Genomic DNA, 144,179 nt, shown 5'->3' on the forward strand with positions numbered 1-144,179 from the left:
TGAAATCCAGAGATTTCAAAAAAGCTATACAATTGTACATTCACAAAAATCATGTCGATCAAATAAATTTTTAGGATGAATTCACAGATTTCATTCCACAACCAAACACTTAATTTTATAAATTATAACTCCATAGATTTGAAGTCTATAGATTTGAAATCTCTAGATATTTGAAATCTCCAGACTCATGTAACCAAACAGGCCCTTAAGCAAGGTTATGGAATCGAATCCTTGTGGATGCAAAAAATCACCGCTGAGAGACTCACCCACCACAGCCAGGTGTGCGACGCGGGTCTAACCACTTTTTTATAAACCTTGGCAAACCAAAAAAAAAAAAAAAGGTTTGTCACAAATAAAAGTAAATTGACAATTTTAACCTTATAAGAAAATTAATTTTTTTATTTTAATAGATTTGTGTGTAGTAGTCTTTATAGACAGAAAGTGAGAAAACATGATCATTTCGTTCAACGAAAAATTTGCCATTTTTGAAAATACGTACTTCTAATAATAGTATTATTTATCAGATTTTTTTTTTCAAGTAATACTTTGGTGTTTACACTGTATTTGGAAGAAAAAAACAATAGAATATTTAGTCAAAAGCGACAATCAGCAACTCAGGTCTCTCAGCGGGTGATTAATATATTTTTTTTTTTTTTTTTTTTTTTTTTTTTTTTTTTTCTTTTTTCTTTTTTTCTTTTTTTCTTTTTTTCTTTTTTCTTTTTCTTCTTTTCTTTTTTCTTTTTTGACGAGAATAATAAATTAATAATTAAAATAAGAGTACATACTTAATAGGGAAAGAATCGCCTCCCCTACATCTCTTTGCAGACCAATCTTCTGCGGGAAAACAGCCTCTGCTATGCACAAGTTTCTGTTATGCACAGCAGTGCACATATATACCAAATGATTGGTTGAAAAAACAAAGTAAATACAAAACTATTGAGGATTTTTAAATTTTAAAATTAAGCTTTTAATCTCAGCCAATAATTTGGTACAAAAATGCACTACTGTGCACAACAGAGAGATGTGCACAGCAGAGGATTTTTTTTTTTTTCTTCCATATTTTGCATGATGAAAGTGAGATAATCCGAACCAAGACCATTTAATGTATATGCTACCAAATCATAATCATTTACCTTGTCATTGATTGCCGCTAAGGAATCAACGATGGACTTAATTTTGTGAAAATAGTCTGTAATTGTGCTCGTCCTTTTATTGATCATCTGCAATTCACTGCAAAAATAAGTCCTTCGAGCAATGGACTGTTGTTGGAAAAGTTGTGCAAGAGAATCCCATAAATCTTTCACTGTTTGAAGGCCAAGAATATGAGAAGAAAGAGACGGTGTGAGGGTGGCATTGATGCAATGCGAAAAGAATACAAAGCCTTGATAGACAATCAGACTTGGAACTTGGTGCCTTACTCTAAAGGTATGAATATTATAGGTTGTAAGTGGGTGTACAGGATCAAGACAAAAAGTGATGGTTCCATTGAGAGATACAAGGCACGATTAGTTGCCAAGGGGTTCAACCAGCAAGCAGGAGTGGACTTTCATGAAACATTTAGTCCAATTGTAAAGCCAGCCATCATTCGGACAGTATTAACCGTTGCACTATCAAAGTCATGGCCAATACATCAACTTGATGTGAAAAATGCCTTCTTGAATGACAACTTAGCAAAAGATGTTTACATGGAACAACCACAGGGGTTTGTTTCCATATCTAAACCAACACATGTTTGTCATCTATAAAAAGCAATTTATGGTCTCAAGCAAGCTCCACGAGCTTGGTTTCACAGATTCAAAACATACCTACAAGGAGAAGGTTTCAAGCAAAGCGTGGCAGATTCTTCCATGTTTACACGCAACACCCAAGGTACAATGACAGTATTGTTGTTATACGTAGATGATATAATATTGACAGGAGCCAGTGACGCTGCAATTCAAGAGGTTATTCAAAGCCTGAGCAAAGAATTTGCAATGACAGATTTGGGACACTTGCATTACTTCTTGGGAATTGAGGCTAATCGAAGTTCAGATGGTCTTTTACTCACTCAAAGTAAATACTCCATCAATTTATTAAAGTCTATAGGAATAGAAACTTCAAAGTCATGCACAACCCCAATTGCAATTGGAACAAAGTTATCATCAACAACAGGTTATCCCCTACCTGATCCAACACCATACAGACAATTAGTTGGAGCCTTACAATATCTGACGATCACTAAACCAGATATCTCCTATGCAGTCAATCAAGTGTGTCAGTTCATGCAATCTCCCACAGAAGATCATCTACAAGCAGCAAAACGTATTTTATGTTATGTCAAGCATACTATTGGTGCTGGTGTTCTCTTGAAACCAACCCAACTTTCTTTCATAGCTACTTATACTGATGCAGATTGGGCAGGATGTCCAGACACACATCGATCAACTAGTGGGTTTTGCACTTTTCTTGGAGATAATTTATTATCATGGTCTTCCAAGAAACAACCTACAGTATCTAGATCAAGTACAGAAGCTGAGTACAAATCCCTTGCCATCACAGCATCTGAGTTACTATGGCTTTCTTATGTTCTACGTGATTTGCAAGTGCAACTTCCAAGAAGAATGGACATTTATTGTGATAATGTGTCTACAACACAAATGGTTGCAAATCCAGTGCTACATACTCGCACAAAACATATAAAAGTGGACTATCATTTTGTCCGAGACTTGGTTCAGAACAACACCATAAAAGTGCACTTTGTTCGATCAGATGATCAAATTGTAGATGTGTTTACTAAGGGCTTAACATCACAAGTTTTCTTCATGCATAGAGACAAACTCTTGCACTTGCCAATGCAGAGTTTGAGAGGGGATGAAAGACCATAACGTATCTATTATGGTTTGAATTTGATTTTTGAATTCAAGTTTTTGAATTCAATTTTTTAATTCAAGTTTTTTATTTTGAATTCAAATTTGAATATTGTAAATGAATTTTGTACAACAACTATGTTTATTTATAAATACATAAGACTTACCCATCAAGGTAAGCAACCTACTTATCAAAATTAGAGTTTTTCTTTGCATTCTTTCAAATTTTAAATTAATTTTACAAAACGAGAAATTTTCCTAAGCTTTGACTCAATAGTACTTCATGCACATGTGTTCAAAATGTAAAAATGTGCAAATATCTTTTCTGCTTGGGCTAAATACATGTCATTAATAAGAGTAATTTGTTATATCATAAATTAACCAATCACAGTACAAAGGAAGGGAATCTTTTAATTTATGACCTTTTTCTTGCAATAATACTAATGATCACTTAAAATGACCTGAAGGTTGTCCATGGTGCATTGGTCAGGTGTGTGTGTTTGAACATGGTTCAAGGCTTGAAAACAGCCTCTCTATAGAAACAGGGATTGGAAAAAGTATGTTCTTGATGCTCTAGTTCTTCGAGAACTAGGGTATCAAATCCATTGGTTTATTACTTCAATTAGAGCCAACTTAGCATTAACTACTATGATTTGAAACTCTTTTACACTGGTGTGGCTTTAACTTGGTCTTGATAGTTGAATACATTATAGACTCCTAACATGCTGGCAAGTTTGCTCCCCATATGGAGAGTGACAATTATTCACATAAGAATTCCTTCATACACAATGACTTCTTGGTGTTATTGGATTTACACTTGACATAGCAGACTTCAAAAAAGAATTTGTCTGGGAAGTTCTACACCAGTTGCTTACACTGAAGTATCCCTGTCAGGGTATATAGTACATAGGATTTGGAAGCTTGAAGGAACGATTCGACATGAATTCACCAAGTAAATCACTCCATTGATCTCCAGAGTTCCCCAGAATCCTATATCCTTGTTTCACCATTTCACTCCTTCTCTCTGACTTGTAAAGAGTTGCAGTTTTTCCATGGTCCTCCAAGGCTCTGCACATTTAGGAAATGTAAATCAACAATCAGAAGTCCTGAATATTAGCATAGAACACCAATTTTGGGTCTTAAATGCCTTGAGAATTTAACAAAATTATCAACAGTATCAAGAGTTTGGATCAAATTTATGAACCAAAGAAGCATGCTAATGACAATAGCATTTCCTAAAACATCAATTTCAGATGGAACATATACTGTACATATGTTTGATGATATAACCGCGGCAAAATATGAACTTGCAATAGTTTCTTTTTTCTTCTTCGGTAGAAGAACTATACAGTTAAGTTTCATTACAGAATTTCTAACAAGCAATAGCCCTAGGCGCATCGTAAGACTAGATTCATATTTTTGTTTTCTCTCCGGGGAAATTTATTGATTGGGAAACCTGTGCACTGAAGTAAGTGCATATAGTGAGTGCTGAGGTGAAGCAGGAATACATATCAGGCTGATCCTACGAGACTAGTAAGAAACCTTGCCAACAGAACTACCTGCAACTTCAAGACTGTAAACTCTCATTTCTGAGGAGTTCGAACTGAGAAGTCAGGAGCTAACATCCTGTCAGCAATTAAGCCCTGCATATAAGTTGCAAATAGACTTGCAACTAGAATTTAAAAGGCTTTGTGCAATAAGCCTCTAGAAGAATCAATAATTCATAGGAACACCATTTTACATGCTCTGTACACAAACTATGACCCTCTTCATTTTGATCGATGTCTTGTGTTGAAGGAAAAGAAGTACTACCAGTTTCTAAAATTATTGAGATAATCAGTCTTGAGTGACATAGAAGAATCAAAAGCCAAAACTTTTGAACCTTTGATGATGACCATCATGTAACAATCTCAAGTATTTTATAAGATTTAAAGGCAAAATCATTCCCATATGACAATGATGCTAGTAAATTAATATCCTGGATTTCATCAGGCAGATCAATTAAATGCTCATTTCATGTAACATTTGCAGTAGCCAATTCAGATTCAGCTTCCATTTCAGCAAGACAAAACCCTATGCTAGGTACTAAGAAACTGAGAAATACTTGGAAAGCAACAAGAGATAAATAACTAGCCTAGACTGTCACTTGAGATCCAAAATGAGGTTCTTGGCATACATTGATACAACCATTGCAAGTGTAAACCAAACTAGTTCACTAGAATGGTATAATAACCTTTTGTGCTTAACAACACCAAAAGAACCAAAACTGGAAAAGACTCCCACTCATAATCACTATGAGTTCCCAAACTAATGCGAGGAAACTCACATCTTCGATTAACCAGTGGTAGTAATCCTCATTCAACTACTAGAGAGATAGATATTACTTGGCTATCAGTACTATGTGCAGCAGAATCTCATTTTATGTAATTAATAGATTTAAGAAGAATAAAAATAACTCAAGGAAAGTATATTTAAGTATTAAATTCGAGCTCCATGGCTAAATCATCTAAGCAACAACAAAATTTTCCACTTGTTCCAACTTCCAACATAGAGTATTCTTCTAAAAGGGTGAAAATTCCAGGAGGCAAGAAGTATCCATACCTCAAGATAAGCTTGTCCCAATTGCGAAACCCTGCATTCTTTAAATTCTCCACGGTAACTGTCCTCTGGTGTTCAGCCCTACCAGTCAACAAGAAGACCTTGTATCCCAAACCCAGAACTTCTTCATACAACTTCAAACTCGGATCTATGGCAGGAGCAGCAGCATTTTGTACCCATTTATCAAACTCTCGCGAATCAAAAACTTCCAAGCTACATTTCCATCCAAACAAAAATTAAAAAGGGGAAAAAATCAATTAATCGCAAAACCCATCACCTTAATCAAACAAAATTCATAGAAAACAACATCAGATCTAATAAGTTGAAAAATGAAGAAAAACTCACCCAAATCCATGGTCGAAATAATACGGAAGATTTGAAAGCAGCGTCTCATCTATATCGAAAATCCAGGCATCCATTCCATCTCCAGCGAGCTGAAGGCTCCTGGAGTAATCACCCGCCTCCTTGGAGACCCTCTCAAGATCGAAGCTGTAAACTTTGCTTGTCATGTAATCATTCACATAGCCAGAGCATTCGAGAGGGATGGTCTTCCATGGGTTTAGGTTATTAGCCTCAACTGCAAACCTCCAGCTTGTACACTGTAACTGCAGTTCATCACCATCCAATCCTTTCAAATGGGTTTCTTCATGGGTTTCAGGGTATTCGAGGATTAATGGTCTCGGAAGGAGGTGGGAATCAGACTTCTCCTCTGCAGAAACAATTGAAGAGAGACCCAACAAGAGAAAAACTACGAAAACGCGATTCATGGGAAAACAAAAAGTGTTGACAATTCAAACCTGTCTGTATCAGAAATTATATAGAGATTAAATAGAAGAACAGAAGAAAAGGATTGGGTTTTCAGAGAGACCGTATATATTTTTTGGACATTCGTTTCTTTATGTGAACAGTTCTCGTTTCTGAATTCTTGAGGGGGAGAGAGATAACGTGAGAGCAAAGAAAGACAGAAAGAAAAGAAATGGTCACAGGTTAACCGAATTTAAATGTCAGACAACCGTGGAGCCGTGGAGGGAAAGAAGAACAATTTCCTACAACAAATGAACATGAAAAGTGAAAACAAGAGAAAAAGGGAATGATTCATTGTGAAGCTTTGTTGTTATTTGGTTGTTATAACCGTTAGATTAGAGAAATAGGTGTACGAGAAGGAGTCTACGCCCCTCAATCATTTCAGGTCGAAGGCATATTCTTTGTATTCCCTTTTGGTCGGAACATATTCTTGGTATAATACACTACCCCCGATTATTATTATTATTATTATTTAGATAAATATCACTCCCCTCTAAGTTTTATTATTATTTGGCTAAATATCACTTACCTCCGCTTTTAGTTAACCAAATGACACTTGGACCCCCTCTCAGTTGGATAATATCACTTGTCTTCCCTCTTAACTGCATAGTTGTCAAACACTCTCTTCTGTTAACATTTTCCTTTAAATTATATTTTTTTTAAATTCCAAATTACCTTCAATTGAATATATATGGGATAATTACTATTAGCCCCATTTACTTTGATTTTATTACTACTGTATCCCCTGTACTTTGCAAAATTATTGATCTAACCTTCAACTTTGTCTATCATTACTATTGCCCCCTACTGTTAAGTTCCGATAGTTTACTAATGATGTGGCATCTTCATATTTTATCAAAAACCCCAAAATACCCTTGTACTTATCTCTTTACTTATTTATTATTTTGTCAAGTTACAGTAGTACCCTTAATTAACCATAGACAAAAAAATAACTATAATCCATTTTATTCTAAAAAAAAACCACAAAATAAAGAAAGAATGATTGAATACAACTCAAATAGAAACTAAAGAGGAAACAAAATTGAATTCAACTCAAATTGGAAACTGAATATCACCTAAAATATTTTCAAAATAAATGAAGCTTAGTGAAGGCGGGAAACCAAATCGGATTTGGATTTTGTCCATTTATTTAATTCAAAATAAATGAAGTTTAGTGAATGTGGGAAACCAAATCGGATTTGGATTTTGCCCATTTCATTAATTCAAAATAAATGAAGTCTAGGGTAAAATTGACATTTAATCTAGTTTTTATAAATGGGGTAGTATTGTCTTTTGATTTCTTAATTTTAATGAAGGGCAAATTAGACATTATATATTCAAACTTAACGGCTACTTAACACCGTTATAAGGAAGGGGGGCAATAGTAATTTCATAAAGAACATGGTTTTATTAGTAATAAAATCAAACTATAGGGGGCAACAGTAATTATCCCTATATTTTAATTTACATTCTAAATTACCTTTAATTACTGTAGTAATAAAATTTTAAAATACTCTCAATTAATATTATTATTAAAACATAAAATATTGTCAATTATTTTAATAATTAAGACCCTGAATTAATTTTGTTATTAAATTTTCAAAATGCTCCTATGTTCTTTATCTATAAGTTTCTTTTTCATTAAAAAAATAGTTTCTACCAATAATAAAAAATAAAAATAAAAATAAAAGTAAATCAATCTAAAAAAATACATTTAAATTAAAAGACATAGGGGTATTTGTGGGTCTTAGAATAAAATTAATTAAGGGTAATTTAATATTTTAACATCTAAGATAGTTAAGGTTATTTTGAGATTTTAATAATAATATTACTTTAAGGTAATTTGGAATTTAAATTAAAATATCTTTTTAATTTAGAGTAGTTTGGAAGTTTAGAAAAATATTTAACGGTAAAGTTAGAACTTAACGGAAAAAGCCGGCAAAAGAGAGGCATTTGATAACTTTTTTAGGTAAGAGGGGAGGTAAGTGATACCATCCAACTAAAAGGGATCTAAGTGTCATTTGGTCAACTAAGAGGGGGAGGTAAGTGATATTTATCCTTATTATTTTTATTGCTTAAGAGAATGTCAATTTGTTGCATAGCCTTTTTAGTAGTATCATGATCCATGAAAATATATATATATATATATATATATATATATATATATATATATATATATATATATATATATATATATATATATATATATATATATATATATATATAAATAAAACATTTATTTGGATATAGTTTTTAATGTCATTAAAAACTTTTTGCTTTTCTAGATATTTCATAGCTGTGCCTAACCAATCAATGCCTAGGTAGTGTTTTTTTCCCATAAATTTTAGAACAAATTAAACGGCACCCACTATAAAGGGGATAAACGTTTGACCACCATTTATTACCTCTTAAATTACATGGCACCCACACTCAAAATTAAAAGTTATCCACAGTTACATTTTCAATTAAATGGACATGTAAAATGACCAAAATACTCTTATTTATATGTAAAGCATTTAGCACCCAACCCTTAGATCCCTTCACCCATCTTCTTCCTATCCTTTGCTGCAAATTATTCACCACCACCGGAAATCCATAGTCGGAGACGACCAGATCCCCTCCCTGCCGATGACCACAGCCCGCCTCTCTTCCTCTCTTCTTTGAACTTCTCTTAACATCAGAGACGTCACCATCTTCACTAGGTTCTTCTTTCTTCACTTTGGCAACTTTAGGCCAAGATTCCGCGCTGCAATTAATATATTTCTTCCGATAAGTACTAAGACTTATGTTGTCTTCTTCATCTTCAACCTTCTCTTTCTTCATAGGTTTGTCCCCTTGGACAGGCATTTTGAGTGGGAACCATGGAACAACTAAAAAAAATTTGCAAACGTCTCTAAAGCCCAAATTTTAGTTGAAGGAAGGGGAGGTTGGAATGCAACGAGAGGGAGAAAGTGATAAGGGTCTATGAAACCCTAGGAGAGGTTTCTCGGCCTCGACTCTGAAATCGACGAATCGCCAAAAACAAATGACACCATACTATTGGGTTCACTTCTTTGTTAAGAGTTCAAGACTTACTTCTTCTATGTGTGTGTGTGTGAGAGAGAGAGAGAGAGAGAGGCATGCTATGGTTGCCGGCGGGTTGGGGAGGTGTCGTCGTTGGCAGTGGGTGATTTCCAGTGGTGGTGAGTATTTTCCGGTGAAGGATGGGAAGAAGATGGGGCCCTTCACAACCAAGCTGTGGTAGCCAGCGGGGAGGGGATCTAGACGTCCCCGGCGGTGGGCGATTTCCAGTGATGGTGATTATTTTCCAACGAATGATGGGAAGAAGATGGGCCCTTTATCTACATAGGGGTTGGATGCTAAATGCTTTAAATATAAGTAAAGGTATTTTGGTCATTCTACACGTCCATTTAACTGAAAATGTAATTGTGAGTAACTCATAATTTTGAGTGTGGATGCCATGTAAGTTAAGAGATAATAGCGGGTGGTCAAGAGTTTTACCCCCTTTATAGTAGATACCGTGTAATTTGCTCGAAAAGTTTTATGACATTGCAAACATTAATGATACATATAAAGTACCATACCACATTTAAGCAGTAACTTTTAAATTGGAGGTTGGGATTATTACATATACCACGAAGAAGAATCGAAGTCGTAACCTCTTCACTAAATGTATGTCATTACCAACTTAACAACCCTTCAATGGTACGCTAATTGACCCATATAATGATAGGATTGGACCAAAGTAAAATCTCAAACGGTCAAACCTTAAAACACTACATAATCATGACCAAGATTAGTCCAATGTTCCCATATAATCAAATCAAAATAGAATTCAAACCATTAATTTAAAACTAAATAGAACCTAAGCTCAACCTAAATAAAATAAATAAATAAAAATAAAAAATAAAAAATACTCCTTTAATGATTAAAAATATTTTTTCAAGAAAATTGATTTTATTCAAATAAAATATTAAAAAAATCTAACCTCATAATTGAGGGATTTACAATAAAATGACCAGTCAAACTTTCGACATTATAAACGGCTGATGCAAGAAAATAAAAAAGGGCACAACTATATTCTTAGTTGATAAATTTGACTAGATGATTTATTTTCTTGTCAGAAATGCACTGGAAAAAATTCTATACTTTCAAACGTTAATACTATGTTATTTTATCCAATTTACCACTGATGACTTGTTATTTTATCTACAAACAACAACTAAGCAATCACATAGAATGATGCTTTCATCCAAATTAAGAGCCTTAGCTAGCAAGATACCATTTGTTGTACTACCAAATAAAGGAAATAAGTGATTATCTCTACACGTCAATGGTTGGGTGACGATTAATCATGCCCAACTTGGTGTTGACTTTTAAACATTTTGACTTGTGGGTGAATTCCACATCATTTATTCTCTCATTGAAGATTTTTCTTTTTAAAATTTATTTATTTACTTGACTGTTGATTACATCTTCAGAATAATTTTTATATATTACTTAAATATAAGTCATGGCTTTACTATGAAGTTTATATTTTCAATCTCATACTATGAGCCGTTGACCTACCTTAATTGATGCGAGGATATTTCTCACACAATTGACAGATTTACATGTAGAATTTTCTAAATCTGATTATATAAATACAAGAATGAGAGAAAGTATATTCTTTCAATCTTGAAAAAAATTACATGTCACGGCCCAATAGCACAAAAAATATTTACACATCAACTAACAAAATTTCATCCCTAAAGTAAAACCAACCCTCCTCAAAACCGGGGCGCCCAATAAAAAAAATGGGAAAAAGAAGGAAAAACATAGTTTATAAAAAAAAAAAAAAATAAAATAAAAAAGACAAAACCAATAAAAAAAAAAAAAAAACACCAAAAAAAAAAAATATACAAAATAAAACACCTAATAGGAAAAAGGAAGGGGGGGAGGGGATTGATAAAAAAAAAAAAAAAAAAAAAAAAAAAAAAGAAAAAAAAAAATTTTTAAAAAATTAAATATATAATTTGGATTAAAAGGGAAAATTTTTGTTTTTGGGGGTATTTAATAATAAATTAATTAATAAAAAATTTTTTTTTGTTTTTTGTTAAAAGTTTGATTTTATTACTAATAAAACCCTGTTCTTTACGAAATTACTGTTGCCCCCCTTCCTTATAACGGTGTTAAGTTGCCGTTAAGTTTGAATATTTAATGTCTAATTTGCCCTTCATTAAAATTAAGAAACTAAAAGACGATTCTATCCTATTTATAAAACCATATTAAATGTCAATTTTACCCTAAACTTCATTTATTTTGAATTAATGAAATGGACAAAATTCAAATTCGATTTGGTTTCCCACCTTCACTAAACTTCATTTATTTTGAATTTTTTTAGGTGATATTTAGTTTCCAATTTGAGTTGAATTCGATTTCCCTTCCTCTTCAGTTTCTATTTGAGTTTTATTCAATCATTCTTTCTTTATTTGGTATTTTTTGTTTTTTATTTTTTATTTTTTTATTAAAGAATAAAACGGATTATAGTTTTTTTTTCCCACAGTTAATTAAGGGTACTACTGTAACTTGACAAAAAGGTAAATAAATAAAGAGATAAGTATAAGGGTATTTTGGGGTTTTTGAGAAAATATAAAGATGCCACATCATCAGTTAACTAACTGAACTTAACGGTAGGGGGGCAATAGTAATTATAGACAAAGTTGAAGGTTGGATTAGTAATTTTGAAAAGTACAGGGGATACAATAGTAATAAAATCAAAGTACAGGGGGCCAATAGTAATTATCCCTTGATAAATTTATGGATGTGTCAAGGAATGTGAAAAAAAATAAGAAATAGGTTTCTTAAAACATCAAAAGGTATTATGGTATTAGGATTTTAGGGTAGATATCAGTATTAGTTGGTATAGTGAAGAGTATTGGGCTACTTCTATGGATGGAAAGTATATGCTCTTCCTTCTTCTTCTTCTTTTTTTGGTTTTTTAATTAAGATGAAACGGGCACCATATCGGCTTGGAGGATCTCTTCTAGTTCCAGAGGAGGATCCAGAAAGAACATCGAATCAACCCTAGTATAAGCTTCACCCTTGACATCCAATCAACCACTTTATTTGCTCCACAGATTATGTGCCTAAAGCGATAATGTCCACCATTACCCATTAAACTGCAAATCTCGTCGACAATCCTTGCTGCAAGACCTTGAACCGATGAACCCAGATCCATATACCCAATTGCCTTGGCCAAATTCGACTCCATCATAATTGGCCAAATACCCAAGCTCTCGACCAATCTCACCCCATCTAAAATTGCCAAAATCTCAGCCTCTACAACTAACTTGCTTGGATTTTTTTTTTTTTTTGTGAAACCACCCATGAACACCCCTTTTCCATAATAGATGACCTCCCCCCAACCCCAACTTGGTCACCTCTTCCACCCCCAAATGAACCATTTACATTGCATTTGAAAGGAACCTCTTTAGGACTTTCCAACTGAGCAGATTTGTCCTTCCTCCTCCTACCCATAATTTGAGACCAGCAAGAATCCCAAGCTTCAACCACAGTGATAACAAAACCACGACCAATAGTCTTCCATTGAAAGGCCTTGTAGAAATCCTTCTCATGAAGTTCCTGGTTTCTCCACCCCTAGAAAAAGTAGATGGAACATGCAAACCGCTCAGGCAACTCCATAGTCCACCTAGCAATGGATCCATAGATGTTCCCAAGCAACAAATTTTCCAGAGTGCAACCAAAAAACCACCCATGATACCTCCTTGCAACCGTGTTCAACCATATGGATCTAGCAACTTCACACTCTCTTATAGCATGGAGCATATCCTCCCTTGGGGCCAAGCATAACTTGTACCCCTCATTGTCTTCAAGCCCCATCCTCCACTTTCTATCCATCGCCAGAATCCTACCCAAACTCACCAACCAAATGAAATTGCACATGCGCAATGGTGTGTTGAGATTCCAGATTGCCTTCCAATACTATTCACTGAAGGCCATTTGCAACAGGTTAAGCGACTCACCACATAACCCCCCATAAGCAGACCTCACAAAAAACATCCCATCCACCGCTGGCAACCAAACAAACACGTCCCTACCATAATTGGGACTAGGAGGCTGAAAACGTTCCAAAATTTGAATTGCTTCCTAGTCTAGAAACGAATCCACCTCCCCTCAACGCCACTGGCCCCAATCATCCATGAAATCAATATATAGATTTGCCAAAAACCTATTCAAGACCTGGCTAACAGTCAAATCAAGTAAAATACCTTCTTGACCAATCCAACCATTAGACCAAAATGAAACATTCTTGCCACTGCCAATCACAACCCTATTATATAGAGAACCTTTGACGCAACCCTACAAATATTCTTCCAAATAGGAGAATCTGCACTACCCTAGAAAAAAGGGGCCTCTAACGTGACAACATATACTTAGCCTTAACCAATAGTGCTCAAAAGGAATTTTGCTGCAAAAAGTTCCACACACCCATCATCAAAAAATCATCATTCATCATCATAACATTCTTAAAACCTATACCCCCAACTTCCTTAGGGCTGCACATACGACTCCAATTAACAAGATGCTTTTTTTTTTCCAGGCGTGTCGTGCCAAATAAACCCACGGGTTAATCCACAAAGTGTTCTATTAGGCTAGTGAAAGTCCTCTACTATGTAATCTACAATGCATCACCCAAAGCCCACCTAAGCTGCCCTTCCTCCACTTTTCTTCCCACTTGGAGTTTAATGGGCCTGAAAGATTGAAAATTTTCTTCAAAAGCCAAGTAATACCAAAGATAAAACATTTTGCATGGAGAATGTATGCACGTGCTTTAGCCTTGGGAGAAGCTCTGGAAAGGAGGAACATTGTTATGATCCTATTTAAGGGAAGGGCCAATAATGGAGTGAAAAGTCATGACGAGAGCTAGTCATATTAGGACTTATTAAGAGTATAAAGGTTATGCAAATAGAGAGGTAGCCTTACACTATAAATGTAATAGGGTAAGGTGTTTTGAAGGAATGAAGAATATTATTTCCCAAACTCCTAAGTCTCTCTACTCGGTGTTTCTTCTTCTTCCCCAATCCCCAATCTTCTTATTTCTACTCTCAACTTCCTCTGAAATTCTTCTAGTCTAGACCATAAAAAATGGGTTCACAACAATCTTGTGTAAAGAGATTAGAGAAGAGAAGAAATCCAAGAGGAGAGAACAGCAGATTAGAAGAATAGGGGATGGGAAAGAAAATGAGCACAGAGACAGAGAAGAGAGAGAGTTAGGAATTAGAAAAGTATTCTTCGTTGATGCGACTGTCTTGCCCTCTTACATTTATAGTCTAGGATTAGTAACCATACTAACCCAAACATGCCCTCACAATTAACCATATCACTGACCATACTAACCTTACATTTTCTTAATATTACCCCCTATCATGTACATACCCTATAGACCATTGCCTTATTAATCATAGCCATACCCAGTATCGTAACATTGCCGACCCCTTATGAGAACCTTGTCTCAAGGTTAAAGGGCAACACCTCTCCAATGCATTGTAGAATAAACTGTCTTTGAACTTCATTGGTGGATAAATCAAACAACTCCTCAAAACTACGAGCATGCAAGCCCTAGTGAGAAACATCAGAAACGTTGTAGCCCTAGTAATGGCCTCCAATATAAGATCACTTGCAATCAGTCCTTTGAGCCTGCCTCTAGTAATTGTAGGAGAACCACTAAGCCATCTAGACCACTCAGTGACAACCCTTGAGTGGTGCCTTCCAAATCCATTGGTCCAACAACTCTCACTCTTCTATCACTGGTGATATCTCCCATTTAACGCTGAGCATTTCGAACAAACCCTCCATTCTCTTGAATAACCCCTGAGGTTCTAATTTCTTGAAATTTGGAGACAATTCACCCATGTCAGGAGTAGATTTTGAGGACATTCTTCACCAATTGCTAGTTGCCTTCACCATGACCATCATCCTCAAAGCTATCCAAATCCTTTGATATGAAATGAGAACTCAAGATGTTAAAATGGACAACAAACACTACTTCACCTATGTTGACAACCTCCCCTTCCTTTAAACCCATAAAATTTATCTGGTCCATCACTTTCGTCACTCTCAAGAACGTTGGTAAAGTCTTTGAAACATTATCCATAGGCTAAGCCTACAACCGAAATTTAACGTCAACATCTGCATAGTTGCTACCTAGGGCATTAAAATAACTACAATCGGTCGAGACATTCTTGAGCTCAGGAGAGGTTACCCTTGCAAATACTTCCTCTGCCTTCCTTCCCCAAATGAGGACTTTCCCAAATCAAGTTAAAATGGCCGCATAAAATCCAAAAGCATGTGCCACTATGACAGAAACCTACATAATTGAAGCTGACAAAATTCAAGCTATAGCAATTGTCCATAGAAAGAACGATTGAAATCTAACACCCTCCGCAACACTTAATGCAATAGCCTTGATCTGTCTCTTTAGTTCGTCCAAATTCCCAATGACCTTCAAAACCTTCCACGCAAATATTGCATTCTTCCCAGCATTTCTACCATCAAGATTCCCTATCAAATCCACCCATGTTCCCAAACCGACTTCAAGTTCTTCGTGGCAGCTCGCTATTGGTAATGAATTTGCCGATATCTAAAGGTTGCCATCGAAAAGTAAATGTTTGCAGATGTCTCCGACATAGAACAAAATTCCATCGAAACTTGCGAAATTTCCACTAAAATTTCCCATTTTGGAAAATGCAAAGCGAAACTCATGGGGACCGGAAAAAAGTCCTCAGTTTCGATCGAAACTGTCGAATTTCGTCAAAACTTATCGAAACCTCGAAACCTGTCGAAACTTTGTTCAACCCAGTTGGACCAGCTGATTCTTGAGGGGAAAAAAATGCTCAGATTTCGTTGGAAACTTGGGAAATTTCGTGGAAACCTAGGAAATTTTGTGGAAACTTGGAAAATTTATTGGAAATCTGAGAAATTTTGTTGAAACTTGGGACTTTTTCTAGTAAATTTTGTAGTTTTCCCAAATTTTCAATTTTTTTGTTTATTTCATGTTTCCCCAAATGCCCACGACAAATACCCCCTCCATCAAGACTTCCCTATCCAAAGTGTGTATTCCCTCAGGTTGGTTATCTTAAGCTTCTTGTCGTCAACCGCTTCCCAATGACGATCGTAGGCACAAAATCAACACCCCTTGGAGTAAATATTTTGACAATGCTTGAGTTCACTTTAGGATCCTACAACACCATCCCACAACTCTCTAATGTCAATCTCTTCACAGTGATGTTTGCACAGGGATATTCGGCGTCCTTTGAGGGGAATTTGATTGTATTTCTCGACTCAGCTCAAGACATTTCCAACCATTACATCTGCCCCCTGATTGTGATGTCAATCTGTCCTCTAATCGTTCTATTTGAGCCACCATGACTACACCGCTTGAATCACCGTTGCTCACATCCAAAACTGGGGAAACTTCATCGATTTGAGCATTTGGCTGTACAATCTCTTCTGCCAACGAATCTGTGTTTTCCCCAACCAAGACTAGTACTACCTCTGGTTCTACTTTAGATTGCTCCATCTCATACTTTGAGTCGCCAAATCAAGCTTCCAATGCCTCTGTAAAAATCACCCAAGTTGTGAATGGAGTTCAGTGATTCATCTCACGAAACCATCGTAGAGCCTCACCATCCATGTGAAACCGAGAAATCAAAAGACGGAACTCCTCATTGATGCTGTAATAGTTGAAGAAACATCTAGCCATCATGATCCAACAACTCGGATTGCCACCGGCGAAGCAAGGATGGTCACTCGGTTGTTGCTTCCACCATGTCAGATCCGGCAAGTCGAACCAATGATACGATCGTGTGTAAAGAGATTAAAGAATAGAAGAAATCCAGGAGGAGAGAACAGCAGATTAGAAGAATAGGGGATGGGAAAGAAGACGAGCACAAAGACAAAGAAGAGAGAGAATTAGGAATTAGAAAAGTATTCTTCGTTGATGCAACTGTCTTGCCCTCTTACATTTATAGTCTAGGATTAGTAACCATACTAACCCAAAGTCACTGACCATACTAACCCTACATTTTCTTACATTAACCATACCTAGTACCGTGACATTATTGTTGTGAACCCACATTTTAGGAACCTAGAGCAAAGGAATTTCAGAAGGGTTGGGAGTAGAATTCAGAATAGTGGGAAATGGGGAAGAAGAAGAAACGCAGAGAATAGGGAGGCTAGGAGTTTGGGGATAAAATTCTTCCTTCCTTCAAAACACCTTACCCTAATACATTTATAGTGTAGGGCTACCTTTTTATTTGCATAACCTTTCTACCCTTAACAAGTCCTAATATAATTAGCTCTCATCATGACATTCCACCCCATTATAGGCCCTTCCCTTAACTAGGATCATAACAATGCCAACGCCTTAAGAGAACCTTGTCCTCAAGGTTCAGATGCAATAGTGTCTCAAAACGTTCCAAAAATTGCCTCACCCCTTCGTGTCTTGGTTGCCATTCATTCTTCTTCACTTTAGGAGCAATAGCTTCCATATTCTCCAAGGCCAACACCATCCAACTAACTTGCAAGAAGATCCATGAAGAATAACGTTGTCATAGAGTCAAGGACTGAACCTTTATCAATGGCACCTTGATCCTTGACCTTATCTCCTCTAAGGTAGACATTGACCATAACATTTGCTAACATCAAGTGATAGATTGGGCAACTAGTCACCCATTCCTCAAAGTGTTCTGTAAGGCCATCAAAACCATCCCGTCTATAAAGGAACTGAAGCATGATTGGATACACTATGTTACCAATGTTTGGAAAAGCTAATTTGAGACAAACCCATATCCTTTTGATCTCAACCGAACTAAGCACACATGCACATAAGCTACTCAAAAAATGTGAACCTGTGAGATCACTGAGGTTTCTTTTTTTTTTTTTTTTTTTTTTTTTTTTTTTTTTTTTGTTTGAGCTTTGTGAGAGCCAATTTAGCCTCATCAAAAGGGCCAGCCTCAACATAAATGGAAGCCATATTACTACATGTGGCCCAATCACACTTGTTGTCTTCTTTTGAAATTAGAATTTTTCATCCAATCCAATAGGCGGGTGTCGTTGATACCATCATTTAAATTAAATCATTCTCCTTCTGTATATGCCCTTCACACCCTTCAAATAATTTGATGTGTTGGGCACACTTCTAATCGGCTCCTGTAATTACTTCAAGCCTCAAAAACTCTATGTGGTTTGTCCCACCAATGTCAAGCATTGTAGATAGGTCCCCTACCATTGTATTTGACAAATACATTCCTTCGATTACTGTGTAGCTAATGTAGTATAGTAGCCAAATAAGAAGTGCGTATGCCATTGAATTGGAGTGGATAAGGCAAAGAGCAACAAGGGCATTCCCATGGAGTTTACAAGCTTCCATGAATCCTACCACTCTATAATGGTGTGGTTATGATCTCTCCATCTTTCATAGGAAAGTGCATTTCATCATCTTCCTTTTCTTCAATAGAAGCTGAAGTAACGGATAAGAGCAGGAATACCATCAATTCCAAAAAAGTAGATAAGGAGAACAGAAGTAGTAAAGGACCAACCCCAACCGTTCTTCACTAAAGGTAAAGCAATCAGAAATCCTTCTTCATCTTCTGCCACTAGGTTTTCCCCCAATATCACTGTTATTTCATCTTGGCAAGCCTTTGTTACGTCTGTATCATCCATCAGTTTTTGAACACCCTTCAAATTGATCTCACCTTGTAAAGACCTGATATGATTAATAACAGCCATCGAGCTCGCACATAGAGCGTTATGCTTTCTGGCCAACTCCGCAATAATCAACCAATTAGCAATGAGGTTCAATAATTCTTCTTGTGCCTCCTTATTCTTTCATTCTTTTAAGAGTCAAATCCTTCATAGCTTGCTTTGCAACTTCGATAACAAAATCAATGCTATTGATTTTTCCATTTTCTAAAATTTCATCAATTGCAATTTTGACAGATGAGCTCGTGAAATAGTCAACCCTATTCCCTGATGACTCCAAGGTTGAATTGGTGTTCTTTAGCTCAAAGGATGAAGTCTGAAAACAAATCCTCTTCTCTTGAAGCACCACTTCCATCAACTCTTATGGTGATACTCATCCACCTAGCGCTAATCGTTCCCGAATAGCTCGTCACTCTCATAATTAATCTCGGAGGGCTGAACTTCTTGAATGTTGAAAACAACCCACCAGAGTCTAGTAAATGCCAAGACTATTGTTGTCTTCGGTAGTTGTGTAATGCCTCCATCACTACCAGCAGCTTTAAAGCTAACCAAGTCCATTGACATAAAAAAGGAACTCAAGGTGTTAAGAATGGTAGCAAACATTACCTCAACTCCAACGATAGTGGAATGATAGTACCCTTCCAATAATACCCTTCATTATAATTCCTTAATATTGGCTCATAGGTTTTCAAAGCTGACTGTATATTTCCTAGACCACTTGTTGGGCTGGGTGCATTGACCCACTTCAAGGCCCATTTGTAACATCCTTTTAAATAAACCAATGGCAAAGTCCATGAGGCCCAACTTTTTGATTTGATGTCTTGGCCCAGCTACATCATTCAATCCAAGCTCATTGGCTCCATCAAATCAAACCAAAACTGGTTCTCAACCATTGGTCCAACCTAGAACTATTTATAGATTGCTTCGTCCCAAATGAGAAACACCTTTACAATGGCAACCCTATTTTTCTCGCTTGATACTACGGCTGGATTTGGAACTCGTTTCTCTTCTTGGTCAAGGACTTTCCGGCACCAAAGTCCATGCATAAACACTTCCCTCATTGCCTCCAAGTAATCCTTCCTCCCTGTGATTCTCTGCCATGGTGGCTTTGCCGGAGCACGCATCGTGCCAACCATTACCTATGTAAACTGTCTTGACCTCTGCCATTTGTAACCCCTCTTGTTCCTTCCATCGAGTCTCTAACAACGAGCGCCAGAGCAAAATCAAGTGCATAAATTTCTCTTGATAAATCCTTAATTTAGACGCCTTAGTAGCATTCCCTTCTCAAAGAGGTTCTCACTTAGATTGGTAAGGTCACAGTTCCAGCACCTCGCGAAGTTGGTGAGGAGATTGTCTGCGTCCCTTGAAGCAAAACTTCCAAGGAGGCTTTGATTTGGCTTTCCCCCCTTCCTCTTCGGTCACCACTGTGACTCTATTTAATCCATTGTAGTCGCCACTCAAAATTGGTGAAACCAGTTGGGTTTTGGCCTTAGGCTCTTCCTCTCTTGTCATCTCCAATGATAACTCATCAGAAACTGGTGGAATAGTTTGGGAACTAGCCAAAAATTCCACCTCTCTTGTCACCTCCAACGACTCCTCGCCATTGATCACCCCAGGTGCTTGTGGCTTTGATTGTGGGCATTGATCAGATAAGGGGGTGGTAACCATTCAGGCAATGATCTGATTGAGCCGCTTTCCCACTGATGATAAAAGATCACGCATTTCATTCATGGTAGCCATTTGTGGCATCACTGATGCCTGCAATTTGGAGAATTCCTTCCTCTGATTTGCAAAAGTGATGCTTAGTAGCTTCACACTTTCCTCCATTTGGCACAGTTGCAATTCACAATTCATTTGGATCTGGTAGGTCGAACCATTGTTGTGAACCCACATTTTGGGAACCTAGAGCAGAGGAATTTCAGAAGGGTTGGGATTAGAATTCAGAATATTGGGAAATGGGGAAGAAGAAGAAATGGAGAGAATATAGAGGCTAGGAGTTTGGGGATAAAATTCTTCCTTCCTTCAAAACACCTTACCCTATTACATTTATAGTGTAGGGCTACCTCTCTATTTGCATAACCTTTTTACCCTTAATAAGCCCTAATATGACTAGCTTTCATCATGACATTCCACCCCATTATAGACCATTCCCTTAACTAGGATCATAACAATAATGAATAGTACATTTCATTATAATTCCTTAATATTGGCTCATAGGTTCTCTGGGCTGACTGTATATTTCCTAGACAACTTGTTGGGCTGGGTGCATTAAGCCACTTCAAGGCCCATTTGTAACATCCTTTTAGATAGACCAATGGCAAAGTCCGTGAGGCCCAACTTTCTGATTTAATGTCTTGGCCCAACTGCATCATTTGATCCAAGTTCATTGGCTCCATCAAATCAAACCAAAGCTGGTTCTCAACCACCAGTCCAACCCATAACCATTTCTAGACTACTTCTTCCCAAATGAGAAACAACTTTACGATGGCAACCCTATTTTTCTCCCTCGCTACTGCTGCTAGATTTAGAACTCGTTTCTCTTCTTGGTCGAGGGCTTTTCGACGCTGGAGTCCATACATGAACACTTCCCTCATTGCCTCCAAGTGATCCTTCCTCCCTGTGATCCTCCGCCATGGTGTCTTTGCCAAAGCACACGTCGCACCAACCATTGCCCATGGAAACTGCCTTGATTTCCTGCATGGAGGCACCAAAAACACTATGTAGAAGAGTAGACAAAATAGATGCACATATGTCATTGACTTGTAGAGGAAAAGGCAAAAAGCAACAAGGGTATTCCCCCAGAGTTTCCATGGTTCTATGAAACCTACCACTCTCACCTTGATTAGGCACGATTCTGAATCAGACAAGGATGTTGTTATGACCTTGCTATCTTTCATAGGAAAGTGCACTGCATCATCTTCCTTTTCTCCAATAGAAGCCCAACCATTCTTCACTGAAGCAAAAGCAACCAGAAATGTTTCTTCATCTTATGCCGCTAGGTTCTCCCCTAATATCACCTTTATTCCATCTTGGTAAGCCTTAGTTGTGTCTGAATCATCCAGCAGTTTTTGAACACCCTCCAAATTGATCTCACTTTGTATAGTCCTGACACGATTAGTACCAATCATTGAGCTCGCGCATCGAACATTCTGCTTGTTGGCCGATTCCACAACAATGAACCAGTTAGCAACCAGGTTCAATAATTTTTCGTGTTCCTTCTTATTCTTCACTGCAAGCAAAACCTTGTCTTTCATTCTTTCAAGAGTCCAGTCCTTCGTAGCTTGCCTTGCAGCTGATGACTCCATGGTTAGATTAATGCAAGATGTAACAATGGTAGCAAACATTACCTCACCGATGTTGACCACCTCACCTTTGCTTGAACTTAGAAGACTTATCAGGTTTATCTCCCAATTCTCTGTCAAGGTTGCATTAAGGCAAGTGCTAGTGAAGGCTGTCGATGGAGGAAGAGTCAATCGCCTGGGAACCATGGTTTTAGTGTCATTCACACAATAAAACAATGCATTTCCCACTGGCATTGAGAAGGTCAACCGATCGGCAGCATGAACATTGTTGTTGTTCTGCCGGAGGAACGAGAATCCCGCTAGGGGCGTCGGACACTGGGACACCACTACCAACTCCTTCCCAGGACAGGTAACACCCAAGTCGTTGATTTGGAAGAAGATGGAGGTGCAGATTGGATTTTCCCATCAAGCCCTTGGCCATAATGCTTTGCAAGTGGGCCGTTAGGGTTTTGGGCCTCTTCATGCATGGGCACCAACTCACTAGTTAGGTTGGGCTAAGTAGGAACATTCTTAATTGTCCCATGATTTGAATCATGAAACTTCAACCCATAACTCAAACATCTAGGGCCCATCACCCATAAAGCCCATTTTCATAGCTCAGCTTCTTGAGCCAATAGCCTAGGTCAATCCAAACCTAGAGTAATCCAACCTGAAATGAACCTGTATCGACCCTCCCAAGCTACCCTTGTCATCTTCTTCTCACTGCCTGCAACACCTCTTATTTTCCCAAAAAAACTATTCGCTCCAACATTTAGAATGGCCGCGCATCCATTGACCACTAGCCATGAAGCATCGGATGTCATTCGCCGGCGTCTCTTCTTCCAACAATACCATCTTCCGCCTCCCTTGGTCATGTTAATAATCGTCGGCCAAGGGGTTTTGCCAGAGGAAGTTTCGCCCAAACCATTGCCCTTGCAACCGATCGTGGCTTACTTGGGTGGTGATTACTTGTTGAAAGGTAACTTCTGGCCATCGCACTGACGAAATCCTGTAGTTGATCAGATCTTATTTTGGGGATTTCTCTTGGTAATTGCTCGATTCCATCTCCCTAGTATTACCCCATTCTCAGTGTTGATCGCAGGGAAATTTTCTCCAACTCGTGGATCTAATTTCTCGACAATTTATGGTGTCTACTTGGGATTTTTCCAATCATTCCACCCGGTCTTTGATTAAGGTTTTTTGTTATTCCCTGGATCTGCCATGACACCACTGCTCAAATCTGACATTTCTCCAACCAAGACTGAGAAGTTATCGTGGTTTCGACACTGGAAATGTCGAGCACCACTATTGAGTCTACATCTATCTCACTATTGAAACCATTCATCAAGGAATTGGCTTGAGGTTCCACCTCCAACTGCGGTTCCATTGCAACCCCAAGTTGTGATTTGTCTTGTGCTTCAACAGTAACCAGTGCCGGCATATTTTCTTCAATGGTTGCTCCAAGTAATATCGTTGGTGGAGACTCAAACTGTGAGTGACTAGGTAGAGGAGTGATTCCCTTGCTTGCGAAGTGTTGATCGAGCTTCCAGATCATCGAAGATATGAGACTAAATATCGTCTCTGTGAGTGACGAAATTCCGCCCTACTTGATTGATGGTCTGCTCTCCATGCTTGCATATCGCCGTCCATTGGATCCGGTAGGTCAGACCATTGTTGTGAACCCATTTTTTAGGGTCTAGACCAGAAGAATTTTAGAGGAAGTTGAGAGTAGAAATCAGAAGATTGAGGATTGGGGAAGAAGAAGAAACACAGAATAGAGAGGCTAGGAGTTTGGGGATAAAATTCTTCCTTCCTTCAAAACACATTACCCTATTACCCTATTACATTTATAGTGTAGGGCTACCTCTCTATTTGCATAACCTTTCTACCCTTAGTAAGTCCTAATATGACTAGCTCTCATCATGACATTCCATCCCATTATAGGCCCCTTCCCTTAACTAGGATCATAACAAACATCAACATCCCCATCGACCCAACATGTGCAAGGTGAGGAGAAAGGAATGAGTTTATTAGCCCATATAATCTTTGAATGCCCAGTTGCTAAGGCTTGCTAGTTTGCAAAGCACACTCGGCTATAAAATTCCAGAGAGTGGACCCTTTCAATTACATCTTTGGTTTGAAAACATGACAGTCCCTAAATGATGTGGCTCAAGTAAGGAATCCAAAAAAAGCCCAAAGCCTATGCTTACATTTTACGTTGGTACATATAGGTTGCAAGAAATGACTAAACGTTTAAAAGGAGAATTTGGCCCCAGAGGAGTAGCACAAGAAGCCGCAAAAAGCTTTACATGAATTCCTTTCAGCAAAGCCCAATGGATCAAATACAGGCCCAACAAGAAGACCATTAGATAAACAGAGTTCTTGGGTCTCGCCTCCACAAGGAGTCACGAAGATTTAACACTGATGCTGCACTCAAGATCAACAGTGGATCAGATTACCACACCCAAAAAAAACCCGTCTCTTGGAGAGGCATTTGCATTTGAGACTGGGCCACCTTCACACTTCGGGGAACGAAGGAAGTCCAACTCTGTAGCGGATCTCTTAGCCCAGAAAACCCAGTCAATTTCGGATGCAACTGTACTTAATTCCTCTCCTTGGTTGCAAAATCTGTTTGAATAAATATTTATGGTCATGTGTATCATTTTCTCTTTCATTACCGACAACTTTATCAAAGCATTTTTTTTAAGTAGCCTGGCATAAAAACAAGGGATAATTACTGTTGCCCCCCTGTACTTTGATTTTATTACTAATAAAACCCTGTTCTTTACAAAATTACTGTTGCCCCCTTCCTTATAACGGTGTTAAGTAGCCGTTAAGTTTGAATATGTAATGTCCACTTTGTCCTTCATTAAAATTAAGAAATCAAAAGACGATACTACCCCATTTATAAAAACCAGATTAAATGTCAATTTTACCCTAACTTCATTTATTTTGAATTAAAAAAATATTGGTTTTCCACCTTCACTAAACTTATTTATTTTGAATTAAAGAAATTGGCAAAATTCAAATTCGATTTGGTTTCCCCCCTTCTCCTCTAGCATACGTAGGGAAGGAAACCACAAATTTTTATTTTTTTTTGGGGGGGGGGGGGGGGGGGGGGGGGGCCTGTGGTTTTTTTAATATTGGAAACGAACGTAACACCTCCCCATGGGAGTTTAGACTTTTAACCGCTTTACTAACCCACCATTGACGAAACCACAAAATCTTGCCAGAGAAGGAATTAACGAAGTAGGTGATATTCAGTTTCCAAATTTGAGTTGAATTCTATCTTCCCTCTTCTTCGGTTTCTATTTTAATTTTATTCAATTATTATTTCTTTATTTTGGTGATTTTTTTTTAGAGTAAAACAGATTATGATTATTTTTTTCTCTACAATTAATTAAGGGTATTACTGTAACTTGAAAAAAGGGTAAATAAGTAAAGAAATAAATAAATGGGTATTTTGGGATTTTTAAAAAATATGGAGATGCCACATCATCAGTAAACTAACGGAACTTAACAGTAAGGGGGCATTAGTAATTATAGACAAAGTTAAAGGTTGGATTAGTAATTTTGCAAAATACAGGGGATACATTAGTAATAAAATCAAAGTATAGGGGGCAATAGTAATTATCCCTAAAAACAACTATTTTAGATCCATTAAGGAGTGAACACAACTTGAACCAGAGGAATTAACCTGGTCCCTCACAATATGTTTCATTGATGAGAAAATAAGGGCTTCAACACTGTCAGGACTGAAGAGAGAAACATGCCGAGACTGGGGAAGGGTAAAAGATGGGCATTTCCTTAAGCCTCCTTTCCATCCCCCCCCCCCCCCCCCCCCCCCCCCCTTTTTTTTTTTCTTCTCAGAGCTCTGACATTTGAGAAGAGTGCCTACATCTGGCCCTTCCTAGAGACCCAGATAAACATGGAAAGCCGTGTGTACTGGGTATTCAAGTTCCAAATGGCTAAATAATATCTAAGCTGCCTGTCAACAACTCAAACACATTGCTTACCATAGTTTCGCTCTGCATTTTATGAACAGCAATACCAAGCCAGGTGGAGAAGTCTTTTCACCTGAATTTTTTCAATGGATATTCATAAATTTGCATAGAAACTACAGTGGAGTGTCTACAATCTTCTGTTTCTAATTACTTGTTGTATATACCAAGTCCAACAAGTTAGAATCACCCATCAAAGTTGGGAGCACAATTGCTATGCGCAGCAGAAAATAAATACCAAAGAAAACAAAAAAACAAAACAAAACAAAAAAATTAAAAAAACAAAAAGCAATAGTAGTTCAAAAACTAATGGCTATGTGATTGAACTCGAGTTTACTGCATCTTCTGTCCCTGTTTACCATCCATTCCATCTCTTTTCCCAAAATTGGCCCATATGCTAACTAATGGAAAGCAGCTACTTCTTCCTTTAAATGATTCAGTAGCTCCTCCATGCTTTTGACAGAATAATCATTGTTATCTCTAACCCTTATACTGACCTGCAGGCATCAGGAAGAATTGAATAAAAAATAAAGAATCTGAAGCCAAAAGATTATTGGATTCATGCAGTTATATTTTAGAACCAAGTTCAACATCATATGGTATTTGTAGTCGAATTCTATGAACCCTATGCCCTAGCAGAGTCATCAGTCTTAACTGTCTGCTAATACCTTTCTATTTTATTTTTGATGCACCTCATTTTGGCTACATAGAGTTTATTCATGCATTCAGATCAGCTTGATTTTGTTCTCGTTCTATGTAATTGAATATAATTTACTTCTAGACACGAGCCACATGGGAAAGAAAGAGTTAATCCAGCTCCCCTAGATATTTCATATCGTATCCTTCAACCAAGGTACAAAATGAGACGGATACACAACTGATACAGCAAATGGGTTCGGCCTAAGATTCTTGAATGCACCAGGTAACATGTGAACCCATCAATGAAGCAAAAAGCTACAAAGCTGTCGATGCAAGTAATATCTTCAAACATCTAAATGGTTGGCATCAAGTCTGGTCATACTGTCAAATAAAGACTAAAATTCAATCATATGTGAGGAACTGCCAATGACAGACTATACCAGCAAAACACAATAGCACCTTCTAATATTTCAGAAACACAAATGGTAACCGCAACCCATTGATACATAACAAACTGACACATATATTGAATCATCATATTGAACACACTGGTACATAGCTAAGAAGCAATGGCACCCTACAGTTTTTGTGACTTTGTGTCAATGTCGTTTGCCCCCACCAACCTCATGCCTGCTTATTATTGTTTTGTTGATTCTTCTAGGATCCATGTAGCAGACCCATTTTAAGTTAGGAAAAGGCTATGATGATGTTGTCATATATTAATACACCAACAATGTTTAAAAAAAAAAAAAAGTGTAATAAAACCTGTCCGGTGTTTGCTTCTTCCTCGCCAACAACCAGGATATAGTTGTATTGAGCCAACTGAGACTCCCGAACCTGTATACATTTGGATGAGATGAAACATCCACCATTTAGAAGAGAAAAGGTAACGAAAAGGCAATTGGGGTTTTGCAACGGGAAAGCAGGAATAGATAATTTTTAGCAGTGTTAAGATAAATAATCTTCACAGGGAGACGAAATTTCACCAAACATTTGTGCTAACAGTCTTTCAATCAGAAGTGACAAGAATTTTTCAACAGCTTGACCATAAATTAGGGTCTTGTAGTATCCAAGGCAGCCCTTGAGCACATTTCAAACAGATCATTTGAAAACCCTGTTTGTCTTATGTTTGTTACTTATTCCTACATAAGACGCTCACCAATTTGTAATGTTTCTGAAAGTTATATCTTAGCTTTCAGCTTTCAGGTTGAAGGCCCGTAGGACAAGCCACCATTCATCAAAAAACTAAGAAATAATACCCAAACTGAAAAGCAGGTAGTTTTGTTCTATAAAATACATTATAAGAGATGAATCACATGAAAAGGACATCTCAAACATTTGCACAAACATGCAAATGTACAAACTCAACTTGATTTCCATGTTTTAACATCTTTTCAAACTAACACACACACACACACACACACATGCATTTAAGACAGATTTTATCCTTTCTTTAAAATTGTCAGTTCTACTACATTCAACTGTTTCAGAAACATTTTTGGCACCTTCCATTTCACTTCCCAACGGTGCCTGGACAAATGTTCTCATCACTACTAATGTTTGTCCAGAAATTAAATGCAAGAAAAAAAGTCAGCAATGGAAGGAGTCAAAAGAAATTATTCAAGTTAACAAAGTGAACTAAATTGCAGCCACCCTCACCCACTGAGTAAATAGCAAGTCAATTTACCTTTTTCTGAATCTTTTTATCTGTGGTATCAACGTCAACATAATAACCCGCACGATGAATGATATCCCGTACCTACGCAAATATATCAACCAAGTGAAATAACATCACTAAGAATTCTGGATCATACCAATAGTCACACAGAATACCTAGGAGAAAAATAATAGCTTCCTACATACATCTTTGCAATGGAGCTACCTTTTTCTCCTGGTAGTTAAGTTACCTTCATATAAATACGGAAAGACGCCAAAAATGCATAAGTGCATGAGTATGTGCATCTGAGTGTTATTCAGATTCTGGTAAATTAGAATTCCTCAGAGTAACCTGACAAATCCTCCGAATCAGACAGCCTACTTAATGAGTTTGCGAGTTTTAACTGTGAATCCCAGACTGGCTTTGGTCCATCTGATTAGGCAACTGGTAGATAGGTCAGTTCATCAGAACATACTGGGCCAGATCTTAGAATAGTGAGTAGAACTACCAGTTTTCTCAAAGAAAGGAAATTACATTAAAGAAAGCAATAATGATGGATATTCTATTCCTGACCAAGGTGGTTACAGTTGAAGTTGCACCTTCTCTTTCCTGTCCAATGTTTGATGCCCACTGCCTTTGCCACCTTAGAGATTAATATATCATTTCATTTTGTGTCTACAACAAGAGATAATGTTGGCACACACCACCAATGATATTCTCTAGAGGTAATTATGTTATCCCAAAACAGCAATGAGTGGAGGGAGAAGAGGTCATCACAGGTAGGAAACTGGACAGCAATGGAAGGAAGTTCGTCTAGTGGTCAGACACGGGAAATGACAAATCTGTTATTTTGTTCTTGAAATTTCATTGGCTCATTCAATAGGATGGTTCTGGACAGAAATGGCAGGAAGCTGGTGTTAAAGGTCGGAAATGGGGATGACAAATCTGTCTGCAATTCATATCTGGAATTTTCATTCGCTCATTCTGTATGGTGGTTTCTTTTGATGTTACTGCATTCCACCACAGGAGCTTTTGCTTCTCAGCCTTTTTGTCAGCCAAATATGTTCTGCTTCTCCAACAGTGTTTGCCTCTCCTCTGCTCCCACCTTGAGCAGATCCCAGGGACATCTCTCATGACATCAATTACTCAAGGAGTGGAGCTACTGCATTTTGCTCATTCATCTAGGCACGTTCAATGGCCAGAATACTTAAACCTACATTTTTAGCATCACCATTTTTAGCATCACTATTGCATACCAAAGAAAGAAATCCATAACCAAAGACATGAATCACCTAGCTGTTGGAGTTCAGATTCTTTCGTCAGCTTATTGAAGTTTGCATTAATAATTATATTGTAGGCTTCTAAGGCTCAACGAGTGTGATAATTCATCCATTGATGACACTGATCTCTGGTTTACCTGCCAGAAGGATTCAAAACACATGTTCTTTGAGGAAAGAACCCCCTTTTATGGTTGCAGCTTCTGGTTGATCTGTAATAACATTAATATTGTGAATCTATTTAAAATGGTAAACCCTGAACCAAAATGTGCATATAGTACCACTGGTCACCAACCGGACATCTCATCCGAGGCCAAAGTAGATAAATCCAGTGGTACAAACAAGAGCACTGCCCTCCTTTCTGCTAACTCTGTTGGATCTGTAAATGGTGTTGATACCGTGGAGCTTCTTTAAATGGTGGGAATCACAAATGTTACTGTAGAATTTCCAAAGCTAGGTAACATGAAGGTCAACTAGAAAGGTAATGCTCAGCAACAAAACAATCAGAGTCTCCGCCGCCATAGGTTGCCTGGCCACCTTGACTACTATGGATAAATATTATCTTTCACAAACGTCCTTCAAATGATGTACATACAATGACAGCTTTTGACGATGAAAATATGATGTGAACCATCAGGAACACCCCCCCCCCCAATAGAGGCTGCAAGAAGACCTAGGTCAGCAGCCCCCGAGGAGCCAAACAAGCAACTGCCGGTCATTTTCTAGGTGCAATACCCCATCTAGCTTAGTATCAGAGGAATAGAAGCTCACCAGGACTCCGAATCTTTTCTTACTTTGTGGATTGGATCACTCCTTGGTGAGATATGGCAGAGTCCTAGTCCAGCTAGGATTCTTAGTTTGAAGAAGACTCTTGACTAGTCCTAGTAGTAGTTAGTAATCCTGTTTTTATCCCTAAACTTCTTTATTTGAATTCAGTTGTAGTTAGTTGGTGATGAGCCTTGAGTTGGAGTCCTATTTAGAGTAGGGGTTTTTTAATCGTAGGTTTATTTCAAATAGGACTCCCTAAGGATCGAATTTTACTGGTTCTTTTGTTTTGGCTATAAATTCAACTCCACTGAATGTAAACAATTCAGATTTGATGGTTGAATAAAATTTGCAGAGAATTAGCAGCTAAGGAGGTTTCGAATGGGCTGAGTAGGGTTTCCTCTTGGAAACCCTGCGGCAGCCATAGAATGACTCTTATACAGCACAATTTGATTATTCCAGCAGCGGCGGCACTTCTTCAACATTCCTTCCCTAAGCTACTGAGAGTAAGTACCAATCCCCATCCCAATTCCCAAACCTAGAGCCTCCCCAACCCTCTCCATCTTCTCTCTTCCCCGCAGCAATCTTCTAGAACTCTCCCAAACTCTAAAAGCCTTAAACCCTTTTAACCCTCCCCCAAAGCATCAACCCAACCCCAGCAACCTTTGACTATAGCTGCAGCCTAGATCCACCCCACCCAAACCCTAGAAAAGTCATCACTTGTTCATCCGAGATCCCATACCCTAGGTCTGAAACTGAATCTGCAGAAAACCCAGATTCAGACCTAATAAACCATACTGGCCAAACCTAAACATCAAGCACCTTCAACCCTAGCTGACTCTAAACACTAGAAACCCTAGCTGCAAGGAGTGAACCCCACTTCCCTGTAGCAGCAGGCTCTAAAAACCCTGATTGGGTCTTCATCAATAGACCATGTAACATGGCCCCTCCCTTCTTGGTTTGCATCAAAATGATTAGACAGTTTCAAAATTATTGTTAAAATCCATCTTATCCCCAATTTAAGAAACCTTTGGAATAAGCCAAGAGGCAAACTAAAGAAGGTTACAAGTATTAAATACATTTGCAAACTAAAGGAGATTACAAGTTCTAAATACACTTACAGGAGTGCCATTACACAGTGCCTTAACTAAAACATGAATGACTAACAAGATAAAAATAATAGCAGTCATAAGGACTAAAAGTAAAAAAAAGCCTCAGCTATAGAGTAATAAAGGTCAGACCTCAATAAGGCAATAAAGAATATAAAACGTAAACAGAATTTAGTAAGAAAAAATGTAATATGTGCCATTCTCGTAGTCAAGAAGACATGCTGAATTAGAAAAATAAGAAAGTTCAAGATAATATCCAGTAGATTCAAGATAATATCCAGTAGATCCATTACTGATTCTCCATACCTGCAAGGCGTATGCTTCAGATTTCTGTGAAATAGGGCAAACAATTGCCTGGCGTGGACTGAGCCAGAAGGGCCATTTTCCTTTGTAGTGCTCCAAAAGTATAGCAAACATACGCTCAACAGAACCTAGGATTGCCCTGTGTATCATAACAGGTCTCTCCCTCTTAGTTTCATCCTCTGCTGAGAATGACAAGTTGAAACGAGAAGGAAGCTGAAAGTCTAGCTGCACACAGATGATCATTACAGATTAAGATATCAAATTTTTTCCCCAGATAAAAGTGCAAAGTAAAAACCTAAAACCCAGTGAGCTATTGTCAGTAACAGTTTTCTCCATTTCTTTCTTTCTTTCTTCTTTGGATGGAGAACTGAAGAAATTTCATTTATCTATGCCTATAATCCATAAAAATACAAAGAGATAAACATGCATTTTCTCAATATTAATAACCTGTAACGTGGCACACTGAAATTTCCTCTTTAAAGCATCAAAAACACTAATGTCAATCTTCGGCCCATAAAATGCACCATCTCCTTCATTGATCTGTGGAAAATTGCTCAAATGAGAAGAGTTAAACAGGAAGTAACTCTAACAACAATATTATATGGGACAAATATAGAAAATGAAAATGGAAAGCGAACTACACAGGAATACTAAACCATGATGAGAGTAGTCTTTGGGAGGGAGTGGGGTTAGGAATTGGGGTCTGAAAATTTTGGGGTCTTTGACGTCACCTATGAAACAAAGAAGTGTCTGTTTTTGAGACATGTGATGCCATCGGATATTTGAGGGATTAGTTTGGACTATATAGCGTAAGATTCGCAACAAATGGCATGTAACCCAGGAAACCAGGGATGCAGATCGACCAATAAATAAAGGCTTTTATCATGAAGAAAATGGAAGGCACAACATAGAGACTAGCAACATTAACAAAATTGTTTGAACCAAAAGAAAAAATAATAATAACAAAATTGACTAAAAGGCTAATATACAACAACAAATAGAGAACCTGTTAGGGCCCAGAGATTACATGATTACGCCATGTGGAGGGCGGGGGGGGGGGGAGAGAGAGGGTTAGAGGTGATTGGGGGATTATAAATAGAGGGGAAAGAGGGATAGGTAAGGAATATCTTATGTGAGTGTTTGTGCAGCCTATTGGCTGAGGGCAGCAATGTGATGTGGAGGTGACTGGCACCATTGTAACTAGTGATCTTGCTTATTAGTAAATAAATCTTAATAGTTTTCGTGTTCGATTCGCGGGTTCTTATCAAGTTGGTATTTGAGCACGTTCAATCTGCAGGAAAACAGATGGAGACTGGATTACCCACATTTTCTGGTGAAGGGAGTGCATCAGAATGGGTCAAAGAGGTCATATTGTTCTGTTGGAAACATCAGATTGAATACGAGCATCAACTGGAGTGGCTCCCTAACACTTGGATGAAAAAGCTTTGGAGAGGGTTTATCATAAGAACTGGCCAGTGTTTGATTGGGTGAGTTTCAAAGAAGCCCTAAAAACCCATTTTGGTGATTGGCAAGCAATAGATCTGAGCGCGGTTTTGGAACAAGGTGCATAAGCCAAAGTCAAAAGGGGATTCCAAAAGCAGAGTTGAATGGTGATCGGCGAGGAGACAAAGCAAGTACAAGGTGACGGGATATCAGACTAGTGGATCCAGAGCCGAGTAAAAGAATGGCACTCCGTTCGTTGCTTGCACCCAAGTGGTCGAAGAGAATCTCGTTGCAAGGATCTCCCAGTGACTAGCAATTTGCGGTTTAATTAAGGTGGAATCGCTCTTGATTTGTGTCTCAAATTTTGCCAGTATAGAGAAGTGTTCAGTTGGGCAGCACAAGCTTTGGAAAAGTCACCGTGGATGAGGGCAATAGAGAGGGAGGATTCGTCGGCTTTGTGGAGACAGAAATGGGGTGATCTCCGGCGACAAATTGCATCAGAGCCAGGAGGGAGCGTGAATCACAATAAGCAGCAAAAGAGGAAGGGAATAGTAGGGTTTTGATTACAAGTCTTGTTTGGGAAGACATGGTCCAGGATTGGGTTAGGGATGGACTGGAGATTTAGCTCCAAGTGTGGATCAAACTTATTAGATCCCTCTGCCGATTGGAGTATGGGTTCCAATACAATAAAACGACGAAATGGGCTTTGAAGGACCCACTAAAGCCCAATGATTGAAGACAATGGATCTGGCTCATGAAAGAGCGGCTCGCAGCTGCACTCTACAAAGGATTAATCGGCCCAACCCAGCTTTGGCCCAGAAAACTTCCAACCCACTTGTGAAACAGTATGACCAAGGGTAATTCAAGAACAACATTGTTCCCTCATCCCTTCCTTCCGTCTTCCTCATCTTACCTGCACATAAAGGGGCAAAACCAAGGGCAAAGAAAGCCAGAGGCTCAAAGTCCAGCAATCAATCACCATCAAGCCTCCAGGAGCCGAAGGGAGTGGCATAAGGCTCCCAATCGATAGTGGCCAAGCACCCTCAACCACCATTGGCCGCGGAAAAAGCCTGGTGCTCACGACAGAACTCCCGGTTCAAGACACTGACTCCGCCAGATCTTCAGTTTAAGGGACACTGACAACTTCTAGCCCCATTCCATCGCTCAACTTTCCAGAGACCTCTAAAGCGGCGCAATACCAGCTTACACTTGGGATACCAAAGCTTCCAAAACCAAATCAACCTTTCAGTTGTACCAACATAAATAGGGTGCTTCTCATTTCTCTTGCAACCATCAATGGAGCTGTAGTTCACCATCTCATGGTCAACACTCCATGTTCGGTGCAAATGTCCTTTCTAGTGGAGCTGGAAAATGAAACAAAAATCGAAGGAATTCACTTTGGGGCAGTTCTTTATGAAAATAGGGTTTTCTCAATTTTCAAAGGAACATCATAATCGAAGAGTCTATACGTCTTCTAATCACTTGAACCCAAGAAGCCATCAAATCAAGTTGAAGTATTGATAATAGACATGAATGTGCAATACATGAGGAGATGGTCTACACCTTGGGAAGGTTCCGGTGCCTTATTTTCTAACAACAGTTGCATCCTCGGAAATGGATTGTTATTGGGCTATCGAGAGTGTTACTGAGTTGGAATGGCTGTGTGGCAAGCATGTGAAGATCAAGCTTCTAATTGTCGTTCACTGTGAGGCCAACGTGAATTTCAAGGAGCCGATAATCTTAGGGCCCTAGGATCATGAGATTATGCCACGTGGAGAAGAAAGAGAGGGTTAGAGGTGATTGGGGGATTATAAATAGAAGAGAAAGTGTGAGGAATAGGTAGGGAATATTTTATGTGAGAATTTGGGCAGCCTATTGGCTGAGGTTAGCAGTGTGTTGTGGAGGTAACTGGCACCGTTGTAGCCAGTTATTTTGCTTATTAGTTTTCGTGCTCAATTTGCAGGTTCTAATCAGAAACCTATCAATGTTAGTGTCCAACTCTGTATCTTAAGCAAAATGATGAGCAATGTATATAATATTCCACACCTTAATAGAAAACAAAACGAGTAATATTACCTGCCATGGCCTACCAAATTCATCCAGTGCATCTGACAAAGCTTTCTCAGCCAGTTCCCATGTTTCTATATCTCCTAGGTATTTGTCTGGCCGCTACATCACATAAGAAATGATATTAAAGATCTGAAAAGTTTTAGTTAAACTCACACCATACATTCCTTCTCTTTCTCAAATCAAGATACAGAAGGATAATTCAGGATTCAAGAGGATGGCATAATAAGTACCCTTACTCTTTTTTCTATTTATTTTCATTTTTTTCTTGTGAATACATAAGGGGGAAGGTTGAGAGAAGAAAAAAGAAAAGAAAGAGAATCGTATCTAATCATGGTACAGTCAACTGTTGTAATCAGAATAAACAAAACAATATGCCCAAATATGAAGATATATCTAGCTGAGAATAAATTTATGAGGTACCAGTGTAGCAATATCGTATTTGAACAACTGTCTCTGCATGAAATCTTTAGTCCACAATTTTTGGCAAGTGCCAACACCACCCTCCCCACACCCCCCCCTCCAAAAAATAAATAAATAACATACACACAGATATTTGAATAGCAAGCTTATTCCATAAAATAGATAGCAAGCCAGAGAAGGGGTTGATTGGGATCAAACTGAACTAAAGTTATGTTGGATGCCAAGAAAGGATGAAAAGAAAACATAATAAGACAAATAATGACAATGCAATGATTGACTTCTGTCTAACTCCTCCAAGTTCAATTTTTCCTTTTTATCCAAACATAGCCTAAGATGGGTGGAGGAAATTCCCCAAAATTAGGTATACGACAAACAAGTAAAATTTTCTAAAAAGAAACATATTGATACAGAGGCAATATGTATATGTGTGTGTGTGTGTGTGTGGAAACTAGTCCCAAGCGTTAATACCAAAGCAGTGAGGCAACCACAGCATTCAAGGGTCTTTTTAAGTGCCTTGGTGATAGGGTGGCCATGCGGCATCATCAATTTAAACAAAGCATTTTGATGTTCTTTTTTTAGTGCTTTATTTGGCACAAATAGCATATTAAAATATATTTAATTCTGCCTATATGCTAAGCAAATATTAAAGAATCATACCAAATCAAGATTTTCATAAATAAATAAACGTTTATCATAACCTAATTAATATAGCATACAAATATGATCTCTAAGAAATTTGACCATTCAAACAATTTTATTCTTTTAATTGAGAACTTTTACATTAGATAATACACAAAACCAGCGTTTTGACAAATCCAAGATTGACTGTATCTTATTTAGGTAGGCAGTACTAATGTTCTAGTCAAACTTGTTTGGGGTACACAAATGCTATCAATATTACTCTGCGAATAATTTTTTAAAGATGTCAAAACAAATTAATATTTTACCATGCCTATGGTTTCAATGAAGAATTCATTATATTAAGATTTATGGAACTTTTAGAGTTCAGAAAAAAAAACCCACCATTAAAAGGTTGAAGCTCTTATCTACCGGTGAAAATCCAGGTTTGGTTCTTGTCTTCTTGAACAGTTGAACTGGGGAATTAGCCTTTTCTTCCTTTTGGAATTTTTGTTTCAACTAATTTGTGGGATTCAAATAGGGGGTTAGCTTATTTCATTTACTTAAATAATATATTAGGCATAACTAAAGGAGAAAAGCACCATTGAATAAAGCAAACAGCTGCCTAGCCCTCCAATAAACAACTGGGTGCCTTGATAACAATGATCATAAAGCCTGAGCATATGGACATGACTGCAAATGAATAGAGGATAAAGCAGTTTGGCGAAAACATCTATTGCATGACGGATCTTTCTTATTAATTTTTGAGTTGATTAATGATGCACAAGAAGGTTAAGAGAAGGACAAACTTGCATACCGTTGATAACTCCAGCTCAAATGTGAACCCAAATATATCATAGCAGTAACTTATAAACTCCAACACGCCCTTGACTTCGCCTTTTATCTGAACATTAATCAAACGCTAGGATCATTAAGCAACAAAATACAACATATTCATGAGTAAAAAACACACAGCAGCAAACATAGTCACCTGAGATTCCCTACAAAAGATATGAGCATCATCCTGTAGGGTAATGAAGGAGATGGCATGTCAGATTTAATAACTCAATATAATCATATGACAATATTGTTCTTAAAAAAATTTAGAAATATTTCATTAATTGAATTACAGAGCAACAATTATGACAGAACAATTCATTTTCATCACCATGGTCTAATTATCAGGAAAAAAAAGGAGCGCACACATAATTAAAATATAATGGGCATTGAGAGGTGCGGCAATCTAGATTTAGGTGATTCATCATGCACTTCCATTAAACTGATATGAAACGGATCCTGGACCACTCAAAAGAAGGCCCAAGGAGGTAAGTACCCTGTGGCTCTACCAGCAACCCAGGGAATTTCTGCCAGCATAGGGGTATTTTGGTCATTATGGGTCCACTAGTCAAACCCAATCTGACCTAGCTTGATTCATAGTCTTGTTAGGAGTTCAGATCTACTTTTGCTTTTGGATTTGAGTCCTTGGTTGTTATGAAAGAGTCCTACCTAGAGAAGGATTCCTTTAGTTGGATCCAATACGTTAGTAGGATCTCACAAGTCACATCTACTTTTATTTTTAAATTAAGTCTTTATTTGTCAAGTTGTTGATTCCATAACTAGTTCTATTTTCAATTTGGATCATTCTAAAGTAAGATATGATAGAGTCTGTAAGGGTATGAGTCTTTATTCCAAATAGGAATCTTAGTTTAATTTGCTTTCTAAAGTTGAGTCATAGTGTAAGTTCTGTGTAAAGGCTATAAATAAACCTCTCCATAATGTAAAATTCGGACTATGCTTTGGTGAATAAAATTTGAGAATTGGAGCAGGTGAGGAGTCGTGGGTTCCCTAGGAGAGAACTTGCAGCAGTGTTTGTTCATATTTTCTGCAATTGTGAAGTTCTTCAAGTCCCCATTATCTTTCTCAAGTACAAAGACCCCACCCAGCCCTATCCCCTCTCCTCCTTCTTCTTCTCTCTCTCTCTCTCAGAGCCCCCTATTTCCCTTCCCCTAGCTTGCAGCAGCCCCTCCCCAGGCCCAAATCCCAGTTCCCATATCACCCTCGTTTTTGTTTTCTGGAGTTTTTGAACTTTTCTACGAACTAAAATTCAAGGTTAGATCTACAGCAATTTAACAGTTAGATCTGTCCCAAACTTTAGAAGCCACATCCTCCCAACCCTAGAGACCTTCCCTCTTAGTTTCAGCCCAATCGGACCAACCAAATCCTAATCTAGATCCTAAGTTCCTTTGTTGCCCCAAATTCCCAAAAGCCCTAGAAACCCTAACCATACTTCCAACCATAAATTTCAAACCCTCATCCAAAACCTAATTCCTTTTAGTATTTAATTCCCTATCACCTATTGAACTCTAGACCTTAACCCTAGCCCTAACCTAACCCTAAGAACCCTAGATTCTTAAGAAACCCTAATTTCCAAAACCCTAGAACCAAAATTTAAATTACAGCAAGGTCATAGTTGTCAAAGCGGCTGCCTAGGCGGCAAAGCGGTTTTTAAGCCTCCTAATTTTTTACCATTTAACTGACAGACAGATATTTTTTTCCACTTTTTTGCCTAGGTGCTATCGATTTGCCGCCTTGTGTGCCTTATTGCCGCCTAGACGCTAAAGCTGCCGCTTTTTTTACATTTTGTAATTTGAACATATTATTTTTTTCTTATTTTTTTTAATCATAATTTATTCTACAAAGCCGTATATAAATTTATATAGGTGAGTCATTTCGGAATTGAGGCCCAATTTGCAAATAAACTCCAAGGCCCAAAGTGTCTGTCAACAATAGAATGTGAAGCATGAGCCATACTCAACATCGATAATCAATTAATCATTAAATAAACAATGACTTGGAAATCAAAATAGTGAGATCCATTAATTTATCATGTTGGCACTGTTTGGTGGAAAAAAGGAAAAAATGGATACATCAATTTTGATTCCAATTCGAAAATATTCTTCATGTATATTTAAGAAAAAAGTAACGTTAAAAATAATTTGTAAAATAATTTCACTAAACTATATATGAATAATATTGTTGAATGTTTGTTTAGCTTATTATTAAAAGTATTTGTATTAAAATGTAGTTTAAAAGTGGCTGCATTAAAAATTTTGACCCAACCGCTTTAGTTGCTTTATTGCCGCTTTGTCTCCTAGACGGAGCCCCAATCGCTTTGGTTGCTTTGCCACTTTGACAACTATGAGCGAGGTTACTGGCTTGCCACTCTAATCCCTAACCAAACCTAACCCTCCCCCTTCCCAACCCTAGAACCCCTTGACCGGCCTATTTCCGTCAATCGTAGGATGTTACAAACCCTAGAAGACTGCTGATTCACTTGAAGAGGATCTTGAGGGTGGACCTAGATGACTAGATCTAGGGCTAGCATCAATGAATTAAACCCTAGATCCTGGTTCACATATAAAAACTAATGATGACTCCATTTGGAGCAATAAAACCAGCCAGATTTATGAAGAAGACTGTCAAATAACATAACAGACAGAGGTGGAAGTTGAATTAATGACTGGCAAGATCAAATTGAAAAGAAATACATCAACCAAAAGTAAATGTTTTTTCCTAGGACTAGGACCAATTGGCAGCAAGATAAAGGAAACTGAAGTGGTATGATTTGACAAAAATTAAAAATTAATTATTAAAAATTAAAAATAAAAATTAAAAAATTAAAAAATTAAAAAATAAAAAAACAGTGCATGCTGCAAGAGAAAAAAAAATGCCACCATGCAACTCTTAAGCAAAAAGGGAGGGCAGAGCAGTTTTTCCCAGGACCAAGGGGTAACAGGCTAAGAGCAACATGCAATAAGTGAAGAAAGGGCAAATTGGTTTAGTTTAACAGAAAATAGCAAATTCACCAGAAGAAAGTTTTGACTATAATACAAGATGATACTGACATACTGTTTTCTAGTTTGAGATTATCTGAATTGAAATGTGTTGCAGCTATTCATTAGAATAAGCAACATTCATGACTAGCTATGAGGAAATAAAGATGATAATAATAATAATAATAACAACAACAATAATAATAACCAGACCAAACAAAATAGAAGACAGATGTGGGGTAGATCAAGAAAGGATGGCAGGAAAGAATTAGTAAAGCATTATTGCTCTACTTAAATAAAATTACTATTCAAAAGTACAAGAAAAATATACAAAAGTTGATTGGAAAGCAAGGATCCATGTAGCGGACCCCATTTAGTTGGGACAAGGCTTCCTATTGTTGTTGAAGGCCATTTGAGATTGGAGAAAACATCTTCCTCAAATGTTCTAGCAACCATGTTAATAAAAGTAGAATTATGGATGAAGATCAGTAAAAATTTTTAGAATTTAACATGGAAAGAGATTTATTCTCTCAGTTGCTTGGGAATAACATCACAATTCCTGAAAGCATGTCACGCTCATGGCCTTATCAGTTCAATGACTAGTCAGGCTTAATATAAGTGACTTGTTACTTAGGATATGAAGGAACCAAAAAGAGTCCCTAACTTCATCCCCAGTGGACACCGTGTCATAAAAAAGAACACTAATTACAGTACCTGCTGAAATCTCCTGACACGTGTTAACCCAGTTAGAGCACCACTAGCCTCATTCCGATGTAGAACTCCAAAATCAGCAAGGCGCAGAGGTAATTCTAGAATACCACCCACAAATAGTATAGCGGGATTACAAAAACAGCAAAGAATAAAGACATAGGAATGAGAATAGAGAAGTATCAAATAAAGGATAATAAAAAGAAACAGATTATTTTATTTTCATGCACATAGAATTACCATAAAGTTAGATAATTAGAAGGATATGCATAACAGAATTGTAGAATGATGCACATCTTCATATTGGCCATATAATATTGCATTAGAGTCGAAAGGTAAGCAGAGATTCATTTAAGTCTTGGCATTTTAATCAAACTGAAAGAGCAAACTCAGTTCATAGACAAAATAGAATTTTGTATTCGTTGTTTCTCCATTCATATGACAAAGGATGATATAACAAACCAGAACTGAAATTCCTAGCTAAAAAATTAGGATTTACCCCTTCTTAGGTTTTCTTCCCCTGATGATAAAAACGAATCTCAGCCAGGACCACATAAAAGCCATAGACTGATAAAAGCTGCACATCTCCTATTAATTTTAGGGGATATTTGCAGTACATTTAAATCAACAAAATGAAGAGTTTCATCACCTAGGTTAAAGATATACCGTTTACGATTGGATCAACTAGAAAAAGAATCAAGGTTTCATTTAATCAGTTTCACATTGTTTTCTCCATGCATGAACTTGGTTCCATGATTCAGCTGAACAGCTCTATACAGGATCACAGAAAATGACCCAACCAATCATGTCCACTTTAAAAATGGTCAAACACAAGTTAGTTCATAATTTCAAAATAAGCAATAAGCCTACAAAGCAATGCTCCCTCAAGGTCCATAAAGAAGGTCACTTGTAAATGAAAGCTGTATGATTACTTATACTGGAAAGAAATTGCTAAAAATTACACCTACAAAGTTAACAAAAATTTTAACAGAAAGTTTACCTCTGTAAGAACGAACTCTATGGTCAAACATCAAACAGTGCCCAGGACAATTCATTGGCTTAAGTCCAAATTCTTGTTTCTCAATCTGCTCAAAACATGATACATTATTACACCAAGAAAAAAGTCTGATGGGTCTCAAAAATAAAAAAGCAAACAGACTATCTCAAGTAACAAAAAAGGCATATTAGAAAATAAGAAACAAGTACTTGAAGCAAGAAAACACTTCAGATTGTGTGATACATCCTTATTCTTGAAGTTACTTTCCTCAACTAGGGTAAAAATAGGACCATCTAATTACTTGCTATACATCCAAAAGAATTAGCCACTGGACAAAACAAGTGAAGTGTTTTTTAACCCTAGGGGGTTTGGACAACTAGAAAGTATCTGAACTGTAAAACCTATTCTGATCTTCAGTATCTTTTTCCTCCCCCCCCCCCCCCCCAAAAAAAAAAAAAAAAAAGAATTTACATCTTTTAGGTTCATATTTATGCAAAATGTGAAAGGATAGAGTACAATCAAATTCGTGAACAAGTTAATCCAGTATCTTGAGAGGACTGCTAGAAATTTTCACCTCAAATAGGAACATGTTCTCTTTGTAGTTAGCAGCATGCCCAGAAGTTTCCCAAAGTTGCATATTGTACATGTTTGGTGTTAGAACCTGCAGAAGAGAACAAACGCACCTGACATAAGCTAAAAATATCCTTAATCAACTGGTAAAAAGTGGACATTACACTCACCTCTTGGTAACCCCTCTCCCTATACTGAGTACGTATGAATTCCATTAACTTGTTATAAACTCTAGTGCCATAGGGAAGGAAGAACCAACTTCCTGGGCTGACAAGTCAAAGAATTCTAGTTAATGGTTGTAAAACACAACATCCACTGCATAAGTTATTATAAGATACCCAAGGATTTGGTTCATCACCTAAGTGGGTGACAAAAAAATAGCTCTTGTCTCGCCCCCAATAATCTGTGGTCATACTTCTTAGCTTCCTCCAGTTGTTTAAGGTGTTCCTGCATTAAAGACAACAGGTAAGAGTTCAAATGCGGAAAACCATATAAGGATCCAGATAACAAGATGATATCCATTATACAAGAAACTACAATCAATGACCCATTCATGAAATGTCACCTTAAGGGATGGCAAATTAAATAGCAAAATGCAGCCATCGTACAACTTTAAAGCTTCTTTTTTAGGGTGGATTGGGGGATAAGTACTAAAATAACCCAAAATCAATAGCCATGTCATGAAATTTTAAAATAGAAATTTGGAATATAAAACTGATGCCTCCTTATCTAATTAATTAAGGTTGTCACGACACATACTTCACATATACAAAAAAGCAGCTTTACATTGCTGCCCTCAGTCCAAACATCTAAAAGACATATTTGTCCCAAGAAAAACCTTCAATATAACAGACCTTCAGGCGCTTGGAATCTGGAAAAGATATCCCATAAACTCTCTGCAGACTTTCACGCTCCTTTTTCCCCCTCCAGTAAGCTGAAGAAGCCTGGACACCGCAATAATAGAATTAATGCAAACAGCATACGCACAAGCAAATTGCTACTGCTTCAGTCATTCTATATCAAGTGATTTTATCACCTTTAAACAAGCAAACGCCTTGACAAAAGAAGTGTTCGGGATGTGGGGTCCACGGCAGAGATCAACTAATGGCCCACATCGGTATACAGTGATGGTCTTGTCTTCAGGCAATTCATTAATGATCTCAACCTGGATAAGACAGTTGGATTCTAAGCCTAGTCCACAGAACCACATGGAAATAGAAATATCAAGAAAGAAAGGATTGCAATATAACAAATGTGTCAAGAAGACAAAACCTTAAAATTATTATCAGAAAACAACTCAAGAGCCTGTTGTCGCGTCACCTCGATGCGCTCAAAAGGCTGTTTTTCCTGCAAAGAGGATAGGAACGAAAAAAATATTTCATAGAAAGCAAGGATTTTGAAGACAATAAAATAATTCTTAAGGTACAACAGCAATGACGGTAGCCCACCAAATTCTCAGAATCAGAACTTGATCAGTCAAAGAAACAAATCCTTTTGCTAGTTCAGTCAACAGCTCAGGTGAATTATCCACCTTTAAAATTACCTTGATTTTGCCAATATTTGCACAACAGGGAATCTCACTTTAGGTATCAAAATACTATATTTTATTACGAAACTGTCTGACCAACACCTGAATGATACCTCTATATCAGGCCATTTGGTAAAAAAAATAAACAATCCCAAGGTCTGTAACCAATCAAAGGTAGTGAGCAGAAGAAAGAGAAATTGAGGAAGAAGAAGAAAAAATAATTGGAGAACAAGGCTGGGCAATAGAATCTATGTTTTCTACCATAATAGCAAGCACATAATTATAAAAAACTGAAACAGAATTACAAAAGGCAATATAACTCAAATATAGCTCTTAACTCTGACCTAATTAAGCCTAAAGCTTAGTAGAAAACTCACTTAGATTAGGACACTAGTAACCAAAAACCCAAACCCAATAAAGAAACCACGACAGGGTGACTCCCCATATCATGTTAAATCATATTATCCCTCCTTATCTCTAACAAAAACAATTACAACTACAACCATTTAGGAAAGCATGCAAAAGGCATTCAAACCCTTTCTGACACTAAGCAATGAACGACAGGGAAACCGACAAACAAAGCAACATTTCCTAGCAGAAAAGAGAGAGAGAGAGAGAGAGAGAGAGAGAGAGAGAGAGAGGGGGTCAATATAAAACTGAAAGCACCAAGTAAATTGCATTCCTCTTATTTTTGTCTCCTTGAGGAGTAGAGAAAGTAGAAATTATGTGCATCACAAGTACATGTGATTAAATTATCAGAGGTACAAAAGGCTGCATTAAAGATCAAGAATGTCAGATGAAAGATTAGCCAACTAACTGTAATAATGGTTTAAATCCTGATGGTAAACAAATACAATCTACTATTGCAGTTCAACAGTAAAGAATTAATCAAAGAATAGAGGTACTTAAATAACCTGAGAGATAATACTCTAGAAGCTGCAACATTTTTTAAGGTATCATAAATAGGGATCTACTAATTGTAATGAATATCACATCAATTACATTCAGAGCAAGCATTAGACAGTTAGGCTATCTATTACCAAAAAGGGAGTTGTTGAGTCCAGGGTTTTGAGAATCGGTGCATACACATATCAACTCATCGTTCTAAATCTTGTCAAAAGCTCGAGAACATCGAGCTCCTTCAGATCAGTAAATACCCTTATTTGGTGAGAGCAAGTTAATATCAACACCGAAAACATGCACAAATTTAAGTTACTTGTACCATCTCGATGAGAACACTAGCAAAGAAATAATTTGAGTCTTTCACTCAAATAATTTTGAGCATGATGACAGAACAAGTTTACTCTCAACTGATGATGTGTAGCATTATAACAGACAAAAACAATGGATCAAATAAAGAAAATTTCAGCAAATGACAGCAAAATGCCAAAATCATCATGAAATATGTGCATCATATAAATCCAATAAGCAAGAGCAGTTGCAAGTAAGATCTCACACTAAAATTCTCTCATCTCCCCTCTCATAGATGCAAATAATCTCCATACAAGTAACAAAACAGTAGAAGAAGAGAAAAAAGATGCCGAAGGACCAGTTTAGAGCCGCAATGCTCCAAATAGAATGACTATCATGGATTGCTTGCTATTTATAGATCACTAAAGAAAGCAACTTAAATTACAAAGTAAACTAAGAAAAAGAAACGAAATCACCATAAAGGCAGAAATCTAAGGGGGGAAGTGCACCCTACACCCTGTGTCTAGACACAAAAGGAAGCAAACTGAGTGCCCTCCCCAACCCCACACCCCACACCCCAACAAGGAAAAGAGAAAGGTGGCATAACCACCCTGTTGATGCTGCCATGCTTGGCACATGGACCATGCTCCGCCACAAAGAACTCATGCCCCAAACTAAAAAGCATGAAAGCGAAACAACAAAAGAGAAATCACAATAAGAATATCACATATGGGATTACTTTAACATCCATCTTAACCGTACAAAAATTGGACCCAGTATATTCTGGTTTGCACAGCCAGACAGGTCAAGCCAGTTCAGCCACAAACCTGTACCACACATCCAGTAAAGAAAATCTACTAATATGAAGACAGGCATAATAAAGGTAAACATACCGAAACAGCTTTCATTGCCGCTGATTCAACATTCTTGAAGTGATCCTCATTCAGACCTAAGTCACCATAGAAGGCATCATAGTAGAATCCCTATCAAAGGCAATTATACAACTTTGTGAGAGAATTTCACCACACATATTGACTTAACAATGCACAGCAAACAAAGCTTCCAGCAAAACAAAATCAACTAATATATCTATAAGAAGTAAAGGATGTTTACGCAGAACTCAAAAAGCAACAAGAGCTGTTATAAAATCAAGTTGACCATGTTTCTGAAGCTAACAGCGATCGATGATTCTGGAGACTGAGAGGCTGGCAATCCTCTGCCTCTCTTTCTGATTCTCCTCTTCTCCTCTCTACGGCTTTTCCACCTCTTGTTCTCATCTTCTCTTCGTTTCAGAAGGAGAGAAATTGGCAGTCATCTTAGGGTTTCTGAAGAGAACAGTGATCAACAATTCTGCAGGCCTCTTTCTCCTCTACTTTCCCACCTCTCGTTCTCATCTTCTCTCCCTGCTTCTCTGCCCCTTGTTCTCATCTTGTCTCTCCTCTCCTCTCCTCCTCTCTCTCTGGAGACTGTTTCAGCATTTATTTTCACCTCGTTGAGGATCCCTATCTTCGAAGGTCTCTTTGGCATTGGGGGAAAGCCATGAGGACCGTCGTTGCTGATCTCTCCAATTCAATTTCAATCTAGATCTGGACTCATCTCCTTCCTCTATCTCTCCTTCTCTCTCCCTCTACCCTTTTTGTTTCTAGGTCCAACTTCATCGTCGAGGCTTCCCATCCTCGATGGCTCCTCAGGCATCAGGGGAAGTTGTGAGGGCCATCATTGCTGATCTCTCCGAATCAGGTTCGATCACATATCCAAATTCATCTTCTCCCTTTGTTTCTCCTTCTCTTGCCCTCTCCCATTCTTTTGTTCTTCTCTTTCCCCTCTCTCTCTCTCTCCCCCCCCTCCTCTTTCTGTTTCAATGTTGGCTTCAGATCAAAGGGTTTCAGCCCTTGATGGCCTCTTTGGCATCGGGGGAAATCCATGAAGGCCATCATCATTGAATTCTTCAAGTCCAGTTCAAACTCAGATTCGTTTTCATCGTTCTTAGTCTCAAAGTAAGGAATTCCCGATAACAGTTGGGCTACATCAAGGGTCAACTTTAAGCCCATATCTATTTGCACTGGTAATGGATGAATTAACCAAAGACATTCAAGATGAGGTCCCCTAGTGTATGCTTTTTGCGGATGATATTGTGTTGATTGATGAGACCCAAGTGGGGATTAATACCAAATTAGAATCATGGAGAGTAGCTTTGGAATCAAAAGGCTTTAAACTTAGTGAGCGGTCGAAGACGGAATATCTAGTTTGTAACTTTAGTCATGATCGGGCGGATGATGAAGTGGTGATACTTGACGATAAAGAGATTCCTACGGATGATTGTTTGGCACCTAGGTTCAATCATAAGTAAAAGAGGTGATTTAGAAGATGAGGTTTCCCAAAGAATTAAAATAGGGTGGATGAAGTGGAGAGGTGCATCCGGGGTCTTATGTGATCGGCGTATTCCATTAAAGCTTAAAGGAAAATTTTATAGGACCGTTGTCCGACCAGCTATGGTGCTGCGTGCGAGTGTTGGCTGTTAAAAAGAATCATATAGATAAACTCGGTGTGAGAAATGAGAATGCTAAGATGGATGAGTGGCAAAACTAGGATGGATAAGATAAGAAACGATCATATTAGAGTTGGTCTGGGAGTTGCTCCCATAAGTGATAAGCTTAGAGAAAGTCGTTTGAGGTGGCACGGCCACGTTCAACGGAGACCTATAAATGCTCCTGTTCGGAGAAGTGATATAATCCATATTGAAGGAACTAGAAGAGCTAGGGGTAGACCTAAGATAACCTTAGGAGAAGTGGTGAGAAAGGATATGTATAGCTTAGGCCTTGTATCTAGCATGGCCTTGAACAGAACTGATTGGAGGGCAAGAATCCATGTAGCCGACCCCATTTAGTTGGGAAAAGGCTTATTGTTGTTGTTGTTGTTGTTGTTGTTGTTAGTCTCAATTTTGTGATGCTACCAACCCTAGCATCTGTGGTGTTGCTGCATCGGTCCCTACTGCATGTCCAGCAAAATTGTTGCAACAAAGGCCTTTCGTGTCATCGACCAATCGGGAGGCAGGGGCAGTCTAGCTGGGTCAACTGCCTTTTTGGTCCATTTTGGTTGTGGTGGTATTTTCTGGTTTGATTGTATGGCTTTGTGCCACTTGTGATCGTGCTCTGCACTAGTTTTATGGAGCTTGTCTCTGGCTTTGTACCTTTTCCTTCCCCTTTTCTCCTGTTTGATTTATTCATCCAAAAAAAAAATCAAGTTCGCCAAAATCAACAAGCTTCATCATCTTTTATCCTTGATATTCACAAGAGAGTGAGGGCACTAGAAGACATTATTTCCATCACCATTATCAAAAATCATCTCCATGCCAATCCAGGAAGATGTAAGAATTTGAAAAGGTACACTTCTGAAATGTAGAGAAGACTTTTCTTTGAAATTATTGATAGTCAGTTAAGAAGCCCATGGTGAAAATTAAAACTAGGTAAATACAGTCAATTTCGTATGAAGATGAGGCAGGATAAGGCTTCAACTCTACCCAATAAGGCTTTTGAGATTTGGGGAGGAAACTGATGGTAACTAGAGAAAGGTTTTAATAGACAAGTAAGAATGAACAAATCAATCAAGGGAAAGCACTACAACATCATGCATTTTTAAGGCATGTATTTGGAAATTCATTCTCATACTACTTGCTTATCCCTTTAAGGCATCAATCTCAATAAGCATATAACGAACAAGAAGCTACATAAGGACTCTGCTCTAAACTCAGCTTTTTTGTACCATCACTGGTGAAGCAGCCATTAGCTGGTTTCAAGAAAGCAATTACTTCACAACACAATGAAAAAGAGAGGTGCATTTCAAAAATCCCCTTGAGTCAAAACACCAGTATTGGACTGGTTAGATCCTCCAATCCATATTAGCAACAGAAGGGCACAGCCCAATCTAGATGATTATTTTTTTACTGGACCAATGGATTCTCTTTTATGGATCATGCAATCCAGATGATTCAGAACAATATCCAGAAAATACCCAATCAGGATGATTTTCCCAATGGAGAATATCTCCCATATCCAATGGGGGAATAGGCATTTTCAATTTCTCTTTACACAGGGCCCCATCCTACATTGGTGAAGATGACCATAAAGGAAACCAACGTAAACCAACAACCATAGGAAATAAAACAAATCTGCAATACCCCTCAGCAAGACTGACACATTGATCATGCAGATTAAATAATTCCTTTCCTGGCACAGGAGATGGCGGAGGCACCCCTCAGGCAACCAACCAAACACACGCATCAGATTTTGTTCAACAAATTGGAGGGCTTTAAGTCATTGTGACCCCACCAAGGCAATATAACAGCAGGATCATCAACGAAGTGGGCAAAATTGTGCAAGTTTTATCCTCCCTGGGCCAGGTAGTCATACTTATTTTCTCTTCTTCAATGTCAATTTGTTAACTTCAAGTTACTTTGTTTTAGGGTTTTAGGGTTTGTTCCAAAGCTGATTGTATTTGAAAGAGCAGGCCCGCCACCACTGTTTACTGCACCTCATCTATATTCTCCTTAAAGGGATTGTGTTAGTAGATACTATCTCAATGCCTCTGCAGGAGGAGTGATGTGAACACCATTTTACTCCCGGCCAAAACTCTAAGTGGAGCCCACTAGATACCCCTAAGAAGCCTCCCTATGCTGGTCAAACCCTCTAGGAAGGGTATTTTGGGCATTTCCAGCCCTAATTAGTTGCTGGAATTTGATTCCAGTTTAATTCAAGAGCCCAGTTTGGTTAGGAAGTTTATCTTGAGTTGGCAATTGAGTTAGAAGATGAGTCCTTAGTTCCTCAAAACACTAACACGTGACAAATTAGAGTTTTAATTAAATAAGAATTTAGCATGTGCTTATAAGAGTTTTAAGTTATTTAAACTTTTATTTCAGCATGAGTCCATTAGGGACCCTTAGATGTTTTGATTTTATCTAAAAGGTTGAGATTATGTGGTGGGATCCTAGTCTATAAAGGAATCCCATTCAGTGTCAAGAGTCTTGTAGTAGGCTATAAATAAGAGCCTACTCTCTTTGTAAGTTACGTCTGTTTATTGAATAAAAAGTTATTTTGTTGCGGACCAGGGTTCATGTTGAGGGGGCCTCGGCAGAGTTTAGTAAAGTTCTTCTTCAATATTCAGCACAATTAAAAATTTCCAGCAAGTGTTCTTCAAGAATCAAAGTAAGTAAAACAACCTGAGCCCCTATCCCCTTTCTTCCCTACCCATGCAAGACTCCCCCACCCCTATTCCCCTTCAACCCCAGCCCCTCCCCTTCAAACCCATTAGTGGGCAAAATTTTGGCAAGCTTTATCCTCCCTGGGCCAGGTAGTCAAACTAATTTTCTCTTCTTTAATGTCAATTTGTTGACTTCCAGTTACTTTGTTTTAGGGTTTGTTTGGAACAAGTTCAAATCTTATTGGATTTGAAAGAACAGGCCTGCCACTACTACTAACTTCACATCATCTATATTCTCCTTAAAGGGATTGTGTTAGTAGATGCTATCTAAATGCCTTTGTAGGGGGAGTGATGTGAACACAATCTCCCCTATTTTGGGCATTTCCAGCCCTAATTAATTGCTGGAATTTGATTCCAGTTTAATTCAAGAGCCCAGTTTGGTTAGGAAGTTTGTTTTGAGTTGGCAATTGAGTTAGAAGTTGAGTCCTTAGTTCCTCAAAACTCTAGCACATGTGACAAATTAGAGTTTCAATTAAATAAGAATTTAGCATGTGCTTATAAGAGTTTAAGTTATTTAAACTTTTATTTCAGCATGAGTCCATTAGGGACCATTAGATGTTTTGATTTTATTTAAATGGTTGAGATTATGTGGTGGGATCTTAATCCATAAAGGAATCCCATTTAGTATCAAGAGTCCTTTAGTAGGCTATAAATAAGAGCCTACTCTTTCTTTGTAAGTTAAGTCTGTTTATTGGATAAAAAGTTATTGAGTTAAGGACCGGAGTTCTTGTTGAGGGGGCCTTGGCAAATTTTAGTCTAGTTCTTCTTCAATATTCAGCACAATTAAAATTTTCCAGCAAGTGTTCTTCAAGCATCCAAGTAAAACAACCTGAGGCCCCATCCCCTTTCTTACCTACCATGCAAGACTCACCAACCCTGTGCCCCTTCAACCCCAGCCCTTCCCTGCCCCTGTGAAAACCTATTTCCCCTCCCTCTTTGCTGCCATGACCTGGCACCAGCCTGCCCAACCTCCACGACACTCCTGCACCATTCTCCACCCCTTGCGATATCCCTAGGCCCTTCCCTACCCTTTCCCTACCTTGGAACACCGTGTTCCCTTCTACAACCCATTCGGCCCTCCCTATCTGTCTCCTCTTCCCTGCGGCAGCAGTAGCAACCCTCCCCTGTTAAGTCATTTGTCCCACCCCTTGCCTCTCCTTTTCCTCCTAATTGGATCTCACATCACCCCTCATTCCATCCCTACCCTTAATTCCATCTAAAACCTAAAATCCTAACACTTCTGAAAATTCTGCACTTCATTTTCTTCATTACATTTCTTCATCTTCAACCTCTAGACCTAAACCCTAGTTCAACATAAACCCTCAACCACACCCTAACACCACTTACGATTGGCATCTCCCACACCACTCTTTCCCCTTCCAAATCCTAACCCTAGTTGATTTCCCTAAGAGTCCTACCCCAAGTAGGAACCCTTCAACTAAACCTAAACCCAATTAGTACTAAATCTGAAATTACAAAATAACCCCAGCAGCCCCATTCCTACCCTAACCGAAACCCTAGGCCCTATTTTTAAAACCCCACCTGTTAAGATCAGATGTGAAATCAACATTAAGCAGGGTTTTAAGTGTTCTAAAAACCTCTCCCCTTTTACCCTAAGCCTGGCTGAACCTACCAAGACCCCTATCAAGAACCCTAAAACCCACCCTAAACATCCTATAATAATAGTTTTCTTTGCTGGAAGATTATGGGAAGCCCTTAATTTTAGGCAAATCATCATCCAAACCCAGACCCTAAAATTGGGTTTACAACAAGGAGTGACCAAACATCATCTCTCCTTTAATTTTGTGGATCAAATTTTGTTTGCTCTTTGGACATCTCATTGGGAAGCTATTATGATCTTGCGGTACCTCAAAAAGAATCCTGGGTGAGGTCTAGTTTAATCTAATCATGGGCATGGATAGACCAAGCATTTTCCACATGCTGATTAGGCTGGATCCCTAGTTGATAGAATGTCGACTACAGATTATTGCACATTTGATCGATTGGAACCACGTGCAAGTTTCCCCCCCTTTTTTTTTTTTTTGGGGGGGGGGGGGGGGAGTAGGTTTTCTACTAATTCATCAAGTAGTCTTGTACATCTTGTGCATCATAGAAAAATTTCTCCTCTTCCCCAGGTACTTCCATACATATTATAGAAAGAAACAGACAGTTGTGGTTGATGGAACATAAGATGACAAGGCAAGGTGTGTGTTAAATGTGAACTGATGTGGGTGAAACAGTGTTGGCTGACCTTGGGATTAAGAGATGATTCGCCTATGTAATTGTGGTATGATAATCAAGCTGCTGTCCACATTGCATGTGTCTACGAAAGAACAAAACAAATCGAAATATTCTCCAATTTCTCAAGCAAGCTCCAACAAGCACTTAATTGCTTCGTCATGTTTGTAGAGAGCACATTTGCAAATGTTTTAACAGATCTTTGTGGAATCTTAAGTGAGAATTATGTTCATAACAAGCTGAGCATGATTAACATCTGTGCTCCAGCTTGACGGGGAATGTCGGTAATGTCTCTGAAGTCTTTTTTTTTTCCAATACTGGTGAAGTCTTGATATTACTCAAGTACAACTTAGGTATTATGCTGTATTTACTCTTGTTTTGTTTTATTTTTTGTCTTTCGTTCCCTAGAGTGAATATAAATTGAATGGAATAAGAGCTTCAAACTAAGTTGAAACTCCCAAGGTTACACAAGCCTATAGTCCCTCATTGTTCTTCCTCTCTTCTCTTGTTATCTTTCTCCTTGAATTTACAGTCTGTGATGTGATATAATGAAAATACCAGAACCAAATGAAAATGTGAATCAAGTGTTCAGCAGAAGCCAGAATGTGCATTTGAACTAGTGGCATCAATACCCAAAAAAAAAAAAGGGAGTTTCTGAAATAACTATGCTATACATTACCTCTCCTCTAGTAGTACAGGGTCCAATGCAAAGTTTGCAACCATATTGCTGCTCAAGAGACTGCCATGAAAAAAAAAATTAAGTAAATTCCAGTAGCCCAACTAAGCCAAGATCTATTGGGAAAGGGAACATATTATTATGATGATATTAAACCTTGTCAAGATGGCAATAGAAAATAGAAGCGAATATATAAAAACTCATTGATCTGGATACAAATGGTATACAGAATTATAGATGATAACAAAAATGGATATTGCGGGTCACACATTACCATTACACAAGTTTTCTCTGGAATTTCCATCCTGTTTTCTTACTGCCAGTAAAGTCCTTTTGAGTTTTGACTAAATTATACAAGATAATCCTTGACTTAAAAGAAATAAGAATTTCATACTTAACATATGAATAATTGTGGTACATATCATTAAGGGCAATTCTGGAAAAGAACTAGGGGCTTGAGATTTAGCGCCCTTGTAGGACTCCCTTTTGAGTGGTTTATTTTATATATAATTATCCTTTATTTTATTGAAGTATCTCGCAACATGAGTGAGGCTCCTACAGCTTTCTCTTGATTTATCTTCATCTTCTTCCTCTAGGCTCTTCTGCCTCTATTCTTCTAATGATTGACATACAATAATCAGCCAGCTACAAGATCTTGTTTCTACTTTTTTTTTCTTTTGGAGATCCATAACACTTATCGTTTATATGACTTAAACTATGTAGAACTCTCTTGCCAGATTTTAATAATAATAGTAGGAAAATATAAATTCTTTAGCAAGTTCACCTCCCCAAGGATGTGAGCACTGGAATGCCAAAATGTGTCACGCCCTTCATCATTCTCAAATGTAAACAACTTCAGATCACAGTCTTCCTCAAGCGGTCTTGCCATATCCCAAAGAACTCCATTAACCTATAACATTTAATAGAGTGAAGTGAATGAGGACAAGTAGGCTATTCAGGTTTGCAAGTAAATATAACTGTCGGAAGTTGTACATACTACCATTCCTTATCTAAAAGCACTAGTACAAGATACAGAGGAGGGGAAATAGAGAAATCCATTAACTTGCAAACTAGAGCTTTAGTGATTTGATAAGAGGATCTAAAAAAGAAAAACAGGTGACAAAGAGAAAATTTTCGTAATAAACGAGGGATAAATTTTGGAAAACAAGCCAAAAATAGGAAGAGAAAGAGTCAATTTCCATTATAAAAAAGACAAATAACAGACTAGAACCTCTACACAAACTAGAGCAACACAGACTCTTTTTCAAATGCTATTCACCATCTTCAACCTATGTGAACATAAAAGGAGAGGTAATGGACCCAGACACCAACAGACTCCACAACTTTTAGCTCTCAAATATCCAATTATATACGCATACTCCTAAGGGTTCATAATATCAAAGCTAAAAGGAGGACATGCAAACAAAACCAAGCATTTAACATGCACCTGCGATATGATAGCATTTGCACCCAAACTTTTAGATATCTCCTTAGCAATGTCCATTGGTGTCGATAACCACTTCTTGCCTTCCTTGACAGTGCCATCTGGCAAAGTAATTCTACATTTCGGAACTCAAAAAATAATTTAGAATGCAATTCATAACGGGAAAACAAAACCAGTAAAAAGATCTAACGATGTTAGTTGAACTGAATTACTTCAGCAACAATCTTTAAAGAACATGAAAAAACTAAGGATGAGTTAGAATTTAGAGACTCATCAAATTTAGTCACTACCCCGTACAAACATGTAGTGTCCCCATTCAAATGACATGGTTGAAATCAGAAAAACGAGAGTTAAAAGCTGTTAGGAATATGAAATCCACCGTGTAACCATCTCATTTCTGACATTGTCCTAACTATGGATAGGTAATACTGTGAAATGGAAACAGGAAAAAATAAATCCAGAGGAGCGAGGAGGGATACGTGGGTATGTCTCTTACTTAATAGGTTCGCCACCTATGCGTTCAAGCTCGGCGATTTGCTTGGCTTTGATTTCCTCGAAGATATGAATTCGTCTAGGGATGACTTTCTGAAGATAAGCTTCGTCCTTGACGAAGCTTGGTGCAGAGGGCTTGCGCTCGGGATTCTCTCCCATTGCCGGCGGCGCAGCGGCAGAATAAGAGAGGCGTAAGAGGGAAGTGGAGCTTCGGTCCAACAGAGAAGGAGAAACAACGGCAGCAACTCGCAAACCAATTAAGAACCCGGAAGCCTCAACAAGGGGGCAGAACATGAAAAAGACATTTCGAAGCATCAATTTAGTTTTAACGCTACCATTAGCGCGAGAGGGTTTTTCCTCGCTTGACAAGTTTTAATTACTTTTGGCCAAAAAAAAAAAAGACAAGTATTAAATTTTTAATTACCCAAATATATATATATATATATATATATATATATATATATATATATATATATATATATATATATATATATATATATATATATATATTATTTTCTGTGGGGATTTTTTAATTTTTTTCTGTAATTTATGCAAGCATAAAAATATAGAGAAGACCAATTTTTAATTTTAGGGTTTTTTTTTCTATTTTGGAAAGATGTAATTTAATTAAATAGTAACCGTCTTTGAGAGTGTCAATTGCATACCAAAACCTTTCAACAGTACCAAGTCGCACCGTCTAAAACTGTACCGATTCTGCACTGTTCAAAAATTGGTACGCTACGTACCGAAACCGAATTTCTTCTGTATTATTTCGGTTTTAGGTACTCATATCGTCGGTATGTACCGAAACCGTACTGAATTGGTACCGTACCAAATTAAGAAAATAAAATGTAATTTTACAATTAAAACACTTTACCTTTACCCTATCCCTAATTCCGTGTTTCAGTTTTTCATTTCGTCCTTCACTCCTCTTCTTAGATTTACTTGGTTTGTCTCTATTTATTAGATTTACTTGTTTTGTCTTTGTTAATATAAGATTTTATCAATTGTTAGATCGCAATTTCATTAGGATCTTAATGAACTAATAACCAAAGGGGCATGGGTTCGTTCATACCAAAATTGTACCGCACGAGATACCGTGTTTAAACCATTTTTCTGCACCTATTTAATACCGAAACCGTATCAAATTGTTGTTGCAAATACAGAAATTGTACCATACTGTATTAATTCGGTACAGTACAGTTCTGGTTTTCGGTATTCAAAGTTGGTAATATACCGAAACCATATCGGATTACTGAAACCGTTCCAATTGACACACTTAACCCTCTTGGGTAAAACCAACTTAAACGTGTTTTTATATATAACAAAAGAAGAAGGGGTAAAAAAGAAAATGGATTCTTTCAGTTCTTTAGGTAGTATCCATCCACATTTAATTTTATGAAATTGTTCTATGGAAGTCTCAGACTCTCAATTCAATTGATGTTTGGAATTGTTTTGATGTGCTTTCTCTTTCGTCTTTTGAGCAGTTTCCTCTCCATTTTTGTGTCAATTTTTGAGTAGTTGTTGAAGTTATCCTTATACCAAAAATTATGGAAGTATAATTTTTCCAAAATGCCCACAAATTTTTTTTCATTAAAAGTGTAATTATATTAAACTTTCTAAACAATGCCTAGAGAAGTTGAAAACAATTTGTAGAAAGAAAAGGGGAGGAGACTGCCACCAAACATGAGTAAACCTAAACTTTCTCATACCTCTTAGAGTATAATCTGCATAAGAGTTGTGAGACCTATTTACATAACTAAAGTTAACAAAATCAAAACCCTATTGCAAATTAATGCAAGCAACATGCAAAACAAGGAAGTATGGTGCAACATGACCGGTCGTATTATCACCATTCACATGAGTGTGCTGACCAGTGCTACCATTAGGAGTATCTTCATGAAACACTTTTTCCTCATTTCCAGTACTATTAGAACCAATAATTTGATTCCTTAGCACAACCATTCTGCAAAATCAAAACAAGTCAAAAACACCGAAATTCCAATATATACCATCAATAATCACTTAACCTTAGTCTTAACATATCCAAATAAGGCTTAAAATCATCACTTTAATCATCAAATAGTCATTCATGAATCATATATCAAAATCCCCAAATTTATCCAAAGTTCCAAAAATTTTCTCTTTGGGTCGATTGGCTGGGTCGAGTGATCCAGTCGACTTAATCAATCGACCCACGCATATAGTTCGCGAAAAACACTTTAAAAATCACATTTGTCATTTCAAACTCATTCCAAAACACAAGACTTCGAGGGAGAGCTCAATGATCATAGTTTAAGAAGAAATCATAAGAATCATATTAAGAATGAATAAGATGATCATGGCATAATAGAAATGAAAAGAGATTGTAAAATATATGACTACAAGGTTGCAACATCTTCATCGTAATCTCAGTTCATAGAAGAGAGTGATCGTAGAAAGAATGAATCAATAACACAATAGATTGAATACATAACATTTGATTGAAGAAAGAGAGAATTTGCAAGTTTGCAAGATTAGGTCTTCTTCAACACTTTTGGAGGCTTGGAGATGAGTTCCATTCGTTCTCTAAGTGTTTTGGATGCTAGGGATACTAAAATCACGAAGTCATGAGGTATATATAGCAAAATATCCTAAACAGCAGATTCTGCTCGAGTTCAGCATCTCTGGGTCGATTGGCTGGGTAGCCTGGCCTAGTCGACCCAAGCAGTCGACTCAGGCAGACATCAAAGCCAAAGTCAGGGATTTGAGGGCCTTCCACTACTCGGAATCAAACGAAACTTTAAACACATATACTCTAACTTACCTAGCATGGAAAAATGGTTTTAAATCATATCCCACCAAGCTCTATGGTCATCAACCAATCTTCTCTTCATCAAGGCGTAGTCTCTTTTCTATATCCAACACTGTCTTCAAGTATGGGGCATCATTTTCAATCTCCATAGGTTCGAAGTCGAACACTATATCTTCTACTGATATGGCCTATAGTTGACTTTCACTTCTACTTCGGGTCTTCGGACCTACAGACAAAAGAGTATCCGGGTTAAGGTTAGGGCCGGGTTTCACACAAGAGGTCAATAACTCGACCACTCCTTCGTTGCTTAGGGTCTCAAGAGGGTGAAAAAGTATTAAAAGAAGTCCATGAAGGACTTTGTGGAGCACACATTGGAGCTCGAGCACTAGCAGACAAAATAATGAGGCAGGGATACTTTTGGCCGACCATGCAAGAGGATGCAGCAAATTATGTTAAAAGATGTGATATGTGCTAGGCTCATTTTAGCATACATCACGCCCCTACATGACCATTGATGTCAGAACTATTACCTATATCTTTTGCAAAATGGGGAATAGATTTAGTAGGGAAATTACCAAAAGCTTTGGGTGGCAGAGAGTATTTGGTAGTTGCAGTTGATTACTTTACCAAGTGGATAGAAGTGGAGACTTTAGCTTCGATCAACACAAACCAAATGAAGAAGTTAATCACACATAACATTATATACAGGTATGGAGTACCCAAAATTCTCATCTCCGACCATAGTAAGCAGTTCGAGAATCACGAATTCAAAAAGTTTTGCAAAGAAATAGGAATGGAACATAGGATGTCATTAGTGGCCTATCCTCAAAGCAATGGACAAGTAGAGGTCATAAACAGAATCATACTTGATGGTTTAAAGAAAAGACTCAACCAGCTTAAAGGTCGATGGGTGGACGAACTACCAAGCGTACTTTGGTCTTATCGAACAACAGCTAGGTCGACCACTGGCGAATCACCATTCAGATTGGCTTATGGAGTTGAGGCTAAAGTTTCAATTGAAGTGCAATTAGGTTCCCTCAGAGAAAATGAAGTTGACGAAGAAGCAAATATCTAAGACATGAAGATCAACCTGGATCTCATTGATGAAATAAGAGATAATGTAACAACCCCCGTATTTCTAACCCGAGATTCGTATTGCAGGTCCGAGAACTTGAAGGTCTAGTCAGGTTAATTTGTGGAGTGTCCAGATAAAAGCCCATGATCCATACCCTGAACCCATGGATCTAGATTCTCTTGATGAAGAACCTGCCTTACTTGGAAGTTGAGTTTCTAGAAGGCAAGTGGTGTCTAGAGATGTCCAGAATGAAGGTAAGACCTTCCCCATGTGTTGATTAGGATTAGGTTGTGTTTGGGTTTCAACCCCTTTAGCAAAGCACCCTTGTATAGCAATATACTAGGGGGCGGTTGATTGAACCAAGCGACCGCCTCAAGCGACCGCTTGGTTTTGGTTGCGGGGTTTTGCCCTAATTTGCCCCCAGACCTATATAAATAGCAACCCTCGCCCAATTAACGAATATTATATTCAGGACTGTTGTTTTTGGTGGTTAGGAGGTAGTGGAGATGTGCTAGAAGGTGGGCGAAGTGCTATTGGAGATCTGGAATATTTTCCCTCCTATTCTTGCTGATCTAGTTGAGGTAAGTGAATTCCCATTCACTCAGTCTCCTTTTTCAGCTATTGAATAGTGTAGTAGTATCCCCTCTTTGGTTGTTCATGATCCTCTTATTACGGTATCTCCTTTTTAATGTTCTTGATGAGATCCTGTCCGAAAACGAAACCTTGCTTTTGTGAAAAAGGATGGATCTAATCAAAGGGAGGATTTTGGCTGACTGATCTGCTTAAATTTTTAGGTTTCATGTTACCCTTTGGTTATGGGTGTGTTAGGTTTGAAATTCAGATTGAGATCATCCCAAAATCGAATTAAAATCGGATGATCAAAAACCTGAGTTTTAGATTGAAAACACATTGTTTTTGGGGTGGTTGCTCAAGGCGATCGCTTGAGCCAAGCGACCGGCTGATTTCCAATAAGCATGTGGCTTTTGGCTATTGGTCTATTTGACTCATTTGACTTATATAATATTGTAACCTGTTTATAGGTGTTCTCTGTTTCTACTAAAAGTCTTATAATTATTCTTGGTTTGCATTCTAGAGGACTTCTACTTATTTACAGGTAAGGATATACATTCTTGTCTTTATGCGATGACTTGAACATGCCAGATCTGTGTCTTTACTTACTGTTCTTTAATAGTATATCTTGTTGTAACTGTAATAAGCATGTTGATCTTTGATCTTATCATATACTTGCTGTTTGTATTGTCTTTACTTGTACTTTATCAATTATGAATGTGGTATGATGATGATTGATGTATTGTGGTTCTGATGGAAAGGGTATTCCATTGGGATATCTTGGTTTGAGATATCAGATGGCTATGGTGTGGGACACATGCTCGCTAATGCCTCCAGTACTATCATAACTACTGGAACGCCACATACTATTACCCTTTCGGTAGAGGAATTGAAGTCGGATGACCCGTGACGATGGTGATGTGACTGTTTCATCCTACAACGGTAACCAGTCCATGCGGAAACTCAGGGGTCCACCATTGTTCATGCAATGGTAGGGTTGCATATGTTAGGGTTGGACTCATGGTTGTCCAAGGAGCGGACCGGGTGTCGTGAGGAGTCATGAGAGCTTTCTGCCCCAACAATATGTGGATGACCATAGGGTTAGGGAGTGGAGTCCAATAGCGGTAGCCAGTCTGTGAGGGTTCTCATTCTTAGGTTGCGAAGGATATTGAACTGAGTTGGTTGGTGCCATATGAGATGTATCTGGACTTCATGTAGTGTGTTACTATTATGATTTGCGTTGGATTAGAAACCCCGACATGCACCAGTACTCATTGCCAATGGTCGTGGTAAGAGAGTGTTGACTTAACCCCCACCATGGTTTGAGAGCCAGGTGTGGATGTACCCCTTTACCCATGATCCCTACAGAGGTATCTAGTCTTTGCGGGATTAGAGTGACTAGACCTACCCAAAGGAGGGCTGGTGTATATCTTAAAGCATGTCGACCATTAGAGACTTGCATAGTTAGATCTTAGTAGTGTTCATACTTCTGCATTTCATATGTATCATATATGCATTTCTGATGGTGTTGACATATGGATGAGAATTATGTTATCCTTACTAAGTTCGTCAGAACTCATTCCTTTATTTCCATGTTATATTAGCCTGTACAGATGGAGGACATGCATTGGAAATTGGATTGGTACCCCATGAAGGAACCTTCTCGTATGAAGAGGATGTGGCACCGACAATGGGAGATGGAGATAGCCTATGCGGGAGCTCTTGCGAGTGCATGGAGTGTGCTTATAGCACCCATTGATGGACAGAGGAGATAGATTGCCAGGCATTTTGCCAATCATATGGAGAAGAATTGGAGAAGCCCTCACCTTGCTAAACTTGAGTCCCAATTCTTAGATTTAAAGAAAGAAACTGGGAAGAAGATTATTTGATTTATTTTGATTGCTTCGCCTGAACTCATATTTTTTTTGATCATTTATTTTTTCCTTGAGTATTTTATTGGAGTATTTGGACTCCTATAATCTTTCTATTAATTATTGCACTTATTCTTGCTCATGATTATCTATTACTTGCATTTATTATTATTGATGGTAAGACCAAAGTAAAGATGAGACAATTTCTCCCAGGAGATTTGGTGCTCCGTCAATCAGCAGCATCAGATCCAACCAATCAAGCGAAGTTGGCTCCCAACTGGGCAGGTCCCTACATTGTAATACAACAATTAGCCGTTGGGGCTTACAAGTTACGAGATCCAGTTACCGAAGAAACAATTCCTCGAACATGGCAAGCGAGCAACCTCAGGAAGTACTATTAGTAGTCGAATACATAAAAGGGATCTTCTTCCAAATTTTGTTACAAGTTGTTACATTCAGTTTTTTTTCAAGTTTTGTTACAGTTAATCCTTCACATAGAAATGCAAATATTGTTTCTTTTCTAAACATCAGGAAAAAAACCTTTTGAAAATGCTACTCGCTCAGCTCCAAAAAGAACTCCCCTTGCTCGGAATAATGAGCACAGGCAATTCCAAAAGGAAACTCCCCTTGCTTGGAAACATGAGCAAGGGCAGTTCCAAAAGGAAACTCCCCTTGCTTGGAAACATGAGAAATGGCAGCTCCAAAGGAAACTCCCCTTGCTCGGAAACATGAACAAGGGTAGTTCCAAAAGGAAACTCCCTTGCTCGGAAACATGAGCAAGGGCAACTCCAAAGGAAACTCCCTTTGCTCGAAACTATGAGCACAAGCAGCTCCAAAAGGAAACTCCCCTTGCTTGGAAACATGAGCAAGGGCAACCCCAAAGGAAACTCCCCTTGCTCGGAAACATGAGCAAGGGCAGTTCTAAAAGGAAACTTGGCAGCTCCAAAGGAAACTTCCTTTGCTCGGAACTGTAAGCACGGACAGGTCCAAAAGGAAACTCCCCTTGCTCGAAAACATGAGCTAGGGTAGCTCCAAAGGAAACTCCCTTTGCTCGAAACTATGAGCACAGGTAGTTCCAAAAGGAAACTCCCCTTGCTCAGAAACATGAGCAAGGGTAGCTCTAAAGGGAACTCCCTTTGCTCGAAACTATGAGCATGGACAGTTCCAAAAGGAAACTCCCCTTGCTCGGAAACATGAGCAAGGGCAACTCCAAAGGAAACTCCCTTTGCTCGGAACTATAAGCACGGGCAGTTCCAAAAGGAAACTCCCCTTACTCGGAAACATGAGCAAGGGCAGCTCCAAAGGGAACTCCCTTTGCTCGGAACTATGAGCACGGACAGTTCCAAAAGGAAACTCCCCTTGCTCGGAAACATGAGCAAGGGCAACCCCAAAGGAAACTCCCTTTGCTCGGAACTATAAGCACAAGCAGTTCCAAAAGGAAACTCCCCTTGCTCGGAAACATGAGCACATACAATTCCAAAAGGACACTCCCCTTGCTCAGAATCATGAGAAAGGTCAGTTCTAATCATAAGCAAAAGGCAATTCAATCAAATATGCTAGTGAACCAAGAGTAAAGACAAATATGCTCAACTACATATGCTTGGAAGTTTACAATATGGTTGACTAATGACGAGCAAAAGAACTTCAAAATATTCAAACATCAACATCCAAAATAAAATTCACATCAAGCTCGAACACATAAAGTTGGAACATAAACAAAAAGGAGTTTATACACATTCACCAAGTTTTGATATAAAATTTTAAAAAGGTAATCAAGCAGGGTCGTCTTTAGCAGTGGCAACACCATCCTCTTCTTCAACTGAGTCCTCACCAGCTTCAGTGTTCGACTGATCCTGTTCGTCCCTTGCATCCTCTAGAGTTGGATGCCAATCTGAGTCTAGAAAAGGCTGGACCTCAACTGGCACACCTCCAAGAAAGGGATCCTTACCTACAGCCCATTCGGGTCGAAGAATATTAAGCTTGTCAAAGATGCCGGGATCCACGAACTCCTTAAAAGCAGAAGTGTCTATGGTTAGATGATGAGTTAGCACATATCTATATCCATACCTCCAACCATAGTTAAATCCAAGACCAGCCACTTCGGCCATAAACTTCAGACAACCCTTTGTACGAACCCAACGCTTGATTACATCATGGCGCAACTCATTGGACATATAATCAAAAGAAACTGGAGCGGTTCGAGCAACTTTTGAACGAAGATCTTTCAATTCAACTCAAGCAACAAACCTTTCTTTAATAAGAGCCTTGAGCTGACTAGACTTCTCCACCAACAGTTTATCCTGATCTTCCAATTTCTTTTCCAGAGATTTTACATGTTCTATTGAAGCCTTGGCCGACCCCTCTAACTCGGCCCCCTTAACAAGAAAAACACCTCCTTCTCCTCCAAATTATCAACACGTGACTTATAGGACAGGAGGTCAAACTCTTGCTTCTTCAGACTATCTTTACACAAGTGCAAAGATAGGTGGTCTTGACGACCAGTCTCCAAACGTGACCCCAGAACCTGGGTCAAATTACAAATTATCCTGCAAAAAACAAAAAAATGTGAGATTATGTACTAAATAATAAGGTCGGAATATATAAGAGAAGCATAACTAGAGGTCGAAACTTACTTGGTCACCACGTCATAACGACGAAGAGGATTCAATCCTTCCATGTACTTCCGGTCAACTGGAAACAACACGTTCGGAAGCCATTCTTTTGCAACTGAAGTGCCAGTTTGTTTGTTGTAGAGGGAACTGGACTCTGTTGTCAAAGACCAATTAGGGAGGAGCAGAGGAGGAAGAGGAGAAGTAGAACCACTGCGTCTCAAATTGGTAGCCACATCTCGAGCAGATACACTTGGAGATTTGGGAGGAACTGAAGATTCTTTTTGAATAGCTTTTTCACTGGAAGGGTCTTCAGTTCGGGCATGCTTCTCGGCCTTCTCGACCACAGTTGTGGCAGACCTCTTGTGCGGTCGAGGAGTGACCAAAACCCACAGCAACCTTCGATTTAGTACTTCTTGACTTATCCGGTTTGAACAGATGTTTCTCAGAAACTTCCTTGATTTTGGAAGCTGCAACTTTAACACAAGCAGTTGGACTCAGCAACACTACAAAAAAGAAAGACCACATTCATAACATGATTACAGACTAATCACAGATAGTGGCATCAATAGAAACAAATAAACAAAACTTACCAGGCAAAAAACCCCCAAAAGATAAGATCTCCGGATGCTCGGGACAAAAACCATTCATAGCTTGAAAATTTTTGTTATCGGTAGGAATGCTCAGGATCCACTCGTTTGCTTATTCTTCAGGGATAGAAAGGTGAGGGAGGTTGTTCGAATTTTTAAGCAAAGATCAACTCCATGAAGTCGGAAAGGAAGGAGTACGGGAAGTTCAAACATAAAAGAATTTGGGACGCCACCCCTTAGTATTAGAAGGCAGGGTCCCATTAGCAAATTTCCCTTCCAACCAGACTGACGGGATGACCGTTGGACAGATAATACCAACCAGACTGCTTCATCTTCTTAGCCATAAAGAAGTTGAGGAATAGAGCAAGAGAAGGTCGAACATTGACCTCAGGTTGTTGGCAAAATCCCCAAAAGCATATCAAGCTTCTCCAACTATTCGGGGCCAACATCCCCGAGCAAATTCCAAAGTGGCAAAGAATGTCTAAAAAAATGGGATGGATAGGGAGTCTAAATCCACTCTTTAGGGAATCTTCGTAAAGAACGAACTCCCCAGGATGACACACATTGGCTCGATCAGACTGGGAAGGTACTCGGAGGACGAACTCAGAAGGAATGTCATACTTTGTACGAATTGTTTTCAACTTATCTTCAGTCATCTCCGAAGTGCTAAAGGCAGGACCTGACTTATTAGGGTCAAACTTAATGTGGTTGAGAGAAGGTTTTTTAGGTCGCTCAGCTTCATATTGCTTGGGAGTCAAGCTATCAACCCATAGAGGTTTAGTAGCTTTGAATTTCGCTCGAGCACTAAGACCTGAGCTGTTGGTGGGGACAGAGGAAGGACGAGACTGAACTTCAGGTTCCTCACATAAATTCCTAGAAGGGTCTCTATAAGAGTGGGAAGGGTTCTAACTTTCAACACCGATTTGATCGGAACCTGATCGACCACTAGTTTCATGATCAAAACCTGAACGACCACTATTACCATGGTCAGACAGAGTTCGACTACTAGAAGATTGGCCAGAAGCTGATTGACCACTAACATCAGGATCAGAATTTCCTATCCTACCCGAATCATCATCAGAAGAATTTGAAGTACCCATGAAAGAAGGATGTACGGGGTCTCCTAGCTACTGTTTTCCTCCCAACCATAGAACAACAGGAAGAATACTAAAGAAAATAAAATAAAGGGCAAAATCAACGAAAATGGCTAATGTTGTAACACAGAGGACAAAATAAAGCCAAGAATAACTACGAAAATAGAAATATTTCGCAGCAACAAGATGAAATGGAGGACAAAGTTTTAGAAACTTACTGATCAAATGAAGGAAGTCATGAATGAATGAAAAATTCTTCAAACAACTTCCGAAAAACCCAAGACTCCAATCGCGAAGAACTCAACACAGAACTAGTGGAAGGAGTCAAAGGCAGAAGGCTGCAATTCTTACAACAGTTCAAAAGGTAAAAATGAAAACAAGGAGTTTGAAGACGCAGTGAAAATCAGAAGTGAGAAGGGTAAGGAAGATGAAGTAAAAAGATGAGTTTTTATACCCCTTTAGATTCCCATCAAAAGGCCCTGAACAAATTAATATCTAAAGGAATAAATTCCCAGACTTTAGATATTCTGAAAAGATCCTTATCACATGGATATCAAGAGATCCAAGTGGTTTTACATCCATGGTTCAGATTGAAGAACAAAGGAAAGGCTAGATAGGTAGCCACGTGGAAAAACAAAACCTGACATCATTTATTGAAAAAGCAACCAGCCATTTTTAGAGTCACGTCACCGGCCACGTGGCACGAATTGAGAAAGTTTTGGAAGATGTGATGCAACCATCACCTATATCTAACCATCACATCTTTTGGGTTTTCTTCTCGAAGATGTCCCCATAAAGTAAGAGCGAAATTTACGATTCGATCAAAGAGGAAGGTAAGTCCCACAATGTTGAACATCTATGAGTCCGAGCATAAGAGACTGGGGGCTTATGTTGTGGTCAAACCCGTCGAACCAGAATCTTATGGTCGGTTCCGGGTCGGTCAAACATTAGGTTCGACCATATCTCCTATATTAGAACCGAACTTGAGAATGTATGAACTAAGAAGATGAGTTCGTATCAGACACTATTGTTATTGTTCAAGTGAAGTTCAACCTACTGAAGAGAAGTCTATTTCTAACGAAATTCTTTGATAAGAACTCCTCGAAGTAACCGACTAACGAGAGCTATATAAAGAGGTATGTTTATCATCATAAGGTATGCACTCTTGAGTTATTGAATAGACTGAGAGATTGAGCTTGATTCCTTTGTTCGTCGGAGATGAAACTCGACCACACCGGTCGAGCACATTTTTGCATGTTCAAGCATTCGACCAGGAGAGACCGAATTCTGTAACAATAGAAGTCTTCCTCGTAACAAGGTTGGTGGTGAGGGTCCTACAAATGGTGGGGGTTTCGATTGAGAGAGGGAGAAGACACGCGAGCTAGAGAGAGAGAGAGAGAGAGAGAGAGAGAGAGAGAGAGAGAGAGAGAGAGAGAGAGAGAGAGAGAGAGAGAGAGAGAGAGAGAGAGAGAGAGAGAGAGAGAGAGAGAGAGAGAGAGAGAGAGAGAGAGAGAGAGAGAGAGAGAGAGAGAGAGAGAGAGAGAGAGAGAGAGAGAGAGAGAGAGAGAGGGAGAGAGAGAGGGAGAGAGAGAGGGAGAGAGGGAGGGAGAGAGGGAGAGAGAGAGAGAGAGAGAGAGAGAGAGAGAGAGAGAGAGAGAGAGAGAGAGAGAGAGAGAGAGAGAGAGAGAGAGAGAGAGAGAGAGAGACCAGGGTCCAGATGATTCGGTGACATGTACCACCTCTTATATATAGAGCTCGAGTCCCTATTGTACATTGTTACTAGGACTCGAAAGTTTCTTGTCACATTTTTTCTATTCTACCAAGTTACTAGGGCTTACGTGTTATGGATTAAATGTAGGATTTCAAGTTCTAATTGTACAACATCTCTTGTTGAGATTACTTACCCTACGGCTGATGTGGCTGTTGCCCTTTCTCATTCTATCCCTAATATGGGTCCTTCACACAATCAATTTCAAGGCCAGGGTAGGTGAAATAATCAAGGAGGGAGCTTATATCTAATAGAAGATTGAAATTCCTGGCCCCTGAGGAGATTCGAACTCTAGATGTCGATTTGAACTCTTGATGTCTTACTTGAGTCAACCCCTTGGGTTTAACTAGATGCATTTCTTGAATTTGATGTCATCGCCTAGGTATTCATCATTGATTTCAATTTATTTGAGAAGCTTTTCGTTTTTTCTCTCATTACACTGGTTTAATGTGTTACATTTGTTTGGACATATACATACACCAATATGGTTTAGATATCAAGAATAGAAATCATGTTACATATTCTATGCATAAAAAGCTAAAAGTAAACCATCACCAACATGACTTCAGTGATTTATAATGCTCCAATCGCAATGGATTTTACTATTAACGACAATACATGATCTTTGCTTTTGCTACTCTCAGTGCCAAGTCCATCTCCATACTGGTATACACAGAGTGATGCTCGGGCAAGATTTAGACAGAATTGGACAAATTGATTGGAGAAAGGAGAATTGGTGATAGATCTGTTCATCATTCTCCATGTCTCCATGATCTTGTCCCTAATGTGTTCACGGGCAACCATCTCGAAAACTTTATGTTCATGCATATAACAATGGACCGAAGATGAAACATCTCCTCTCTCTAGCTCAGCCTGCATTGAAATTTTCCCTTTTAGGATCAATGATGTGTCAACAAAGAAGAGAAATAAAAGGAAGATCTAGTTAGTTAACATACCGATGAAGTGGCAAGATCATTGGAAAGCCTACAGATCATGGAAGGACCAAATATTAAGTCTGGATTACTTTGTAGGTACTCAAGAACTTCTGGATTAATCTCTTGTCTTGTTGCAAAAAAAGCATGGACAAGAAATACTACTCCAGAAGATGAAACCCATCCATTCTTCAAGTACTCCTCAGTAGATGGGGTTGTTCTAGTGTGGTACCACTGGGCCTCAACCAACATTGCCTTAATGAAATCTGCCCACTGAGAAAAAGCTAAAATTTAGTAAGTTGATGACTACAAGTTGTGGGTTGAAGATGATAATTTTGCTTTAACAGCGACATGATACATACCGTTTTCTTCAAGTATGGCAGGATATCACAATCCTGCTCTTTGAGAATGTCATAGGCCATTTCATTAGTGGTGTTGTAGAGAGCTAAGAAAGAAATCTTCATGTAGTCTGGAAGTTCTTCCATTGCTGTTATATCCCATCTGAGACAATAAATAGAAATGATCAGCATTAATTGCACTTCATGCCAAACACTCGCTTACTCATAAATAGAGAATTTTGAAAAATCCATACTAACCGCTCAACTGCGTTAGTGAAGAGCTCAAGTTCTTCGATGGAGCCATAGGCATCATATATATCATCGATTATTAGAACAAAATTCATGACTTTTGTAAGCCAGTTTCTGCAACGACCATATTGAGGTTCATTGGTGACCCCAACACTAAACAAGAAACTCTCCACAAGCCTGTCCCTTGCAAAGTTCAATTTTGTTCTTAAACCAAGATTTTGCCACCATCTAGATAGCAAATGATTCGATTAGTGCAGGTTCCATTAGTGAATAAAGATTGACAATAAAATCTAGTTAGAAATATTATGTTGCCTTGTCTTCCTCATACCTTGACGCAATTCCAAGATCTCTCTGATGCGCTGCTTGCACCCTGTTGAAATCCAGCTTGGCCAATTCAAGAATAATTGGATTCATATCTTCTTGTCCCTGGTATGCATCAATATACCACCTTGTCTCTGCCCTAAGCATCCTCCAGTGTAGGGGAACTTCCAAGGAATGCTTCACTTGGGCCTCTAGATTTGAGTCTTCGTAATCTTCTCTCTCTTCAAGGTGTCTTTTTGTGAAGTCTCTAGCCTCACCCAAGATGCCTTCGTCTTCACTACCGAGGTATGAAGCTTCATACAAGCTCAGCATTCCCATACTGTCATCACGTAGGTACTCATGAAATTTTCCTTCTCCATCCACGAATCTTCCAAACACATCTGCAATAAACATAAAAGTCTGGTTACATATTATCCAACTAATCAAGAACATATACACAGACCAACCCTTCAACACTACTAGGTACCTTGGGAGACCAAATACCCGTGTTGCCTGAGGAGCCTAAAATGAAGGGCAGTTGAGTATAAATCATCCTTGATAAACTCTTCTGTATTACTGTTTTCATATAAGGCTCGCAAGATTTGGTCTATCTCTTCATTGAAGAGGTGTCCCAAGCCCAGCCTTTGCAAGACATCGATCAGCTTGAGCTGAGCCAATGATTCAATCTCCTTGTGCAGCATAACTTTGACATCTTCTGTAAGATCCTTAATTCTTGAACTGAATGAGTCATCATCCTACACAGATAAAATTAAGAAAACCGACATGAACAAACAAACCGTGAGAACAGAATGATGTCTCCTGCAACTATAGATGATTAATTACCTCATCATAACCGCTATGTAAGGACTCCACGAAATCATAGTCCCAAATGGTTGGTTGGTAGACAATTGATGGCTTGTTATCTGCTTGGGATTGGATACTAGCATTAGCAACAGCTTTGATCTGCAGATTCCATTTTACACTGCATGGAGCTTTTAATACGATTGATCGACTAGGAAACTTTGAAATGGAGAAGGGAGGGTTCGAAGCATGAAGTTGAAGAGCCATTTCCTTAAAATTCTTCTCTTATGCTGCTGTTGTCCTTATGCCCAATACTGTATTTATATACTTGCAGAGTCTTCTCCAGTCTATCTAGTGTTTTTTTTCCTATGTCCCTCTCTCTCCGCGTAACAAATATTTTAGTTTGTTCCTATTGCAACGATGAGCAAAACCGTATTCTACAAGTTTCGGTAGTCTTTCTCCAGTCTTTTGTTGGTCTTCTCCTGTCTCTTCATTTTTGTTTTTTTTTCCCTTCTCGCGTAACTAATATTTTGCGTTGCACCTATTAACAAAATCCACATGAAATAAACGATGAAGGCGTGCCTAATGGTCTAATAATTAAACTTTCCTCCATTAAGGCCACCGAATCCTCTAGAGCAGCAGTGACAAAGAATTGCTTGCATCATCACTTAACCTTCTGCTGTTGTGGTTAACGTGGGTCAAAGTTTCACAGGTACTATTCTTTATTCCTTCGGGATACAAAAAAACAAAATCACTTAGTCTGTTAGGTAAAGAAAACGAAAGGTGAGGTGCCTACATTGTTCATGGGGAGGAAGGGGAACTTGTTCTTCTTCTTCTTCGTTTTTTATTTTTTATTTTCTGGTCTTAGTCTTGGTTTTGCCACGTTCCAATGGTAGTGGTTAAAAAGAGTCTGAGTCTCCATCCTATGCAGTGCTCAAAGTAGCAGCTGCTTTTGGTAAAGAAAAAAAGAAAAAGAAAAAGCGGCTACTGCAAATTAGGGCCACGTGGTTCAAGATTAAATTATAACCCTTGAGCGTTCAAATACTCAATCTCTTTTTAAACAGGTTTGAAGCCGGTGGTTCATCAATCAAACCGTTGGATCCAACCAATCATCTACTCACTTAAAATAAGAATTAATAAACTTACCTAGTCACAAATCGTCGTCTATACACGCTTCTCACACGTGTTTTTTTCAATTTTTTTTTTTTTTGTCAAATTTAACTTCTTTTTTTTTTAATTTTTTTTATAAGGTTCATCCGGGCCAGCTTGCGTGCACCACGATTACGTCCTCAAATTAATGCTGCCGCCGAATGGGTGCGAACCCAAGACCTCCCCGTGGGAGGTAAAGTCTTTAACCGCTTTACTAACCCATCATTGACAATTCTTTTTAGGTCCTCTTGGTTATTGGGGTGGTGTTTACTAGTACCCAAAATGAAAATTCTTTCATGCCTTCAGCCACCAACATTGTGAGAAGGAGGTAGAGATGAGAGGATTTGTGCGTCGATCTAAGTCTTTTGTTTTGTTAATTTCATTTTGAAGTGAGTAGAGGGTTGGTCGGATCCAATGGTTTGATCGATGAACTGGCTTAATAAGACCAATTTAAGAAGGGACTGAATATTTGAATGCTCAATGCTTCTGATTTAATCTTTCGCCACGTTGTGCTCATCACACAACCAGTCACACAATAACATAATCTAAGAGCAAAAAATAAAGGTATAACCATTATTACTTGTACCAAAATTCCCATCTCCGTTCTATCAAAGGCATGAAGGAGGTTCTTCCGTCAGCTACATAGCAGCCCGTCTGTGATATGCAACTCTCAGGCCGGTCGAGCATTAATCCAAAAAAAGTCAAAAAAGTATAAAGTATCAAAAGAGTCAACGGAGGCAAGTATGTCAAGAATGTAGGAAGTATAGAGTTAGTTTAATATAATTGCTCAATTTTCCAAATCAAACGATAAACGTCTCAATTAAAAGACTCAACATCCCTACAGATAACTAAGCATCAATCAAAAGGACTGAGTGTCATATGAACACTCCATTCATGGACACGCATCTTTGTGAACCTCCATATTCCCATCAGCCGGTAAGTCGTGCTGATCCGACGACATTGAGTACTTCGGAATCGCGGGGTCCTCATAACCTGTAATAGAATCTAAAAAAAGTTTTCACAAGGGATGAATTCCAATGAACTCAATGAGATCAACAACAATATATATACACAATCTAGTGCAATGCAATGTGAGGATGCTTCTAAAAACTATCCAAGCCAGTCTCTATCTAGGTAGACACGCAGTAAGATACAACAAAAGCCTCCTCTGGAAAGTCTCAGACAAACCCCAATAGCTCCAACCAAACTAGGTGTCACGACTAGAGGTGGTCTGCAATACCACTGTAGACCTTGGGTGTATTTTGCGAGTGAAATACCCCTCATATTGGGAGTTTCGAGCTTGATCCTGAGCCTCGCAGCCTCCCTTCTATTTTTCTCTAGTTCGTTGCAATTGGGCGATGGTCATCGGCAAGGGAGGGGCGTTTTCGGCGAGATATAGGAAGAAGATGGGTGAAGGGCTTCTTTTTGTAAATTTAGAAACCTAAAATCCGTAAATATAAGAGACAAATTATATTTTCCCACACATTATGGGCAAAATGGTCATTTCAATTTCAAACTAACAAAACAGATTAACTATGAGTAACTTGCAATTTTACAAAAAGTGCAAAGTAGGCACCGTGCAATTTAGCCCACTTAAGTGGGCGCCCTGCAAAAATTTCATAAATAAACAAATAAAGCTACTCACAAATCCTCGTCTCTACACTCTTCCCACAAGTGCTTTTTTTAATTCTTTTTTGGTCTTTCTTTGGTGGTTTGGGTGGTGTTTGCTAGTACTCAAATGAAAATTCTTTCATGTCTCTGGTTGCTGACGTTGTGAGAAGACGGTAGAGACGAGCGGATTTGTGAGTCAATCTAAGCTTTTGTTTCACTTTTTTTTCTTTTTTAAGCGAGTAGTTGGTCGGATCCAATGGTTTGATCAATGAACTGGCTTAATAAAATTGGTTTAAGAAGAGATTGAGTATTTAATGCTCAAGTGTGCTCATCTGTAGCTATTGCTACTTTGAGCACTATAGCATATTCAAATCTAGTGGAGAAGCGTGAGAGGAGCACGTACCTCTCCCTGAAGGGGGTGGTCTGGACTCAATTAAAAGGGATGAGATATATGTTTAAACATTACTTTTATAACTTTATACTCGATACTTCTAATTTCTAAATTTACAATTTCAATCCTCACTAAAATCCCTTCCAATCCACCTTGGTTGCTACAACATTGCAATGGTGACGGAGGCGCAACTTTTGCCGATGGCGGTTGTGGTGGGAGTGGTGGCAAATCTGCCCTCTCTGATGAAGGTTCACTCCATGTTATGATGATCTCACACATTTGCCATATTTATGTTGTGCGAGGTTAGGCTTTCTTTTCTTTTCTTTTGGGCTTGAGATGTGCAAAGACTAGCTTACATGCACCTTGACTACATTCTTGGTGGTAGCTTTTTACAAATAATTAAAATATAAAATGGTGAAAGTTAAGTTACACCTATGCACACTAAGATCATCATCAGGCGTGCAACTAGAATGTTCATGGTAAATGCGTGAGTTTTAGGTTTTTCAATGACACATCTTTTCCTAGTTCCGTTGCCATTGGTTTTGGATCTCATGGTTTGGTAACTAGTCATTTTATCAATGTTTTTAGGCGAGAAGGGAAGAAGAATCTGGAAACTCACATTGGTTGTTCAGAAACAGTTTATGCTCTCAGAGAACAGGGTGGAGCTTTATGCTGAGAAGCCATTGACCAGGCCAACTCTCTTCGCTACAAGCTTTTGGGAGGTCTTGCTGTTAGAAGGTATAATGGCAGCTCCTTCTCAGTCTGCAAATCTGCAGTAAATTTGCATCATTTTTTGCTAAAGTGTTATGGGTTATAAGCATCTTTACCATTGTTGGCATTTCTATAATTTACTCAATTCATTGGTCAGTTTTATCTAATTCATAGTGATTAATTTGTCATGGTTAGCGGTTTAGCGTAGTTCTTCTTGCTGTTAAGTATTTTCATCTTTTTCTACCAAAAATATGTATTTTTGTCTTTACACTGAGACAGTTCCTCGTGCCAATCTCGTGGAGGGTCCTTACAAGGTATGAAAGCGATGGAACAAAGCATATTGTTCTCTTTATGTAATCATAACAGCTTAGGTTTGATATATACAGTCCTTGTTCATGTTGAACGCGTATCTTATCATTAAATTCTACAGGTTCACTGAGTCCATATCCTCTGTCCCAGTTTAACAAGATTCCACTCTCTCGGCAACACGCACCTGCACTTTATTCAGTTTTTACCACACAACAAAGCAGAATAGAGTACAGCAATAAAACACCTACTACAGGGTTACCCAAGAGCACCTTGCTCTCCTGCAAGTACATGTACCCTTGCAACAACTGTTACGAATTTCTTCTTCTCTTCTATCTCTTCCATTCTCTGCTTATCCCAACATTCTCTCTCCCAAATCAGACCTGCTGTTATGTGCAAGGGTGTGATGTCCCGCAATGACCAAGTACCACCTATCCTTCTGCTATTGGTTAGAGTTCTAATGTGCAAATGATTCTCCATATCTCTTCTACTTCTTGCAAAGGTACACCACACTAGAGGCCTATCAGTTTCAAATGCAGCTGTGAGATGGAATCAATTGATTGTTCATATTTTCGATTCACGCCTGTTTGATAGAATCGTTTGTTTTAGGGTTTTGAATCAGAGATGGGAGGTGGTTTCAAACTGGGGGAGGGGCCAAGGTGGGGCAGTTGTTGCTAGCAAGGGAGGGGGTGTGGTGGTTGCCAGACGTGGTGGCCAGTTTTTGGGGAGCGCCAGGATGAAGATGAGTGTCTCTCTCGATCTTAAGTGTTGGATATGAGAGGATATTAAATGTGGTAATTACATCATTTTACCACCTAGGGATATTGTAGTCATTTTTCAACTCACTTAACAGGGTCTTGATTCAAAACCTATGGATAACTTGTAATTTAACAAGTGAGTGACATGTAATTTAAGCCACTATAATGAGAAACTTAGACTACCCTAACAAAATTATAACAGGTGACTTTTAATTTTCAAGACTCCAATCTCCTACCATGTGTATTCACAATTAACCTCAAAGAGTTTCTTGAATTTTCTGTTTTTGATTTCTTACAAACAACAAACTATAAATTATTTTTTAATACCTTCCCATTCCCGGGGAGAAAAAACTATAAATTATGAGCTTAAGGGGGAAGAATTAATAAAATGTTTTTGAACTTTGACTTTTCAATACAAATTACAATATTTATTTTGTAATTCTCTTGCAGCCCAAGATATAATTTATTTTAAATGGAATTACTAATCGGAGAGGGAAGCACCCATCACATTATGATTCCTTAATCAATTTCCATTGAAGTATTCCTCATAACAGGGTTGGGGGTGAGGGTCCTACAAATGGTGGGGGTTTCGATTGAGAGAGAGAGAGAGACCAGGCTCTATACCACCTCTTATATGTAGAGCTCGAGTCCCTACTGTACATTTTTACTAGGACTCGAGAGTTTGTTGTCACATTTTTTCTGTTCTACCAAGTTACTAGGGCTTACGTGTTACAGATTACATGTAGGATTTCGATTTCGAATTGTACAACGTAACATCTCTTGTTGAGATTACTTACCCTACGGCTGATGTGGCTGTTGCCCTTTCTCATTCTATCCCTAATATGGGTCCTTCAGACAATAAATTTCAAGGTTAGGGTAGGCGAAATAATCAAGGAGGGAGCTTATATCTAATAGAAGATTGAAATTCCTGGCCCCCGAGGAGATTTGAACTCTTGACATCTTACTTGAGTCAACTCCTTGGGTTTAACTAGATGCATTTCTTGAATTTGATGTCATTGCCCAAGTATTCATCATTGATTTCGATTTGTTTGAGAAGATTTTCGTTTTTTTCCCTCATTACAGTGGTTTATGTGTTACATTTGTTGGGACATATACATACACCAATTTGGTTTAGATAACAAGAATAGAAAACAATGTTACATATTCTATGCATAAAAAAATAAAAGTAAACCATCACCAACATGACTTCAGTGATATATAATGCTCCAATCGCAATGGATTTTATTATTAACGACAATACATGATCTTTGCTTTTGCTACTTTCAGTGCCAAGTCCATCTCCATACTGGTATACACAGAGTGATGCTCGAGCAAGATTTAGACAGAATTGGACAAATTGATTGGAGAAAGGAGAATTGGTGATAGATTTGTTCATCATTCTCCATGTCTTCGTGATCTTGTCCCTAATGTGTTCACGGGCAACCATCTCGGAAACTTTATGTTCATGCATATAACAATGGATTGAAGATGAAACATCTCCTCTCTCTAGCTCAGCCTGCATTGAAATTTTCCCTCTTAGGTTCGGTGATGTGTCAACAAAGAAGAGAAATAAAAGGAAGATCTAGTTAGTTAACATACCAATGAAGTGGCAAGATCATTGGAAAGCCCCTACAGATCATGGAAGGACCAAATATTAGGTCTGGATTACTCCGTAGGTACTCAAGAACTTCTAGATTAATCTCTTGTCTTGTTGCGAAAAAGGCATGGACAAGAAATACTACTCCAGAAGATGAAACCCATCCATTCTTCAAGTACTCCTCAGTAGATGGGGTTGTTCTAGCGTGCTACCACTGTCCTCAACCAACATTGCCTTAATGAAATATGCTCATTGAGACATTAATGAAAGAAAAAGCTAAAATTTAGTAAATTGATGATTACAAGTTGTCGTTTGAAGATGATAGTTTTGCTTTCACAATGACATGGTATATACCGTTTTCTGTAAGTATGGCAGGATATCACAATCCTGCTCTTTGAGAATGTCATAGGTCATTTCATTACTGGTGTTGTAGAGAGCTAAGAAAGAAATCTTCATGTAGTTTGGAAGTTCTTTCATTGCTGTTATATCCCACCTAAGACAAAATAAATAGAAATGATCAACATTAATTGCACTTCATGCCAAACACTCGCTTACTCATAAATAGAAAATTTTGAAAAATACATACTAACCTCTCATAACTCAACATTAATTCCCATCTAGGATTGTGCCATGTGGCATTAAATAATCCTATGGTCACCCAATTCAAACTAAATCTGATTTTTATTTAAACCCACCCATTTTCCTATCTTTTCTCTCTTCCCGAAATTTAGGAATTATTTATAAAAATCCCTGAATCTCTTCTATCTTCTCGTTTCTCACTCTCTCGACTCTTCCATGCTCGCGGCTCTCTCATCTCTTTTCACGAAATTGGAAAAAAAAACTCTGAATTTGCAGCGATTCTCTCTCCTCAGCTATAACTTGTGGCTAAGTGATACATTGTCAAAGCAATGTTTTGCCCATGCTGAGGAAACCATCATGGAAGGATTTTCTAGTTTGATACTCTTGAGATCACCGGGAACTTAGATGCTTTCTTTGCCTCTCTGTAAAGATCTCCAAGTGTTGGCCAAAAAGAAAAAAAGAAAAATACAGATCTCCAAGTCCTACTCGTGTAGATGTAAGTTTATTGTTTTTATCATCAACAATAGATGATATGTAAATGAAACCCTCATCTGTACGACTAATTGCAAAGCTTTTCGTTGCCTCATTTAAATTAATCTCCAATTCAACCTCTATCCTCGTTGCAATTCTAGGGTATTCTAAATTTTGTGAGGAGAGAGAAGACAGAGCCGTGAGCATAGAAGAGAAAAAACTACTGCAAATCCAGGGCTTTTTTTTTGAATTCTGTGAAGAGCGAGGTGAGAGCCATGAACATAGAAGGGAGGGTGAGAAACGAGAAGATCGCATGGATTCAGGGATTTTTCTAAATTTTAGGAAAAGAGAGGAGAGGAAAATATGGGTGGGTTTAAATAAAAATCAGATTTAGTTTGAATTGGGTGACCATAGAATTACTTAATGCCACATGACACAATCCTAGATGGGAATTGCAGGGAATTGTAAGGAAGGGAATTACAGAGGATGTGAATCCGAGTTGGACTCCTTTTAACCACTACCATTGAAACGTGGCAAAGCCAGAGTAAGACCAGAAAATAAAAATAAAAAACGAAGAAGCAGAAGAAGTTCCCCTTCCTCCCATGAACAATGTGGGCACCTTTCCTTTTCTTTACCTAACAGACTTAAGTAATTTGGTTTTTTTGTATCCCGAAGGATTAAAGAAGTGTACCTGTGAAACTTTGACCCACGTTAAGCACAACAGCAGAAGGTTAAGTGATGATGCAAGCAATTCTTTGTCGCTGCTCTAGAGGATTCGGTGGCCTTAATGGAGGAAAGTTTAATTATTAGACCATTAGGCACGCCTTCATCGTTTATTTCATGTGGATTTTGTTAATAGGAGCAACGCAAAATATTAGTTACGTGACAAAGGGGAAAAACAACAAAAATGAAGAGACAGGAGAAGACCAACAAAAGACTGGAGAAAGACTACCGAAACTTGTGGAATACGGTTTTGCTCATCGTTGCAATAGGAACAAACTAAAATATTAGTTACGCGGAGAGAGAGAGGGTCGACAGAGGAAAAAGAACAGTAGATAGACTGGAGAAGACTCAGCAAGTATATAAATTAATACAGTATTGGGCATAAGGACAACTGCAGCATAAGAGAAGAATTTTAAGGAAATGGCTCTTCAACTTCATGCTTTGAACCCTCCCTTCTCCGTTTCAAAATTTCCTAGTCGATCAATCGTATTAAAAGCTCCATGCAGTGTAAAATGGAATCTGCAGATCAAAGCTGTTGCTAATGCTAGTATCCAATCCCAAGCAGATAACAAGCCATCAATTGTCTACCAACCAACCATTTGGGACTATGATTTCGTGGAGTCCTTACATACCGGTTATGATGAGGTAATTAATCATCTATAGTTGCAGGAGACATCATTCAGTTCTCACGGTTTGTTTGTTCATGTCGGTTTTCTTAACTTTATATATCTGTGTAGGATAATGACTCATTCAGTTCAAGAATTAAGGATCTTACAGAAGATGTCAAAGTTATGCTGCACAAGGAGATTGAACCATTGGCTCAGCTCAAGCTGATCGATGTCTTGCAAAGGCTGGGCTTGGGACACCTCTTCAATGAAGAGATAGACCAAATCTTGCGAGCCTTATATGAAAACAGTAATACAGAAGAGTTTATCAAGGATGATTTATACTCAACTGCCCTTCGTTTTAGGCTCCTCAGGCAACATGGGTATTTGGTCTCCCAAGGTACCTAGTAGTGTTGAAGGGTTGGTCTGTGTATATGTTCTTGATTAGTTGGATAATATGTAACCAGACTTTTATGTTTATTGCAGATGTGTTTGGAAGATTCGTGGATGGAGAAGGAAAATTTCATGAGTACCTATGTGATGACAGTATGGGAATGCTGAGCCTGTATGAAGCTTCATACCTCGGTAGTGAAGATGAAGGCATCTTGGGTGAGGCTAGAGACTTCACTAAAAGACACCTTGAAGAGAGAGAAGATTACGAAGACTCAAATCTAGAGGCCCAAGTGAAGCATTCCTTGGAAGTTCCCCTACACTGGAGGATGCTTAGGGCAGAGACAAGGTGGTATATTGATGCATACCAGGGACAAGAGGACATGAATCCAATTATTCTTGAATTGGCCATGCTGGATTTCAACAGGGTGCAAGCAGCACATCAGAGAGATCTTGGAATTGCATCAAGGTATGAGGAAGACTGGAAGACAAGGCAACATAATATTTCTAAATAAATTTAACTAGATTTTATTGTCAAATCTTTATTCACTAATGGGACCTGCACTAATCGAATCATTTGCTATCTAGATGGTGGCAAAATCTTGGTTTAAGAACAAAATTGAACTTCGCAAGGGACAGGCTTGTGGAGAGTTTCTTGTTTAGTGTTGGGGTCACCAATGAGCCTCAATACGATCGTTGCAGAAACTGGCTTACAAAAGTCATGAATTTTGTTCTAATAATCGATGATATATATGATGCCTATGGCTCCATCGAAGAACTTGAGCTCTTCACTAACGCAGTTGAGAGGTTAGTATGTATTTTTCAAAATTTTCTATTTATGAGTAATCGAGTGTTTGGCATGAAGTGCAATTAATGCTGATCATTTCTATTTATTTTGTCTCAGGTGGGATATAGCAGCAATGGAAAAACTTCCAGACTACATGAAGATTTCTTTCTTAGCTCTCTACAACACCACTAATGAAATGGCCTATGACATTCTCAAAGAGCAGGATTGTGATATCCTGCCATACTTGAAGAAAACGGTATATACCATGTCACTGTTAAAGCAAAACTATCATCTTTAAACCACAACTTGTAGTCATCAATTTACGAAATTTTAGTTTTTTCTTTCCTTAATGTCTCAGTGGGCAGATTTCATTAAGGCAATGCTGGTTGAGGCCCAGTGGTACCACACTAGAACAACCCCATCTACTGAGGAGTACTTGAAGAATGGATGGGTTTCATCTTCTGGAGTAGTATTTCTTGTCCATGCCTTTTTTGCAACAAGACAAGAGATTAATCCAGAAGTTCTTGAGTACCTACAGAGTAATCCAGACCTAATATTTGGTCCTTCCATGATCTGTAGGCTTTCCAATGATCTTGCCACTTCATCGGTATGTTAACTAACTAGATTATCTTCCTTTTATTTCTCTTCTTTGTTGACACATCATTGAACCTAAAAGGGAGAATTTCAATGCAGGCTGAGCTAGAGAGAGGAGATGTTTCATCTTCGGTCCATTGAATGCATGAACATAAAGTTTCCGAGATGGTTGCCCATGAACACATTAGGGACAAGATCACGGAGACATGGAGAATGATGAACAGATCTATCACCAATTCTCCTTTCTCCAATCAATTTGTCCAAGTCTGTCTAAATCTTGCCCGAGCATCACTCTGTGTATACCAGTATGGAGATGGACTTGGCACTGAGAGTAGCAAAAGCAAAGATCATGTATTGTCGTTAATAGTAAAATCCATTGCGATTGGAGCATTATAAATCACTGAAGTCATATTGGTGATGGTTTACTTTTAGCTTTTTATGCATAGAATATGTAACATTGTTTTCTATTGTTGATATCTAAACCATATTGGTGTATGTATATGTCCCAACAAATGTAACACATTAAACCAGTGTAATGAGAGAAAAAACGAAAAACTACTCAAATAAATCGAAATCAATGATGAATACCTAGGTGATAACATCAAATTCAAGAAAAGGCTCTAGTTAAACCCAAGGGGTTGACTCAACTGGCGAAAACCAACTCCTTGATTATTTTGCCAACCCCGGCCTTGAAATTGATTGTGTGAAGGACCCATATTAGGGCTAGAATGAAAAAGGGCAACAGCCACATCAGCCATAGGGGAAGTAATCTCAACAAGAGATGTTGTACAATTCAAATTCAAAATCCTACATGTAAGCCCTAGTAACTTAGTAGAACAGAAAAATGTGATAACAAACTCAAGAGTCCTAGTAACAATGTACAATAGGGACTCGAGCTCTATATATAATAGAACCGAATTACCTGGACCCTGGTCTCAATCTAAACCCCCACCATTTTGTAGGACCCTTACCGCCAACCCTGTTATGACGAATACTTCAATGGAAATTGATTAAGGAATCAGAATGTGATGGGTGCTTACCCTCTCCAGATTAGTAACTCCATTTCTTCACATTGCTTCGTTCGCTTGAATGTTGCAACTTGAGATTCCAATGTATTTGCTGGGGGAGAGAGTAGAAGAAAGACTCGTGTGCAGTAGAACCCTTTCTTTCCCCAACCCTCCCTTCTTTTTCATGTTGAACAAGATAGCTGAAGCTTTGAAGAATTTGAATTTTGCAGTGTCCGAGAAATAGAAAAGAAAGTTTTCCAGAAATGAGGGCCAGGTGGGGAAGGGTTAAAGACACGAAACAGTTGAAGCTTTTTCTGATTCCCATCACAAAATACCTTCAGCTTCTGCTTCTATTATTTGTGGACTCTCTTCCCTTTGGAGGTAACCGTAGATGTCGGTGTCTTGGTGAGATGTAGAAACAGAGGCAGAAGAACACAGGGCAATGTAAGGGAGGGGGTGACAGACACTTCAAAAACCCATTAAATTTGTTGCAAAAACCCTGAGTGAATTTCGTAGCTAACCAAATCACCTGAAACGGCCTCCTAGTCTGGGAACTGATTCAGCAACCCATTAATAATGGTGGTAAGGCCACCAGCTTCCACATCATAAAACATTCCTCAGGATCATAAAGAACAAGACTTTTGCATAAATCTCGGCATATGATCATCGCATACATAGCAAATCCGAACTCAATTCCCAGTTGCTTGAAAGACAATTTGCGAAACTTGTACAAGTTTACAACTCAGCATAACTCAAGCTGGTGATGGGTTGGAGAAAAAAACGACCAACAACCTTCGGCCAAACTATAGCTGACTTAGATTCCATTTCTTGGATTAACAACAAATACAGAAAGACATACATTATTTGCCCGTCTAATAAAACAGAACCTGAAAAACAAAAAGAGAAATCTCTTTACACTTTTAGGAGCAATTCTCAATAGACATGGATGTCCACACCAAGTCCTCGCAATTTATCAGCTACTGTGGAGCAGCTGCTCTCCCTGCTGACCTTCTCGCTTGCCAATTTAGGTTGTGCATGGCAGCGAAGCCACAGACAAGAAAACCTTGCCAGGGCTGCCTGGCCAGCAAACTGAACCCTATAGACCAGGTTCAACTCCGCCCACACCTCATTGCCAACAATATTTGAGTCACAGTTCTCATCATACCCATCAAGATCAGCTTCCGTTACAACTACAACAGAGCCATCATCAAAGGCTGCAAGTTCCTTGGTCAAGGCTGAGGAAGCTAATGAATTTACAACTGGATTATACAAGTAGTGTGAGCGATCACATGGATTCTTGACCTTGAGATGGTAGTACTCTTGAACAGCCTGCAACTCATCAGCCCAATTAGAGTTAATAAGAAAAGTGAGTGCTACTACAGCAGTTTATTAGCCTATTCTAACCTTTTATACCATCTACACTCCATAAACGTTCAAAATGCAGCCCTGAGTTTGAAAATTAAAAGCTGCCCTGATCAGAGAATTAGCCAATAAGCCACTTCTTTCTTGATGCAATTAAGGCACTTTCAATGAACCATAAAAATGAAACAACCTAACTTGAAGTCCTTCAGAATTTGTATTCATGTGGGTGAGGCTTCAACAATTTCTCATCTGGCAAGAATACCTCTTATGGAAAACTACAAACAGGAAACATTCTAGGTTTGAACAAAACCAAACCACCTTTAATCTACTCTTTTAATGGAGATGAGGAATCTTCTACGAACACAAAAACCAGTCAGATGCAAAGGCAGATCAATGTGAAACATTTCATGCGAGGAAGTAACCAAAACAAGTTAAGACTGTTACAAATGATCAGCCTGCTTAGAGTGCACCAGTAAGGACATACAAAATACGCCGTAGACATAACATGCAGCATGACACACAAGTAATAAAAAGAGAAGCCATTTTGGTTCCAAGTGAAGTGAGATTTGAGAATCAGTTGCACCATCATACCTGCCACTGCATAGATGCCAAAAGCACCCTTGGTCTAATAGATCTCACATACTCATATGCAGAATCTGGAGTCATCTCTTTGTGCTGCACCTGCATAAGTAGAATACAATAAATTCATCCATCATTCAGGAAACCCCAAATTAACTGGACATGTATAAGAGATGTCTAAAATAGCACAGACCAGGTAACAAAGAACGATTGTTGTACTACGTCCCCTGCCAGCTTTACAGTGAACGTACGTTGTTTTCCCACAGGAAGCATTCTCTTTAGAAAAGAAAAGCAATAAAATTATATCACTACAATATATGGGCACACTTGGAGCAAAAGAGAAGCACTAAGTGCAGTAAAAATAGTGAGACAATGACAAGTCACTTATCAAATTATTTTTGAAAACCATTCCTCCCCTAACTTAAAAAAGCTTTTAGGAGAGCAACTGAAAGGAATCAAGTTCTGAATGCACCTACCAAGGTGTCATTTGGACAGTGCCTTCATTTAAGAACCCTACCAATAGAAGGTCAGTTCATTCATTTTCTCCCCAATCCGAGAGATGCCTTTACTAACAACTACAGCATCCATTCTTTGAAGCAAGGAGCAACTTAGGGTCACTCCAAATGTTCCAATAGTAGGATCCTTAAGTGATCACTGAAGACAAGAAATTACAGATTGATCCAGACAACATAAACTAACGCTCTTCCATAAAAAATAATGCAACTAAAGTGATCTAGATGGATGGTCCATCAACAATTTAAATCCAGGGAACCGTGACTACTGTCCATTCTGTACTACTCTCCAAGCTGCTGATTAATAATGACAGCCCCCCCCCCCCCCAAGCTAATGAAAAATTGCTACTGTGCCTTGGAAAAATCGGGAAAGTAAGGACTTACTGTGCATGAAGTCCACAGCTTTGCATATATCTTCAAACGATGGTGCGAAAAGGTAATCTCTAGTAGGAATTACTAAATGTTCAATGTCATGAGCCTGGAAAAATTAATAAGAAAAACAAAATGAATAAATGAACATAATGGCAACTAGCATTAAAGCAACACTAGGTTTAAAAGAAAAGATAAAATAACACAGTAACAAACTCCAAGTGGTGGTGCACAAGGAAGATGTATATTACAAATGCTATCAAACTTCAACAGGTCCCATCCATTCACAAAACTTCAACTTTCATACATGCAAAAGACGTTGCAAACAGAAGAAACTTAAGCAATAATCCTAAGATTGATTCCCTGACAACCCCCAGATGACTGTGCACCACATGATATCCACCATTACCGAGCCTTCTTTTCGGGAACTTTTGAATCAATTGTCCTATCCAATGTGGAGGTCCTCTAGATGGATAAACCCTGGGATTCCCTAGACATTTCCAACAGCACTTGTAAGGGTTATCCATGTACTTATGCATGAACCTAGATATTGCAAGATGAATATACATATAAAGGTTGGAGCTGGGGGCTTTCTGCAAATTTTAAGGTTGTATGCAGCAAATCATGACATATAATGTATTTGGAAGAGTGGCTACTACATAAATCATGGACTGCGATCTAAAAAATATCCCCATTTTTTGAAATACCAAAACATGATGGAGCTCAAAACCGTGGATTAGCCACCTCGACTGAGATCTGTGACATCTCTGTCGTATCTTTGAATATGTCAGTACTATCTCAGATATCATGGTCATATTCTAGATGTCTTGCTCAGATCTCAGTTAGATCGTGGTAAGGTCTCTGTTTATCTTGGCATGATATTGGTATATCTTGGAAATACACTGTAATTTTATGTTTCCTACCCTCACCAAGCTTTGATCTCAACAAAATCAAATTACACCTGAGCAAGATTTCAGTGAGATATCCATCCAACCTGGTTTTTGACCACCAAGTTGGCTTCTGAAATTGAGTTCTCAAATCTTGATGTGAACCCCCCAATAAGCATATGAAGAGAAGAAGTAAGCTAATTAATATGAGCAATGAAGCTAATCAAGCAGAACTGCAACAAATAATGATGGTACTACAAAATAGCCACAAGCAAAAGAAATAAAATATAAGGGCTTGAAGCAACTCATACTATTATTAAAAATGTCAACAGGTAATAAAAAATCCAAATTCTATTTGCATCAGTGTTTGCTTAAGGTTATTTGTATTCAGGAAATCATTATCTGAACATTATCCTCATTCAATTTGAAACTAATCAGATATGAATTCAGATAACCCATTAGGCCATTACTCAACTGGATATCATCTGATTCATTGAACGCTTTATACGACCAATATGCAAGCTGTTCATGTCATAATGATATACCTTTTGAAAATAAAAATTACTAACTTGTCTTTTCACAGAGAAACAACTTGTCAATGTTGAAGTAATAGATATTTAATTAAAGAATAAATTATTGATAAAACTGATGCAACTCTGCAATTTAAACTGTTCTTATTCTATTAAATTAGTAAAAATAAATTGAAGTAGTAGAATCTCACTTTCTGATTAAATACTCACTTGAGCATCTAAAATTGGATGGGATTTTTGTTTGCACCTGCGCTGGGAGGGTGCCACGTCTTCTTTTATGATCCACCAACCAGAAATAAGTCGCGGGGTATGAGTTCAAGTATGAGTTTATTTTACACTTTGGTTTCTAAATTTTCTAAATTTACAAAAGGACCCAATTGTGAAAATTATCAGTCATTCCTCGAGTGAGAAAAAACCCAACAACAGCGTATCTCTTTTAGTTCTTCAACTACACTTGTGCAATTCCCTTGAATTTTCAAAAAAAAAAAAAAGGTCGGTTTTTGAATGATTTTACTCCAACTAGAAACATTACTGCATAATCCAATATCAATATTTTGAACAATAGTACACATCATATTCGAAGTACACAAAAGTGCAGAATTTGTTTAATAAAACTGGAAAAGAAAAAACTAACTTTTGGAAAAGATGAGGAAAAATATGAAAAGAAATAATTACATGATAGAGTGAAGTGGGGACTAATGTCTCATATGGTTCATTTAGTGTGACCACTCCACCAACACCAAGTTGTTTCAGGCGGGGAACATCAGTAGGAAATGGAACAGCACCTAACAAAATAAACTGAAAAAATTGACTTGTTAGCATCCTCCAGGAGATTGATGATCACCCTGAAAAAGATGATTTTTAACACACAATGTCCCAGATATAACAAAGGATTGACTTAAACCATACTAAAACAGTAATCTGCACCCCAACAGTACCTACGCTTGAAATCTTTATGCATGGAAACAGAAAAGAGAAAGTAGCTAAAGCCCATTAAAAATACTTGCAACAAAATTGATGCCCAATGCAAAAATAACAATAAAGATGGGAAATCATAGCTTGCACCCAAAGCTAGAGTATAATACATTAGTTCCATAGTCAAGCTTCCAACCACATCACATCTATTGGTAGTAAAGTTGTTGAATTTTTTTTTTTTTTTTGGGGGGGGGGGGGGGCATTTTAGACCAGTCAAAAGGACTGGGGCCCACAGGCACAGAGGAATGGGGGGAGGAGGGAAGGTCTAGAGGGACAGAGGTTCAAACCCAAGACCTCCTCGAACTTACTACCTCTACCTATGAGTTTGCCACCATTGTGCGAGAAGCACATCCACAAGTTTGTTGAATCATTTCATTAGGTTCATATTGTTCACATCATAAAAAGGCCAACCTTGAATCAAGCAGAAAATCCTCATCAAAGGAGATGAGATATCAGCTTTTGATTTTATAGATTTCTTCTTCTTTCTTCTACTTTTTTTTTTTTTTTTTTTGGGGGGGGGGGGGGGATCAAATGAATATTCTGGCATTAAGATTAACAAATTGCACAGATCCGATCCATTGTTTTAGGTTTCTGTCTTATCTACTACAGGAATCAAAACCTGGAATGAATCCCTTAACTAACGTGCTCTCTACCCGCTCACTCTGTTACTCATGGTTTTGAATTATTAGGACTCTTAGATTATTAAATTTTTTTTCCTCACCCAAAGCCCTTCTCATTCCTCTTTATTTTGAGAAGAAACGGATAAATTTGAATTTTCCAACCACTTTCTCTATGAAAATAAAACTTAAATTCGTGGGCCACTAAAGCAAATATGATTGCTAATTGCAGGATACAGAAAATACAACTACCACAAGAAATAGCTTCGAGACAAAGAAATAAACAAGGACATAGAAATAAAATTAGGGAAAACGGAATCAAGTACCTCATCAACCCCGTCCCACCAGCGAAATTCCGCCTGAATCCTGTTCCGGACAACGTTATAAAACAGAGTTGGGTAAAAGAGAAAACGAGCTCCAACGCCAATCAAAGCCCTTTTTGCATCCAAAACAGCAAATTCGCCACGGGAAACATCAGTAACCAAACTTTCCTCTCCCAACTCCCCTTCCTTTAATTCCTCAATATACATGCCTCCGGACCAATCCACTTACGATGATCAACTTCAGATTATCCCGATAACAAATACCTACCACAACCATAAATTGCATCTAATCTTTTAAACTTTTCTTTTTTAGACAAGAAAGGAAAAATCCACCTTCATCCACAGAAAATAACAACTTTTCACATATTTAGTATCTAGGAAATAAAACTCACCATTCACAGGAACCCAATTTTCTGCTCCTCTACTACATCAACTACTTTTCTGAGGCAGAAAACGTCACAATCCCCTCCCCAGAAGCCAAATCACAAGAGAATCAACGAATGAAGCCTAGAAATCCAACAAGAGACAGAATACTGATTCACAAAAAGAGAGCTCGAAGCGGAAACTGAGCATATTCGTCGCCAGATTGCAGTGGATCTACCCTCAACCGAAGAAAAGGAAAGAAGCCCTCGTCAAGAAGCGATGCCTTATCCTTTTCTCTCTCCCGATCGAATCAAACTTGGAAAACCTTTATGGAAACGAAAGAAAGAATGACCTAACTTTCTTGCTCCTTCAGCTTCACTCCAATCTTTCTTGCTTTCTCTATTCCACCAAACACTGGGAAATCGAAATCGCACTCCCCAACAACCACAACGCTCCAACTACACAATTACACAACCTCCGTTCTCTCACTCTCTCTTGATCGATCGATATCGACGAAGTTCGACACAGCATAAAAGCGAAAACGATAAAATAAAGTAAAACTGAAATGGAAAGGGCGTGAGACTTGAAATACGAAAACGCCAGCTATCGTGAAATTATTTTATTACCCCTTTGTCACATGCTTCTTCAGCTGGGTCCCACATTAACATTATCCAAATCCAATCCGATCGAATTAGATAAAGATTAGAGGTTTCCAGCTAACTAATTCTCTCTGGCTTGAGTCAAACCGTCAAAGAGGAATCTTGTGCCTCAAATTTTGCCAATCTGACGGTTGCAAATTGTAACTGTAGTTTTAGCAATCGTGGTAACCATCCAATAAGACAATGAAACGTGGCGACCATGCCTCGTATTCATGCAACGGTTCCGGGGTTTTTTCAGCTCGCAGGTTTGAAATCTGAATTTTCACCGTGAAAAAGGTTTGAAATCTCGTCCCTTTTAAAAGAAAGTTTGAAATCTGAATGGATAAACTTTTGTATAGACACGTGTGGCGCGCATGTTAGGGCGCGGTGTGACGATGAGAGTCGTGAGACCCCACTCCTCATTTGTGGGGTCCGATGCTGACTTTAGCAAAACAACATCACATGATTCACATCTTCAGACAGCATTATGTGCATGCCACGTTGTATTCGGATCCCACAAAAATCCCTATATGTTTGAAAAAAATAAAAAAATTACTTTTTTTGGGTAATAATTCCATCCTATTGAAGCGGCATACACAAGGCCAAACCCTCCAAGGGATCTTGTTTCAGTGGTGAGCATTTAATGCATATAACGGTCAAGTAATATATTTTAGACCATTAAATTAAAATTTTATCTCAATCATTGAGATTCAACAGTTGAAATTGAAATTTCGATCGAAATTCAGATCAAACAATTCCGAAATTTCATTTGACGGTCATGCATATTTAATGCACATGATATGACTAAAGCTTTTTCGCCCTCCAAGCAAGGTGGTCTGCTTAGGAATAAAGTTAGAGTCTCAAAATAAAGAATTAAATGCTTAATATCGAAAATGATAAACTCTTAACTCCTGCTTCATAGGACCTATATGTTGGGTAGAGCCCAAAACTTCATTGCAATTAGATTCTACTATAAGCTTGATGATTCCTTCTCCCAGCGCTTCAAGAAGAGTTCATTTGATTGCTCAAACCACGGTAGAGCCAAGATTCAACATTTGGGGTGGGGGTTGCAATAATGAGAATTTGGATCACCTCCCTATCGAAAGAACAATAATGTTTTTTTGCACATATTGTGTGGGCCCATGTGGAGACCCACCTCTGAATTATTTTATCATATTCACATGTATGTCCATACATATTAAAATATAAGTAAGTTATTAAAAATTATATTTTTATCCTTATAAAATATATATAAGTAAATTAAATCATGAGGATCACTAGCAAAAATAAAAATATATATTACAAAATCAACTAACATTACAAAAATAAAAAAAGAAAAGCACATGAAGGTTAAATGCAAATCAAACAAATCATGGTAGTTCTTTCATTTTACTTTCAACTTTGCAGATAGCTCGCCATAATGGAGAATCAGGAGAAGCAACTTTACAGGGATGTTTACACCTTTTTATCCATATTTATCTTGTAGAAATGCTGACCACGGCAATTCTTGCTTTTTGACCCCCAAACGAGTTTCATGATAAAGGCTTCATTCATCACCCGAAGCTTCCTAAAGCCTAATCCGCCTTCCACCTTCGGTCTACAAATCTCGTTCCAACTCACAAGATGTGCCTCTTTTTTTTATTGGACTCGCCCCATATAAAGGCTCGAGTTAACTTTTCAACTTCACCTAAGACCCCTTTGGAATCAAAGCTATTTGTATCGAGTAGTAAGGTTGAGTTATTATAGTTGACTTTGCCAGGACAATTCGTCCCGTAAGGGAAAACGAAGAAGCTTTCCAACTGGAGAGCCGATCTGATACCTTGTTAATATTGTATTGATAACTACTTGAATAGGTACCCCTAGATTACTGCCCAAGTCATCTGTCATGGTGAAGTCGCTTCTTTATGCAATCTCCTTTGCTTTCTAGCTCCCTACATTTTTGGAGAAAAAAATACGGGTTTTCTCTATGCTCACTTTGCTGCTCGATGCGTTACAAAATTTATCCAAGCATTCCTTTACAATGGTAATTTTCTCTAGGGAAGCTTCTACAAAAAGAACTGTGTCATCAGCAAACATAAGATGGGAGATTCCCATACCCCCTTTACGTATATGACCAAGGATCCACTTCCCTGCAGCCAGTGCATCTTGGATACAGTGGGTCAATCTCTCCATGCGAAGGACAAATAAATAGGGCGACAAAAGATCCCACTATTGAATTCCTTTGGAAGGTTTAAATTCTTCTGTACCTTTCCCATTCCAAAGAATTCTAAAAGTTGGACCTATAATGCACATCATAATCACATCGACCAGATTGGATGGTACTCCTGCTTTCAAAAATAAATTAGCAATAAATTCCCACAAGACTCGATCATATGCCTTTTCCAAGTCGATTTTAATAGCCATTTGATGGATTTTTCCTCCTTTTTGCTTCATGGAGTGAAAAAGTTCTTGTGCAACAATGATATTATCTTGAATGTTCCTTCTAGGAACAAAATTGACTTGATTGGGAGCAACAAGGGCTAGGCACAAACTCCTTCAGTCTGTTAGTTATTAACTTAGTCAGAATTTTGAAGCTGACATTACCGAGAGATATAGGCCGGAATTGTGTAATCTTCTCAGGTTTGTCTATTTTGGGAATCAATAACAAAGTTTCATTGATCTTATTCTCCAACTCTCCATTAAAGGTTCTGGCCACAGTCCTGCAAACATCCATACCTGTAATACTCCTAGTTTTTTGATAGAAAGCAACTTGAAAACCATCTGGTCCTGGAGCCTTCCATGGACCAATTTGATGAACAGTGCGGTAAATCTCCTCATCAGTAAGCTCATTACCAAGAATAGATAACCAATTATGGTCTAAAACTGGAAAGTTATGATCTATTTGGAAAGGATCTGGATCAATATTGTCCTCATTAAAGAGACCTTTTTGAAATAATTAACAACATGATTTTTTAGTTCTACATCCTCAAAAATCCATTGATTATCTTCTCCCTTGAGGCCTTCAATTTTATTTATCTTCCTCCTATCTAAAGTAGATACGTGGAAATACCTTGCATTCCTGTCACCTTGTAAAGTCCAATTTTTCCTAGATTTTTTTGGGCCCATAGAATTTCCTCTCTCTACAAAACTTTTTCAAGTTCAACTATGAGCTCTTCCAGTCTCCCTAAAAAAAAATATTGCAGAATAACAATTGGAGATGGTAGAAACATTTATTTCTGGGGTGACAACTGGTTAGACATAGAAGGTAATTTGGAAGATCATGCGATATCTTCAGTTCCCAGTCAGTGGCAGTAGGAAGTTGTTAATCAATACTTGGAAGGTAATGGTGTGGAATGGACAACAAAAATTGAGGGACACCTACCTACATAAATCTTCACCATACTGAAGGATTTTCCCCTACCCTCTAATAACAATGTATTTGATGTCATGTCTTGGATCCCATCCACTGGGTATCTTTTCGATATACTCAGCATATAAGACATTGATAAAGAACAAACCAAGTGTAGATATGGCATTTTCGATGAAAAATTCTGGAATACTTCTTGGAAACTTCATCCCCCAAACCGATTTTGTAGCTTCTTCTAGCTAGTTGTAAAGAATCGGTTGATGACTAGTGCTAGAAAGCGCCACTTGCATCTTTAGGATAATCATAAATGCAATCTTTGCATGACAAAGGTGGAAGATGTTTTACATGTATTCAAGGATTGTTGCTTTGCAAGAAGCATTTGGGAACATATGATTAAGCCACGTAATCAAATATGGTTTTTTAGGTGTGAAAAGGAGGAATGGTTCTATGCCAATATCTGCGGGTTTGTTGCCAAATGGAGCAAAGATTGGCATGAGTGATTTGTGAGTACCTTACAATTTCTTTGGGGATGGCAAAATCGGGATACCCATGAGGTAGATTTCTCCAGACCAAGGAATAGTGTGCTCATTATTGAGGAATTTTATCGTGCTAATAAGGAAGCTTGGACAACATGACGAAGCTCTGTTCTTGAACCAAGTAAAGAGTTGGAAGTTTTAGGGTGTGCGTGCCCTAGAAGAGGATGGTTTAAGTGTAACACGGATGCTGCTTTGATGTGAAGGAATGCTATGCTCAATTAGCTGGGGTGATCCGGGATCAAGTAGGCATGTTCAGAGGAGGATTTGCTATCAAGATTCCTCTATGCCATGTAGTAGAGGCAGAAATGTGCGCAATCAAAGAAGGGGTAAAAGTAGCATTGGATATGGGAGCATGGCCACTCCAAATAGAATCAGACTCACTAAAGGCCATAAGGTTACTGGACCCAAAAGTTAATGAGCAAGGATGGATGGGAAGATTAGTTGCTGAAATTCATAGCCTATATGTTTCTCAAGGCCATGCTAGATTTGGTCATGTAAGGCATCAAAATAACATGGTTGCTGATTGGTTGTCCAAGAAGGGGCTAATTGGAAGAGAAGGTCTGGTCTTTTTCAATGCTCCCTAGCAGGAAATGATGGACATCCTCAGAGGGGATTTTCTCAAGAGTTGTGCTTTAGTTTGATTTCGTTTTGGTTTTGTTTTTTGGGTCTTTTGACCCCGTTTTGTACAAAAAGAAAAAAAAAATCATGGTAGTTAGTTACCTAACAAATTATAGGTATTTCATCCACAATATAAAATCAAATAAAAGGAATGAAAAAAAAAAAATTAGAAAGAGAAACTACTAGGACATTAAGTAGAAGAATTTTTTTCATGGCTCCCCCCCTAAGTGGGAGCTAAATTCTTGATTGCCCCTTATACGCCAAATATTCCACGACGCTCCCCCTAAGCATATCCCAATATTCCAACTCACCCCTCTTAAGTGGGTGAAGGGAGAATCTTCTTCCATTACCTTTCGGAAGCCCCACATTGCTGGCAATCACCATTGCCCCTCCCCTGTTGACGTCCACCACCCTCTCTCTTTCTCTCAAGATATTCCCGAAGCAGATCAAGAAACATTTGGCCATTCATTTAACTGTTCTCCTATATTTCCTATTTCCTACAAATGTTGCCCTAGTAGAATGGGCTGCAAAGGCTCTCAGTGTTTATTGCCGCTGAAGATTCGCCTAAATCAAGATCTGTTCCATCAATTCCAAGCGAGAATTTTGCCAAATTGAAGATTGAACGACCTCAGTCTAAGTCCAACCGGAGCTTATCTTCAATTCTTTCCTCCAACGCAAAGATCCGAACCTGAAATCAACTAAGCACAAGGAATGGGAGAAGGTAAAAAGAACTCTTCTAGGTTCTCAGGTTTTCTTCCATTTATGGTAACTAATCTTTCTTCATCAAGAAGATAACTTACATTGCTTTTCCATTTTTGGTTAAATTACATCAAAGGCTCTTCTACTAAGAAGAGCATGAATGATGGAAACAAAGATGGTGAGAAGCTTCCTTATGTTCATGTTCGAGCTCGTCGTGGTTAGGTTACTGACAACCATAGCCTAGCTGAAAGAGTAATTAATCATGTTAAAATTAAAAGAAAAATCTTCCACAGTTTCACCAATTTGTAGAGCCGTTCCATTTGAGAGAGAGAGAGAGAGAGAGAGAGAGAGAGAGAGAGAGAGAGAGAGAGAGAGAGAGAGAGAGAGAGAGAGAGAGAGAGAGAGAGAGAGAGAGAGAGGAGGGAAGGGACCGTAGTGATTGCCGGCGATGTGGGGTTTCGGAAGGGCAAGAAGACGGGTGAAGGGAGATTCCCTTCACCCACCTAGGGTTGGGTCACTCAAGTGAGTTAGAGGGCAATTTGGTTTTAGACAGAAACAAGGGCATTTTAGACAATTTACAACCCACACTTAATGGTCAAAAGTCTTGACTGTGAAGAAGTGTAGTTTGGAATATTGGGATATGCTTGGGGGCGCCATGAAATATTTGGCATATAAGGGGATAGTCAAGAATTTAGCCCTCACTTAAGGGGCGCCATGAAAAAAACTCTAATAGAAAGATTAACTTAAAAATCAAGAAAGAGAATACCTACTTTTGGAAAAGATTTAGGAATAAACTCCTACCCTTTAGCTCTTCAAGATTTCCCTAAATTTCCTGTGAAAAAAGAGGAGAGAACAAAGAAGAAATATGTGAGGAAATAGTCGAGAATGAATAGAGAGAAATAAAGTCCTGCCAAAGAAGGTGAAAAAAGCACCCATTGGAAATTCGCCATGAAAATTTATGAAATTTGGTCAGGAATTATACAGTCTTTGATGTGTCCCATATTGGAGTCTCCAAATCACTGCAGTCTCTCTTCCTGAAAAGGCCCAAATCTGCAGATTCTCTTGATCGAAATAAATATCGAATCATGTGCAAGCAGAACGAGGTAGCTTTCTATTGTGTGTCTTTTTCTTCTACCTCCCTCTATCTATTGAACCTTGCAATATTCACTAGGAAGAAGCCATCAGTGTAGCAATCAACTTCATAGAAGAGGCAATGAAGGTGGATTATGGTATTTTTATTTGCAGCAACCGCAACTAGTTCCTGCCCTAACGGTGTTGTTCGGGCCATGTAATCAAAATATGATCGAACGATTGAGAATAAAATAGCGGGGGTTTACTTGTAAATACTATTTTTTTATTCTTACATTTAAGGGTTTAAAGTTTACTAATTTACAAAATCAGACCCCTGATTTACCCGACTCCCAAATTCCTATTTCATTTTACCTACTCAAATCCCGCGACTTGGGACTAGGCTTTCGAGAAACCAGCGACTTGGCACCAGGCTCTTGAGAAACTAGAACACTCCAGTGAGCAACTAGTACCTTTGTTTAGTTGTCTTCAACTTTTGATTGCTAGTTGACGTCGCCATAGACAAAGATAAGGCGAGTGAGTTTGATTGGGGATGCCAAACCGGTTCGTGAAGCTGAGGTTGTGGTCATCAATGCCCTGTGAGTGCGGACAACATGTTTGAGGTGGTATTTAGCATGACAAAAGTCCTAACGGCAGTTGGAGAGGAGGATGGTAGAGCAACCCATGTGGAAGAAGCATTTAGGAATGAGCGCAAAGCATTTACGACCGGCATACCAGTTGAAAGTTACCATTTCCGTGCTAACAACAATGACATAGTTATTGGAATTGGCTAGGAGCATGTCCCTAGCAAGATCCAATGTTATGATCCTAATGCTGCAACCCATTCCTCCAAGCTTAAAGCTAAGGATGTTGCTTTTCATCTTGTACTTGTTCACTATCATGGTCGATAGTGAAGGTGTTGGGTTGAAGAGACTACATTTCACCACCAGCACACCTATCTCCTTAGGCCTCACTCCTGTCTTCTCAAATAGTTCATCTATGGCACCAAATATCACAGTCGCAACCTTCGTTATCCCTTCCTTCATCATCGCACAATTCTCCGATGACATAACCGCTTTCGGTATGTGTAACAACCCCCATAATTCTAACCAGGATCCGTATTGCAGGTTCGAGTACTTGAAGTTCCAGCCGAAATAAGTTGTAGACAATCCGGATTGAATCCCATGATTCATACCCTGAGCCCATGGATCTGGATTTTGCCGATGAAGAACCTACCATACTGGGAACCCAAAGGAGATTCAATAGAAACCCTGATGGACTAGGAAGTTGGATCTCTAGCCTGAGAAAAGTTGAATTTGAAGATGTCCGAGATCAAGGTAAGGATCCCCCACATGTGGTTTAAGTTAGGTTAGTGTGGGGATCAACTGGTTGAGCAAAGCACCCAAGTACTAAAAAATACTGAGGGTGGTTGCTTAAGGCGGTTGATTGACCCAAACAACCGCCCCAAGCGATTGGCCAGGTCTAGTTGCAAGACTAAACCCTAATTTGCCCCCGACCTTCTATAAATAGTCATCCATGACCTAATTTCATATTATTTTATTCTTGGAGTCTATTGTGTACAGTTAGGAGGCAGAGTACATGTGTTATGTGGTGAAGAACGCTCGAATCACGGTGAAGCTTTGATTCTTGATCTATCTTGTGAATCGATTGGAGGTTAGTTAATCACATGCTCTCCCTAGTTATCTCTCTTTAGTAGTAATGTGCTTTTCTTCTTTCCATGATTTTGTAGATAGTGAGTTTGATGATTCGAACCATCGATGATTGCGACTAGACCACACCCGAGGATGGATTCTCATATCCAAATCAATGGTTGATTTAGTTAAAGGAGATGAAGTGGATTGTAAATCTTCTTCTTTTGTAGTTTTTAGATTGAGATGGACTCTCTAGTATGTTAAGGACGAAATTTGGATTTGGATCATCCCGAAATCATATCAAGGATGGGTGATTCAAAGTTGGAATTTTGGACTTGAGAGTTTGCCTTAGAAGGGGGGCGGTCGGTCGGGCGGTTGATTGACCCACCAACCGCCATAAGCGACCGGATGGGTCCCAATGGCCCTGTCAGTCTTATCTTTGCTTTGTTTTGATTTTTGTTCTTAATGAATCTTTTTAACCCTAATCTAGGTGATCTCTGAGGTTTACTCGATTTGTTATTTGTGAAGTTTGATTGCACTTTCAGTAGCTTTTTCACTTCGACAGGTAAGTTTACATTTTTGTACATATGATATGACATGTAATGTGATGAATTGTGTATAACTTTGAATGTATAAGTGATCATATAACTTGTTGTTACAGTAGTTTGAGTGATTCATTGATAATAATATGTTGTGTATGATGATTAAATGTATTTGCATTACTATATGGTGTTGAATGATGGGATAATGGTAATTTGTAACAATGATTGAGGGTATCCTTATTGGGTGTATCCTTAGCTTGGGATATCAGGGATTGTGGTATGGGACATTGTTCTCTGATGCCCGCAACACTGTTAAGGTTGCTAGATTTCATACCTAGGAGGTCTATATTGCACAGTTAGAAACCCATACATGCTACTACCCTTTCGGTAGGAATATTGAAACCGAATGACATGTGATAATGGTGATGTGACTATGTTTCATCCTACAGTGGTAGCCAACCTGTGGGGAGATTCAGTGGTCCATTGTTCATGCATTGGTAGGGTTGCTTATGTTAGGGTTGGGCTCATGGACGTCCAATACGTGGCTTGGGAGTCATGAGGGGACATAAGAGCATCCACCCCAACAATATGTGGATGACCATAGGGTTAGGGAATGGAGTCCAACAGAGGTAGCCAATCCGGAGGATTCCCATTCCTAGATAGAGAAGGATATTGAACCGAGTTGGTTGGTGCCATAGGGGAAGTATCTGGAACATATGTAGTAAGTTACTGTATAACACTGCATTGGGTTAGAATCGCTAACATGCGCAAGTACTCATGCTAATGGTTGTGGTGAGAGACTGTGGACTTAAACCCCAATCATGGTTGTTTGACGAGGACTGTGCTGCTTGCCTAGGATCCCAACAAAGGTAACCAGTCCGTGAGGGATCAGAGTGACTAAACCTAACCAAAGGAGGGCTGGTGTTATATCTTAAAGCATGTTTGCCATACTAAAGACTTGCATGGTTAGATACTAGATGCATCCATACATATGCACATCATCTTCTCCTATGTTATTTACCATGATATGGTATTAACATGTATATGAGATTTGTTGCCCTACTGAGTTTGCCAGGACCCATTCTTTTTGTGGATTATTGTTATATTATTCATATGGCAATATTGAAACAAGAGAAATTATGTATGATTGGGAGAATCCCTATGAAGAAACTCCGGAGGCGTTAGTGGGAGGTAGCGATTTATAGCACGAAGCTATTTGTGGGTGCATGGAGTGCACTTACAGCTCCTATTGATGGCAAAAGAATTCAAGTGGTTCGATAAGTTGATGAAGGAAGGTTGGATGACCCCGTTCATCGAGAAATTAGAAGAGAAGATCGTCATCCTTGAAAAAGAACAAAATAACAGTTAAACTATGATTTATTCTACTTTCGCTTAGATACCCCTTTTTTGGACACATTTAGTTTATTCATTCTGGGATTCTTTCCTTATTGGATTTTGGAACACATTGTATATCCCTTTTTATTTAATTATTAAACTATTCTTGTGCTTGATTATTTATTATATGCATTGATTATCATTGATGGCTAAACCATGGATCTTGTGGCTATGGATCGTACCCATGGGTTATCAGATGGGACCGATACTGGCTGGTGGGGTGTGACAACATGTACGACTCATCTCCAATCCCCGCACATCCAAGATCTGCTTCTAGAAAGCCAGGCTTGCCTCATCGAATTTTCCAGATTTTCTTGTTTGTTCTATGAACTCTTCCTTTGATACCTACATTTGTTAATTCAGTTTCAATAATGAAGGAAAAATTGAAGGAAGAGGCCATTTTCGCCAATATCAAAATTCATTGTTTTTATTCCACCAAGATTTCATAGTGATAGTGCCTTTTCAGTCTCTCTACATTCACTCACGTGAGATTCAGAAGGAGCAAAGCATTAATAGACGATTACTATTGAACAACTCTGGAATTTACGAAGTCATGAATTGAGCAAGTGAACTCACAAGGAATGCATGAACCCAATAGAAATCATGAAATAATGAGACGTGTGCACACGATTTCCTATACAAAATAGGGATTTGGGAGTTGGGTAAATGAGGGGTCAAATTTGGAAAAATTAGTAAACTTTAAACCCTTAAAATGTAAAAATAAAAAATAGTATTTACAAGTAAACCTCGCCATTTGATTCTCAACCGTTTGATCTTATTTGAATCACGTGGTGCAATCAACACCACTGGCAGTAGTTAGTAGTGGCTACCGCAAATAAAAATATGTGGATTATGTGTAAGATTACACATTTAATCTATTAAATGAATATGTGAAGCTCTTGAGATACAAACCCAATGTACTAGAAAAGGCCTTGGAATTTTGTTCAGAGAATATGGCGTGTCCCACAATCGGAGGAGAGCATTTCATAGATTCTTGCATTGACCATTGTACCATCAACGGATCGGGTGAAATACAATTTCAACATCGTTGCCTACCACTTGCTCTTACTCCTTTAGTGGGAAATGATGCTTGTGGCAAATTGTGCCGCCATATACAATCTCCATCAATGTAGCACCATATTTTTTGGATGAGCTGAGGTCCATTCGAGCCAGCTTGTGTGTGTGTCCATTACATATTCGGGGAGACCACTGCGGTAAGAGTCAAACCAACAACCTCTTCACTAAGAAGCATGGGTCTTACCGCTAGAGCAACTCGGTTTTGGCAATATAGCATTTTCTTTTCTGAATAAAGCCACACGCACCAAAAAAGGGGGAAAAAAACATTTAAACATCTGTGAATGTGCTTCCAACATAGTGTAATAAGGAGGTCTTGGATTCAAACTTCTATCACTTCAAACCTTCTCCATCCCCTAGGCCTATGGGCCCCCCTAGTCTCAGGTATATTTCAAGATTGAGCGAAAAAGCACACTCTCCAAAATGATTTTAAATTGGCAATGACCCCCAAAATATCTCTTAAATTTGTACAATGGTACAATTCATTAACAAATTCTGTTTAGTTTGGGTTAGATAATTTCATAATTTTTAAATTGCCCTTAATCTCTTGTATCTTTACAGCGTTGCCTTTAGTAAAATAGAATCCTAAATTTCATCTTTTTTTTCTTCATCCATGAGTGAGTTTTTCTTATGTTTGTCATTTTATATTACTTGGTCAAACATTCAACTTAGACACAAACTTTAACCCTAAACAACCATAAAAATGTCCATTTTAACACCAAACTAACTACACATTCCAACATTGTCACCCCTAATGGTAAGAGAAACTAAGTATGATAAAAATAACATTTCTTCATTCAAAAAGCACCACTCTCCAAATCTCCTCCATCTAGACGAGAGCTTTGAAGACAACTATATTTTCGTATGGTATCAGTTTCGACTTGGTTTCGGTTTATCTTGAGTTATTTAAATGCAGGTTATTATCAATTATAAGTTGACAAACTCTTTACTAATCTTTATATCTACTAATTTATTCATTCTATTTTATTAAATATTGATGTTTTAGGTATGATAGTTTATTTTAAAGAAGAAGAACTTAAATTAATGGAACTTGGCCTATTAGCTCAGTTGGTTAGAGCGTCGTGCTAATAACGCGAAGGTCGCAGGTTCGAGACCTGCATAGGCCAATGAATATTTATTTTTATTAAAATATATTGGAAGGAGAGAAATAATTTTGAAAATTAAGTGAAAGTTTAGAATTATGATTTTAGACATAATTAATTGTATCTAATCTTTTGAATTATTTTGTAGGAATTGGTAGTCACAATCCTCCTTTCTTGTTCTTGGTTGTTTTTGTTCTCATATATATTTTTTCTACTTCCCTATAAAATGGTCACTCCCCTCAACTTAAACCATTACATTATAGAACATAAAGAAAAAAAACAACACCCTATCTCCCAACACTTGATCACTATTTACTCTAACTTTCTTCTCAAAAGTTTCTGCTCTGATTCTCACCAAAAGTTAACTTACTTTGTTTGTACCTCATAAGTCGATTATGTTGATTTTTTTTGTTGCCTGTCTTCTCTTGTCCATTTTTTCCTCTTTATAGATTTATAGAAATCCATTCCAAGATATATATTTTTTTTATTTAATCTTATGTTTTTCCTTCCTTCGTCTTTAATAGAAATTTCTTATTTTGTGTTTCTCCTTTCTTTCCTCTTTTTACATGAATCCATTAAATTCCATCAAACGTATTTTTTTGTTTATTTTTCTTCCTCCATCTTTAACCAGAATCCATTAAACATGATTAGATGTATTTTTTCCTTTTCTTTTCAATTTCTCCCTCTTGTACAACAATCCAAAAAAAGGAAAAAGGGAAAATGAAACTATAAATAAAAATTAAAAAAAATTAAAAACTAATATAAAAGAGGGGGATAGTATGAAAACACATAATCACATAAATAGATTCTTGTAGAGAAAAGGACAAAAGAAAAGCCAAAAATCCATCAAATAAAATAAAGAAATTTCAGGAGAAAATGAGAGGTAAGAGAGAGGAGAATAAGTATAAATAGCATAATTTCCAAGAAAAAAGACAACTACTAATCTACCATCTACAAATATATTAAATCAAAAATACACATTTTTTTCAAAGAAAACCAACTGCTGAAAAAAGATATGAACATTTAAATATAAAAAAATAACCAAAAAAAAAATAAAATTTGTGTGTACTCATGTTGAATTTTACTAGTTTAATAAACATTCGAGGGTATTCTGGAGTAAGTTCGTGTTTTTATGGTAGTATAAGATAAGATAGAGAATAATGCAAGTGTATAATTAAGATATATTTGTCATTTCCTCTAGCCAATCAATGATTCTGATGGAAAAGGGGGCGACTACCAATTTTGGCATAAATTTGTGGTGTGCATGCATTTTGCCAGCTCTCTTGGCATGTCCATGGAATTTTCGAGAAAAAAAATTAAATGTTGAACATAAATGAATGATAACTTAGTCAATTGTCAAATTGTCATTATTGTCTTATTAATTACATTAATGTGACACTAATGTTGTAGAAACAATAACTGCCCCCCCCCCCCCCCCCCCCCCCCCCTCCCCTCCCCCCCCCCTCCCCCCTTCCCCCCCTTTCTCTTCCCCCCCCTCCTCCTTCCCCCCTAATACTTTATTTGAGTGAAAAGAAATTGTATTGAATTATAAAGCCATGAGAAACATTGACCTCGATGCTAAAACTTAAAAATACACTAAAGCCAAGGATTGGCTAATGACTAATTAGTCAAAAGTTCCACCAACATGGCTAGCCTAAACAAGAATTCATTCACAAGTTTAAATGACATTTTAAATCAAATCATAGTTGTTTGATTCCACCATTATATTTCCAAAGTTTCCTTTAGCAACTTCCACCATACCCGTTCGGATAGCAAAAGCTTTAGCAACTAATAATGAATTACTGGAAGCTAATATATGGTTTCGGAAATCATTGTCACTGAAATGGTAAGAAATGTCCAGATGAACAAGGAGTATCTCTCACGTCTCACATATTTTGAATATGTCTCTTCAAAATTTTCAGTTTCTAGTGTAAATGATCGATGGGTATTGTTAATTACATCCAATGGCGAGTTCTTGCCAAATTGGCAAGGCAAGCATTGTTAAACAAAGATACCCAAGTGACTAGAATGACTTAACCGCGTGGTGGGATTTTTTAGGAAATTACCACTACACCCTAGATTTAAATATTGTTTTTGGCATCTTTTGAATGCAGGATTACCAGTTAAATCTGTCTTATCCGAGTGGTTAGAGACAAACCCTGTTTGTGACCTTTGTTGTCACACCCGGCCCAGCTGAACCCAAACTCACCTGAATACCCATGGGCGTGATAACGCTACAGGATCTATGTTCATATTCAATCCATAACAATAATACAAAACATAGCATAATCCAAGGGTAAGAATAAAATATCAAATGTTTAAATAATACTTGTTATTACAGTCATCCCCAAGTCAGTATTTTCAAAGTTAGTCAAATTAAACATCAGAATGTAAAAGAAATAATAATTGTTCGCAGCGGAATTTTAAATGTTATTGAAGAGTAGTTGGGAATCTAAGTGACACCCCTGTCTAATAAAATGATAAAGAATAAAAATGATTACCACTAAGGCGACTACTTTCTCCATCGATATCTCCATGATCTCAGAAGAACTAGACTCCATAGGCGCAATCCGCACAGGGATACAACTTGCCATGTAACTATGTGTTCTTTGCTGTGGGTCCCTCGTAGGACTCAATCGACGGAGGACTCTCCAGGAGAATGGGGTCCTCATAACCTACAATAAAGTCTAAGAGAAAACACACGTATAAAAGGATCGAGTTCTAAAGAACTTAGTGAGGTTAACACAATCGCTCATCGCGCAACACACACATTTATATATACAATATGATTATAATGATATAATGAATGATAATGATGATGCACATATGATCCTAGACTCTAACAAATCTAGTCTGTACGGTAGCACATCTTTTTGGTTGTTCACGACAATTGGGTCAAATCACATCATACCGTGGTTGGGGTTTAAGTGATCACTCTCTCACCAACCATTGGTCTGAGAACTTACGTATTTTAGGGATAAGCCTAGCCCAATGCAAAATCAACTAGGTCTCATATTACATGTGTTCTAGATACCTTCCCTCATGCCTAGTGCCCTTTTGATCATCGTATCCTTCCCACCTAGGATTGCCATTCCTCATGCCACTCAAGGCGTCTTTTGGAATGTCATTCCTTATCCCTGTGATCATCTACATATGTTAAGGTAGATGCCTCTCATGTCTCCTCATGAGACTCAAGCCGTCTTTTGGACGGCCCATAAGCTCAACCCTAACATATCAACCCGACCGCTACATGATTATAATGGGCCTGAATGAGGCTCACAGGACCTAACCACTGTCATCACGGATCACTAAACTTCAATACCCCTATCAAAAGGGTAGTAGCACTTAAATGGGTTCCTAGCTACACACATCCAAACACATAGCCACCATGCACCTAATAAATCTATATTATAGATGCATAGGCACTAGGGGTAATGGGTGCTCCCACAACCCTGGGTATATATATATAGTTATGAACCATAGTTGTAGCCTTATCTTGGGGAATGAATCGAATTCATGGGATCGAATAAAGGCTTTGTTTATCCTTTCCCCCTGGATTTCCGGCTGTTGATGCAAAAAAGACAAACGGGACAAAAAGCGGGAGAGGAGCGAAGCCGCTCGACTGAAAAGGAGAAGGTATGAAAGACGACTGTAAAGGAGCAATACCCGCTTCTCCCATATTTATTATCCCTCTCACATCGGTTTTGCATCAGATGATGAGCCCATGCGAAAACTTTCTCTTTTATTGGCGTCCGGCTATTAGATTGAGTTGAAAGCCTACCAAGGCATAAAGGATCCGATTCGAGCGAGAGCCCAGAATGCATCCGATGAGACGAGCTCCGCGCCACACAACGTGAGAGAGAGAGGACCTCCCACAGATATGAGGCTAACGGGTAGTCAACCGCAACTACCACCTATTTTCGACACATCACCATTACCACATCATTTGCATATAGAGAAATAAAAACATGAACATAGACTTCCAAGGAATATAAACATAAACATGAATATCAATTTACCTTTCATCCGTGCAAAGTCTCATGTAGTTCATAATAGTATATTTGGCAATTGCAGTAATAAGAAATAAAATCAAATTAAGCACATAATGTGTGATAATGTTCCCTCATTTGTAAATGACAATAATTAATCTCCAAGGTCCAAAAGTTCCACAATTCGAGAGTGCGAATGACCCAAAATAACCCTAGAAACATGGAGATCAAAATGGGTATCAATCGGAAATCAATCGGGCTTCCAAAGAGCCAAAACAAGTAGCCGAACCAGGGGGCGGTTGGATAGGCCTACTAGGGCTGGTCGATTGCACACCTTAGGGTTGCGACCAAGTTTGTTCAATTTCAAACTCTTCTGGAAATCCAATCACTTGGGGTATTTGGGACTTCAATGGGACACTAGTATTGTCCCAAAAACACTTTCCAATTATTCAAGTTATTCCCTACTAAAAAATCCCCAATTTGGCTCTCAAAGAGTTGCCTCCGAGCATCTCAGAGAGGTTCAATTGGTTTCAAATGGGTGAAGTGAGACCATTAAACACTCAAAGAAGTTAGAAACACAAAAGGGAACTTAAGCAAGCATTCAATACTAACCAACTACTTCAACCACCACCATCAATGCAATAACTCATCATAAATACCCCAAGAGAAAGGTTGCAAAGAGGGTTTTATGGGTTTTCCTACGTTGACACGTAATTTCGTTCGTATCTGGTGCTTTAGCACTGTCAAATGAGTGAGATCTTTCAAATCTCCAAGCTCTCCTTCTCTCCCTTGTTCTCAACTTCCTTCTAGAATAAACTATGCGTTTATGGGGGGAGAGAACCATAAAAAAGGGTTTTAAACCCAAAATCCCAAAACTGCCCTAATTTGGGCATGGGCGGTCAATCAACCTGTACAATCAGTTCCAATCAACTGACCCTTTATCTCCTTCATGGGAAGGCAAATTTTGATTAGCTTTGGAGGGTAGAAAGCTCTAATTATCGCCCAATTAATGGTATAGTTTACCTTGACATTTGAGTCCTCCAACATTAATATTCGTGCATGCCAAAATCTAACTTTATGCCTTTCAGACTAATTTTGTCTCTCCTCTTGAATTTCATTAGGGTGGCCGGGTCTTCTTCTTGTTCATCCAACTCCATAGGTTCATTCCAAACCTCCAAGCTTAACTCGAATGGTCCAAAGTTGTCTTCTACTCGAACTCTGGGTTCGTGGACCTGAAATGATGAGTTGATGGGTTAGGGTTTTGGGGATTTCACATTTGTGGCGACAAGGTAGAAATGGCATAACATGTCTTCATCTCATGCAAATAGACCAAAAGAATTTGAGCCGCGGGACCAATTGGACTGAGAATGGGCCACTTGGCCCATTGATCATCTTGCATATGTGCAATGACTTTGTAGCTAATACATAGCTAGATATGAAAACAAATAAGTGGTTTTTCTCCATCTTTATAATAATTTGTTATTTTCTTTGGAAGGAAAGAAATAGAGTCATCTTTTACGAACAAAAACCAAATCCCTTCATTGTACTGTGTAATGTCACTAAATGGATAGCTGAACTTAGATTATGTCATTCTAATCACATTGATGCAGGTCAATCACCACTGAATGATGCCAGTTCTGTGGAGTGGCCATTGCAAGAGTTTGATAACAACATACATATAAAGACAATACACTTACCCACTTTGTTGTGTGCATGGTTATATAACACACTTTTGAACAATGTTGGATGGTGTATGGGGATTGTAGAAAACAGGTGCATTCAATATATGGGCACTGGGCGAATGACAAAAGGGTCTTACTCCAGCAGCATTTCTATGCATTACTCCACATCAAATATGGTGTAACCTGGATGATGCTCCACACCTGCTTCCCACACCATTCCATGCTTGGCCAATAACTTTAGCACCACCTTTGATCAACATTTTGACAAATTATGCTAGAGCATCTTTTTGTACCTTTAAATCCCCTTCACTATTGTCTATCTTTACTAACTTAGCTCTTTGGGCTGCAAATAGGATTGGCAGCAGTACTACTCTTATTTGTGAGTATCCAACACCTGAAGCTTTCCATTTAATATCATTATGCTCTGAATTAGAACTTGAAAAATCAGCAACAATAGTATTATTTGCAAAATAATAGCTGCATCTGACTCCTCAAATACTTTAGAAGCTACCTATATGACATCTTTAGGCCTCCAAATTGTTATTGAAAACAATCTCATTGCTGGGTCTTTAAATGTACCAAAATAAAATGCAGCCAATGAGAACGGTTACCTGCAAACTTCTTCTTTCTTTTGAAGAAAGGGTCCCCCGCCTTTGATCATTGATATAAATTAGAATTTTCCATCAGGGTAAACCAAAGGAAACCAGAGATCCAGACAAAAATATTCTAGCAATAAGGCAATTCAGGAAAATGTGATCAGTTGTTTCATAAACCTCTCCACATCTTTTGTGCTCTTGATCAACTAAAATATGCCTTTTTACGCTTTATTCTCCTGCTGCTATACTTTCCGCAGAAGGCTTTCACATGAACTTCTTGACTTTATGGAGAGTGTTTGCATTCATGTTCAATTTTAATATTTCCCTTCCATTTGTTCTCTTTGAGAATCCTTTGGGTCGTGCTGATCATACATTGACCTCACTGAGTAATTATCCAATTTTGCTCCACCATACCAGAGATGTGCAAAGGTGTTGTGAGCACTGCAAGAAAACGAATTTTGAGAGGAAAATGATATGTATGTTAGAACTTCTAGGGTTTTTCTCAAAATCATAAACAATAATAAAACCATGCAAGAACTAGAATGTGATATAAGATATTAGGAAGTATTATGCATATATTACACCAAACGTATATTGAAGAAGATTGGTGCAAACCTTGAATGCTAAATCTGCAGAGTGATGAATCCTTCTCCAATCTTCTTGTCTTTCTATTGTACCTCTTTCTTGTGGAGAGAGAAGAGAACAAAAGAACTTGAGAGATTGGAGGGACCCATCATAGCTATTTATAATAGCAATCACAAACCTTAGTCCACCTCCACAATGGACCGGTTTAGCTCATCTCAAACCTAATGACAGTACATTGACCCCATGTATTGAGAACCCCATCAATTATTAACCCTAGTAATTAGTCCAAGCCCATATATTGCCTATTATAAACCTAACAATGTAAGGAGAGAATCCCAGTCTTGAAGGACTCTGAGAAACATAATGGGAAGGAAACCTATGCCCCGACCAGATCGAGAACCAAAAAAGAAACAAATGTAACTCTACAAGGAAGGCTGGAACTATTGGATTTCCAAATCCACCAAAACTTCTAAATGTCACCTTATACTGAAATTATATGTTGCAGCTACCTCCAAGGATGTAGTCAAGAGCGCATAAGCTAGTTCGGGCGAACCTCAGTTCAGAAAAAAAGGTATTCGCGTGGACCTAGCATTGATTACTGATAAGAATGTTCCTCCAAATAAAATAAAATAGTAGGAAAATAATATTGATCCATTAGAACCATGGTACCATATGTCGGCGATATATCATTGTGTCAATGGGACCCAACACAAGTAGGCCACCAACATGTGAATTGCAGAATATCGGCGATATTTGTTGGAATATCGCTCGAACTTTGGCAATTTTGCACTCAAGTTTTTGCCATTTTCTCTCTCTTCTCTAAAGTTCCGTAAAGCTTCTCTCTCCTACTTCTTGCATTTTAACCTTATTTTACTCCAATTTTCGACGTTTTACATCTTGCTTCGTTATTACTGGCTATCATGTTACTTATATTAATCAAGTAGGACTTTACACAGATCTATAATATTCTCATCTCATAAGTAACCATTATTCTCCAATTGATTTTTAACAGAATGCATGTCATAATATTGAATAGCAGATTTATGAGCTTATAGAATTGAAATTTTTTTCATAAGATATTATATTTTTTTGCACTGAGAATTATTACTTTTTAAGTGATAAAGTTGTTGTATGGTGATGGAAGAAACATATGTGAAATTCCATGGGCCAATTACAGACTCACGGAGTTTAAATATTTTTCACCCAATAAATAATTATTTTATTTTTTAAAGATTATTAAAATACTAATGGAAAATATAAATAATTATGAAAAATGGGGGGGGGGGAAATAGGGAAAATGTTTTGAAAATTATAGAAAATTATGGAATAACTATATAAGTGTTTTTCAAGTACTTCCTGTGTGGTTTCATCGTCAATTATTATATGAATAGCCTATTTTTTTGGCCAAAAAATTATAAAAATTTATCAAAAATTAAATAAAAAATTTGCTAGTTAGGTACATGGTTGTTTCTTTGTGCAGAGAAAATTATTTTGGTGTTGTTTAATGATTTATGTAATCATTTTGAATGCAATTGTTATCATATTTGCTAATGAGAGTGAGGGGAGCTAATACATAGGGTAGGAAGGGACAACAACAGCGGCAACCACAGGGAGAGCCTCAAAGATAAGCAGTATGAGGGAGACTTGACCCAACACAGCAGTATCATGTGGCTATGATGTAGATAAGAATAAAACAAGATGTAATTTCTGTGGGAAGAGAATTTATTCAAGTTGCATCAGCAGGTTTAAGGGTCACATCATCAAAAGTTTGAAGGATGTGACCACATTCACAGAGGCCCATCCAAATGCAATGAAGGCACTTAGGGATTTATAGAAGCGAAGGGGAAGAAGAAAGAGGATAAGAAGAGAATGAACAAACTAGATGATGGGTGTGAGGACCGTCATCATACAACGACGATTTAGATGATGATTGGGATGTTGATCCTATTGATGTGGGGAGACATCAGGAGGAGAGGGACATGTGGCAGGCCATGACAGAGAGTAAGTAGATGTACTATCAGGAGCAGGATAGGGCTAGAGCTAGAGCTTCAAGAGCTTATCCTTCTATGCCTGTAGGGGCTGGACCATCTAAATTTGGGGGGAGGGGTGGAGTATATGGCATGTTTAGAAGATCACAGAGTTTGAGGGCCACTTATACAACAGACCCAACACCATCTGATTATCCATACCATGGGGACCTTATCCCAGAGTAGGATCCTGAAGTTTTCGGAGGAAGGGGACCAAGCAACCTATGATTTCTAGTGCATGAAAAGGTATGGCTAAGAAGGTTAAAAAGACAATGTCAAAGTGGATGTATTACAGTTCCATTCCAGCAAACACAATGCATGGTCCATACTACAGGCACATGATTGATACTATTACAAATGCAGGTCTTGGATATGAGGGTCCCACCCCTATAGAGTTGATGACCGCCTTCCTTTAGGAGAAGGAAGTGCTGCAACAATATATAGATAGTATGAGATTCTAGGATACATATTGATGCACCATCATGTTTGATGGATGGACCAGTTTGACGAGAAAGTCCATCATCAACTTTCTAGTGTACTATGATAGGAGGACTATTTTCTTGAAATCTATAGATGCTCATACAAAAGACCACATGTGTATACTTGGTCTCCTACAGGATGTGATAGATGAGGTTGGGAAGCAGAATGTGGTGCAAATTGTCATTGACTTTGGTTCCAACTTTAAGAAGGCCGATGAGGTGTTGATGAGTTCGTTAGACTATCATCTTTTTTAGACAGCTCATTTTATCGACCTCATGCTGAAGGACATTGGGAAATTCAGAATTGTCCAAAACACAATGGAAAGGGCTAGACAGGTAACCAACTTCATCTACAATCATAATATTGCTTTGACCATGATGAGGAGATCATGCAGAGGAGAGTTGGTGCCACCTAGTCTAACGAGATTTGCGACAAATTTTGTCGCCTTGATTAGTATGTAGGAGAGGAAGTTGAGCTTTAGATCTATGTTTGCATCCCAAGAGTGGTTTGATTGGGTTAGATCCAAGTAAGAAAAACTATCTACTATTTCATTTTACAAATTATTATACTATGACTATCTTGTATATCTAGTATCTACGGACTTAATGAGTTTGTGATATATAATTCAGTAAGAACAATGGGCACGAGGCATATAGCACAATATCATCTGATGAGTTTTGGAGAAATGTGATTGTGGTGTTGTAGACCTCGGAGTCCATTATAAAGGTCTTGCATATGGTGGACACCTCCTTGAGGGGACCCACTATGCCCCACCTATGTGCAACCCTTGTGTATATAAAGGTTGCCATAGAAAGAGCAAACCCCAAAGGGCACTGGGCTTTCTTGGATATTATGTATACATGATGGACCACTCATCTGATGCATCCCCTCCATAGGGTTGATAAGTAAATATTGTGGGTCGTTGACTTGTAAGAATTGGAAATTCTTTTTTTTTGGCCAAATAGAAATTCGTTGAAATACCTCTAGAGTAAATCAAGTATTGGTAATTCATTCAATCCTAATTCTAACTTTTAACTGTAACCTTTTTAAATTGTACAACCTATCTTCTAAACCTTAGATATTAGTATAGTGAACATTTGTGGTTGGACACAAACCTGCTACATGCCCTATTGCAGGTGGTTTTGGGGTTGGAGTTGGATTCGATGGTCCAATCATGTTGCCATGATGAAGTGAGATATCAGGGATTTCGAATAGTTAGAACTTGTATTTATTCTTTAAAGAATTTAGTCAACCACCAATACTAAAGATTGTAGATCAAGTTGTTTAGGGATGCATTTGGTCCTTATGCAGGTTAGATGTAAATGCATTATTATTGTTTACAGATAAGTTAATTTTATGTTAAGTATTAAAGTTTTAACTTAATGCATTTGTGATAATGCAACTGAGTGGTGGTATCTTTATGGGAACAGTGCAACCAACCTCCAAAGATTGGCAATTAGGATCCTATCTCAAACTTGCTCTGCTTCTAGGTGTAAGAGGAATTGGAGTACATTTAACATGATCCACAACAAGAGGAGGAACTAGTTGGGAAGCCAGCGCCTAAATGATCTTGTGTTTTGCTACTACAATATGAGGTTGAAGATACAACATGCTAGGAAACAGGCCGAGAATAGTCGGCAGGACATCAACCTTGATGATATATTCAAGGTGGAGTAGCATCCCCTCACTCAGTGACTATTGGATAGGGGTGAGCCAGTGTTCGACCAGCCTAGAGGGAGGCCTAACCTAGAGAGAGCTCGAGCTAGAGGGGTTGATGTTGAGTTTATGGCCTCTTGAGATGCACAAGCACATGCACATGTGCCAGAGGCAACTCCTACTGTGATGAGGATTGGATTGTGGCACTTGGCACGTAGTATGACGATCCATATGACACACTTGCTCCCAATCAACTCAAAGGGATGATGATGATGATGGTGGTCGTAGTGGAGAACTTGAGGTGCGTTTGCAGGTTCCACTACTAAAGACACAGTAGTACCCACTGAGATACTCTAGGGAGACTCATTTCACACATGCCACCTAGGATCAGGATCATGGTGGTGATCAATATCATGGTTGGGGAACTACAACCAGAAGGGAAAGGGCCATGGGAAGCAACATCTGCATAGAGGTGGTTATGATGATGTCAACTTTCACACAAATCTTATAGAATGTATGGTTCTTACATAAATCCTTCAATTCCGGATTCAGCAAACAACTTAGAGGGAGTGATGCGATCCATGAGCTTGGATGTCTTTAGGCTTCACATCCACTTATGGGCCTATCGGTCTTTATGGTGTCCATCCTCCTTATGGACATTATGGTATGGGTATGGGCATCCCCTCCAGTGGTTTGTATTATAGGCATGCGCATGGTGATTGTTATTATGAGCATGGTCTCTCAAGGATAGAGTCAATTGTGGAGTCCATATTTGGCTCGTGGCAAATAGGCCCACCATCTTCACAGTCACTAGCACCGGTAGTATCATCAACACCTCTGCAGCACCTTCCCTCATATGGGAGTTCTCTTGGAGGCAGACAGTGACCACCATAGAACTGCAGTGCAAGACTATCTGGACAACTATCAATGTCAAATGAGATGGGATGAGTATGTAAGATGGTTGGGGCAGAGGATGCTTGCCAATAGGGGTTCGACAAAGGAGAGTCAGGAGGAGGTGGATCCATAGGCACACTAATTGGTATTAAGAATTTGAGATTTGAGATGATTGGATGACTTTATGTATTTGCCTACACTGTTGTACTTCTATAGTAGTGTTGCATCTTGTAATTGTATATGAGTTGTAAACTTTATTATTTCTCTTCACTAATTGTGTACTTGTGTTCTCTTTGCATGTTTACATTGGTTTATATGAGTTTTCCAAATTTTCAGTTTCGTCTGAATACAGCCAATCATGTGCCGATTAGGAACATTAGTTTAGGTGATGTTTTAGGCCAAAATAACCTCAAACACCCCTCGAAGCTAGGGGTCCATTTTCTTCCTACACCATTCCAAATATCGGCGATGGTGTCGGTGGTGTTAGCAGCAACCGACACCCAAAATGTTGGCAACATTTCGAACCTTGACTATAACACATTAATAGATCATAGAAAGAATATATTATTTTTCTATTAGATTGATCACATTAATAGATTATATGTTAAGTTAATGTTATCTACACATGTATGCTAGATGATAGATGTTCATAGACGGCTGGAACAAGGATGGGTTGGTTTGGTTTTTCCAAACCCAATCCCACCCGTAAATGTTCTTAACTAAATTCATGCCCTTACATTGATTCAAGGTTAAGATTCTTGTCTATGACCCTAAATCCTGATGGACTGAGCATAGCCTTGTCCCATCGTAATTATCCTGAATCGAGCCGTATTAGGTCATATTGGCCCCGTCTTTATCCCGGACCCTAACCCTGGCCTTGGCTTAGCAAATGTAATATAAAAACTGTCTTAGTTAAACTGAAATTGGGATGCCCAATTGAACAATAAAACTTCCCAAAATCCAAAATCCAAAATCTTATTAAATATAAAATGAAAAGAAAAAAAGCACAAACTTCGCAGCTTTATTAATGTTAATATCTTAACAATATGTACAAGGAAAAATAAAACTTCCATAATCTAATATGTTGTTAAATTTGAAAACTCCATTGTATTTTGTGTGAAACAATAGTACTAGGCCCCTCTCCTATGTTAAATTCTAGCTCTGCCTCTTTTAGGATTGGAATGTTTTTTGACATTGAACAGCTTCGAGGGCTATAATCTTGAATCTAGGATCCATTTAAGCTCAAGGTAAGATAGAATAGGTGAGAGCCAATTGGGCGAAACTTACGCCTTAGTTCATAAATGTTTAGCTTTTGACGAGGAAAAACTCTCTATTCGATGCAGTATAATCTTTTGATACACCCACTCGGCGGTGTATATTTTTAATTTAATTCCCACCCCATAGTAACAAGCTACATTTTTCAAAAAAAAAAAAAAAATGGCAGTTTAACCATCGAAGGGTTGTTCAGTCGGTTATTACCAATACCTCTTAGTGAAGAGTCATGGGTTTGATACTCATTGTGGTATATATAACAATCCCCATGCCTTAATTCAAAGCTACCAATTCCACACAAAAAAGGAGGCAGTTTACAAAAAAAATTCCCCAACTTATTTGTTTTTTCAAACCAAAATTATGGTTGGTCGACATCACATTGTGACCTCACAAGTCAACAGCCCATTTCCAAACCAACCATTGGTTGGTGGGAGGGGTTTGATAGGAAAAGATAGCAGACAATGTGGGAGAGGAGGTTAGGTAATAAATTTTGAAAAACCCCATGAACGAACCATCAGTGCGTTGATTCTCTCATGAAACACCAATAATCCGATGCCGATTTAGGTTCTTGCGTTTCTAATGGATAATGAAAGGATCGGTTACAAGAATTCCAACCAAGAGATGACTCTTTATTAAAAGGTTGGCTATAGAGATTCCTACTGTCCTTCCGTTCATCATTGAGATGATTAAATCTGAATTCTTGTTTCAAAATTAGCTTGCAAACCCGTGTGCAAATCAATTACCAATCTGCCTTAGGTTTTTGAACAAATGGCATCATCGAAATGACGAACTAGACTATTTTTGCTTCTCATCCCCCAAAAAAAGAAAAAAAAAAAAAATTAGGGGTTCCCCCCCCCCCCTTTTTTTTAAAAAAATTTAGTTAAAAAAATTTTTTTTGGGAAAAAAAAAAAAAAAAAGGAGGTTGTAGGGAGAGGAATGGCATGTGGGGTTGTTTTTGGTTTTTTTGGTTTTTTGTTTTTGTGTTGTGGTTGGGGGGGTGGGGGGGGGGGGGGGGCCCCCACCCCTAAAAAAAAAAAAAGTTGTGGGGAAATATGGTCCCGATCCTCTACCCTCGGGAGAGAGACACCCCCGCTCGGGAGAGAGGCACCCCCCCTCGGGAGAGAGGCACCTCCCTCGGGTTGATGATTCTCTTCCCTCATAAAGGGTCCCGAGTGCCTCACTCGGGACAAATACACCTCTCTTTTTGTCATCTGGTTTCTTCCTTGAAGAAGGTCCCGAGGGCCTCAATCGGGAGAAACACCTCCCATATGAGATGGCTCACTTCTTCCCTAAAGAAGGTCCCGAGGGCCTCATTCGGGAGAGACACCTCCATCTTGGCAGATTCATTTCTTCGTTGGAGAAGTGCCACACTTGGGAAAAATATCCAACTCTAGCATTTCTCAGAAGACTCTCTTGACTAAGTCAAGAAGAGTTAGTTACTCATAAACACTCAGCATATCTATTCCGAGAATTGGGGAGGTGAGTCATCATAACGGCGATATCAGGTGCGACAAAGAAGGAGCCGTTATTCCACTACACTCACTCCTCAACTATCGATCCGGAATCTAAGGAATCACCGCCTCCAGGTAACTTCTATATAAACCTACCTCCAACATGGAGAAAGGGAACGAGAACTTTCATCTGAGTACTTACTCATTACGTTCTTGAGAACTCTCTCAAGAACCATTATTGTTACCTAGGCTGATTTGAGCGTCGGAGGCGGTTCCCCGGCCAAAACTAGGCCGGACCGTTCTTGCTTTCTTTGTGTGTGCAGGCATCTCAGTTATTCCAACTTGGTTGGAGAGCTCTTAAGGTGGTCATCTCAATATCCGACTCTCGAAGAAGTTCTATACGCAACAATTTGGCGCCGTACGTGGGAAACGTCACAAAAAGTCATGACGAGACGTACCACACCTCGGGTGGCAAGTTCTCAAATTCTCACTCGAGCGAGAGAAAGGGAGCAGAAAACGGACGTGTTGAAGAACAAACTCTCCCTTCTCTAGATCGACAGATTCCTATTCCAGAGGAAGGTCAAGAAGGAGTTCCGGAGAATCCCCGTTAACTATTCCAACTCCATTTGGAGAAGGCGGTTCGAGTCAACCTCCTATTCCAGCGACCGTGGCCGATTTGCAGAATATGCAAAGAGAAGTCCAACAACAAATGTTGGAACTCCAAGGAGTTGTTCGAGGCTTAGTCCATCAGATCGGGGTACCATCCGGACCCCCCAGAAATTCCCAAGAGGGACGAAGGCGTGAAGCCGTCCGTCAGACTCGGGATAGGCAACGCCCGATGAATGAAGAAAGGAGAAATCCCAGAATACCAAGGAGACCAGCCGAACGGGTTGGAGAAAGATCTCAAGGAGTGCATATTGAAGAGCCACGTCCCCGAGAGGATCGGTCGAGGGGAAGTGTATTCCACCGTTTGGCTGGGCTTAGGCAAACTCAAGATTTACCTAGAAAAGGGCGGAGAAATGAAGGAGTTCGGGAGCAAGAAGGAGAAAGTCACGGAAGAGGCCATTCTAGATCTAATAACCCGAGAGGGTCGGTTAGTCAATATGGATCTTCTCATGGACCAACTTCCCAATATTCTGATCTCGGAAGTGTTCGGTCTCCGCAAGTGCGTCAAGAGGCGCATGGTCTCGGGAGAAGATTAGATGCCATGGAGAGACGGCTTGATGATTGGGACCTCGATGACGACTATGATGTGGTTGATAGAGAACCTTTCTCAGAAGAAGTCATGAGAGCACCTCTTCCACCGAACTTTATCATGCCGACGTTCACTCCCTATGAAGGTAAGTCCAATCCTCGAGAACATATTAGTTATTTTAAATCGGTCATGGCTGTTATTGGCCGAGAAGATGAGCTATTATGCCGAACGTTCTCGGCATCTCTCAAAGGCCCGGCGATAAAATGGTTTTCTAGCCTACCGCCAAGATCCATCCAAAACTTTCGAGAACTCGGGAAAAAATTTATTGCCCGATTCCGAAGTTGCATCGGGAGTAAGAAGATAGCAGATAGCCTTTTTGCCATCAGGCAAAAACCAAATGAGTCCGTTCGGGACTTTCTTCTCAGATTCGATAAAGTGGCTATCGAGGTAGAAGAGTTGGATGACACGGTGGCGTACAATGCACTATGGAGCGGAATAACCCAAAGACGTTTGCTCGAGGTATTACTCCAAGACAAGCCGAGGACTTATGGAGCACTTCTCAAGAAATGCCAAAAGCAAGCAACGGTTGCAGAAGTTATCGAAGCCCGAGAAGAGTCTACGAGAGGCGTAAAGGAAAAGAAGAATTATGGAGAAAGAGGTTAGAATTCAAATGCTCGGGCAAGAGATGACAAAAAGGGAGTTTGGAAAGAAAGACTCGCCAATGGAGACTTTACACCTCTTAATACTAAGAGGTCATAAATTCTATTACAGATCAGAAATAATGACAACTTGAAGTGGCCGGGCAAGATAAGAGCCCGACCCGAAGATAGGAATATGACAAAGTATTGCCGTTTCCACAAAGACTACGGTCACCATACGGATGAGTGCAGAAATCTAAAGATCGAGATCGAGAAGCTCATCCAGGCAGGGCAACTTGAAAAATATCTTCAAAAGAAGCGACAAGATCGAGAGAAGTCCCCACCTAGATCAACTAAAAGACTCAGATCCAAAAGTCCCGAGAGGGCAGATAAGAATCCCGAGAAGAAACCCGACACTCGGGAGTTTTCCCCCATTTACATCGTTTTGGGAAATCCGACGGAAGAATCCATTAAGAAGGCGAAGCAAAAGGCACGGTTCGTTGGATCGATGCAATTGCCAAGAAAACGAAGAAATGACCTATGCCCAGATCCAATAACCTTCACCGACGAAGATCTCAAGGGCGTCACTTCTCCTCACGACGATGCTATAGTTATCAAAGTGAAATTGGCAAACCGAGAAGTTCACCGAGTTCTTGTGGACACGGGATCTTCCGCCGACTTACTATCTTATGAAGCATTTAAGAAATTGAAGTTTGAGGACGAGATGATGACTCCATGTGGGACTCACTTATATGGGTTCGCCGGGTCGTCCGCCATATCCGAAGGGACTATCCAATTGGATCTAAGGATCGGGACCTCCCCTCGGGATGCAGTCGTCCAAGCAACATTCATGGTGGTTCGGGACCTTTCAGCTTACAACGTTCTACTCGGGAGGCCAACTCTTAACGCCTTAGGGGCGGTGGTTTCTCCAACACATATGAAGTTGAAGTTTCCAACCACAGCGGGAGTCGGGGAGTGCTCTTCGGATCAGCGACTCTCCAGACAATGTTATGTGAATTATCTTAAGAAAGTCAAAAAAGCCGAGAGATCGGGCAATACAATGAGTATTGAAATTCGGGATGACCGGGATGAAGAAGCTATGCAGAGAGCCGAACCAGTTGAAAAGCTTGAGCGAATTCAACTTCATCCGGATCTTCCCGAAAGATGGACTATGATCGGGTCCGAACAACCTACGGAATTCAAGGAAGAGCTCACCGAGTTTCTCCAAAACAACCTAGATGTATTCGCGTGGTCGGCCGAAGACATGCCCGGAATAGATCGAAGAATTGCAGAACATAGCTTATGGATAAGGGACGATGCAATTCCAATGATCCAAAAAAGAAGGAATTTTTCGCTCGAGAAACATGCTGCCATCCGGACCGAAGTGGAGAAACTAGAGCAATCGGGTTTTATAAAACCCATAGAATGCCCAACTTGGTTGGCGAATGTAGTCATGGTGAAGAAAGCCAACGGCAAATGGAGAATGTGTACAGATTACACGGACTTGAATAAAGCATGCCCAAAGGATTGCTATCCACTTCCTCGGATCGACCTTTTGATCGACGCTACAGCAGGACATGAAGTATTGAGCTTCATGGACGCTTATTCGGGATATAATCAAATTATGATGAATCCCAAGGACGAGAAGGATACGGCCTTCATGACGGATCGAGAAAGTTACTTTTATAAAGTAATGCCATTCGGGTTGAAGAACGCTGGGGCCACTTATCAGAGAATGGTAAACAAAGTCTTCAAAGACCAAATAGGAAGAAATATGGAAGTATATGTGGATGATATGCTCATAAAGAGTACCGTCCGAAGAAATCATCTGGAAGATCTTGAAGAAGTTTTTGATACTTTGAGAACATACCAGATGAGGCTAAATCCGGAGAAATGTGCTTTTGGAGTTTCATCCGGAAAATTCCTTGGGTTTATGGTATCCCGAAGAGGAATTGAGGCAAACCCGGAGAAAATCAAAGCCTTGCTCGAGATGGAGTCGCCAAGGACGGTTAGAGACATCCAATGTCTAACCGGAAGAGTAGCGACCTTAAACGGATTTATCTCACGATCGGGTGAGAAATGCTTGCCTTTCTTCAAAGCTCTTAAAGAGCTCGGGAAGGCAAAGGATACCTTATGGACCGATGAATGTCAGCAAGCGTTCGAGAAATTGAAGGAGAAGCTCGGGACTCCACCTCTCTTAGCCCGACCTTCAACGGGAGAACAATTATTCACATACTTAGCCATTTCTCCAGCGGCGATGAAGCGTGGTCTTAGTAAAAGAAGAAGGTACTTCACAAAATCCTGTCTATTTCATAAGTCATGTTTTAATAGATGCCGAGACACGATATCCGGATGTGGATAAACAAGCCTTAGCACTTGTAATCGCATCTCGGAAACTCAGACCGTACTTCCAAGCTCATCCAATTGTAGTCTTGACCAACTTCCCGTTGAAGAAGATACTACAGAAACCAGACTTAGCCGGAAGAATGGTCACATGGGCTATTGAGTTGAGCGAGTATCAAATTGAGTATAGAACTCGTCCAGCCATAAAGGGACAAGTTCTGGCCGACTTCATTCTTGAGAATAGCATGCCTAGTTCGGGAGTACAAAATTCACCCGGTCCAGAGTTATGGAATTTACATGTTGACGGCTCAAGCAACTCTTCGGGGAGTGGAGCAGGACTAATGCTTATCAGCCCGGATGGATTCACTATTCATTATGCTTTAAGATTCAACTTTAAAGCCTCTAATAATGAGGCCGAGTATGAAGCCCTCTTAGCAGGACTAAGACTTGCCCGAGCCCTAAGAGTCCGAGAATTGGAAGTCCGAAGCGACTCGCAGTTGATCGTGAATCAAGTTCGTGGCGTGTACGAGGCAAAGGAAACAAGAATGGCAAATTACTTAGCCAAAATCGATGATTGTCGCCATTATTTCGATCATCTTGAGATAAAGCAAATTCCGAGAAAGGAAAATGAAGAGCAAAGCCAAAACCGAGCGGCCACACCAGTAGCGAAGGAAAATGAAGTAGACGAGTTATCCAAGTTGGCTTTATCCAAATATTCGACCTTAGGCTCAGCCGTTTATATTGAACAGTTAGAAATTCCTAGCATTCGGGAGGCCGAGGCGATGGATATTGAAGAAGAGCTTAGTTGGATGACCCCAATTATAGCATACTTGAAGAATGATATCCTTCCGGAAGACGTCAAGGAGGCTAAGGCAGTTAGAAATCAAGCAGCGAAGTTCACCATTATTGAAGAACAACTTTATAAAAGATCGGTCACATAGCCTCTTCTAAAGTGTGTTGGCCCTTCTCAAGCTCAATATGCCTTAGCCGAAGTACACGAAGGAATATGCGGAGCGCATATGGGAGGTCGTGCTTTAGCCCACAAAATAATACGCCAAGGCCTTTATTGGCCGACTATTCAGAAAGATGCCGTGGACTATGTCAGAAAATGCAAGCAAGTCGAAAGACCATTTGATTTTCAATAAATCCACGTCTTCATTGCCGACATCTATCTCTTCGAATTATTCAATGGCGTTACACTCGGGACCTTGCTCGGGTAGCCACGCGGGAGTTTTCCCCACCTCTCATGAAAATCCAAGTGAGACTCTCATGAGATGGAATTATTCAATGGCGTTACACTCGGGACCTCACTCGGGTAGCCGGGATTCCGTGGGACTCTCGAGATGGAATTACCCCAGGCCTTCTTAAGAAGAGCCCGGGAGAGTTCCCCCTTAACAAGCTTAAGACACCCAAGAGTGGCTCTTCAAGGCATCAACGAAGAACCCAAGAGAGTTCTTGACAAGTTCAAGAACCCAAGAGCGTTCCCCTTTTAAGAAGAGCCCAGGAGAGTTCTTAACAAGCTCAAGAACCCAAGAGCGCTCTTCAAATCAACGAAGAACCCAAGAGAGTTCTTGACAAGTTCAAGAACCCAAGAGCGTTCTTAAGAAGAGCCCAGGAGAGTTCTTAACAAGCTTAAGAACCCAAGAGCGCTCTTCAAATCAACGAAGAACCCAAGAGAGTTCTTGACAAGTTCAAGAACCCAAGAGCGTTCTTAAGAAGAGCCCGGAGAGTTCTTAACAAGCTTAAGAACCCAGGAGCGCTCTTCAAATCAACGAAGAACCCAAGAGAGTTCTTGACAAGTTCAAGAACCCAAGAGCGTTCTTAAGAAGAGCCCGGGAGAGTTCTTAACAAGCTTAAGAACCCGGGAGCGCTCTTCAAATCAACGAAGAACCCAAGAGAGTTCTTGACAAGTTCAAGAACCCAAGAGCGTTCTTAAGAAGAGCCCAGGAGAGTTCTTAACAAGCTTAAGAACCCAGGAGCGCTCTTCAAATCAACGAAGAACCCAAGAGAGTTCTTGACAAGTTCAAGAACCCAAGAGCGTTCTTAAGAAGAGCCCAGGAGAGTTCTTAACAAGCTTAAGAACCCAGGAGCGCTCTTCAAATCAACGAAGAACCCAAGAGAGTTCTTGACAAGTTCAAGAACCCAAGAGCGTTCTTAAGAAGAACCCAAGAGAGTTCTTAACAAGCTTAAGAACCCAAGAGCGCTCTTCAAATCAACGAAGAACCCAAGAGAGTTCTTGACAAGTTCAAGAACCCAAGAGCGTTCTTAAGAAGAACCCAAGAGAGTTCTTGACAAGTTTAAGAACCCAAGAGCGCTCTTCAAATCAACGAAGAACCCAAGAGAGTTCTTGACAAGTTCAAGAACCCAAGAGCGTTCTTAAGAAGAGCCCAGGAGAGTTCTTGACAAGCTTAAGAACCCAAGAGCGCTCTTCAAATCAACGAAGAACCCAAGAGAGTTCTTGACAAGTTCCAAGAACCCAAGAGCTTCTTAAGAAGAGCCCGGGAGAGTTCGTTAACAAGCTTCAAGAACCCGGGGAGCGCCCTTCCAAATCAAAGAAGAACCTAAGAGAGTTCGAAGGCGTTACACTCGGGACCTCCGCTCGGGTAGCCACTCGGGGCCACGAGTTTTCCCCACCTCTTATGAAAGTCCAAGTGAGACTCTCATGAGATGGAATTATTCAATGGCGTTACACTCGGGACCTCGCTCGGGTAGCCACTCGGGAGTTTTCCCCACCTCTTATGAAAGTCCAAGTGAGACTCTCATGAGATGGAATTATTCAATGGCGTTACACTCGGGACCTCGCTCGGGTAGCCACTCGGGAGTTTTCCCCACCTCTTATGAAAGTCCAAGTGAGACTCTCATGAGATGGAATTATTCAATGGCGTTACACTCGGGACCTCGCTCGGGTAGCCACTGGGAGTTTTCCCCATCTATCATGAAAGTCCAAGTGAGACCTCATGAGATGGAATTATTCAAGGCGTTACACTCGGGACCTCGGTGGGGGGGCCCCTGGGGGTTTTCCCCCTCTCTTATGAAAGTCCAAGTGAGACTCTCATGAGATGGAATTATTCAATGGCGTTACACTCGGGACCTCGCTCGGGTAGCCACTGGGGTTTTCCCCACCTCTTATGAAAGTCCAAGTGAGACTCTCATGAGATGGAATTATTCAATGGCGTTACACTCAGGACCTCGCTCGGGTAGCCACTCGGGAGTTTTCCCCACCTCTTATGAAAATCCAAGTGAGACTCTCATGAGATGGAATTTCTAAGGCGTCACACTTGGGACCTCACTCGGGTAGTCACCCTTAATAAAGGCAATGGCATCTCTCGGAGAACCAGGCTGGGGGCTTCTCGACTCGACGAGACTTTAGAGAAATGATGGCTATCATTCAAGACGACGCATTGGAATTTCTTCAAAAGAAAAAACCTTCAAAGAGGTATGAGAAAAGCATTCCATACGTTCGAGAAGTCAATCGCACGGAATGGGGGGCTCTGTTGTGGGGAAATATGGTCCCGATCCTCTACCCTCGGGAGAGAGACACCCCCGCTCGGGAGAGAGGCACCCCCCCTCGGGAGAGAGGCACCTCCCTCGGGTTGATGATTCTCTTCCCTCATAAAGGGTCCCGAGTGCCTCACTCGGGACAAATACACCTCTCTTTTTGTCATCTGGTTTCTTCCTTGAAGAAGGTCCCGAGGGCCTCAATCGGGAGAAACACCTCCCATATGAGATGGCTCACTTCTTCCCTAAAGAAGGTCCCGAGGGCCTCATTCGGGAGAGACACCTCCATCTTGGCAGATTCATTTCTTCGTTGGAGAAGTGCCACACTTGGGAAAAATATCCAACTCTAGCATTTCTCAGAAGACTCTCTTGACTAAGTCAAGAAGAGTTAGTTACTCATAAACACTCAGCATATCTATTCCGAGAATTGGGGAGGTGAGTCATCATAACGGCGATATCAGGTGCGACAAAGAAGGAGCCGTTATTCCACTACACTCACTCCTCAACTATCGATCCGGAATCTAAGGAATCACCGCCTCCAGGTAACTTCTATATAAACCTACCTCCAACATGGAGAAAGGGAACGAGAACTTTCATCTGAGTACTTACTCATTACGTTCTTGAGAACTCTCTCAAGAACCATTATTGTTACCTAGGCTGATTTGAGCGTCGGAGGCGGTTCCCCGGCCAAAACTAGGCCGGACCGTTCTTGCTTTCTTTGTGTGTGTAGGCATCTCAGTTATTCCAACTTGGTTGGAGAGCTCTTAAGGTGGTCATCTCAATATCCGGCTCTCGAAGAAGTTCTATACGCAACACAACTCACAAGCAAAAAAAGCAGGAGAAAAAGATGATCATCAACGAAGAAGAAGGAGGAGAAAAAAAAAAAAAAAAAAAAAAAAAAAACAACCCCAAACAAAAAAAACGAAAGAGGGGGCCGGGGAGACGCAAAAAAAAGAACAAAAAAAAAAGGGGAGGCACCCCAACAGGCTTTTTTTTTTTTTTTTTTTTTTTTTTTTTTTTTTTTACCTACTTTTTCTTCTTTGGTACTAACTTTTTTGCTTTGTCCCACCGAAAGAGCACAAATGCAGGATAACCGAGCCAATTTTCTTGTTTCTCTTTCTTTAATCCCCATTTCTCACAGCTCATAGTGGAGCCCTTATGTGGACCCCACCATTTTGGACAAATCTCCCTTGCTGTTGCAGCATTTTCACCATTTTTCATGACCCAGTTATGTAGTAAATCTACTTTCTTTGCTTTCCACTTAGATTCATAAATTTTCATTTCAGTAATCTGGCTCAAAGCAAATGCAAGTGCAGATCAGCCCAAGGTGTGAGTTTGAACAAGATCAGGTTGAACCAACCTTGCCCAATCCAAATTCTTTTGGTCAGCAGTGGGCTTGGTTTGGTTTTCTGGACCCTCAATCTTGCTTAGCCCCTTAACAAGGATGACCTGTTCTACTCCTCATGCACATAAGATACTGCCCAAGTTGCATGCACCATCCTTTGATCTAGTTTAATACATTGAACTTCCTGAGATTGTTGCTCTAAGTTAAACTCAATGAAATAAGCCTTTGAAACTTAATCATATGCTTATCAACATTGAACTTAAGTAACAACTTGGATGACATTTTAACAAAATGAATGAACTACCCAATTGTTATGGTTTAGAGATTCTGAATGAAGAACACCCAGACACAGAAACTGACCAGATAACTTAAATTGTTTCCTGGATATTAGCAATGCAAGATACATGAGATTCAAAGTAAATAAGTTCAAGCCCAACTGTTCCTAGAGATTTTTTTTTGGGGGGCGGGGTGAGTAATTTGGTCTACCAATTTTGTTATGCATGGTACAACCACTGATATATGACATCTAACATTTGTTCCCAGTAAATTCTTAAAGGACCAATAACTTTTGTTGCAACATACATGTCTGTAACTTAATAATGAGCCATAGGTGCAAGTAGCCAATAGAAGTTAAGTAAAACATAAATTTTTTTGATAACAGTGACAGCTTCAATTCTTCACATTCTTGTGATATCTATGTTGTTTTTTAAGGGATAATTCTTCTTGTAGATAACTATATATGATACAGATGGTTTTTAAAATGGTTAAGTGGATGAGCAACCGCATGCTCAGAAAAAGACATGGTTTAGTTGAAGGAGGAAGAAAAATCAGCAACATTTCTCCAATGAAATTTCAGGTTACACAGGCTGTTAAGCTGCAGATTCTCATATACTGATATACCAGATTGTAAATCCAAAAAAGAGCTTGATACACAAGTTGGAGATGAAAACATACATAAGCCAGGAAGTAAGAGAGAATATCAACTGCAAATTCCTCTGGTTGAATTGTTTGAAGCAAATAAAAGCACGTGAGAGTGGGCTGCCTCAGTGGATGGGAAGCCGCCTTTGATTATGAAGTTAGATTTTGGATAACGCCCCTCATGGAGGAGTAAATGCCTAAAGAGATGAAGTTCTTGGGTAGGTGCAAGAGTGAATTCTAGCTTACCAAACAAGACTTTGAGTGACCGTTTGTACAATGGAAGCTAACCATAGAGATGACTGATACTGGCCGCTAGATGACCAGATACGGTTCTCAATGATTCTCATTGGAAGGACCAACACAAAAGCTTACTTTCGGCGTGCTTGACAGGATTCGTATAGGACTTTGCAAGAGTTGACACGAGATGTGACATGTCTTGTTCTGAACTCTTGACAAGTGGGCGGGAAGAATTACCCAAAGGGATTTTGGCCTAGTGGCATATCTCTTGATAAACGCAAATCATTAAATGTATAAGTATAGTACATTAAATGCTGAATTTAATGCTTGGGCACATGTACAACTGTATAAGGAGTTCTTCGTGTTCGACTGTAATCTTACGAACAACTAAAGGTCAAGAAGTCCATCGAGTGACAATCTTGAGAAGTGACTATTGCCAAGTGGTTAATCTAAGAACTAAATTTTGAGAAGTACTCAGGAGTGGCAGGTGATTGGGCCGAACCCGGTTGACTCCAGTTTGGTCAGTTTGCACGAGCTCAGAAGTCTTAAATGAGGCTTGGCATAACACAAGCCCCCTAGTCTTCAGATTTACATTCCACTTGGTACGTTCGAAGAATGACTTCTCCAGATGATTTTTGCTCTGATCTGTTTGCCAAGAACTTGACGAGTCGCTTCCCACTAACAACAAAAGTTTGAGGGATGGGTATATAGCCTGTTGGCCACCCCCATGATTGTATCGTACTCAAATGGTGTCACTTTACGGCTGCAATAGTAGTATCACTGGCGGGAGCAGTAGCAACAACAAGAAGTTGGGGACAAGTTCCCCAAGGCAGTAAGCCTATCGAATGAATCCCAAGTGGGCTCTGGTTGAAGGCTGCTACATTTGGGATGAGACCTTCAAGGCCGGAGAGTGGATGGAACATGCAATAAATTCCGCTGATCAATGGGCTTTGAGAGACATGGCAAGCACTAAACTGGAGATCCTCGCAGCTTGGTAAGTCACCTTTGAGCAATGACATTTGTAACTTCTTCCCTTCTTTAGCTAACTTAATTTTCCTGTAGTGACATGTATCGGGCCACCCGTGAATTAGCTGAACTTCAAAAGAGAAGTTTAGTTTACCATGGTGAAGCTAAAGAGCTTAGCAAGCAGTTGCTTGATGTCAAACAAAAGTATGAAGGCCTAGTTTTGGACCTCGACAAATTGGCAAAGGAGATAGAGCTAACCAGAAAAAAGTATTCCAATGCCTCCTTGCGAAGAAGGAGGAGGAAGAAAATAAAGAAAGGGATGTTGCCCGAGTAGCAGAATTGAAAGCACTGGCACTACTACAGCAAATCAACCGAAAAGTGGAGAAGCTTAAGGCTAAGAATGCTAACTTGATTGAAAAGTACATTCGGTTGAAGGTAGAGAAGAAGGCAATTGAATGATAACTGCAAGAGTTGGTGAGTCAAATTGCCACACTGAAGGAGAAGGTTGAGACCATTCAAGACAGGGTAATGGGAAAATTCACGGCATCCAATGACTACAAAGATAAGGTGTTCCAAGCCTCCCTACCCTTGAGCAAGGGCTGGACATAGCATGCAAGGAGATGATCAAAAAACTCCATAAGGATGCAATCCGTCAACTTTATCCCTTTCTCATTGATGCCAATACTTATGTAAGGCTCCAACTACCAATTCCCAGATGGATGTCTCCACCTCTTCTTCTTCTTCTTCTTTCTTTTTTCTTTTGGGGTGGGGGGGGGTGAAAGTGCCATGACTTATATGTCTACTTAGACATCAGCTTCATCTTGCTATCTGGCCACTTGAGGCATGGTGATCCAAAAGAAAATTTGTAGTAGAATTCTAAGTATACGTACCGACAGTAGTTTGAGTAGTGACTTGGCAAATAATGATTCAGAATATTTTTCAGCAAGTAGTCAAATCCTCCCTCATTGATAGAATGTATCCAAGTGTACAAAATTCCATGCATGAGTCAACTCTCTTTCTATCTCCATATCCATAAGTTTGTAAGTTCCAAGTTGTAGTTCACGAACAACAAGATAGGTACCTTCCTACTTTGGAGATAACATGTTCCTTCCTCTAGGATTCGAGATGTTAGCTTGAGGTAACACTAAGTCACCTACCCTGAAAGTCTTGTTGCATACTCTAGAGTTGTAGAACTTCGGACTTTTCTTTTGGTAGGTGATATTTTCTAGAGTGCTCTTTCTCAAACCTCATGTAGGAACTCTAGATTGGACCTAAGGCCTTCTTCATTGGCCTCAGCATTATAATGGGTTGATATCAATGATCCAAACAATACCTTCACATGCACTAAAGCTTAAGTGCCATAAGATAGCTTGAAAGGTGTTTTTTCCAGTTGGGTTCTTGCAGTCGTTCTGTACACCCATAAGACATGATGTAACTTTTTGACCCACCGTTGATTACACTCATCCAGTCATCGTTTGATACCATCAAGTAAAGTCTTGTTAGTAATTTCAGCTTGACCACTGCATTGTGGATATGAGACTATTGCATTGCAAAAGTCAATATGATACTTCTTGCAAAAATTCTTGAAGTGTGGGTTGTCAAATTGCTTGCCATTGTCTGTCAGGAGAATTTTAGGAAGTCCAGACCTGTATATGACTTTGGTTAAAGTGAACTTCTCCATCTGCTTCTCGATGATAGATGCCACTGGCTCTACTTCTACCCATTTGGTGAAGTAATCAATTGCCACGATCGAAAACTTCCTTCCAGTGAATGCTGGAGGGAATGGACCTAAGATATCCATTCCCCATCTTGTGAAAGGTATTGGGCTCAAAATGGAGGTCAGAGGGACGACAAGACCTCTATGGATTGGAGAGTGTACTTGACACTACTCACAACTTCGTATATAGTCTCTTGAACCTTTCACCATAGTTGGCTAATAAATTCCTTGCCTTAAGATCTCGTACGCCAAAGTTCTAGCCCCCATGTGACACCCATATATTCCTTTGTACACTTTAGCCAAAGTGTATTGAGCACATGCAAGACCCACACATTTTAATAGGGGTCATTTCTAGCTTGCTCATTATCTTCGAGAAGGTGGTCATTTATGAGGTAAGAAATCAAAGGGTCCATCCATGATGACGCCACCTCATCGAAGTCCATTAGTTCCCACTCGTCAATGATTGATTTGTGGAGGGTTTCTTGATATAAGGAAGCCTCCATGTCTTCGTATCTTGCGGATGCTAGTTTGGCTAGTATATCAACTTTCTCATTATCTCTCTTGAAATTTGGGTGATTGTAAAGCTTTGGAAGTGAATCCTCAATTCGTTAACCTTGGTCAAGTATTGAAACATTCTTTCTTCCTTTGCCTCATATGTCCCTCCATCTGGTTCACAAAAAGATGTGAATCACTGTAGAACTTCATATGTTTAACACATAAGGACTTGGCTAGATGCAGCCCTACCACTAAGGCTTCATACTTGGCGACATTGTTAGTTGCCAGAAATGTGAAACGTAGGGTGTAGTGATGATGAAACCATTAGGACTTTGCAACATTATACCAGCTTCGTTTCCAGCTGTGTTACTTGCTTCGTCGACAAAGAGCGTCCAAACCTCCATTGTTTGTTCAGCCTCTAAAGTCCATCCAGTCGAAGATTCTACTAGGAAATATGCTAAGGCTTGACATTTGATTGTAGTTCTTGGCATGAAGTCGACTTAGTGTTCACTTAACTCAATTGCCTAAGATACCATTCTTCCAACTAGATCTGGTTGGCAAAGGATCTTTTTCAGGGGTGCATTGTTAAGACTATCACCGGAAGAGCTTGGAAGTATGGTCTAAGTTTCCTTATTGAAACTATTAGGGCTAAAGCCTATTTTTCTATCTCAGGGTATTTGGTCTCGGCTTCAAGTAGAACATGACTCACATAATAAATGGGCTTTTGGATGGACCCATTTCCTTGGATTAGAACTAAGCTCACATCATTAGGCGAAGTCACCAAGTACAAAAAGAGTTCTTTTTCAGGAATTGGATAAGTGAGGAGTGATGAGAAACTTAGCTTTTTTTTTAGATCTTCAAAAGCCTTCTGACAATCCTCGTTCCACAGTATTCCCTTTGTTGTGCTATGAGACTTCAGGCCTTGAAGAAAGGCAAGCATTTCTCCTAGGAAAGAGAGATGAAGTGGTTGAGTGCAACTTTTCTTCCCATGAGACATTGAACTTCCTTGACAATTTACAGTGGTTGCATCTCTAGGATGGCCTTAATCTTCTCAGGATTCACTTTTATGACTCCTTTTTAGACCATGAAGCCAAGAAAATTTCTAGAAGAGACCCAAAAAGTGCAGTTGTCAGGTTGAGATGCATATTATATGCTCGGAGAACTTTGAAAACTTCATAGATCACTGATATGACCGCCTCGACTCACATTTTTTACCAACATGTCGTCAATGTAGACCTCCATGTTGTGTCCAATTTGTTTGCAAAAAATCTTGTTTAGTACCCTCTAGTATGTAGCTCCAGCATTTTTCAAAACTAAAAGGCATGACCATGTAGTATAGATTTCTTTATGAGTCATGAATGTTGTGTGAACCTCATCCTCTAGCTTCATCAAGATCTAGTTATACCCTGAGTAGGCATCCATAAAGCTCATCACTTTGTTACCAGTTGTGGTATTTATCAGTAAGTCAATCCTAGGAAACAATCTTTGGGACACGCTTGTTGAGATCAGAGTGATCCGTGCACATTCTCCACTTCTTGTTAGTTTTCTTCACCATGACCACATTGGCTAGCCATGTTGGAAACTCAATAGGTTGGATGAAACCAGATTTCTTCAGTTTCTCAACCTCTGCCTGAATTGCCTGTTGCTTCTCGATTGAGAAGTTTCATCTTTTTTGGACAACTAGCTTGGCGCCTTTGTTGATCTAGAGGTTGTGTTCAACGACTTTTGGTCGATTCCTAGCATGTCCTCTGCTAATCAAGAAAAAACATCAGAGTTTGTTGCAGGTATGCACCAACGATAAGATAAAGTTGTATGTTACCTTCCATAGTGGTTGAGCTTCCATAAAATCCATAAAGAAGATTCCATTAAGCGTTAAAGCCTCTTCATCGATCTTGAGATGTTGGAACACCTTCAGTGAAAGGATATCAGCTGAGGAACTTGATCCACTAGTACTTGATACACCATGTGATTTGCCAATCTGACTTTGATGACTATAATTCATCATGAGAAATGTGTACGTCCACAAGCTCCTTCTTTGAAAAAGTTATGGGCTCACAATGTGTGAACCTGGAGTTCTTTAAGGCTTCTACAGTGCCTACGAATCTGGTGTTTCTCTTAGCTTCCTGAAGTGACTTGGGTGTGGGTCTCCCAAAAATGGTGTTGATTTTCGGGAGCTCCTCGTCCTTGGTAGTCGCCAGAGCTTTTCCTAGAGTATCGTCTCTTTCCCTTGTTGGACTTTTACTTCACCTCCGAATGGGTGATCTAACTCCATTACACCTAGACTTGACAAACTGGTCCAAGTGGCCTCCGGCAATTAATTTTCATCTCAATCTTCAACACGCAACATTCATCGGTATGATGCCCCTTGTCTTTGTGATAAAGACAATACTTTGACATGTTGGCTCTATTCTCTGGCTTGTTATGTAACTTTTCCGGGTTTTTTGAGCAAATCAATGTCTCGTATCTGCATGAGAATGACACAACATGACTTGTTCAATGGAGTGAGGGCTTCTTCATCTTTATCATCAACTTGACAATTTCTCCATTTTGGCTTGTTTCTCTACTTTTTTTCTAATAGGTTTTTTGGCAGAGCTTTCTTTTTTATTGCTCTATCTGTAAGACTTCCCTTCATTTTTTTAGCCACTTCTACTAGCTTCCAGGACTTTTTCCACGGTGGCCATCTAGTAACTCAAGTCCAGCAGTTCAGCTAGGGTCTTGGGCTTTTTCTCCACAATGGAGGCCACTAATCTTTAACTAGTAACTGCGCTCTTGAAATTGGTGAAGGCTACTTTGTCATCAAGATATATATCATTAAAGCGCGTTTAAAGTCTTGGATAGACTCAGAGTGACCTTGTCTTAATGCCAGAAGGTTGTCCTCGATTTTGTCCTTCTTGATTCCACTTTTGAACTAGGTAGCAAAAGCATAGTCTAGTTTAGTGAAGTTATGGATAGAATGTCTGGGCAAACAAGAAAACTAGGTTGTGGCTGGGGCTGTTAAAGACGCTGGAAAACATTGACATTTGATGGCATCCCCTCCACCACACATAGTCATGATAGAGTTGAAGTGACTGATGTGTGCCATGAGATATACCGTACCATTATCCAAAGAGATAGACAAGGTTTGGAATCCTAAGGGAAATGGAGCTGCCATGATCTTATGGTGAATGGGTCTTGGGTTAGTACCTTATGCATCTCGTTTGGGATTTTCTGGTCCAGCTAGCACAAACGCTTGTTCATGGCTTTGATTTGCTAGTAGAGGTTCTCATCCCTTCCGCCATGAGGCCTTTGGGATCCTCCCTCCATGCTCATTGAAGCACATGACTCTACATTGTGCTCAGAATTTTCTTGTCCTTTTGAGGTCGATGACCTCCTCCAACAGCTCCTTAGAACGGATGTCTAACATGTTGCACTCCCAGTCTATTGAAGACAGAATGATGGTCTCCTTCTTGATGACCTCTCCTCTGTTCTTCTTCCTCTCTGATCCTCACAGAGTCAGGGGGAAACAAGCCACTTCAACTCCCTAGGCCTTGTCTTGCTGATCGACGGGGGAAATTACCATTGTCTCCAAAAGAGCTACCGTGAGGCATGAGCTGGCTCCATTGGGTCACCATGGTTTGGAATGTACCCATCATTTCTATGATTCTCCTTTTCAGCGCTTGTGCCTAGTCACATGCGGGGGTTGAGGTCATTCCTTGCAAAGGCAGACCTGCATTCCAAGCATCTCCATGCTCTTGGACTTGCACTTCACTTGGAGGAAGGAGAGAAGTATATGATGGACCATCCTTTCGAGTGTTTACCTTCTTCTTGCCCCCACGTGCACGTCCTTGAGACTTGGAACCATTGTGTCTAAATTATCTCTTACCATCTTTACTCGGGGATTATAAGCACAAGAAAGAATGAAGAAACTTCTTTCCCACAAACGACACCAAATGTTGCTCCAAAGTCTTCTTGTTTCGGTTTATCCGAGATAGGCATCGAACTAGGGATATGTGAATCAAAGAAAACACGTGAGGCGGCCTGCCTCAGTGGATGGGAAGCCGCCTCTGATGATATAGTTAGATTTTGGATAACACTGTTCTTCTCAGGGAGGAGTAAATGCATTAAGAGATGAAGCTCTTGGGTAGGTGTTGGAGTTAATTCTAGCTGTTAATTCTAGCTTACCAAACGAGAGTCTGAGTGACCGTTTGTATAGTGGAAGCTAACCATGGAGGCGATTGACGCTGGCTGTTAGATGACCAGATACGATTCCCAATGATCCTCATCGGAGGGACAAACACAAAAGCTTACTTTCGGCGCACTTGACAGGATCCATGCCTGTCACGACCCCAGTTGTCACAGGCTTGGTGGGGCCCTCATTATGGACATTTAACTAGGGCACGTGACAGTTCATTCCTCAACATAAACCTGTTTTTAACTACTAAAACCAGACTAAACATTCTTTAGAACAAACAAACAACCTGTCTGATAATTTGACTCATACACATATGTACACAGTCTAAAGTCCTGTTATACTTACATTTGACCTTACAACAGTGTTTAGTAAAGTACATACAGTGTCACGCCCTCCCAGCCGGTACCCTATCTGGCATACCCGAGAGTGTGATCCACAGCCCGAAGATCAGGTATCGAGTGATCAACCTCCCACATAAACAATAACATAATCATGAACAATCATAATAAAAGTGCGGAAGATAAATCATAGATCCAATAAAGAAAGAATGAATCATAAATGAATCAGAATAATAGATATAATCAGAGTATCAAACAGATAAGTAAAGTGAGGCAAAAATCCCACTTTACAACCAGCGGAAAAGTAGCTCTAAAGAGAATAAACTAAATAAAATCTAATCCCAGTAGCTAGTACATTGGGTAACTAAATTGTTCTCCACTTTATAGACAACATCCTTGTAAGTGTAAATCTCATAAATGGCACAAGGACGCTTCCACTCAATGGTCGGACTAAGCATCGTACGGAGCATAACCACTCGCGGGATCTTCGTAGTAATTGTGGTAACCGCAATCACCTTCCCGGAGATATGCCTCTTCGCCTTGCGCCTCTTCATAGGGACCGTCATAGTACTCAAGACTGCAGGGATAGTCTAACAACATTGTACAATAAAGGAATGAGTTTCAAAGAAACTCATAGAAGGCGATTAAAAATCCATAATAACATAAATGGCAGGATTCCGGAACAAACATAAATGCAATATGATATGAGACAAGCAATGAATGAATGAATCTAACTCTATGTATGCTGGTCTCTATTGGCATACATGCTTTAAGTCATAGCACCGTACTTCTTTAGGAAAGTCCACTCACATCCTCAACCATTTAAGATATCTTGGATTCTCTCACGGATCATTTCACCGGTCTTGAGCAGCCGATTGGTAATGGGTCCTTCATCCCTCTGGGACAAACCTTGGCAGGGGGTTAAGTCAACACACTCTCTCACAACCATTTGGTATAAGTACTGGCGCATGTCGGGGTAAAACCTAGCCAAATGCAAGTCTTCTACTTAGTTACATCAAGTCGGATCCAGATACGTCCATTCCTCGTCCCCGACGATCCTTTCCGGTATCCTTCACACTAGAGTCCTCATAGTCCCTGACTACGGACTCACCAACCCTATTGATCATCCACATATGGTAAACGGGAAGCTCTCACGTCCTCTCACGGGTTGGTTACCGGTCTTAAGCGCCCGTGAGCCCAAGTCTAACCATATGCAACCCTACCAATAAATGGCCCCCACAATGTGATTCTTGTCCTCTCACGGGTTGGTTACCGGTCTTGAGCGCCCATGAATCCCCATTGCTACCACGGGTCGTTCGGTCTCAATACCCCTCCGATTAGGGTCGACATAACAGGACATCCTAGCCAAACACTACTAGACAATCCTAGATATGTCATCCAACAGTTTAGGAAGGTGTCCAGAGGGCATCTCCGGAAACATCCCATAATATTCCCGTAGTAGTCCAAGAACAGAAGTGTCAAAAGGACACCTCTCCTTTCCAAACCATACTTAAGCATACACATGCATCAATTCATATCATCACATATATGGTAACTTCATCTATGGAAAGAAATCAATAATTACAATCACTTTTATAACATTGGTAAGTAAATCATACATGAATCAATTTAATATGAATAAGTAATGCTACTCGTAATCAAAGTTATGCAACAGTAGTATATCATTGTAAGAATCTAATTTAGGAATCATATCTATGATATTCAAATATAGAAACTAGATTCATGCTATCTATGTAATTAAGGAAATAACCATCCTTACCTTTTATAACTCGCAAAGGAATCCTAAGAAATCAAGTAAGATCTCGGCAAACTTGAGAAGAAGGTCCTAAACAAGTATATACAACATATTAGGAAAGATCCCTAACAGAAAAGATACCAAAACATCCAACATAGACCAATTCTGGAGTTGCTGTACTCATTGGTCGAGTGGATTGGTCGATCGGTCCGATCGACCAATCAGTCGACCAATGCAGACAGTAGCCTAAAAAAACAGAGTTTTAAGATATGAAATCCGAATTTGGTGGTTCAAAAGGGTACTAATCAAGGGGTAGACTACATCAGTAGTATTCTAACATATAGGGGACCTCAAAACACTAATCCAATCAAGATATCAAGATCCAAATTAGGAAACAAAAGTTACCATAATTAAATCAACCATGGATCTTGATGAATTTGAAATAGAAAACAAAGACAAGAACAATAGGAGGATAGATCTTTGCTTCAGGTAAGGGTATCATGAAAACATACTTAGATCTTCAAGGAACAAGGCTTAGAAGCATAAATCTAAATAAGGAAATAAAACCTACCATATATGTAACTACCATGCATCATGAAGAACGCATAGTAAGGTAGAAGAGAACAACTAGAGATTTGTAGATTATGGATCATGGAAAGAAAACACAGTAATTAACTACTAACATGATCAATCAAAGAAGATCCAAAGAGATCAGAATTCAGATTAGAAGTTTAACAAAGATTAGATCATGGTTTGATCATGATTCCTTCAAAAGCTTGCAATGATCATGGTTAAGATCATTGTTCTAGCCTCAAATCCTTAGGATGATCATGAGAACATGTTCAGAGATGTTTGCAACAGAGAATGCAGCATCTCTTCTACTGTCTCAACTCAAAAAGGAAAGAAAAACAAAGATGGAGGAGAAGAAGAGAGAGTAGACATACCTTTTGATGCAAAAAGAAGAGTTTCGACGAAGATCCGTCAAGAAAACACCAAGGATGCAAGAGAGATGACTTGCAGAGGTCTTTGGTTCGTTCCGGAGAGTTTGGAGGCAGCAAATACGAAGTGGACTCGAGATTGGACTTAAATAGAGCAAGAACAACCTAATTGCCAAAGACAAGCACTCATTGGTCGAGTGGATTGGTCGACTGGTCCATCGACCAATCGGTTGACCAATGCTGACAGCAAGACCAAAACAGGGAATTGAAGGTCCAGATCAAATCCAATCCTAAAGGGGTTTTGCACACAAGTCAAGTGACTTACCTAATAGGTAGAAATGCCTTCAAACCAAGATAGAGAGCACTCCAAGTCCATCAACTAATCAGATCTTCATCAGGATTCAGTTTCCATAAATAGAACCTCATCATCAACTTTCATGGATTCAAAGCCGGACACCAAGTCCTCTCTTTGGGATGGCCCAAAGCTGACTTCTTACTTTACTTCGGGTCATCGGACCTACAAATAACAAGGTTTCCGGGTCAAGGTTAGGGCTGGGTTTTACATACAGTCTCAAAGAAATATATACATTCACAGTTCATCCAAACTAACATTAGTTGCAACAAAAAGAAAATGTTCCCATCTTCAACTTTAAAGGTACTGTCAAGTAGCAAGCACCCTTGCCCTTATCGCGTGTCCGAGGACCTGTCAACATTTTCAATAATGAGCTTTGCGGCCCAGTAAGCAATATAGACAACCATGTAAGTAAGTCAGGCAGTTCATCATGCATCAATAATCATATAACATCATACATTCCATTTTTTTCCTTTCGTTTTCCTTTTCCATTATCCTTTTCCTGCTCATTTTTCCTTATCTTTTCTTTTTCCTTTTTCCTTTTTCTTTTACTTGCATTTCAGTTATCTGACATTATAGTCTTGAGCCTAGGCAAATCCAGAGGATGCACATATCTCTTCACCACCGAAGTGGCTTCAGTCTCTTCACCACCGAAGTGGCTTTGTCTCTTCACCACCGAAGTGGCTTCTGTCTCTTCACCACCGAAGTGGCTTCTGTCTCTTCACCACCGAAGTGGCTTCTAGGCACAAGGCCTTGTACACCTCGTGGATTGCCATCGGCACAGACTCAATCTTTTCACTTTCCAGTCTTGCTTCATGCCTTCCCATTTGGGTACATAAGCACCAGGACTTACAGAAGCCATTACATTTTATTCCTTTTTCTTTTACTCTTTTCATCTGCAATTCCAAGTATTGCATTACCATACTCTGCCAATTTCAATATACATTTTTCATTTCAATCATCATTCAGTCTCATATGAGTAAAGCTGGACACAATTCCATACAATTCAATTATTTAAACATGAGAGCATGATATCATTCAATCTCATCTGAACACAGTTCATGTAGTTCCATCATTTAAATATGAGAGCATGATAATTTACATTTAACATGCATAATCATTCTTTCAAATGCATAATTAACAGTTCAAGAATGCTATCAACATTCCATTTCAAGCAGTTCAATCAAGTCATTGAGCTGTCATCCAATCCATGCATTTTCGCACAATACACATAAACATATATCATGCACTTTCCATAAATTGCATCAATGAATACATAAAATAGCTTTTATGTTATCATGTGCATGCTACATATCTATTAAAGGAAAACACCCACTTATCATACATAGGTTGGTCAATATTACTTACCTGTCCTGGTTCCATGTGTGTGTGATTTGACCCTGATTCTGATAAAACCGCTTTCCCTCCGGTATTCCGAACAATTACTGGCTATTTCGAAAGCGTAGGAACCAACGGTAGATTTTCCCCTTTTATTTTATTTTATTTTCTCTCTCCTACTTTCTCTCTCCTCCCCACGGTTTTCCTCTCTTCTTTCTTGTCTTCCTCTTCTCTCCCCACTCCTTCTCTCTCCTCTAGGCTTTCTCCTCTTTCCTTTTCTCTCTCTCTCTCTCTCTTCTCCACGTTCTCCCCTGTTCCTCAACTTCACCTCACACACAACTCACCTCTCCCAACTCTCTCTCCTCTCTTTAATTGCTTCTTCTCTCTCTCTTAATCTTTCTTCTTCTTCTATTTGTCTTCTCTCCCCACGTTCCACTTCTTCTCTCACCTGCTACACTCTTCTCTTCTTAACCTTGCTACACTCTGATTTCTGAAATTCCCAACCCTTCTCTTTTCTTCTGCAACTTCTCTTTCTCTTTCTATTCTACGGTCTTCCTCTTCTCTCTCTTCTCCTCTCCACTTCTCCCCACTCCTTCTCTCTCCTCTTCTATTCTCTTGCTTTTCTACTTCTTCTCTTCTGTGTTTTCTCCATTACGCAGCAATAATCCCTCTTCCCAATTTCTTAAGTCGGTCCTCTTCATGAGTCGGTCCTCTTGAGTCGGTTGGGTAAATAATATAATATATATAATATATATAATAAATATAATATATATATAATACATATATAAATATTAAATGGCTAATGGGCTTTATTATGGGCTTGTGGGCCCGCTGTAATATCTTATGCAGGGCCCACTTTCAGGTGCTAATATTCATATCTCTAGGTCCAGAAATTTACGCTGATCATTTCCTCGCTTTCGGTTCAGTCTAATTTCACTGTTGTGGGACCCACAAACGATGTCTGACCTCGATCACAATGACATGTTCGCCCACAATAATAAAATAATACTAGAAAAAGATGCGGGGCATTACAATGCCTGTCTTTGCAAAAGTTGACACCAGATGTGACATCTCTTGTTTTGAACTCTCGACAGGAAGTAATACCCAGATAGATTTTGTCATGTTGGCTTATCTCTTGATAAGCACAGATCATTAAATGCATAGGTACAGTGCATTAAATTTTGAATTTAATGCTTTGGCATGTGTATAGCTGTATAAGGAGTGCTTCGTGTTCAACTGTAATCTTGCCGACAATTGAAGGTCGAAAAGTCCATCGAGTGACAGTCTTGGGAAGTGACTATTGCCAAGTGGCTAATCCGGGAACTAAATTTCGAGAAGTACTAAGGAATGGCAAGCGACTAGTCCTAACCCAATTGACTCCGGTTTGGCAGTTTGCACAAGTTCGGATGTCCTAAGAGTGGTTTGGCATAACAATAAACATAGAACAAACATCCGAACAATATGTATTATTTTTCCCATACTTTGATGCAATGCCTTTTCTCATTCCTTTAAACCCCAGAAAATGGACAAATCTGTTGCTGAAGGCTTCTACATAAGCAAACTCAGAGGGGTGATTTTCTTATGCAACCTTATTTTGTCAGAAAATATAAATTTCATAAATCAAAGTCATTTAAGTAGAATTTCCTTAACTCAACAAGAGAAGGATTAACAATAAGCTTCTGTGATTTGATCTACCAAGTTATATTAATTTGAAATTTCAAAGAACCTTTAGCTAAAAAATCAGCAGACAAATTAGAAGATCTACAAATCCATGATGGATCTAAAAGAAGAAGAAATGCTACGAATGTCTTTAATGGCATCAAAGAGACGCTCAGTCCAAGGTTGCTGGAGCATTGTTCAAGGAAGCAACCACCGAGGAGCAATATGAGAAAATTATGCAACCTAATCCCAACAACTTTTGCTTCTCATTCCTGTACAGTGTACACCCTACCCAAGAAAAAAATAAATAAACTAAGGGATTCTTCCCCTTCTCATGAACTTTTTAACGAACTGTAGATTATTAACCCATCATTTTGGGATAAGAAAAAAAAAAAGATTTTATATTCTTTGGTTAGAAGAAAAGCAACACAATGGCCAGTTTTCCTGGTTTTGGAAGGTTTTAGATTTAAATCTGGTGGGGAAATGCTACCCCAAAGCATGTTTTCTATAAAGAAGGCGAGAATCCCAGCCGTATCTGAGCTTACTGCAAGGTCAGGATATGCTTCTGGCATGATACTTTGCTTGCGTTTTGGAGCTTAAGGGAGCAAACGAAACGCCGTTGTTTGTGGGGCAATGTCTGTTCCATGAGGCCCCCCACCCCCAAAAACAGAGATACATCTCACAAGCAAATCCAACAGGTGAACATGTTCATGTTCATCTATGAAGTTCAAGGTGTACAATTATAACTCAAAACAAATACTAAATCCCCAAGCAATCTATACACCCACATGAGGTTCCCTAAAAGACTCAAACGTTCAAAATGATGACCAAAAACAGAGGAAGCAAACCCAAATGATTCTTTTGATTATTTGTTTCTGCTCTTTTGTTGTTACCTACTTTTTCTTCTTTGGTACTAACTTTTTTTCTTTGTCCCACCGAAAGAGCACAAATGCAGGATAACCGAGCCAATTTTCTTGTTTCTCTTTCGTTAATCCCCATTTTTCACAGCTCATAATGGAGTCCTAATGTGGACCCCACCATTTTGGACAAATCTCCCTTGCTGTTACAGCATTTACACCACTTTATCTACTTTCTTCTCCTTCCACTTAGATTCACAAATCTTCATCAGTTATCTGGCTCAATGCAAATGCAAGTGCAAATCAGCTCAAGGTGTGAGTTTGAGCAAGATCAGGTTGAACCAACCTTGCCCAATCCAATTTTTTGGGGTCAGGATTGGGCTTGGTTTGATTTTCTGGACAGTGAATCTTGCTTAGCCCCTTAACAAAAAGGACCTGTTCTACTCCTCATGCACATAAGAGACTGACCAAGTTGCATGCATTATTCCTTTGATCTAGTTTAGTACATTGAACTTCCTGAGATTGTTGTTCTAAGTTAAACTCAATGACATAAGCCTTCGAAAATTAATCACATTCTTATCAACATCGAACTTAAGTATACTTACATGACATTCTAACAAAATGAATGAACTACCCCATTGTTATGGTTTAGAGACTCTGAATGAAGAACACCCAGACAGAGAGACTGAACAAAATTGTTTTTTGGATATACTAGAAGGAATAATCCCTGTTTCATTCTTCCTCAAATGCTTATACGTTCAAAGGGATTGAAGTATCAAGCTCTTGCATAAGACTCCATACCTCATAAATGAGTTGTCCCAGCTATAATTCATCACAGTAAGATTAGAACCAGATACATGAGATTAGAAGCAAATAAGTTCAAGCCAACAGTTCCTAGAGAATGGGAAAAGGGGGTGGGGTTGGGGTGAGTAATTTGGTCTACCAATTTTGTTATGCAAAATACAACCACCGATAGATGACATTTAACTTTTGTTCCCGGAAAATTCTTGAAGGACTAATAACTTTTGTTGCAATTATACATGTCTATAACTTAATAATGAACCATAGATGCAAGTAGCCAATAGAAGTTAAATGGATTGTCCTAAACATCAATTTTATGATAACAGTGACAACTTCAATTCTTCACATTCTTGTGATATCTATGCTGTTTTTGAAGGGACAATTCTTCATGCAGATAACTATGATACAGATGGCTTTCAAAATGGAAAATGGATGAGCCACCACATGCTTAGAAAAAGACATGGTTTAGTTGAAGGAGGAAGAAAAATCAGCAACATTTCTCCAATGAAATTTCAGGTTACACAGGCTGTTAAGCCGGCAGATTCTCATATACTGATATACCAAATTGTAAATCCAAAAAAGAGCTTGATACACAAGTTAGAGATGAAAACATACATAAGCCAGGAAGTTGGAGGGAATATCAACTACAAATCCCTCTTGGTTGAATTGTTTGAAGCAAAAGAAGCTTGGATTTACTGTGACGAAGTTCTAGCACGGACCTTTCCCTTTGATCTCTTAATTGAGTCAATTCTCTGAAGCCTAATCTGCTCTCTGAACTTGGCTATGAACTCATCAGCCTTCTTATCAACCTCGCCATCAACCCCCGCATCAGCGACAGAGTTGGAGGGAAGTTCTTCTTTTTCCAAGCTCCCTTGAATGTCATCTGCATTGGCATCAGCCTCGCCATCCGACTCTTTGTCAGTTTCTACAGTAACCTTGTCCAAGAATTCATTCTTCTCTTCAGTTGGATGCTTGGAAAGTGGTGATGTAGGAATTTGTTGAGAACTCTCTTGACCTGGTTTCTCATTGTTGTTGGGCACTTGCTTGAAATCCCCGCCTTTTCTTCCTGTGGTTTCTATGAACATTGCTTCAACTTCTCTTTTTCCTGTTTCTTCCTCCACCTGTTCTCCATTGTATTCTCTGTTTTTCCTGCCCTCTACAACTGGTTCCTTCTTTCTAAATGTCCTAACAGATTTGGCCATGGATATACCTTCATTATGGGCTCCTGATTTCACCTCTGACCTTAAGGTATCTAAACCAGGATCACTTCTTCTCCTCAAACCCCTTTTACTGCTCCTTGAATCCTTCGATTCATCTTTGAAACTGTTCTTCGGTCCCATATTTTGAGAAGCAAACCCATTACTTAAAGGACCAGCATTTGAGGTGATCAGCAGGGACTTGTGGCTGTTCGAGGGTGGTGTTGGTTGTGCAGGAGGAGAAGAAGATGTACAATTACCCTTCTTCATTTCTGAGTCTTCCACGTTGGATGACATATAATTACCCTTCTTCCTTGTTAAGTCTTCCATGTTCAGAGATATGCAATTGCTCTTCTTCTTTGCTGAGTTTTCCATGTTAGAAGATGAGCAATTACTCTTTTTCCTTGCTGAGTCTTCCATGTTTGAAGATGCGCAATTACTCTTCTTCCTTGCTGAGTTTTCCATGTTTGAAGATGTGCAATTACTCTTCTTCCTTGATGAGTCTTCCATGTCTGATGATTTGCAATTATCCTTCTTCCTTGCTGAGTCTTCCATGTTCTTGGCTTGCAATTCTGGTGAAAGAGAAGGGGAAGGAGAGAGTTTCTTTGGTGAAGGTGAAGAGTGAAAATGTAGCCTTTCCTTTGCAATTTCAGCTTCATCGGCCGAGGGAGGAAGAGAATAAGGGGAAGGAGTGGCGATTTCTGGCGTTGGCCATGACATGGACATCCGAAAAGACTGAGAATGGAGCCTTTCCCTTTCAACTCCAGTTTCATTGGCCGTGGGAAGATAAGGAGGAGTGACAACTTCCAATGTTGGCCATGACATGGGCATCCGAAAAGACTGAGAATGGAGCCCTTCCCTTTCAACTCCAGTTTCATTGGCCGTGGGATGATAAGGAGGAGTGACAACTTCCAATGTTGGCCATGACATGGGCATCTGAAAAGACTGAGAATGGAGTCCTTCCCTTTCAAGTCCAGTTACATTGGCCGTGGGACGATAAGGAGCAGTGACAACTTCCGGTGTCGGCCATGACATAGGCAACTGAAAAGGCTGGAAATGGAGCCTTTCCCTTTCAATTCCAGCTTCATTGGCTGAGGCAGGAAGAGAATAAGGAGATGGGGTGACAACATCAGATGATGACCATGACATTGGCAACTGAAAAGACTGAGAATGGAGCTGGGGCATTTCCCTTCCAATTTCAGCTTCATAAGCTGAGTGAGGAATAGAATAAGGTAGAGGGGCATCAACTTCAGGTTCTTCCTTCATTTCCATCCTTCCAGACCTCGATCTCCACGGAATTGGAGAAGGGAGGACAACATTTTCCTGCAATCGCTCCCCCAAATCTAGAGGATCCACATCCCTAACCTCCCCATTTCTAGATCTGATAGATCCGTTAGAAGAA

The 144,179-nt window shown here is 39.1% G+C and overlaps 4 protein-coding genes, 1 non-coding gene and 3 pseudogenes across 7 annotated transcripts in view; 2 read left to right on the forward strand and 6 right to left on the reverse strand.

Annotated features, from left to right (window-relative positions):
- Positions 1 to 3,277: 3,277 nt before the first annotated feature.
- Positions 3,278 to 6,549, reverse strand: LOC149029392 (acid phosphatase 1-like). The gene is made up of 3 exons (XM_089150714.1): positions 5,790 to 6,549; positions 5,448 to 5,657; positions 3,278 to 3,914 (listed from the first exon to the last, which is right to left on the reverse strand). Exons 1-3 carry the CDS (start codon positions 6,209 to 6,211, stop codon positions 3,737 to 3,739), a joined length of 810 nt encoding a protein of 269 aa, XP_089006840.1. The 5' UTR covers positions 6,212 to 6,549; the 3' UTR covers positions 3,278 to 3,736.
- Positions 6,550 to 26,328: 19,779 nt separating this feature from the next.
- On the reverse strand, positions 26,329 to 55,856 carry LOC149029393 (threonine--tRNA ligase, mitochondrial 1-like). Its single transcript, XM_089141738.1, has 21 exons — positions 55,534 to 55,856; positions 55,041 to 55,152; positions 54,378 to 54,503; positions 53,597 to 53,656; positions 46,317 to 46,406; positions 43,977 to 44,051; positions 43,741 to 43,869; positions 43,559 to 43,648; positions 43,063 to 43,151; positions 42,875 to 42,971; positions 42,709 to 42,795; positions 42,138 to 42,222; positions 41,144 to 41,238; positions 37,588 to 37,620; positions 37,414 to 37,500; positions 35,565 to 35,657; positions 32,493 to 32,585; positions 32,049 to 32,270; positions 28,622 to 28,693; positions 27,700 to 27,771; positions 26,329 to 26,792 (listed from the first exon to the last, which is right to left on the reverse strand). Exons 1-21 carry the CDS (start codon positions 55,842 to 55,844, stop codon positions 26,697 to 26,699), a joined length of 2,214 nt encoding a protein of 737 aa, XP_088997864.1. The 5' UTR covers positions 55,845 to 55,856; the 3' UTR covers positions 26,329 to 26,696.
- A 12,567-nt stretch (positions 55,857 to 68,423) lies between these two features.
- LOC149029394 (terpene synthase 10-like) lies at positions 68,424 to 70,792 on the reverse strand (annotated as a pseudogene).
- Positions 70,793 to 79,236: 8,444 nt separating this feature from the next.
- Positions 79,237 to 81,693, forward strand: LOC149029395 (terpene synthase 10-like; annotated as a pseudogene).
- Positions 81,694 to 82,420: 727 nt separating this feature from the next.
- On the reverse strand, positions 82,421 to 89,276 carry LOC149029396 (phosphatidylglycerophosphate phosphatase PTPMT2-like). Of its 3 annotated transcripts, XM_089141753.1 has the most exons (7): positions 88,746 to 89,276; positions 88,357 to 88,617; positions 87,114 to 87,236; positions 85,037 to 85,130; positions 84,334 to 84,416; positions 84,153 to 84,242; positions 82,427 to 83,528 (listed from the first exon to the last, which is right to left on the reverse strand). In XM_089141753.1, exons 2-7 carry the CDS (start codon positions 88,558 to 88,560, stop codon positions 83,133 to 83,135), a joined length of 990 nt encoding a protein of 329 aa, XP_088997879.1. In that variant the 5' UTR covers positions 88,561 to 88,617; positions 88,746 to 89,276; the 3' UTR covers positions 82,427 to 83,132. The 3 variants fall into 3 exon arrangements, with proteins under 3 accessions (XP_088997884.1, XP_088997879.1, XP_088997872.1); XM_089141746.1 differs by having other exon boundaries at positions 88,357 to 89,276; XM_089141758.1 differs by lacking the exon at positions 87,114 to 87,236 and having other exon boundaries at positions 82,421 to 83,528; positions 88,357 to 89,276.
- A 6,992-nt stretch (positions 89,277 to 96,268) lies between these two features.
- Positions 96,269 to 96,691, reverse strand: LOC149029397 (3-ketoacyl-CoA synthase 10 pseudogene; annotated as a pseudogene).
- Positions 96,692 to 101,337: 4,646 nt separating this feature from the next.
- On the forward strand, positions 101,338 to 101,411 carry TRNAI-AAU (transfer RNA isoleucine (anticodon AAU)). The gene has a single exon. It is a non-coding gene; the product is annotated as a tRNA-Ile (tRNA).
- A 39,805-nt stretch (positions 101,412 to 141,216) lies between these two features.
- The window catches only part of LOC149029399 (uncharacterized), a 3,857-nt gene continuing 894 nt past the window's right edge, over positions 141,217 to 144,179 (reverse strand). Inside the window, exon 1 of the mRNA XM_089141767.1 lies at positions 141,217 to 144,179. This exon is cut by the window's right edge and continues 894 nt beyond it. Within this exon, the coding sequence (XP_088997893.1) occupies positions 142,274 to 144,179 (1,906 nt within the window). The 3' untranslated portion in view covers positions 141,217 to 142,273.

The sequence above is a fragment of the Hakea prostrata genome, chromosome 1 (assembly GCF_041222555.1).
Source record: "Hakea prostrata isolate BN-2017 chromosome 1, UWA_Hpros_2, whole genome shotgun sequence".
Classification (NCBI taxonomy): domain Eukaryota; kingdom Viridiplantae; phylum Streptophyta; class Magnoliopsida; order Proteales; family Proteaceae; genus Hakea; species Hakea prostrata.

Excerpts from the sequence above, each read along its gene's own strand:
- LOC149029392 (XM_089150714.1), bottom strand. The coding sequence starts at position 6,211 with ATGAATCGCGTTTTCGTAGTTTTTCTCTTGTTGGGTCTCTCTTCAATT. Across the intron at positions 5,658-5,789 it reads TATTTCGACCATGGATTTGG|CTTGGAAGTTTTTGATTCGC; the intron begins GTGAGTTTTTCT and ends ATGGAAATGTAG. Across the intron at positions 3,915-5,447 it reads TGGGACAAGCTTATCTTGAG|AGCCTTGGAGGACCATGGAA; the intron begins GTATGGATACTT and ends CTAAATGTGCAG.
- LOC149029393 (XM_089141738.1), bottom strand. The coding sequence starts at position 55,844 with ATGCTTCGAAATGTCTTTTTCATGTTCTGCCCCCTTGTTGAGGCTTCC. Across the intron at positions 42,972-43,062 it reads TTTTTTTGTCACCCACTTAG|CCCAGGAAGTTGGTTCTTCC; the intron begins GTGATGAACCAA and ends TTGACTTGTCAG. Across the intron at positions 37,621-41,143 it reads GTGTCAGGAGATTTCAGCAG|GATGATGCTCATATCTTTTG; the intron begins GTACTGTAATTA and ends ATTACCCTACAG.
- LOC149029396 (XM_089141753.1), bottom strand. The coding sequence starts at position 88,560 with ATGTATATTGAGGAATTAAAGGAAGGGGAGTTGGGAGAGGAAAGTTTG. Across the intron at positions 84,243-84,333 it reads CAATCGTTCTTTGTTACCTG|GTGCAGCACAAAGAGATGAC; the intron begins GTCTGTGCTATT and ends CTACTTATGCAG. Across the intron at positions 83,529-84,152 it reads TGGCATCTATGCAGTGGCAG|GCTGTTCAAGAGTACTACCA; the intron begins GTATGATGGTGC and ends GATGAGTTGCAG.